Here is a 144179-nt window from a genome sequence, read left to right as displayed (position 1 = left end):
GGACTTCCAATTTTCAAAATGCACATTTAAAATTATCTCTGTATAAAACTGCTTGGAAGAGTGGTGGGGGTTTGGGGTTTGGTTTGGGTTTTTTGGGGGTTTTTTGGGTTTTTTTTTAAAATGAAATCACTCTGTAATAAAATATTTCAAGTACTGGCTAAGCTGTAAAGCTTAGGGCTGATAAACAAAGCATCTGAAGCCAAATGGCCCCTTAGCTAACCCCAATTAAAATAAAGATTTCATTGCGCTCTGTCCTGACAGAGAGGGAACATATTGTTGCCTTTAAGGGAGTTTGGTTTAGTTAATGAAAGAATTTATTTCATTTTTTCAAATACAGAACCTAATTAAATAAGTTTCAACTTGACTTGTAGTTGAGGACATTTTAACTCCTTAAAGGTTACTTTTGTGTCCAAGAGTAGCACTCTCTTGAATAATTTCTGATGCAGTATTTAGTTTTATGATTTATGTAATAAATTCTGTAGCAGCTCTCACGTGAGTAACTATATGCCTGTTTTGTACATACATACATATATGTTGTTGATCCTAAAAGTGTGAAACTTGTTATTGACGTTACTCCTAGTAACTAGCATCCTAGTTGGCATTAAGTGTTACTCCGAGATAGTAACTTGTACTGGATTCCTGAAAGCTGTGTGGAAATGAAGGTGGCATGGTTTTGCTCTGAATTTCTCTAGATCATTATAATTAAGATGTGTTTCAGAAATCTCAGGAATAGTTGCCAAACATAACCAAAAATAAAGCATCACATCTAGCCAGAGTTCTAGATATCCTCACTCTGCCCTAAAGCTACGTTTCCCATCCATTATCTTGTCATAGTTTATTGTGCTCAATTTTAATTAAATTTTAATAGCAATTTTGCGGTCGTAGCTGACCTGAAAGTTTTCTAAAGACTATTATACCCACAGGATATTTCCCTTAAGTGTTTTTCTTGTTTTTCATCTTGTCCAAATTCTCTTCTTGGGAAAAGTCTTTGTTGACAGAGAGCATGAAACAGAAAAGGGAGAGAATGGTTTAGTGACTTGACTGACAAGTATCAGTTCACAACCAGAAGTAATCAATTGCATTTTGTGTTCTTTGGGAATGTTGATTCCAATAGTCAAATAAGAAGTCTTAAAAACTGATGTATTTGATAAAGGTCTTGGGTTCTATTTAATTTTACTGATGCTCAGTGTAGTGCATACACTGAGTATTCTACATTTAGGTTTCAACATACAGATGCTGAATCTTTAAATAAAACTGCAACCTGCAGTTCTTGCTTTACTGCCTTTAAGGGTGTTGTATTCACGAATGTTATGCACAGCTTTTACTTTGATATCCCAGAGTCTGAAAAGTCAGGTTTTATGCTAAAAAAAAAAAAAAAATTAAAAAAAAAAAATCAAAAGCTGGATCATCAGTCCTTAGTGCTGTGTAGGAAGCCCTGTAATATTAATTGGTTGTCAAATCCCTAAGAAATAATGGATTAACGCGCTTGATCATAATGCCCTGCTCAGAAGCTGAAGCTTGCTGCTGTCCCCAGCCTCTCTATTTAACGCAATTACAGATGTGCATTCAGGACGTTGGAGTGGATTGCATTTCGTTAATGCGATTTGAGCAGACAATACGAAGTTGCTGTTGGGCCCGCTCTGACAGCTAATTACTGAAATGAAGTGTGTACATGGCTAGGAAACAATGGAGCACTTGTCAGGAACGGTACAACAATGCAGAAATAGTGCCAAATCTTGGAATCACTCCTCTGAACAGTTCTTGTCTCTGCAGACCAGCCTTGGGATGTATGTGATCGTGGTGGTGAGTTAGACTTTAGGGAAACAAAGTTTGTTACCGTTGACTAAAATGCAGTATGGTTCTGTTTTGCCCCTTCCTGTGTTTAATTCAGACGCTTGTATGTACTTTCCCCGATTGCTGAACTCACTTACCTCTTGATTACAGATGTCATTGCATGTTTTCCCTCCTAAAATGTCTGATCTGGTTACTTGAATACCAGAGATACTGGGAATGGCAGAGAATTTTGTAGCTTTATTTACAGGAGAAGCTCTTCCTGGCAATTTGGAGGAGGAAGATAGGGAGTGACTTCGCATTGTCTCTTCCGGTATTAAAAACCCATGGGCAATCAAGTGAGATTTGTAACAGCAAAAGTTTGGAATAAATGAGGAGCTGTTCTTTGTGCAGCGGGCAGTAATCCTGCCAAGCACCTTATCAGATGGTACTGAGGAAGTTTGTATTGGTTTTGGAGAAGGTTGGAGAGGTACTTGGGAGAGGCCTCTACTGTCTTCAGGTTTATTTAATACACAAGCAACAGCAGACTGTAAATTTCTTGAGATTAAGATCTCGGACTGAGAGTCTGAGGGGAGAAATAACGTTCGGGCTTTCTGCCTTCCTGGTCTTTCCTGAACATCTGCTTATGATATGTTGGAAACAACACCAGGCAGATGGACATTTTTATATGATCAGTTCTGGCCCGTGTGTTCTGAAACTATGGTTTTCAGCTTTTCTCTTGTCATTTTTTTTTTTTCTTTATCCAATATTTTGGTATTGACCACTGGAAATGAGAGGTTGCTAGGGAATTTTCTAACTTGTCATAAAGTAAAGGGGAAAAGAAAAAGCAAGAACTTTTCAGGTGCTGAGTGGACAAGGCTCTCCCATCCCTTCTCTGTTTCAGGCCTTCTGAGGTATTTTGGTAACAGCCGACTTTCAGAAGAGATGATGTTTCTATTTAAGAAACTGTGCTGCACCTTCGGCATTGAGCGCTTTCTGTACCCGTCCGAAGACTTCTAGTGCGCGTGTCATTCTAGAGCAGAAGGAGCTAAAGCTCCAGTGTGTTCACTGGGGAAGGGAGCTTATCTCAAGGCTTTTGTAAGAACCTGTGTTACCCAATGTGGGTTTGTCTTATCAATTATCTGCAGAATTATTAAATAATATGATGCTAGCTACGAAGCATTTTTATCATCCAGTTCAACTGACTTCTGTATGGCTGTAAGAGGAAGTGCAAATTATTATTGGAGATTTTTTTTTTCCTATTGCTGTTCAGAGGAGTCTTGGATTACCAGTGTAGCTTGTGTTGATGCATGCATCCCTGTCCCTGATGACAATGAGAGCCAGTGCCACCCCGGAGCAGCTCACGTTGTTCAGTCTGTGCATCTCCAAGTCCACAGGTAACGTGGAGACAAGGGAGTTTGTATTAAATACACTTGAGCCTTTATTGCCTCTGTGGTACTTGCTCATCTTTCTGGTTGTGCAAGGCATTTTTCTTTCTAATCCTTAAGCATTTTGGTTAGTAAACAGAAACAGAGGAAACTGAGGTGAGGTGGTTTTTTTCATTCCAGTGGCATAAGGGTCAGCTAAATATGCTGATTTAATCATGTTTGCAATCTGGTGACCTATACAAGATTGCAGCTTAGTTTCTTGGTCAGTATGAAAATGCACCTTTTAAAATGTACCGCTTTTAATAACTCAAGAGTTGTAACTAAGATGCTTAAGAGGTTTTGCTTTGGTGTTCATTCACAAGTTATTCAAGGACCTACTACAAGCCATACCATCAGGCAGTAAAATAATTGCAGCAGAAAAACGTTCTGTTTCTTGTTGAATTTGTATTGAATCTAAATATTTTTTATTTGCATCTGCTGTTTCAATTGGAGAAAAAAAAGGACAGTAGCAGGTTGCCAGTACAGGGCCTGTTCTGCCTGATCAACTCAAAAATTAGTGTTGAGGTGCTGGAATAGTTTGCCGTTCTTGCAGTTCACTTCACAAAACAAGTTCCAGACTGAGCTCTGCTTTTATGTATTCTCTCTCCATGGAAATTATGTCCTTTTTCTCATTTCAAATTAGATGAGTACAATGAAATCCTTATTTTACATATTTATTAACAAGGCTTTCATCCCTGTGGTATTGTAACTATCTTCACTACTTTATGCAAAGAAATTACAAGGAGAACTTTAAAAACCTTTAGGAGGTATGTGATCACTCTTTCAAGCACTATTGCTCGTTCTTCTTGCATGTTGCTCCACTGACCATTATTTATTGGCCTTCCTTTCCATACACTGTTGCTGGCATTGATTATTTTTTTCAAATTCTGAAATAAATCACGTTATAGACCTCATGCCAAGTTCAGATCTCTTTGGCTATCCATTGCTAGAAAATTGACGAGTGAAGAAATGATGTCATCTGTGCTGTCTGGCCTGTGGAGGGTTAAGGGAATTTTTAGCCTCACCAAAAAGTATTTGGTCAGGTACTCAGGTGCTGGAAATTTTCTTAGCAACACCAGTCACCTAGGAACATGATCATCTGCTGCTCTGGGGTAGAGATTACAGAGCTTAATGATTAGCTACTATAAGCTGCAGCTGATGCCAGACTCTACCCCCTTTACACCTAATTAGCCTCATTAATGAGCTCTTCTGCTCTCCACAGAGAGGGCTTCCTCCTTGGAATAGGAGGCAAAAATACTTCACCCAGGTAGATGTGCTGAAACCTTTAATTATTGCCCACACCTGCAAAGCCTTGTGTCTGACAGCAATATTGCTGAGCTGAAATTGTGCTTATTTACAGTGACCACAGTGCAAAGGATTAACTCTTTAGAACCTTAGGAATTGTTTTTAAGCTTTGAAAGTATTTATATAGGGGTATAAATCTAAGCACTTGAAAGTTTTGCGCTTAATACAGTTGGGTGTGTTGTGTGGGGTTTTTTTTGTGTATGACTTTAAAAGTTCCTAAGTATTTTGTTTAACCCTGAAAAATGAGTTTAAATTGCTGTTGAATGTCAAATATCGCCTTACCAGAGCTAAGAACACTTTCAGGCAAGTTTCATTCTTTAAATGAGCAACTTTTTGCATTTGGAGCAATGTAATGTTGTACTGCTAAAATCAAAAAATGGACAAATACGCATGTAGTAATCAATGTAGCAGACAGTAACTGCGCTAATGAAGTGTTCTGGTGTGGTTCTTGGCTCTAGCAATTATTGGTAAAGATCTACTACAGGAGAGTGTTTAAATTTCTTGAAACTTGGTGACATTGTGTTTGGTTTACCGTTTATTTCTTTTAATGCGAAAATAGCTACGTAACACTTTTGCATGTGCGTTTGGGTCAAAGCGGTGATGCCAAGGTAGAGCACTTATCAAATTAGCTCAAAAGGCAGCTCAAGTCAGTGCTTGTTCTAGTCTTTAATGGGGAAAGTTCAAAATGCTCTTTTCTCAGTGCAAATGCGTTGTTGGTTATTTAGTACCTTTTCCCCCAGTAGCCAGCTTTCTTGGGTTTTCAGTGGGAAATGCCTACTGTGAAAATATCTAGCATCTGTGATGAAGGTACCCTGTGGTACGGGGAAGAACGTACTCCAGTCCTGTGGAGTAGTCAGCTTCCTTGAAGAGGAAGCGAGCAGGCGGTGAGCATTCTCTTTTACTGTTGTTTCATGCGTATCCACCTGGCTTTGTCCGCTTCTGCCCCCTTGTTGCAGCAGATGAAGCAATTGTAAAGAAAATCTTGGGCTATAGGATGCTCAGAGTCTGTGGGGCACTTGTAGTGACAAGTTGTGGTTCTTTCTGAGGGAGTCTGAGCCAAGGAATCTTTTTTCCTGGAAATTCGTCTTCTAAAATGGATAGTGGATCGTGTGCCTCCTGCAAGGCGTGTTCAGTGCTTGTGTAGAGGGACAGGGCTTTTCGGCCAAAGGTGTGAGATTGTGACATTTGAGTCACCTTTGTTTCCCTTGAAGATGTCCTTCGCCGAATGCTGAGCTGATTCGAGCTAAAGCATTAAAACTGAAAAGAGGTTTGGAACATAAAACAGGTATTCATACAGGTGAAAGAATATTAAGAGATGAAAATAGTGTCTCAAAGCTGTGAGGTCACTGCAATAATAGACATCATTATTAGCAGTTCTTATGAATATGTAGAGCAAAGTTTGTTTTACTTGATTAATAATTAAAACAGCATCGAGCCTCACCAGCCAGGAGGTAATAAATGCACCGCACGAATTGCAGGAATTCATGTGCACTTTTCCATTAATGCCATTTGAATTGAATGCCAAAATAAAGCATCAAAATGAGTGATTTTTCTAATATTTGGATAATGTTTTATCAATTGTCAGTACTTCTTATAACTATTACATGAATGGGATTGGAGTTTGTGGACTCTTCTGATTGAAATCTTGGCAGGTTTAGTTGTTTCCTGGGTGAGAAAGCCTGAGGTTCCAGGGCAGATGAGAAGGACTTTTACAAGATAAAAATTATCGTTGAGGGCATTGTGGGTCTGGAGTGGAGCAGACTTGGCATTTTTGGCCCAGCAAATATCTGCCCATCTGCTCTCTGTCAGAGTACGTTAGAAGTGCATCTGGATCCGTGCCCCAGAGTTCCAGCTCTGAGCGGGTCATGCGCTTGTATCCACGACAACTCAAGGAACTGTGTAAACGGCTGCGCTCTGAGCCAGATGCTTCTCTGCACATGTGGTCTAATTAGATGGCATTTTCCCCCTCACAAAAGAGTTCAGAAATTTTGCATGGTTTCCATGTCAAAAATGTGTAGCTGATATAATGGGAGGTGGGAGGAGCCACGCGGCCAAAACCTAAATAATTGCACTGCAAAGCTCGGCTTCAGGGAGTGTGAGCAGTAGGCTTGCAGGAATGCAGAACAAATTCCCTTCGATTGCTTCATCGTGGATTGAGCAAAACCTGTGGGGGAAGTGGTGAAAGGGAAAATCTGCTTTTTTTTTTTTCGTCCTCCCACTGGGTGCAACTTTTCGCTTTATGAATATACCAGGAAGGGATGGGGGGGACTGAGGCAGGTTACCTGTCTTGCAATAAGACACAGCATTCTCAGTCTCTCAGAGGCAGGACTTTTGTTTGTTTGTTTGTTTTTCCTTTCTAAAAAGGATTGAATAAAGACTGCAAGAAGTGAGATGTTGTAGAGGAGAGGCTGGGGGAATAAAAGCAAACTTAACTTACTAAAACTGATACTTCCTAATGTGGCAGAATCCTCAACCTCTTGTGAGACAGGGAAAGGGCTTCATTTAGTGCCAATGACTGAGGAGCTCTGTTAAAGTAATTGAAAAGTAGCACAGTTTTTGTGGTTAACCAATGTGGCTTTCTCTGCGTCTTGCCTCCTCATGTGGTAAAATCTGAGCCTCTGTCTGAGCAAGAAAGAGAATAAATGGTGAAGGGAGAACAAGAGTTCTCATTTAATTTAAAAGGCAAATGCTTTACTTTGGTTTTTTCCACCTGTGAGGAGAAGCATCTTGAGTGGTTGTGGACTTGATTGCTTAGTTCTTTCCCAGAAGTTGTTTGGGCCGATATATAACATGCTAATGCTCTGTTAGGAGCAGTATAGAGGCAGGTGTTCGGTGTGGCACGTTCCAGTTGTTCCCAGGCATGGGTGCTGTTGCATCTTTAAGAGTCTAGTGACATAAACTGCTGATTTATGAGCTCCCATATATGATAAATAACCATAGGGAGCGCATGTGTGTATGCATTTATATATGAATCATTGGCCACTTAGGTTTCCCCAGAGACCGTTACATGACTCGAACAGAAAGGACTGAAGCCTTTTACCAGTGGTCCTGATCCAGGGCCTTTGATTCCCTCTCTCAGGGGACATGACAGGTTCCGTCCCTGCAGTGGCTGCTTTTCTAGCTGTGTTTCTTCGTGGCGATAGTTGAGGCTTGGCCACCAAATGATCAAGTGTCACGACATGATGACAAATCAAACCTCGGTTCTATTACAGTAATAGCATTTGCTTTGCTAGATATTATGTGAGGGAGATGGCATTGTGTATCATGTTATCCTGTATCTTGTGCATTAGTTATATCTACTAGAGACTAGATGTCTCTAACTCAGTGAAAATTTAAAGTTTATTTCCATTATATTCATTTTATTTACAGAGACAGGGTTTTTGTTACTTACCTAGGAGTGGGATTTTATGACCTGCCTTTGTGACGAAAGCTTCTTTCACGTGCTTTAGTGACGTTAAAAACAGTTTATTCTCCTTCTGCATCTATATTAGCATCTAAATATTATATTCGAATATTTCAATCTTGAAAATAGCTGTTTGATTCAGTGGGGTTTTAGTGATCAGGATACAAAGGAGTTGTATACATCTTGCACAAACCCATATTTTCAACATAACTTGGGTGAATTGTGGAGCTTCATTGGTTTGGATGAGTGTTGGCTTTTTACATGTATCTAAGGAATCAAAAGAAAGCAAAATATTACCATTTATGACCCTTAGGCATATTGGTAATTTCTAAATCTTGACCAATCATTTACTGTTTTTGCAGAGATTTTTTTTTCCTATTTTAACAAAATATTTCATATTCTGCTGAGCTTTAATAACGGAAACAAAAAAAGCTTGTCATGTATCTCATAGGAAATACTTGGTGTAGATTGTGTTTTCAAGCACACTTTTATATTTTGTCATAGTATAAAATAACTCACACAAAGAATTGCACTGTAATTTTTCTCCTTTTTTGTATTGTCACTAGTGTTCCACAATAGTTAAAATCGAAAAAGGCCTTTTTATTATAGGGAAGCTGAATTGGTAGCTGCTTTGCATGCAGAACATACTAGCTTCAATGGGAGTATTGCTCATGGAATGATTGCAGAACTAGGCCCTGAAATTACCTTGCCAGCTAATGATAAAATCGCATGCAGGCCACAGGGGTTTTTGTGGAATAAATATAAGAGTGGAACAATATACAGTACACATTATACCAGTAATTTAAAGCATATTCAGGACAAAGAGAGAGTTCCTAGTGCAGGCAGCATCATAGAGATTTGCTGTATCTGATAAAGATTAGGTTTCTCAGCTCATAATACCATACTATTACTTTTCTTTTGTTAGTCTTTCAACACCTACACTCATGCATTGACACAATATCAAGTAGGAAGAGGAAGAATAGCCTTGTATTTAAGGTACTGAACAGGGATTAAAGAAATTTCGGTTCTTTTCCCTGGCTCTGCCAGAGACTTTTGTCACCATGTACAAGTTACTTATTATTTTCATGCCTCTATTCTTGATCTGTGAAATGGTATTTTTTTTCTTTCTTCCTTTTTTTTTTTTTTTCCCTTTCCCCCAGTCCTAAATCTTTCTTGCTGCCTTCTTTGCAATTTGTCTTCCAGGTATGTTGCTTGAGTTCCAGTGACACGCGACTGTGTCACTTGCTCAGGGATGGAGAACGGCGGGCTGATGTAGGTGGTTCAGAAATCGGGGCAGGCAGTGCCTTGAATTAGCCGTATGAACACTTTGAAAGGTGACTTGCTGTATTACAGCAAAGTAGTTTGGTACTTTTGAATATGAGTGTGAGTCATTTTACTTGATCTAACATGAAAATGCCAGGTATCCTAATATACTGAAAGGGCTTGAAAGGAGAAGCAAAAACATTGCTATGTGATGTAAATGTTTTCATTACACATTTTTCGTTAGCTTCCTCTCTTGTTTTGTGCAAAGTTTGTCAGATTTTGTAATAGCGTTGGATAATACAGTCTGAAATAATGTGTAAAGGGGTGTTGTTGAACTTCCACTGAATCCGTCAGTGTCTGAGCTGGTTTTCTTAACATGTTTTAATGCAAATAAATCTTATTCTGTATTTTTTTTCTACAAAAGTTTCATAGTAATTTTAATACACCTAAAGTTTTTTGTCTGGAGGCACTTTGGATGTTGTAGAATGTATTACAGCTCAATAATGTATTGCACTATAATAATACGTGTATTACTAGGGTTCTAAAAGAAGCACAGGCCACAGGTTCTGATTACAGTGTTAAAGATTTTGGTGACGTCTGAAAATCTACGTATTATAACTTGACATTTGAAGTTGAGTTGTGTGTTTAAAATGCTTCATCCAGGTTGGCAGCCTGCTGGTAAATATTCATGATACCTTCAGTGGCCGTAGGAAGCAGATGTATGTCCTTTCTGGGGACACTTGGCTTTGATTGGGGTTTTGGTCAAGAATGCATTTGTCGATATGAATGTGCTTTTCTTCCCGACAGTCTAACTCAGAGCTCCAGTTGGTAGCTAGGTTCATAAAGGGAATTACAGAAGAATTTCGAGAATGCTTACAGGGTAAAGTTTTGAAATTTATTAACTTCCAATATCTACATGAGAAAACTGGGTTAGAGCCAGTAATCGCAAACCACTCCACATTTTGGCAGGCTCTTCCCGTTTTCTTTTGTTAGTGTGCGGTGCATCCTACTTCTTATAGTACAGTCAGAAAAAACACTTCTGTGACTCTTTGGTCATGTCCGAGCTAGCAGTCTGGGGAAGCACCTTGTTTCAGTCATTGTGTGCACTGCAGAGCATGTCTGTCTCAGTCATGTGGTTTGGCTGTCGAGGCGTGTTTTGTCCAAGGCAGCTCCCGAGCTCTTGTAAGGGTGAAGCCTGTGTGGGTGAGTACAGGCGCCTGTGCGTGCGTGTGCCCCTGAGCCACAGCGCAGGCGCAAGCGAGGTTTTGACACCTGGCATTTGGAAGGGATTGTTGATGCGATTAAGTATTATGATTGGTGTCAGGGATTTGACTGACTTGCAGTCACCTTTCTCCCTTTTATTTCTCCTTCAGTGATATTATTACAACTTATTACGGGAGTTATCAGATCACGTGCAGAAGAATGACAGCTGTCAGAAATTCCAATTCACCAGCAACACAAGGGCTGAGAATTTAGAGAAATGGCCCATTTTATTTGAAACTGTAAATCTTATAAAAAGTTTCTATAAAAGTATAGCTACTGTAAACTTATTTAAAAAAAAAAAAAAGTAGTAAGGATGTCCAGTCGTGAAGAACATGAAAAATGTCTGAAATTGGACTGGTAATGGCAATGGGCATTTACATGAGACAGTAAGTGTTTGGACGGTACAGCCGGCATTGGTAAATACGTGGGGTTTAAATGCTTGTCAAGATTACACTTAGCAATACTAATTTATCACAACTGGTAGTCTCTTTTTTGAGCAGAGTCTTAATTTAGTTTTCTTTAGAAGAAGTGTGGTCAAATCTCTGAGCATGTGATTTCTTTGTTCCTGAGCAGCATCTTGAAATGCTAATAAAGCTATGGTAGCATTTGCTTAATGCAGAGTGTTTGATCTATGCTTTCTTGATTCCATTATGACTGAGGCAGATGCAAAGAGCTTTCTTGTGCGAAACGTATGTACTAGTTATGGGGAGGTTATTTCGTCGCAATTGCAGGCTGAATGAGCCAATGTCCTATCAGGTGTCTGTCACCAATTTCAGATTTTCTTTATGGAATCCTGCTGGCTGACTTCTTCAGCTGTGATGAGCTAATCTTTCCTTGACATTGTAATCACAATTCCTGAAAGGTCTGCAGAGCAGTTGCTTGCCTTTGGTTGCTGTTGTATCTGACGTTGACATATATATCCAGATCAGTAGGATCATTCTCCTATCTTAGTTTCATTATAATTCTGGATGGAATTAAGGATGATGATTCCTAGAATATCCCTACAGGCTTTACTTTGTCATTTGCAACATAACCAATTTACTAAAGGATGTGGTTATTTGCAGCATCTAGGTAGCAATAAAGCAGTGATACACGAATCTCTTGCATGTCATTGTTCTTGCTGTATGTTTGGGGGGTTGCTGCATAGTATGCTGACACTAGACTTACAGCTTGTAGACTGTCAGATTGTCATCTTGTTCTGCACCTTTAAATTCCACCCACAGTTTTTCATTTCGTGGCTGGTTTACAGAGCAGCTCTAATGGCTTGTGTATTTATTAGGGAGGCTTTGAAAGAGCACCTACATGGTTTACAGGCATGCATACAGCAGCACAAAATTCATTACCGTGCACCACATGCTGACCATGGTAATGCAGAAGAGATTACGTATGTCTTCCATGGCGTAACTTGTACGGCTGTCTAAACAAAGTCTTCAGGTTTGGGTAGTTGGGGTTTTCTTTGTTTTGGTTGTTTTTTTTACCCTTAGAATCAAGTTTTGTGAAGACTTTGCTTGTGCAAGACACTCTTGGTGTTGACCTCGTTTGAACCCCATATTTATTATCTTCATTTTCTCCAGCAGTCACACGCTGGCTTTAAAGCCCCGGTATCCAGCTGCACACTTCGGTGTCTCATCTCTTGCAGAAGTGGGAATAGTTGGACTTTCATGAGTTGCCTCAGCACCTGTGTGTCTGTCCAGAAGTATCATTTCTGTTTACCTCTGTCCTTTCCTCCAAGTCCTCCTCTGATCTGTGCTGTCTTCTGTCCCACATATTTTTAATCCTTTTTTTAAACAACTGTGAAAGTTGTTGCCATAACCAGTTAGCTGCCTTGTCTGCGAATATGGCAAGTCAGACAGTTCAGACATGATACTTCTCTCAGTAACTGTCTGCATGAGGTCCTGTATCCCTTTCTTTCCAAGGAAAAGTGATTTCCTTGAAAGATGGAGAATCATGGTGAAACTTTTTACAGCGTAGCTAATCAAAATCAGGCTTTATCCTTCAATTTGCATTATGGCTTCTTAAAATCTAGCAGCAGTCTGAAATAATTCCCAGACTCCTTTTGTTTTTCACTTGCTGCCTTAAGTAGTTTCAAACATTACTTTAGAAAGTAACAGAATTCCAATTTAAAAATATGGCTGGCAACAGATCAGATGTGGACTGAAACTTTTCAGCTTTTTAAGGGGTCATGAGATAGCAGCACTGCTCTGATGAACTTCATTATGCCATGTGAATATAAAATATTAATGTAAAGGGAGATTTGCAAAGGCATAAAGAAAAGGCACCTATTTTTTCAATGCATCTGGGAGTCTTAAATCTTAGTCTTCTATTTTAAAGTTACTTCTCTTGTGTTAAGATTGCAGATTAAATGTCTTTGAAATGTGTAAATTTTTGTATTAAAAAAAAAATTTGTGATCCAATCTTGAAATATATGTGAATTGTATTTCAGATCAAATCAGATTCCTCATAGAGTCGTATTGTGCACACATTTAGAGCATTTGCAATGCCCTGTCTTAGCCTCTGTTATGCATTCATAGTTGGAGGGAGAGGATAATAATGGATATTTAAGGTGCTGATGAACCAAGGCCTAAATTCTAATTGTTGGAAACAGCAAGTTTAGAAGTTGATGGGTTTATCAGGACAAGTTATTGTAATTGTTTAATATATGAGCAAGACCATTCATTTCACAAAATATCTGTAGTTCTTAGCATGTCCCCTCATATATAGTGTCATCTGTTAGTAAAAGCAGAGCTGATTAGCTTTATAATTTACAGTTAAGTAAATCTGTCAAGAAAATGGTCTTATTGTCCAGCTTGTCTTTTTGTAATGAGGCTGGGGATGGGGGTTAGCAACAGTGTGTTCACCCTCCTGGAGGTCATGGAGGATGGAAGGTACTAATGCATTCTAAGCTGAAAAGCTCACGCTTGACCTTGATGATTAAAGTTTTTCTTATGATCTAGCAGCATTTGAGCCTGAATTGTCTCTTAAGAAGTCAAAAGGTCTAATCAACATAATGAACAAACTCAATCATTAGTACTTTGGGGAGGGAAGTGCGTTAACACTGTAAGAATACCAGGCTCCCCCAGCTGCAATATGTGTGTTTGTAGGAATGGTTCATAGCTCGATTGTAAGAGCAGAAGCTGCTGTCACTGTGCTGGATGTACAGTGGAGCAGAGGAAGCTTCTGTTTGGCAGCGTGTAGTTCCTTCCACAGCGTTCATGCTCTTCTCTGGCCATGCGAGAAATTTTGGATTTTGTAGATTATAGGAAGGGCTGCTTGTTGCCTTTGAAGTGTTTTGTAAGTGAGGATTAAATGAAAGCTAAACCTTCTTCTGGTGAACAACTTCTCTGATCATGGACTTATCTACACTTTTCTTCATGTATTCCCAGCTGCTCTTTTCACACTCCAGATTGTATCTATGGCAGACAAATATTTTTCAGGCATCCTTTGTTACGTTCTGGTAGCTGAATTTGATGGGAAAGCCTTTTTCCTACTGGTCAAGCAGACGTTACATCCTGTTGTTAGTTGTACTGTTTGCCTGAGCCACGCTTGGAAAGTGCCTGTCACTGCAGTTTCTGTAGTAACAGATGCATTCGCAATCTCCTAAGATTTTCTTTTACTAATTGTAGTGCTCTGTACGATCCTGACTTTTCCTTCCTGGTACCTGAGAGAGAGTTTAAACAAAGTGTCTTGTCATTCTTTATCCTGATTAGAGCAAAGCCACAGGGAAAAAAAATTTTTTTTTTTTTTTCATACTCCTTGTCCTTAAAGATTGTAGTGATTTTGGTTTTCCTTGTAAATACCTGCTAGAGTAAATCAAAGACAGGTTATTATCTTTAAAATTATTATCCTGAAAGTGTAGTTTTCACATAAGAAACCTGCTTTCTTTTTCAAAACCATGGAAATTCATTGGCCCAAGGAAAGGATGACAACTTCTCTCTTTGAAAGAGACCCATCCTGTGCTTAGACAGTCACTTGCAATTGATCCCTTTTCTCACGTTAAGACCAGCCTGTGACCTCTGGCATTTGTTGACTGCTGGGTTAGAGGCGAGGTACATGGTATATCATCTTGGTGATTCTGGTTGCCCAATTCACTGGGGGCCAGGGAGAATTTTACTACTGTGATCTGATTATTTGAAGCCAAATATTTCCTTCATTTTCCTTACAAATTGTGTTTAAAAGGGACATAACTGCTTGTACCATTTAGTTACAATGGCAAGGTCAGTTATGTCAAGGGACAGGCCATCAGCAGCGGATGTCAGCCGTCAGGTCGATAAGCTCTGGGGTAGTACCAGGCCTCAATGGGGAACGTATCAATGAGGGAAGTTTGATTGTGAACTCGGGGGAAAAAGGTGAATACCTATGGATTTTAGGAATTGTGAGCGTCATCACAGTTTGCCCAACATAATGTTGAGGATTTAGTGTCCTTTCAGTGTGGATTAGGTGTTAGAAGTCCTGGGGCCACATGGTGGCTTTCAACATAAATTGGTGGGGAAAACCCAGTATGCTCAAGCAATGCTGCGGCATGGGGTTTTTTGAGCACAGCCATTTTAGTGGCTCTGTTATCCTGACTTTACACAACCAATGGCAAATGAGATTGCTGATAGAAACAGCTTTCAGAAATTGAATGATACCACCCTTTTAAAGGGGGTGCTTTAAGGCTTTTTGCTGTCTGATGTTGATTTTGAACACACAACAGATGAAGAGTCCAGATATATTTTGAGTATGAAAAAGCCTCCATATTAATTATACATCAGTATAATTTTATCATTCTTTGTTACTTTTTTCTTTTTAATTCAATAAATATATTTGCTTGCTACATTGAGTATTTGTAGATTTAAAAGCAGAGGAAATTTGTGCCCTTATGGCAGATGCAAAGCAGACTTCAGCATTAACATAACTCATTAAAATAAGATAAAAGTAGAGCTGCAAAACAATTTCTGTCTTTTGCCAACAAGGTTGTGAAAAAGGGAAATTTCACTCATTCAATATATGAAAGTCTAATCTTTCTGAACTGCGAAGAGAACAGAGTAGGCATTCCTGACTTGTTTGTGCAGGTTAACGGGCTGGGTCTACTCAGGTAGATAACCAGAATATACAAAATTCTGGGGACATTAAGAAAAATTACCTTTTTGGATGATGAAAGTTCCTTCACCAGCATTAGCAAAATGTGCATAAAGCAAGTGTGGTTTATTTTGATGATACACAATTTGCTGGTTTCCAACCCCTTTCCCAGTCGCATGATTGAAACCTGGAAATAAACTACCGTTTACTCAATGTTAGGTAAGGCCTACTTTATTTATCTGTTTATTTTGGAATGGAAATAGATAAAATGGATACAGTGGATTCAAATGCATCCAGACAAAGCTTTTTCAGTGTTTAATGCTCTGAACTCCACAGGGTGAACCCATCACTTTTTGTGAAGAAACATTTGTGTCCCATCGTTCTGCTGTCATGAGGCAGTTTCTTCAGAATGCCATCCAGCTCCAGCTCTTTAAGCAGGTACTGGCTTAATTGCTCTAATGTAGAAGCAGATTCTGTAACTATACAACGGGGGTTTTTTTGAGGGCTGCTCCTATATTCCTTGATCTGTCAGCCACATAATAAGGAAAGTTCATGTAGTAGGCAGCACCTTAATTCCTACTTGCTGGCTTTTCTCAGATTAGGTGATAAGGCTTTCTGTATTTTAAGAAGTGTACGGTTCTTTCCCCTAAAGGTCTCTGTGCTCAGTTTTGATCTGAGCATACCTTGACCAATGTATCAGCTGCAAACTTTGTACAGAAAGCATATTACTGTTAAACATGGTGTTGCTGCTTCAGGGAAGCTGAAAGCATATGTGTATACACAAACACACGAACGCTGGTGTTTTAGTGAAGCAGCATACCTTTCTGCATTGCTAAGCATTTTGCCGGTTTTGGTTGTATTTTGGTTTTGTTTAGAGTCCCTTCCTGATAAGAACATTGGGATTGTTATAGCAAATGCAGCACAAAGTCTTTCTGAAAAGGTAATGGATGAGATGGTTGATTTGTTTACGCTCTCTTTTGACACTGATATAGTTCATTGATGGCCGCCTCGATCTTCTTAACTCTGGTGAGGGCTTCAGCGATGTTTTTGAAGAAGAGATAAATATGGGAGAATATGCAGGTAGGAAATACAGTATTTTACAGTAATTTCGAACACTGTTCTTGACTTGCTGTTCGTGGGCCAGCGTGATGTAATGGGTCTTTGTGGTTTCTTACCTAAATAACTGAGGCTGCAATGATCTGAACTTTGAGTAATGTATTGTAGTTTGAGTAAAGTCTGTTCAGTCTTGTAAAAACTCTGCTTTACCACTTGGCTGAAGTACAACTAAAAGAGTTCTTGCCATAGAGGATACTGAAAAACCTTGGCTTTACCTGGATCCACCTCAAATTTCTTTTAGTGATCTTAAAAAAAAACTCAGTGTTTTCAAATGTCCGAAAGACAACCCTGATAAAATAGAAATGCCTCTTAGCAAGTAAAAGAAAAATCATAGATATCTCGTCAGTTTTTTGCTGTGTTTCCATTGAAAGAAAAGAGTGTTTGTCCTGTTCATGTTCCTAGAACCACTAAGTGCTAACACTTCACATTTCTAGCTCGTTTTCTGTTTGGTAGAGAGTTACAGTTTGTTTTTGTGATTCTCTCTAGGTAGTGACAAATTGTACCACCAGTGGCTCTCCACAGTAAGGGTAAGAACACAATATTCTTCCATCAGACATTCTAATTCGTACTGGACCGCTGGACAGTTCTGTATGGCTGTAACCTCTGCCCCCATGAACACGACTAACCTGTTTCCTTCAGTGTTTAGCTGTGATCAGCTTGAGATTCGTTGTGAGAAACTAGTGTGCTCTTCAGATGAAGTAAAGAACAGAAGGAAAAATACACTAATAAAAAAATCACCATAGGAATCTCAAGTTTTTGAATCCCATTTTAATGTCTTGGAGACAGCTGGAAATAAGTTATTGTTGGTTTAGAAAAGAATGTGTTTTTTCTTCCCTTTTAATAGAAAAGGAAAGAAAAGGGAAAGTTGCCACACCAAAAATCTCTTTATAAAGCTAAATGGTGTGAAGTGCTGAATGGGGACAGCACTGGTTGGGATGTGTTTTGTATCTCTTTGGTTTAGTGGTCTAGTTGTATAAATTAAAAATCTAAATACTTTTAGAGAGTAATATGTTATTACAGCTGATAATTGGCAGCTGATTTTAGAAGTCTCTTTTGATGCATAAAATGTGATGTGTTCAGAAGTAAAATATTTCTGGTTAGTGGGTACGAGTCAGTAGGAAAGATTGAATTGTTTTCTGACAGAATTCAGTTTTGCAGCCTTTTGTCCTGGTTATGAATGGAATTATGTTTCTTACACAAAATGCTGGGTTCAATATTATCTTGGTAATTTTGAATTAAACATATTTCGTAGCAGTCAGGCAAAAAATCCCATCATATAGTTAGATAGGTAAATATATATTCATAAATATATATAAATATGTAGGTTGACAAGTAATTTTAAAATTATAAGAAAGGGGCGTGGCTGAGAGTGAATATAAAAATAAGTGTAATTAAATTCAACAATTTCTAATTTTTGTTGAAGATTAATTGTCATGTAGTAACAAGCAGTAGATCTTAAACTGTTTGCATCTGATTGCATCTGATCTCTGGAAATATAATTTTACACTGAAATAAGAAAATGTAATGTTATCTAAGATTTTATTCCTTGGGTTTTACCCATCTCCTGTACTTATCAAATAAGGTATTGTACAGCCATAGTCAGTGATGTGTGGAAGATGTGTAAAACACCGACCAGGCTAACAGATTATTCTGTCTGACATGTTACTGTCTTATGACTTTTATTATGTTCACCACATGCAATTCAGCTTTTCTAGAATTAATGTTTATGACTGTAGTTAGATTTCGTTTTCCCTCAATTTATCCCTTTATCAACTACTTAGATCTCAAAAAGGCAGCATGCTTTTGATAAAGAGTGTTGTGGGATCATGAAAAGGAAGATGGAAAAAAGATCTTATTTCTTCAGACTGAATGTACAGGCTTTCCTGAAACTGAATTTTCTGCCCCAGGCATTGAGTACTTGGGAGGATGCTTTTGTTCTAAACTTGTTGAGGATTTTAATGCAATGTACAGGGCACCCTTGAGGGTGAGTGGAACAGTCATAGAGCACTTTTGTGAGGTGACTGTAAGACAAGGGGGTCTTGGTATTAGGAGACACCGACATTTTTCATTTGAAAACTGATGTATTAAACAGAATTGGGGTTCCTCTGGGAAACCAGAGAAACATTTAGAGTGTTTTAACTTGTGTCCTTTTTCTTTAAATTTACTATTTTAATACACCTCTCTACTAATAAGCCTATTTGTTATGCTTAGGTTTTAGATTTAGATTTTAAATTTTAGATTGTTGTCTGCTTTAACGAGCTTTGATGAAATTTTTTCTATCATTACTATAATTATAGAAAGGAAGTGGAGCCATTTTAAATACAGTAAAGACCAAGGCTAACCCTGCCATGAAGACTGTCTATAAGTTTGTAAGTATCAAGTACTGGCTTACTACTGAGATAAGAGTCTAATTACGATTCTGTTTTAGCCTTTCAAATGAAACTCAAGACTTAAATTCATTTTTATTGGACTCACAAAACTACGTAAAATATGCATTCATCGAAATTTCAAATTCAAATGGAAAAGTAATTTTGAAATTTAAACATAATTGAAATGCAAAGGAGGAGGGGAACTTGTGATTTCTTTTGAAAGTATAGATGATAAATTCTATTTATTACATAGAACTATTTGTGAGAAATAGCGCCTATATGCCCTACTAAGCAGCTCTACCATCTCATCATTGCTCTGTTGGAAATCATTGTTACCTCGGGTTTCTCTGCTTGCAGCTTCATCGAAATAAGGGAATCCTCTCATTTTCCAAATTGTTTCCATCTTTTCTAAATGTCAATTAATTTTCCCTGGAGGTTTCTTACACCTGCTTATTTAGAGCCCAACTTACTGAGTTATTCTTTAAAGGAAAATGTTTTCAGTTCTGTTAGCCCAGTGCCGTACCAGCTGTTTGTTATCATGCATGGCTGCCAGTTCCACTGTGCAAGATAAAACAATATGGAAACAAGTGAGGATTTCGTATAAGCTCGATTTTAGGAAATAATGCTAGAAAATTCACTGAGATGTCTGTTCAAACTTTTCTCCTGCCTTCCTAGAGCCTGAGAAAGAGGAGTAGGATGAGGTTAGCTCTGCTAAATGGCACTGACATCCAGAATTCTGCAAGGAGAAAGTTTGCAGGCTTACTGTTACCGTTGGTTGTTGGCTTATAGCACTGATAAATGCTTGGAGGGGAAGACCGAGGGTGTGGAATGCAGAAGGATGAAAGATGTCTGACATCAAAACAGAGAAAACAGTTTTTGCAATGACTGTGTGTTGGGGGGAGGTGGTGGTGATTTTTGTCTGCTGGTGTTTGGTTTCTTTAGCTTTCTATTTGTTTTCAGTATCCTTTTACAATTTTTTCCTTGCCATTTTTAGTGACTAGAGAAGGTGAATCTTGATGCACTGAAATCAAGCGTTGTCACTGCTGGAAATAAAAGGGGATTTTAACTTAAATTAATTTTTCATGCAGGCAAAAGATCATGCAAAAATGGGAATAAAAGAAGTGAAAAACCGCTTGAAGCAAAAGGTACTTGAAGTTCTTATTCAAAATGTATAAGCACCACGTAAGAAATACTTAGCCACAAAAAGCATTATGTGATCAATAGGAAGCTGTTTGATACAGTGTTGTTAGCACACTTCAAAATGCATTACCAGCTGTCCCGGATTTTTCACACTGTTATAAATATTCACAGACAAAAAAAACTGTCTTCAAATACATTAAGGCTCTGACTTAAACTCACAAAAGCCAGAAAATTGAGTGTTCTATTTGGAGTGGTCCCTCTCCTGTCCTTTGTGCTGGGGTGTTGTGGAAGGGGACTTGATGTGACCTGGGAGATCTTTCTTACAGTAATAGCAGTAAACTTTTTGCAAATGGTAAATTGTTGTTATTCCTACAGTAATCTCTCAGGGAAAATAGCGTAGTGTCTGTCATTGGGGACAGGATTTCTACATTTCATGAGCGTCTGCTGCAAACTTTAGATATAAAGGAATTAAATTAGAGTTGGTGTTCATTTCAAATTTGAATTATTGCAGAAAAAATTATCAAACTGTTTGTTGTATTCCATATCTCCCTTTGTAAATGGTACAATTCCAAGAATGCTGAATTGTGTTTGAAGAATGTATGATCCAATAGTGTTTGCTCCTTTTAAGCCAGAAGTATGGTCATATTGATACACACCTTATGAATGAATGCTTAGCTCTGCCTTAGGTTTATTTCAGTTGTTCTGTCTGTTCTATGAAGCAGAGCTGTTAGAGTCTTTTGGGAAAACGAGATAGCGAACTTGCTAATAGAACTGAAGTTCTTATTCAGAAATTTTTATTTTGTTTATTGCATAATAGTTTTGGGGTTTTTTTAATTTGTGTTATCCCAGTAAATTTCTTCTCTAAATTTCTAGACCATCATCTTTAAGATAGCGCTGCAAATACATTCCTGTGGCACAAACAGAAATCTACCTGAACGTGTCCATAAAACGTTAATACAAAGGGGTTATTGTGCAGCCAGGTTATGAACTGATAAAATTAACTGTGTCTGCAGTCCAAATGCCGTTCACTCTCTAAATACTCTAGCAGATTGCTAGAGATTTTTGAGGAAGATAAAGTTGCTTCAGATGCTTTTAATGCTGTTTTATTTTATTACACTTACTGCTTTATACATGACCACTTTAGGTATAATACGAAAACATTAGAAGCATGAAGCAGTTTTCTTGTACTTGGAATTTTTTATGTAATTTCATGTGTTTCACTTCTGGACATAATCTTCATGAATAATAAAATGTTTGGCCTTATGTGCATTTCTAAAGCAGTCGGAGCTGTGTAAAATGACCAGATTGTTTTCCTGTATTTTAAATGCTAATATAATTGTAAGCTATTCTGTGACATTTGTATAAAAGGCTGAGAAATGTCTCATTCATTCATTGCTTTGTTTTATTATTATTGTTGTCTTCCTAGTCCTTCAAGCAGCAAGCATTCTTTTTAAGAAACACACATAACATTTACAGATAACTGGCCCAATTTTGTTGCACCTTCCTTATTATGTGGCGTTTCTGTAAGATGGTTAAACACGATTGTTCAACATATGCTTTCAGGAGAGCTTAGAAGATTTCTAGGAGTAGTTGACACATACTGCTCTACCTCTCTTTTCTTCATTAAGTCTGTTCTTTTCAATCCCATCCTCTTCTCCGTTTTGAATGCAAGGTAGCAAGATAACTCTGAAATGAGGTATTGCTCTGTTTAATGTGATAAAAATAGCAAAAATTTGTTTTGGATACCCTCGTATTATTTTTAATCTAAATGTCTGTGCTGCTCTGTTGACAAGTCTATTAGTGCATCCTCATCAATTTTCAGATACGAACATTGTATTTTTCATGTATTTACTTACTAGTTGTTATGTGCAAGTGTTAACTGTCTGAAATTCTAGCATAATTAAATACTTAATTTTTGCCAAGTTTGGGATGCTAGTCTTTCATCTTCTAAGGATAACCTAAGGTTATTTTTAAACTGAACTTACTATCCACCGCATTTTAACATTTTATTTTCCATTATTAATAAAAAAAGTATGCAGGCCACTGGTAAGAAAAAGTCAAATATAAACATCCCTTTTCCAGTTTTCCCTGCCAAATATGAGCAGCTTCTGTACAAGATAGAATTTAAAAATGCAATAAAGCTAGAGGTCTGCTTCCTACAACTCTGCATAGCAATGGTGACCTCTTAAATATAATCAAGAGCCCATTTTGCCCTTGGTCTGCTCCAGTCTTGGGTTTGAATTGCAAATGGGAAATGCAGGATTGACCTGTTGAGAGGTCACTGTGGTGTGTGTAAGGTCCTTCTTTAATATGATAGTAGAGATTGAATGGGGCTCTATTTCCATCCCTTGTTCATTTGTGGTACAGTATTTCAAAGCAACAGAAATAGTTTTCAGAGGATTCTTATGAGTGATAGCAAATAATTGTTAATAGAAACGGCATGGTAGCTTTATTTTATATCTGATACAGTACTTTTTTTCTTTTTTCTTTTTTTCCTCTCTCTCTTTTTTTTTTTTTCCCCTTGTAAAGGCTGCTTTTTCCATTTCACACATGGACCATGGTGGTCAAGTCACTCTGTTATTGGCTTGTTTGAAGCTTAACTACATAGAATTAGGAAGAAGGAGGAATATGAATGGTACCGTCCTCAACTTTCAGTAAGGAGAATGTAACTTACTGAAAGCTTCTGGATAAGACAGTTTATATAAATGATTGGGCACTTGGCGTTAATGTATTCAACATTATTTTACTTACTAGAGCCCTGTGTGGCTCTAGTTAATGTCTGTTATCAATGGGCTGTTGTCCGTACTTTGTTATCAGTACAGCTAGATACAACTCATTTAGAGGTTTATAAAATAACCTGAAGAATCCTTCTAGACATGCTGGAATGTGTTTTTTGCTCTTCTAATAGGCAGTATTTGTAATCCATTACAAATGGTCCTTAGACAAATTACTGATGCGTATTTAAACCGAAGAAAACCTTATTCAGTTTCCAGGGTAAACTTTACATATCTGTAAGTATATAATCTTATTCATTCTCTGAAGTTCCTCCTTTAAAATAAATAGGTAGTAAAGATTTCACCTGAACAGGCAGTTGTTAGGGGAAGCACTGTTTATATATGGAGATAATTATGGAGTGTGATAGATCATTGTCATTCTCTTTTCCCAGTAATTTATAAGGTATCTTTTTTTCCTCAGGCAAAGGGTGGGGGTTTTTTTAATAATATCCTTAAATTACACTTCCTTTTCATTAAGAAGTCACTGAAACAATGCTAGGTTTTGCATTTCTGGAGAATTTATTCCAGTAATGAGTAAATTATCACCTTCCATTTTTTTCTGTTTTTTGGGGGGAGGTATAGGTCTCATGTTTGTTGTTGTTATACTGAATAATATATATAGCTTATACCAAATCCCTTCACTGGGGACTTGTTGGAACTGAAAAGCCAGACTTAGGAGATACCTACCCGGTGTGGTGCACGGGGTACTGCTCACGAGCACCAGCCAAGCTGGTGCGCTTACACAGCACAGCTTCAGGTGGAAGCCCTGGTCTCAAAAGCCCTGTGGAGGCACGAGGCAGCGTTCTGGCTGGTAAATCCTCTGTCAGCTGGGATGCACAGGTCTGCCTGGCTTTTCTGGTGGTACCAGGAATGGGCACTGCTTTTTTAAGGCCGGCCTGCACTATGATCCACTGCGGATCTTTGGTCGTTTGTAGTTCTCAAGCTGAAGAACTGCTTTTATCAGTAGGCATTTTGTGAGCCCTGATACCTTTCTGAAGCTGAAGTTTTCCTGTTTGTGGTTTTATCTCTCTGTCTGTCTTGTACTCCCCGTTGACTTCTGAATAACTGCATTCAAGGTCCATTAGTGGACTGGAGATACATCTCAGACTACTTTGAAGGACTGTTGTCTACTTCCAATTATAGAAACACTTTGACATTTAATCATTTTAAAGCTACTAGGAGCCCTTATTTTGGGGCGTTTAAAATCAGGTTTCTCTGTTTATTTAGCTCAAATGTGTTTTCATTGAAGGCAGAAAACAAACTTTTCTGAAGCAAATTTTGCTTTGATGACTGAAGCTGTGTTGTTGATTTTCAAAAGATACAAATAATCTAATTCTCATGTTTTAAGTAAATTTAAAAAAAAAAATTTTGACTGAAATCTGCTGCAGTTTCGTTGGAAGTCTGTACACCAAACACAGTGGAAATGCGCTTTAGGATGACGTTAACTTTTGTATGCAATTATATCATCAGAGAAGTACAGCAAATCTATAGCAATAAAAGCTGCACGGATTTGCAGTGATCGTTACACTTCTTAGGGGGGTTGCGTAATGGCTTGATCTGTCTGTGTCTTTTATCTCCTCCTGTTCCCCTGATGTCCAAACTTTTGCATCCGTTTTACATTTTTCTGGAAATTTTGCCTGGACTGGAAGGTGCTCTGTGTTCTGTTTTTCCCAGCTGTCTGTGGCCTTGGTTGGAGCCACAGCTCCAGGTGGAGCTCGGAAAGCTCTGAAGTGCTGGGAACCTCCACTGTTCAGTGCGGGTCAGGTGGCTTGGAATGTGCTGGCCACCTCTGTGGCACTTACCGGACAGGTCTGAAGCTTGGTGCCCATTTAATGTGGCTGTACTTGTATAGAAAAATGGAAATGTAGTTTGTATTTAATGTCATTACTTTTCAGAATGGTGTATGTTGCTGCCGTAGGTTGTGATTACAAAACGGGTCAGATTCCTTGGCTGCTTGGTGCTGTTCTGGAGCTGAAGTATGAGTTTCACAGAAGCTTATGTTTCTTGTCATTGAGTTGTTTTGGGGCTCCTTGTTATTAATTCCGTGTCCTTTGTTGTATTTTTTTAAAGACAAGGTAGCATTGTGCAGCCAGAGGGCAGGGGGAGGAAAAAGTTTTTCTCTCCAGTTTGACCTTAGCAAGTTGTTAATTTCCCCGCGATCCTTATGCCCATATTGGTGAACCACCGCTCTACCAGCTGGATCTAAAAAGGTCTCTCAGCTTCTCTGTGGAGCAGACAAAGCCCCTTAGAAAGTCCATCCAGCTTTTTGTTTCATTTGACCTAAACACATTAGGTCAGTCTGTGTCCAAAAGAACCATTTCTAATTGGCCATCAGCTTACATGTCTCATTATTGTACCTTAGCAAGACGGAAACTTGAGGGGGCATGTCAAAGGTCAGGGAATCAAAGCAATGTCTGTGTCAGCAGCCAACCTTAGGTCAGTCTTGCAGAGCTACAGCGTGTGCAGGTTTCTCTCTATATTTACCAAGCATTATTTCCTTGACATTGTTGCAGAGAGATGTAAGGTTTGGGGCCCACTGCGTTACAGACTGTTTCTCAACTGACTTTCAAACTCTTTTCTCCTTGTCTGATTCCTTATGTGTGCATGCCTTTGTCTTTTTCAAAACCTATGTTACTTATACCATACGTACACTTGCCAAGTCTTCTAACCTAGGTTGATGGGTCACTTTACTTCTGAAGATGAGGACTAATGTCAAAGCAAAAGCAAAGCAAAACAAGAAAGCATCGTGCTAGGCAGCACTTAGTTTTGTACAATCTCCTGAAGCCATATTCAGTATACACAGACTGAGAGCTAAAATGCAAAGCTAACGAAGCTGTGAGTTTCATCTCTCCTTGCCATTTGCACAATTGTTCTGCTGCAGATAATTCTGTGAATTACGTAAATAGAATTACTGTTTTCATTTAGGTTTGCAAAAAGCAGAATAGCCCTGTTCTTAGGCTTCCCTTGAATTTATTCCTGGAATAGACATTTTGAGCTATGGTTTTTTCCTCCCTAAATATATTTCCTGGCTTTTGCAGTTTAAGTCAGACATTTTATTGAATGTACCTGTTTGCATACAACGTTGGTATTAGGAGGAGAGCGTGGTTGTGTACAAGCTCTGATTGACAAAGTGCAATGAAATGTTTTATTCTAATGATGTTTTCTTTTCTGTACTTTGGTGTTTTTTCCCCTAACATCAAAATTGTTAGTCAGCATTATCCTCTAGTGTCTCCTTTGTCCCCCTTACCCTTAATCAAGAATGTTCCTGGCCCTGCTATTCACCTTTTCCTACCATACAGGACATTGCTGAGAACGGGTGCTCTGCAGCACCAGAGGAGTCTCTGCCAAGGACAGCACCTTCTCCTTTGGTGGAGAAGAAGGACCCCAAGTTACGAGAAGACAGGAGGCCAATCACAGTTCATTTTGGTCAGGTATGTCTTAGCGTTAGGTTTCTTTCAATTGCGTGACTCAGCAAAAGTAATTCAGAGAACAGTCACAATAGCAAACATGACAATTGTTTCATTGTTTTTTGTAACTGAATTGTGGTCTTGTAGATTTGTTTCTGTTGTGTCTGTTTAAATGAGATTCTAAAACCTGATTTTTCTGGGGTTTACCGCTTCCATTTGTTCATATCAGGATTTTGAGGAAAATAAATTCTAAGTGAATGGGGGGAGAAGCATAATGATTATAGCCATTTTATAAACATTTTGCTGTTCTTTTAGCATGCAAAGTGTTATAGCCCTCAGGACTGAGGATGTATGATTTAAAATGTCCTCTGTTATCTGGCCAGATCATTAGTGTCAATATGGAACATCCAACTATTAAAGCATTTTAACATTCTCTGAAAATTAAATGCGATGAACTGAGATGGAAAAATCAATTAATAGCTTATTAGTGTACTCTGTAGTTCAGTATTGACAACCGAGCTGCACACATTAGTTGCTCTTGCAATGTTTCTTTTGATATGTCTGCAAAAGAGTGAGGTTGGCTGTGTAGGTTTTTTAAGAGCTAGTTATTTAGAAAATGTTGTAGTTGCTGTGATTTTTGTGGAAAAACATACAGTATTATCAGTTTGCCAGTGTTCCCCTATTAAGTGTAGCCTGACTCAAAAAATAACGTGTTCACAGTTCTCCTCTTTTTCTCTGTATCTAATTCTTACAGTATTATGATCAGAAAACAGGAGTGATTGTCTGATTTCTTCTCAGGAAACATAGTGTGATTTTAAAACAATTGTAAAATATGTAAATTATAAAATGTGAAGCAAACGAGATTTTTAGATAAGTATCTGATAATAGAAATCAGTAAGGATAGCTGCATTGCCTGTTTAGGTATTAGATAAGGGTACACGAGGTATAACGGTTGTTCAGAGCAGTGTTGTTTGTATCAGTTTAGAGTTAGATTTGTTTCTTTCAGAACTTTCACTGCTGTGCTAAATGTAAGTTCTTGGAGACTTTTTTTTTAAAACAGATTCTCTTCCAATTAAATATTTGCAGTAGTGATTTATTTTTCTCCTCCTTTCTGTGCCAGTACAGTTGAGAGGAATTGGGGCTACTGGAGAAATGTGACCATCTAGCTCAAGCAGGAAAATGTTAGATTTCATTTAAAGCAGTCAAAATCCAGATTGTAATATTCTAATCTTTTTCTTTTAGATTTTTATGAAAGATGGATGGTTCAAACATTTTGGTAGATTAATGAAATATATAATGGAGTGGAGAGTGCAAATTTAAATTCATGAGGTTTTTTAACGGTCACTTTCAAATTTTTTAATGATCACTGTCTCTGTGTCAAAAGAAACACACATCAGCTTTCCTGAACCACTGGCTGTGGTAAAAGGCTCGCTTGCTAAATGCTTATTACTGTCATTACATTACAAATGTCCGTTTCCAAAAAATGATCTAACTTAGCAGTTGTAGGGCTGTCTCACTTATAGCCTTTGTCCTTCCACAGGTCTTTTTCTCCTGATAGCCCGATGCCAAAATGAGAATTAAATCATACTTTCAGAAGGAAAAGATGTTCAGGTTTATGAAATATAAATTAAGGCTTTGGGGGGAAAAAATGCAGCAACATTTACTGTTTAAATGGGAGATGGCTTCTAACCAGTGATTAAAGGGAGAGATTTTAGTGTCACTTTTAACTCTGTCTAGAATACAGTAGGTGGGAACAATTAAAAAGCCACAAGAACTCTGAAATAAGGGCTGTTTGTGCATTCACAGTTCTTATAAACTGAAGAGGATGAAAGAGGCTTTTTTCTCATTGTCACTTGCTTTCTATGTCTGCTAGTATTATGCTAGTGTATATGGCAAAGGCAGACTTTTTTAAAATGCATGCATGCGGATTAGGGTCAAGCCCTGTGTATCAGTAATGCAGTAAGCCTCGTCCATAGCACTGCAGTGAGAGAGCCTACCAACAGCAGCGAGATGCTTTAATTGAGACATGCTGTCAAAGTGACAAACACATTTGCATACAGTCTATTTATTTTCGTTGGAAAGGTCTGCAGTCTGCTGTTGGTTGAACATTCTTAATCAGCTCGCTGTAAGTGAGCCGGCAGCTAGCTGTCCTATGCTAGGTGCTTCTCTTCATTACATGACAGATTAGCTAAAGGGGGATGGGCTAGCAAGGCAGCAGCAACCTTTAATTTTAACTCATTATCTCTCACCCTATAGTGAGGTAGTTTCTAGCTTTTCCAGATACAGTTGTGTATCTGCAGTTGTTAGGCTACAAAAAATACCAGGAAAATATCTTGAAATGCCTTTGAATGTATAGCACCGCAGCTGATTGTTCTCAAAAAATTTAGCAGCAATTCTCGAACTGGGTGAGATTCCGTAGTGGTGTAGCTCATCTTGGCGAGTGGTTATCAGGCATTGTTTGAGAGGGTTGTTTGTTATGGAACTGTTTTAACGGTGGTTTCTGTAAGCCTAAGAGTTGTGGGAAAGCTCTCCGTGATTGTCAGAAGGACTTTAGCCAGATAGCCTAGGGCAAGGCGATAAAGACTGAAGCAAAGCCTTCTTAATAAGACTGCACAAGGAGACCAAAGTGGAAGGGCGGGACCACAGCTTTTTCTCCGGTTTGACTTTGCATGCTTTTTGGTTGACTCAGGGTGTACCTTTAATACTGACCCTCAGATCAACCAAGTACAAGGAACTATCGTCATGGACTCCGAGGCAACACAACTGTGCTCAACAAGTAGCAAGAGCAATGCAGGCAACTGAGGTTTAATGAGTGGAGAGAAGAGGGAATGATTTTCAAGCCAAGAAAGAAATTCAAATGAATAGCATGTAGTACTGAACAGTGCTCTCTGTTTTGGGGAAAGTCAGGTTAATTATAGTACAAGGTACAATGCTACAGAGAACATCCTTTGTGAATGTCTTATTATCGCTTGCTTTCTTCCGGCTTTTTGTCTGAAACCCTGACCAAAACTTACTTGAAAACAATAGAACACATGCTGCATGTTCAGCTACCAGCGTCCACCACTGCTGTTGCTGCCCGTGGGTCCTCCCAGCGGGGCCAGGCAGGGCGTGCACTGCGAGCCCAGTAACCGCTGACCAGGGCAGGGTGGGACAGCTAATGCAGGTGATGGGTGACTCGGGTGTTTGTAGCTTTTGCTGGCACGCATACACTCCCACTTTTTGGGTAGAGTGCACGTGTTTATCTTGGTCATCTTTTAGCTATTTGGAGAATAAACGCTACACTGTGTCACTGTGCATTCCTTGTCCAAGCAAGCAGCTGTTAGGGGCTACTTTGGCAGGACCCACAGCTTGAAACATTGAGGTCTGTTGTGATACTGGACACGTTTGGTTCAGGTTGGTTTTTTGGAGGGGTGGAGGATGTTATTTGGTTGTTGCTTTGGTTTTGTTGTTTGGGTTTGTTTTTTTTCTAAATAATGTTCATTTGCACCTAATGGCTGCAGAAATTTTAGAAGTCTTACTGTCTTATGTTCAGAATAAGGAAGAATGGCTGAATACAGACCTTTTCATAGTGTTTTTCAGAATCTGAGTTCGCATTAGTGGTGCTTGAGTGTGTGTTTTTCCTAGAAATTTCAGCTTCTATCACTGGACTGTTGGTGGTGGCGAGCTACAGTGATAAGGGTGCTGCACGGAGCATAATGATAAGCAGCCTTAGATCTCTTCCACTTTGTGATTTTCATTAACTGATTGATCTGTATTGCGGTTCAATTTTGTCTGATTTCAGAAGTATGTTGTTTGAGGAGTTCTTCACATCTCTACACCCTAAACAAACATGAAAATTTATAAGTTGCCTTTATGCCAAGGGAAGGAAAAAAAAAAAACAAACCACAAGACATTTTTCTTTTCTTTTTGCAAGGCTGAACTATCCTGTTAAGGTATTTTGGGGGTTTCGATTTTTTTGAAGGTGTTTTTGAGACAGAAGGCTCAAATATCTCATTCAGGTATTTGGGTAAGTGATATTTATACATGTTATCTATGTAATAGCCCAAAAGCAAAGAGTTTGGGAAATGCAGGCATGTCCTCATTGATGATGATTGTATAGCTGCTTCAAGTAACGCAAGCAGCTCTCCAAAATATCTAGATGAGTGTTTAATGAGCAGCAGGCTTTTTGTCGTTCTCTTATATATATGTATTTTTGCAATATCTAAAACAAAATAAACAAAACAAAAACCCTTTTTAACGTATAAATTGATTATTTTGCTAAAGGAGAAAGGTAGATTAATATCTGGATCTGATACTTTAGAAGCTTTTTCCCTCCAGCAGACAGTGCTTAACTATTAGGCCACTGGTACACCACTGTGGCAAAGATAAACACTTATGGTGTCTGTGTACCACAGCCAGGAGAAGAAATGCTGAATGATTTTTAGGTTTTTGAGACTTTGCTTAGGCGAGCGGACACATTGACAGGTCCCTCTAACTACTGAGGTTGTGTGTCCTGGTGTGTGTCCATACAGCTCTATCAGAACCGTCGTACAGTCTGAGATCGTGGGTGCCACGTGGTCAAACAGAGCACTTCACGTTTGGCAGAGTTGCAGCCCCCTTCTTGGAGTAAAGGGACCACTTTATTTTCCAAAAATGTACTTGTTTTTAACACATCTTTCTCCTAATGAAGCTTCTGCTTCTATGCACTATGCTTGGGAACATTCTATCTCTGGAGCTTTTACACAGTCAGTAGTACAACTGATCTAGTACAATTAAAACAACAAATGATAAGCTGCCAGAAACATCCTTTGTTGGGAAAGGGTATCATTTCATTAGAAGCAAGTTATACTGGCAGCTCTCTAATTGTTTCTATTCTAATTAGAATGTCTTTTGTCAGCTTACGTGTGGTTGTGTTCCTGTGGCTTTTTTTTATTTACCAGCAAATAGAATATTTTATTCCATTTATGTACCAAAAGGTAAAACTTTCAGAAAATAGAGAAGACCCTTCCAAGTATGTCTTTACTTAAGAGATTCCATTCTTGATGTGAACTAGAGAGAATTCGTATTCTGGGGGCTCGTGCAAATAACTATGAAACAAATGGAAAATATACTTACGTAGTAAAGCAGCTTATCTGACTATGGAAAGGCTTGTCCAAGTTCTCTTCCCAGCTGATTCTTACTGCTGTTAAACTTTGCAGGCCATAAAATGAGAATTGCCATCTTAATTTGCAGTTTTGATCATTTGCTGTAAATTAAGACGTTCATTTTTCCCATTCATGATCGGCACTTAGACGTGCAGAACAAACAACTCTGCTTTGTAGGGCAGGTTTCTTCTGCAAGAAGATTAAATGGCATTAAGAGGTCAGGGGGAAGACGGGGAGAAAACCAGCCAGCTACATTCCAGAAATGCAAAACTGGATCACTGAGGCCAGAGGCAGCAGAGGGAGGGATAATCTCCAGGGTAAAAGAGATGAAGTAGGGAAGGGAGGAAGGCTCCTTTGCCAGACCCTGTGACTCCCTTCACACCCAGGTGCATTGGAACAATAGCGGATTCCCCTGGATCACGGCGGGCATTGTGTGGCACTGAGGTAGAAACCAAAGGGGAAAGGGGAAAACGAGTTCATTTTCTAATAGTCATGCAACTGTACGCTAATATTGCAGAGCCAGCCTCCTGTTCTTGCCACTCTGAGCTGTTCTGACAGTAGAGATACCTTCCTCAAGAAAATGAGCTTCCATTCCGCTCTTCCCCGCTGATGAGCAATACGGTCTCCCTGTTCCTTTCTGTTGAGCCACGTGGAGTTTCCTCCCTCTCTCCATTTGATTCTTTATGTATTTAGCAAAAGTGTAAGCATATTTAAAATTATTTTATCTTCAGAAAGCATATTTTCTACCGTCATTTCCTCTCACTCCTTTCTTTGACTGTTCCTTTCAGAAAGGAATTCACTGTTGCTGAGTAAAAGTCACCTTGTGAGAAAAGCAAATGTATTGGCCCAGAAGCACGTGTCCATCTAATGTCTACTTGAGATGACTCAAATGTCCCGTCACTTTTTAAGAGAGAGTGTTCTTAGTCAGGGGAATAAAACCAATGTCAATGGACAAGAGAATAATTCATTTGATTGAAATAGTGCTTTGTGGTGTGCAAGACTTGCAGAAATGGCAATCCATGGGGTAGGAGTTATCTAACTAAAAGGCTTGCACTCTTGTCATGCGTGTAAATATTTGACAAGTGAGACCTGGTGCTCTCTTTAGGAAGATGTACACCACCTGCAGAGCATAACCAAAGGTTACTGCCTCTCGTGCACTCACTTGCCAGTGTTTTCTAATGAGCAACCAGACGGCTGTGTCTTCTTCAGCTACTGCAGCAATGTAGTATGTGTGTAGCTCATGCTATGTAGGAATTCATGCTTTGCAGTAAGATTATGTTGCGCCAGTCCTGCACCCAGCACATGTTTTCATCCACGAAAAAGCACATTCTGGACTGTGGCTTTTAGTGTTTTCCAACTGTCTCGGCATTTCAAGCACTTCTTAAGCAGGGATGTTCAGAATAAATTTACTGCCCTGTGTACATGCAAGTCAGATGCCATAACATTGGATGTATGAAGGAAAGACTGAGGTTGAGCCGACCTCCTAGGGCTCTGTGACAAGCAATAGCAGCTGTAACATGTCTGCAGAATTTCCTTGTTAGTCCTGTTACGTTGAGGAACCCATAAATATCTTGTAGGGAGTATCTTGGTCCATCACTGCTGGCATGTGGAAGAAGAATTGTGCTTTATAAATAATACATACATATAAAATAAATACATCAGTACATGCAAGGCTAACCAAATCACCTAGATTGACAACTTGAGAAAAGCTCAGAGGGTCTTATGGATGACTTGCTTAGTCTATCAATGTAGCTCAGGATCCAGAAGCTTCTTATGTATTACTTATGAAGTTGATACGTGCAGTTAGGCCAGAACTGTCTGAATTGACCTCTGGGCCCCTGGATTAAACTGGAAGATTAAAGGAAGAGAGTATGTGAAACATATGATTCTTCTAACTGCTAACCCCACTGTGGTTGCTTGTTTGGCCAGCCATTTTTTGGATTTGCCCTTCAGACCTGAGCTGATTAATACCAAGTAAAAACGGTTGCAGAGTGCCATGCTGCAGACCAAGGAGCCGTGTGCTTTTGTGTGTTTGTGGGGAGGAGTATCCCCCTAATTATGCAGACTTGCTCGGTGAATGATGAAGCTGAGTGAAGCAGGTAGTCATTGCTGTTTATACAACTCCTTAAATGAGAGACCCTCTCTCTTTTTTTTTTTTCTGTACAAGTATTCTGCTTGCTAGAGAGAAATAGCTGTTAAAAGATAATGAGAGACATGTCCGTTTTCCAACATTTTAAATCACATGGGTTGCATGATCCCCTTGATTTGAATTCCAGTATCAGGCCCACAGAAAGCCCAATGTAAAGGTGACAAAATGACCAGTTAAAAATAAAACACACACAAAATAGTCCGTCTTTTTTCTTATATTTGATATTGCATTGCTGGATTTTCCAGTATTTTAAATGAAAAATATATGTAGTTAGTTCCATGTTGACAATGTCCTTGAGGATTTGACAGTGAGATTTTCCAGCAGTTGCTCTTCGTTAGAATCCTGGTGGTGTTTAATAAGGCAGCCGAACTGCTGGCACCTTCGGTTCTTGTTTGTTCTCCGAGGGCTCGGGGCTGCTGCAGTAAGCACATCGACCAGGGCTGATCATTACAAGGGCGTACGCCACCATGAATAAAAATGTCACACGTTTTCCCATCTCACAGCGGTACAAAATGTCAGTCCTGTCAAACAGACATTGCAGGTAGCAGTGAGCAGTCAGTACAAATTGGGAAGCCGAATATTCCCCCAGCTTTCTGATATTCTTCATCTGAAGCAGAAGAAAAACAGTTGTTAACCTATTAGCTGTGATTTTTAAACTCTGCTGAGATAGTAGATGGATAGACTTTAACACATGGGGGTAAATATATTCCTGGGGTCTGGGATTTTTTGCAACACGTCTCTCCGTCCATGTATGTTGAGAAACAGCATGAAAACAAGCCACTGCAAAATATACCTCATTTTGGTAGAAGTCCTTTGGAAATTTGAACATCGTCTCGATGAGGTTCCCTCCCAAGCCCTTCCCTGTTTTATCTCTCTGAATACTTCTGAAAAAACCCTCCTTGTTGTTTTGTTAGTAATCCAGAAAGGGCATGGTTTGATGAGTTAAGGGAATTTTCTTCCATGGTCCTTTCCTCATGCGATAACAGTGCGGACAATCGTGATTTCATTCTCTTTCTGTACAAATGAAAGTTCCGCTGCTTTCAGGCCAAGGCATATTATGCAGTGTAGAGTCCACAGGATATGTTGTTTTCTGGGTGTTAGACGTGCCTTAGTGCTGTGAACATATCTGTGTGTTCACTGAGTTACCCACCTAGAATTGAGGCATGGATGTTGTCAATGCAGGGTTCAGCTGTTACTGCAGCGTCCAGAAAAAATCTGTTGCAAAAGATTAGGTGCAAAGGAGGTGACAAAATAGCAAAGAAATAGCAAGAAATGGCACTAAATCACCGGTGATTGCCCTAAGGGACAAGGAGAGCAGGTAAGATGGGCGGCAGTGGTCTCTGTAAAGCGACTATCTCCAAGAAATTTACTTAGAAGTCCGTTCTGTAAGCAGAATTTTTTTTTTTTCTCTGATACCTTCTCAGAACAAAGAGGCAGTGTATGCATTCAAGGTAGTGAATTGTTGTAAATTATCCCTTTACCCAAACGGCATTGATTGCTGAAGCAAATTGCAAAAGATAGGCTCAGCAAGGAACACTCGTGTCAGAGCGCTGCAGAAACAGAGCGGTTAGAAACTGGATTAAAAGAGTGCCAGCCTGCTGCTGGCTGGTGTATTCGGCTGTCTGCAGTATGGTTCTCGGTCATCTAAGGCCTTACTACATGGAAACCAAATAGGAAACAAAATGTACGAGGCTTTTATGAACCAGAACTACTCTAGACTGAATTAAACATTTTGTCTTCTGTAGGCATCGATTTCCTACGGGAAGAGATACCTGCTACATACAGCTTAACTTACAGTGGCTTTCAAGCTGTGGTCTGCAGGCACCTGGGGTCTGTGCCAGGTAAATAAGAGGCTGTTGACAGTCAGCTCCTTTGGAGGATGTCAGGAGTCTTCAAACTGCAAAGTGCTGAGTTACATCAGTTTAATAGTTAGGGGGGGTTCTTCCAGTGTTTTAGAAGAACTGAATGCATGTATAGATGGGAGGAGGTCAGGGTTTATTTTCAACTGCACAGCAGATAAAAAGTGAAATAGGAGAACTAAGTGGTCAAATTGTATTGATACCATCTTTTGTGGGTTTTGTGCCGCTTGTTTGCGTAGTGTCACTGGAACTAGGAAGCAATCACAAGTCTTGACAGGTCTTTGAACCAGACATACCATTACAAGTTAACCACTACTGCGTAATACTCCTCCCATCAACATCATATAAGAACACGTGCTACTCTGGGACATGGCCTGAGTATGTCTGTCTGCTCAACCCTTACTGCACACGTAGAAAAATATGTCCATCTAATTCTCAAAACTCTTCCTTTTTTCTGTAATTGCAGACAAAAGAAATAAAATACCTTTCAATTCTACAGCCAAGGGGTTTATTATTTAAGCCACGTGTTTTTAGGATAGCATCACTCTAAACAATAATAATCCACAATAACCTGTGGTTTTAGGATTTCCTGTCCCTGGCACTCTTCCGTAACAAGCCGATTATAAGATGTAGCCAAAAGGCCTATTTGCATCATCCTGGTGGAACCTTTTGACTTGACAAGATATACGTGATCCTGCTATCATGCTCCTGCTTTCATTCGTGGTTTTAGGAGAGATCTACATCTGGTTAGTGCCATGTAAGTCCTAGATTTAAAGCAAACTGTGGTATGTTGTACATTTTAATATTTAATATTTTTAAAAGTTAGCTATTCTGGGTTTGTTTCCACAGTATGAGATTAATAGGTGGACGTTATCAACGTGGACGTTCCAAATGCGGGTGAGCTATCAGTGCTTTGTGTCTAGATGCACCATGAAAAGGTATTTTACCCATGATTAGGAAGGACAGAGTGTGTCTCAGCCAGGAGAGAGAGGAGGTGAAGATAGACTTTCAGAAAACTGCTTTCTTCCCCTTTAGTAAAGAGCAAGTTTCCTCTCAGTGGCTTTGGGATGGACCTATGCATCTTTGGCAGCATCCCATGACACCAGATGTGACTCAGATGCCTGAAATAAAGATCCTTATTCAGTATTAGGGAAAACAGGAGCTTATAGGCACCTACCTTTCATTTCCTTCTCTTACTGTCTACTTCTCTGTAAGGCAATGGAAGATTCCTGGCTAGAAAGGTAAGGAGATAGTCCTTGTTTTTCTCGCTGAACTAATCAGTGTTTAATTGTGGCAATCTCTGCCCCTTTCATAAATTCTTGGCACAGCTATAGGCATTGCTACATTTTTGCCAGATTCAGTCTACCTTCCCAATCTACAAATACGGCTTGAAGAACGAGGCATCCCTTAAAACATGGAGATTATTTTTATCACAGGACCCAGCAGATTTCTGTTGAAGTATTTCAGAGTGTAAATTAAAAATATATGCTGTAAAGCATACACTGTTCTTGTCATCCCAGTTTGTGAGCTGTACATATGGGAGTATGTAAAAGTAGTGTGTGCGCTGTGCAGGGATCTGGATGGATAATAAAACAGCTGCCTCATAGATTCCATCTGCTTTCTGTACTGAATCTTTTTAGGTACCGTACATTTTTCACTGTTGTTATTTTCTCCCCCCGCTTTTTTTTTCTTACTGAATGTTCAGTTGAGGTCCAGCTTATTCTTCCAAAGGCAGCACTTCAGATCGTTTGCAGCATGGTGTGTTTGAGCGTGGGTACGTTCAGGACAGTCCATCTCACATCTGATTGTTTTTAAAACATACTAGCAGTTTTCAAACCAGTCCTAAATTTCTGAAGGAAATAAGACATTCATATAGAAAATCTTTGCTTTGGAAATTGCTAGAAAAACCCCTCACTACTAGTTGAGAAAGAGAAACACTTCTATATGTACTGACAAACCACTTTTCATTTAGTTGTTTCCTTTATGCATTTTTTCTAGTTGCACTTGTTACTGCATATGAAATAGCTCTAATGTACTCTGGTTTGAATACCACTTTAAAAAAAAATCTCAACTGACATCCACAATTAGTTTGAGATAATATTCAGCTCACGAGCTGTTACCTTGCAGACTAAAAATGATCTTTTTGTAATGTTTTCTCTAGTATAAAGAACCAAAATAGCTGTATTGTGAAAGTTCCTTGGGTATATAATAGCTACTTTATGAGATGTGGGATCTATAATTTTTAAATAGTATTTTTACAGTGTAAAAGTGAATGTAAGATTTTTTTTTTCCTCCAGCATCTCATAGCTTAAAATCACTTGTCTGATAATTAGTAAAACAGTGCCAGATCTGCAGTCATAAAATTGGCTTTCTGCAAATTTTCTGTCTTGTTGCTTCAGAAGTATTTAGAACAAGACAATTAAGAAAACATCTAAAGTGAAAAGGTATGCTGGTAAACAGCTATTGGTAAGAAAGTGCTAATTTAGACATTTCTCCCTTCATATAAAAAACTGTAGTATATACATTTAGGAACATACCTAGAATAGCAATTTAGCAGCTTTTAGCAATGTAGCTGTGTGCTGTTTTGTGCCCATTCATCCTTACAGCACAGGTAATTAAGTTGATATTCCAACACAGCTTCACCTACTGACCTTTTAGAAACTAAGTATTTTGCTGTATTAACAAATTGACTTCAAATCAGTGACTTTTCCAGTAAATGTGGCCTTCATATATGCTTTGAATATACGTACTTCTCCCATTCTGGTGACAGATATTAACATCAGCATTAAAAATGGGGCTCTGGTAAAGGGCAAAAACCTGTTGTCTCCTGGTGGACCTCCACATCAGCTACTCCTCACTGCCCTTTGCCTATTCTTTTCTGGGCTTCCCACCACTGATTTAAGCCATACTGTTTCCCTGACCATATTTAGTGGAGGGAACGTGCTGCTGTGAAGCTATAGTTTTGTCTTATCATTCTATTCAGATTTCTTTAGGCTTCAGAAATGTAGTATGTGTTGCAATACATACAAGACCTCAAAATGAACTTTATTTCTGGTAGCACTTAAGTGGATAAGATAAATTTGAATCTGAGTGTTTGATTTGACCTATGGTCTAGAGAAAGAAAGGCCTTCTTCCCTTCCCTTCTTCCATCCTTCCTTTTCCATCTAACTGAATTCTGCATTACAGAGCCTTGACCAAAAATGAGCCAGTTGAAACTTTTGCTGGAGTGTATCAATGCTGCTTCTTGTATAGACTCACCTTGTGTATCATGTATCTTGTCCACTATCTTGCTGCTTGCAGAGAAAAGTGCCAGCTGTTCTGGAGAAGAAACTGCAAACTTTTCGGTAGACAGATGCAGAATTTTAACTGCTGCCTGAGGAAAGCTTCTCAAGATGCTGATGCAACAGGTGACAGTGAAAAAGCAGCTATCCATCCTTTCTTTTGCTGACAAATCTTGTAGCAAGGTCATGAGTTTGAATGATGGTGGGGTTTTTTAGGGTAGATCCATAAGGAGCTTAGATTATGACTCTTCAAAGCTATGGATTTATGAGTAAATTGTGGCTGGACTGAATTCCACCTGGAATTCAAGGTGTCAGTCTGTGTGGCATTGATTTGTTGTGTGATAACTTAAGTAAGAGAAGAGGAGAGTTCAGTCAAGGGAAAGGTAAGTTTGGAAGAGCAGCAAGGTGAATCAATGCTGATACCAATAGAAAGCTTAGTAAAAAGGAGGAGAATGCTGGGAAAAGATGACTGCAGGTATGACGTCACACTTGAGCTTGTGGTTTTCGATTGTGTTAAAAAAGTCTATCTGAATCACAAATAATGTAAGTAAAGAAATATTTTTTAAAAAATCTGTCACTTCACAATCCCCAAGTAAGATGGAACTGAGGTAACCTCAGTAAGCGTAGATAACTCATGTGATATCCTAAATGTTGAGAAGTTCTGTCTTCAGTATTCCTTGGTCCTGGAGTAGAGTAATTAAATGAGAATCACAGGTTATATTAGAGAAGTTTTTGACCCTCTTGAAATGAGAGAAAAATTGAAAGCAACCTGGGCTTATGGTTATCACTTAGAGACCAAAAGGGGGAAAAAAAAAAGGTATATATAGTTTTGAGTTCTAGGCCAGCATCATGATGTTTTACAGTCTGACTTGTAATTGTTGGTCAGCTAGGACTAACAGGAGTAAAATGTTGTGCTGTGGGTGGTTTGCTACAGGCAAGGAGTATACAGTGAGATGGCAGTCCTGTTAAACTTATCCACGTTGTACTGGAATATCTAATGCTGTTACTCTTCTGAGTACTCTGACTGGTGCATGGATTTCTTCAGTTCACATTAGTAATTCAGCTGAAAAGGTACCAATATTGGTGACTCTCTTAACACAAAGCATAGTTTTCAGATACCCCCAAATATTTAAAACTTGATTTGGTTGCCATTGTGTAATCAAACAGTGATGAGGCAGGTAATTAACAGATCCTGTCACATGTTTTCTCAAAAAAAGATTTTTTCCTCCAGCGAGTACGTGGTGGGGTAGGTACAGTTCAGTCATACATGTCCTTGCAGTGACTATAATCAGTGTATGGACCATCTCGCTGGGAGGTGATCCTCAGCGACTGCTGTGGCTGGCTGGCTGGCTCTGAGGCGCCTGCCTTTGTCACGCGTTTTTCAGAAGCCTTGATAATACTGCCGTTGGCTCGTCAGCTAATGCTGTTGGTGCAGCAGTCTTGCAGTGTTTCCTCAAAAATTATCCTGGCTTTTGCTATGGAAAGGAAAAACTGATTCCCAAATCACCATGGGCTGGGGGCAGCGATGCAGTCATTATCGTCTGGTCGAGCAGGCGTTCAGAGCCATTCCCATGTCCTCCGCTTTACTTCTCCCTTGAAGTGCTAATACGTGTGCACAAGCCACCACGGAAAGGACATTAACTGTGATCTTGTTCTCAATATCAAAGTTGCACTTTAGGGTGGTTTTATTTAGAATCTCATTAATTGTCAGTGGATTCCTTGTCTAACAGACTATACCTTAAGATGCCATCTGTGTGAGGAGAGTCCTGCTGCTGGCTCAGTTAAAAGCAACTGGACTGGAATAGCTCCAGTGCTGTTCCAAAGCAATGCGATGGCCAACTACTAATTTAAAAAATGAGGGACCAAAATAGGCACCTTAATGCACTGTTCTGTATTCATTAGAACTGTTGGTGAAGGGGCTTTCAGGTTTCTTTACAGTGACAGCACACGCTTTGCTCTAGGCAATACATTTAAACCTTGATCCAGTACATGTGCTCATCTTTAAGTGTATGAAAAGTTTAATTGACTTAGGGCTTTTTCCCATGCTCTTAAATGTCTGTGCTCATTCGAGACCTTTACCATAAGTTTTCACAAGCACTAAAATCACTCTTGAGATTTTAGTGAAAGCTTTTGTGAATATCCTGCTCTGCAGGGTTCTTCCCATTTTCGTAAGTGTTGTCTCGAACACTTGGACATAGAGGTCCAAGAATCCACCTCGAGCATCTTTGTTGTCTCAGTAAATTTTAGATGCTCTGGTCTGGAGTGCTGATTGTGCTGCCTTTGGTTTAACAAAAGCTGTGTCAAGTCTACGTCAACAGGCAGATACGGCTACCCTTCCTGTTGCTGACCTTTGTAGGTCATGAGATTTGTCACTGTTTTGGAAAAAAAAAAAAAAAATTGCATTTTGTGAGATATGAAGTTAACATAAATCACATGTTGTCATCCGCTCGTGCTGCTTTTGCCACAAAATCAGAGGTGTTTTCGTGTAGGTGACTTTAATTTAGTTTCCACTTTGATACAGCAGCAAAGACTTCGTCCGCCTCGGCCACCGCCTCCAAAGATACAGCGTTCTTCTAGGCCCGTGAGTAGCTGGTAGTTTTGTTTCACTGCCACAGCTTAACACTGCCTGAATTACGCTCTTAGTAGCATTACTAAACCTTGGTAGTCTGGATTGTCAAACTTTGCAAAAAAGCAATGTGTGAATTATGCTCCTAAACTTCCTTCTTCTCTGCTGCGGCACAGCCCTGGGACCTGCATTTATTCTGCTTTTCTTTGACGAGTTCTGCAGCTTTCAGTCAGTTTGGCAGGTAACTGATGCTGCTGTTGCAACGTTTGTTTTGACTTTTGCGGTGATCTCTTAAACAGTCTTGCTAGGCTGGCATAAGTTTTTAGCCAGTAAGCTTTTGGAGACTTGCACTAAACTCAAATACAAAAGGAAGCAGAAGTCTGAAGAGAAAGTATTTGTTCTCTGCAAGTTATGCTTTAAATTAATTTGGGACGCTTGATTTTTCTCCATGGAATAGAGGAGTGAATACACATGAAGAAAGCAAAGTCTGTATTTGGGTGGTAGAACATCAGTACCACGTGATGGATGATACACACATATGCTTCATGTTCATTTAAAATGCCAGCTGGGACTCCATGTGATTACGTGGTATTAAAAAGGTCGGCCCAGCATGTTGGCCAGAGGAAGTGACTCTGCCATGGAAGAACTACACAGAAATTGTTCTCAGTGCAATACCTGTGCTGTATGAGGCAGGGATAGCTTATCTCAGGAGGTTTTCCTTCAGAACACTAACTGTAGGACAATTGTTGTATGTTAATTATGCCACATGCCTCTCAAACTGGAGACTGTGCTGGGTCTGCACCAGTGCCTGTTTTGGTTTTTCAGTAGTACAGGAAAAGTGGTATCCCTTCAGAAGGTGGGTTGTTTTTTACATCAGCCTTGGAAGATCTTTATTTCTATTCAAGACTTTTGCTTTATGAATATAATTCCCCCAAAAGACAAATACATCTTACTCCTTGCTTCCTGATATATACATGTACGTGCATAAGAAAGAGAGAGATGCAAGTTTTCAAATCTAATCTTGCTAAAACTTGTTAAAAATACCTTTTGGATGAGCAGGCAACTGATTAACAAGTGCACTTGGGTGTGTGTTCACTTTTGATCTTTGGTGCATGTTCCTGTGTTACATTTCAATAGCATGTGTTTCTTTTCCTCCCTCTTTTTAACTCTGGGTGTTCGGCTTAACAGAGTAATTTTTACCGATTCCTGCTCTGAAGATTTCTGTTTTCTGTGTTTAAAAGGTAGCATTGGCTATGCCTGTATGTGTTCTCTTCAATGTAATCGATGTGGGAGGCCCTCCCAGATGCATTATGGAACGTGTGGAACTAGGAACAAACTTTCCCTGGTACTGTGGGGTCCCCACAGGGCTCCGTAGCCCGCTCGGCTTGTGCTTGGCAGGTGTATGAGGGCCCATTGCAGTTCCTCTGAACAGTATTGTTCAGGTTGAATAATTTATTACATCAAAGTCTTGCTAAGACTGTTTAATCTCCCAGCTGTAGAGCATTAATAGTCCTCACTCTAATGTGTTTGTGTCAACTGTCTTTGCTCCCAACGTGATTGATAAAAGGTTGGAAATGTACTAATAAAAGCTCCTGTTGCATTCATCTAGCTGTGTCAATAAGTGGAACAGAAATGCTTCATTCATCAAGAGGAAATTCAAGATAAATGTAAATGATTATAATCACTCCCAAAAATATGCTTGTACCAAATATACATAAATTTGTTGTTGTTCAGAACTGTTATTTGGCTTTTAATAGTTGAAACACATTTTTGTGTGTGTAAATAATACTTTGTGCAGGCTGCTTTTTCTCTCCCTTAGACTTGGCATATACTAGAGGTGGGTATCGGCAAGTAATTTATCCTAGCCTTTTACAGCAAGCACTGAAAGAGCAGACCAGGTCCCTCTGGTCTTCCAACCAAGCCCACATAATACCAGAATTCCTCAGAAATACTTGCTGTTTTCAGGATGTATCTGTTATAAGGAGTAGTCCATGGGCACTAGTCCTTGCCATATGAGTCATTGCTAATAATAAAACAACAGCACAGACCAAGGAGAGGTTAAAGAAGCAGAACAGATACGTTCTTTACATTCTGCTGTTTTGGAAATGAGTTGTGGTGGTACTATGAAAGAGAGAGCGTTGTTGCTTATAATTAATAGAGATCTGTTTGGATTAATAGTGGCTGTTTGGAAACTTCATTCAATTATAAAAAGTTGAAATATAATAATTATGCACAAAGTTGATGGGGACAGTAATAAGCACATTTAACCCTTCTGTACTGGATGTTTACCTTTATTCTTTTGGCTGTGTGCTCACATAATTGGATTTCTTTCATCCTTCTGCATTTGATAAGCATTTAACCTTGCCTATTTGGCTACATAAGGCTCAAAATCCAGCAAGGAATTGGCTTGATTCCTGGCTTTTCCCTGCAGTCCCCCATGAACAATGCTCTAAATCTACTTAGCATGTCACCCTGCACTGTACTGGTGTGGTGGCCCCCTGGAGCCATCCCAAACTCTCATCTCTCTCCCCCATCACCATCACTCCCCCAGGGTACCACCCAAAAGGTGAAAGTGTTCACAGCATGATGACAAGCCAGCTTTACACATGATCTTTCAGCTCAGATTTAATTAAACAGGTTTCTTTCTTCCTCTCTTTTTCTCTTTCTCCTTCTCCCTCTCTTCTCCCCCCAGTTCCTCTTGTGTCTCTCCCCCCTCTCTTGCATGCACTCGCTTTCTCTTGGTCTCTCTCTCTGTTTTATCAACCCTAATGAAGCAGTATTCTTCATCGATCCTGCTGATTGCCAGCCCATTCCTTTTGTTTGTTGGCACCGAGCCATTCAGCCGCACTCTGACAGCTCAGCTCGTCTAATTAGCTCTGTTGTTCTTTTCCCCATGTTTCACCACGTTGCAAGTTCAGTTGAAGTTGCCACAAACTTAATCCTTCCATTCCTGCCATAAATTCACATTCTTAAGCTGTCTTTATTGCAGAGAGGAGCAGCCTTGTGTGGGGACTGATCTTCAAGACCTTAACATCTGACCTTTTTATAAGCCCTTTTTCCTAAGTAATAGTGGCAATACATCTCTGGATTTCTTCATCATATCTGCTGTGCACCATTGCCTTTGAAATGAAAATTTGATAAAATAATCCTGCTACTGTCTTCTGCATACTGTTGTGGAGTGCAGAAACACCACACACAATTCGGTGGCTTTTTCATGGCAGGAAAATTCGAGGTTTATGTGCCTGGGGGTGGGGGAAAGGGAGGGGCAAAGCCCAGAAACACACACTACCCACCCCCCAACAAATAGTTAAAACAAACACGCACAAAAAAACCCCAAAGCAACAAAAAATCCAACCATAAATTGCAGAGATGGGGGGAAATCTGCATCTATTCTATCGTTGCAAACAAATCCATGAGTTATCCGAGGAGTGCTTAGGTTGTAGGCCTTTAACAGCTCCCTCTATATTGTGGCTATTAAGGGAGCACGAGCTCAGGGAGGTCAGAAGTTGAGTTGTGTTCCTAACTTGATTTGAGAGCTTGGGGGATTTCTGTTGAAACTAGCTTTCAGCTGAGCCAACAAATCAGACTCAGTTTCAGGTAAGGTAGTGCTTTCTTAACAAAAAATGGAAAGCTTGTTTGTACAGCCTGACCCTGATGCTGCAAATGTTCATTCCCACATTTGACTCAAAGGATAAGTTCATCCACAGGATTCCTCACTAGTGTAAGTAGGCACATGCATAAACTTTGCCTACATAGCGATCATGAGCACTTGTTCCTTTCCTTGAAGTAAAGGTTGTCTGTGGAGTTAATGTAAGTAAATTAAGGTTGATTTCTGAACATTGGAAGATGATGGATATTGAAGATTGGGTTGGCAGCAACATCATCTTCCACAGAAAAACTTTGGATTTTATTACAGACAACGAAAGATAAACTAGTGTAACATTAGGGGTGATAATGGTAATATGTCTGGCAAGGGTTTCTGTTCAGCTGCTGAAAGGAAGCTTTTAATGAAGAATGAGCCATGTTTTTCATGTTTAACATTTATTCTAAGCACAAATTTTTCAGTGCTCCTTAACACAGAAGTCTTCACTTGAGAAGTTGGGTTCCTATGAACAGGAGAACAAAAGGATCATGATGTCAGAGCTGAACTCCACTTTCCCATACAATGTACCGCAGCACACAGGCTTTTCCAGTTTTACTCTATCAACTAACTGTGTAAGGGGAAGCTCACTTTTAGGGAATCTTTTATGAGAAATTTAGCCTACACCAAACAGAACAGTGGAACAAATTTTCGTTGCTTTGCTAATAGCTAACAGTCACTGGCAAGCACATGTTTCACTTGCTATTCAGAAGCATGTGGAGTTTTTTGTCCTTGAACAAGTTGTGGGTCCCTGTAGTTTATATTCATACTTCAGAATTTTTTGTGTATCTGGATTCATTTGTGACATTGTGGTGGCACAAAAAATAAAAGGCATTTAAAAGCAATTCTGCATGGAAGATACCTTTAAGATAATGGTGGTTATGCAGATTTTGTTATTTATGTCTGTGGTTTGATCAACTTGAAGTCGAATTTGATGAAATGTCTTCTCTGTGTGTGTATGTAATAGGTTCGCCCGCCAAGACCTCATGTTGTTAAGAGACCCAAGAGCAATATTGCTGTGGAAGGACGAAGGACTTCGGTTTCTAGTCCAGAACAGTAAGTACTTTGCTGCTCTGCTTCTCTTTAGTTGCTTCAACAAACAGCGCATTCAGAACTAGAACTAGCCAAAGGAGAAAATAAAAAACACTACAGATAAATGTAATTTTTTAACTAACAAAAAATTTGTTTTTCAATTTTTGGAACATTTTAGAGGAAGTGTGAAAACGCAAGAACCCAGTTTATTTATTGGAAAATTCTGGTTTGCCAAGTTAGACATACTCTGATGAGCCTGTTTAGTGGAATTTTTCGGGTTTTGGAGACTTTTTCGTTTCCTTGTTGTGCTGTTTGGCACTACGCTTTAAATGAAGTTGTTAGCCACATCCCTGCAAATCCGCTGTTCTGGCCAGGCTTTACCTGGAAGATACGGAATTGTTTGTTTCATAGCGATGGCCATAAGGGTTGTATCTCAGGCTTGTTAGAGTCCCGTTAACAGAAGGTCTGTAGTGGGCTCTATAGTGAAGGCTTGTAGAGTTTAACTGTCTTGCGTAGTGCTAGCAGATGTATAACCTCTCTAGATTTGACTATGAAGTAAACAGGGATAATGTTCCAAATAAGTTGTATTGCTGTAGCCTGCTGCTCATGTGTAAAACGGGTTGGTTTCCAACATATCTCTTGTTCATATGAACAGTATATTCTGCTACCTAGGAGAGATTTTTTTCACATAGTTTCATGAATGTGACATATTAAAGTACTTTTTACAAAGAAGACAATACTGTGATTCATTGCAGATATTCTTAATGCGTTGCCATAGTTGGGTTAACAATAGGTCATCAAGTGAAACCTTGCAAAGAGAAGGGATCTATTGAACCTTACCAACATAGCCCAAAAGGCGCTAGTGTGTGTGACACATATACATATAGGCTGTATCCACGTGCATCTTGGATTTAAAATTATTTGGATTCTTCTGGGTGTAGCTACTTCAACCATTCATATGTATAGAAGATTCAGCAGCACTGACAGGATACAGAAGCTGGTATTGGTTGCACATCTTAAGGGTCTGAATAAGCAGATTGTCTCCTCTCAGCTCAGAATTTGGGAAGCTTAAGGACTGTTTAAGGACCGTGCCTTTTGCCTGGGGTGGCTGATCTTAGAAGAAGGTGTTATGGAAAAATATGGCTAGAGTAGGGACAGACCTGCTCAGCACTCCAGAGGGAACAGCTGAGCAGTGAGGTAAGAACAGCAGGCAGCAGAGCCAGTATGCGTTTTCCAAGTCAGGTGGCAAGATTGAACTGGTGTTCCCCGTGTGTGAAGCACCTTGGACCCTGTCCCTGAACAGGGAGTGGAGCAGCCTTTTCCAAATGTCCGGTGCTGTGGCAGTGCAGCCTCAGCATGGGAAGTCACGCCGGGACTGCTCACAGACTACAAGTGAAAGACTCAGGGGCCACAGGATGGTGGCACGGATCAAATCTGTCACAGAGGTTTCCTTGTTGTTCATCTCGACCTGCAGCACAAGGTGATTGCTTGTATCATAGCCACTCCGCGTGCTTTATGTCCCAGCCTGCGGTGGCTTTGTTGTCAGTAAAGTGCAGTGCTTTAGCTGATGCCTGAGATTGCAGGATCTGTTGTATCTGAAGATACTAAAATCCCACAAAAATAAACACTGTTGTTTTCTGTAAAGACATCTTTTTCCCACATGGGTACCAGTTCCCTGTCACCACTGTTGATGAGGGAAGAGGAGGTGAAGGTTGGCGCACACACACACACACACACACACCCCCGCCCCAAAGTTAAGTGCCTGGCTAGCTTTTTCCTGGCTGTTCTTAGATGGGGTGATATTCTGGCTTTTAGCTAAAGTAAATGGTCACTTTTAAATTCTACAGGATTATTTCCCCATTTTCTAATGGAATTTGGTTGCCCTCTTGTGGAGTAGGTTGCAAATCCTGCAAAAGGGCTTGTGCCGTTACAGAGTGGTAGCTGTCCCTGCACAAAGATTATAGGACTGTTTAAAAGTTTTTTCTTAATATGATGACTCAGTGCATGTGGTTGAAGGATAATTGAGCTGGTTTAACCATTATGCATGTTTTGTATGAAGGATTATGCATGTTTGGATTCAAAAGCTGCTTGACATTCCAGCGTGACTTACTGCTAACACGTATTTTCAATTCCTGCCAGTATCAGAACAGAAATAAACTTGAACAGCAATGATACCGTAATATTTATACTAATGCTAGTAATACATTGAATTACAATTATTATTTTACTTGGTTTTAATTTGTAGCTGTGAATTTTAGTGAGACTTTACAATTCAGCTGCTTTCACAGAGTAAACTATGAAGATTTTTTTGTGAAAAAGATTGACAATAATCTACAAAAGATAATGAAGATAATTTGTAGCTGTAAACTGATTTATTTTTCTTCATGAGCATTTTACTGATAGATTTTTTTTAATCTTTTAAATGTGGAAGAAAACCAGGTAATGTCACTAATACCTCTGACACTTGCTGTACGGTACCAGTTGTGGTCTCTTCCTGATGTTTCACAGTTTCGATATTTTATCCAGCTCAAATGCAGTGTCACAGCAGGATCTGATTATTTTCACTCTTTCCTGTCATCAGCTTCGGGTGGCAAACTTTGACATAACTACTTTCAGATAGTTAATTGTAGAATATCGTACTCAAGTAGATCTCCTGTAAGGTGTCTGGTTTAGAGTGTTTTAATAAAAACAAGTCAGGGCAGTGGAGGAGACGGGACACACAACATGCAGCAATGATGAGACTGGCACTGCAGTTGTGATTTTGGAAGTACAAGTAGAGGAAATCTCTAACCTTGTGCTTAAATAAAGGTCAAATAAATGGCTTACCTAAGAAATGGCTTCAGGTGAATGCCTTCGAAATAGATAATGACTCAGTAATCCTGACCTTCTTCCTTGCTATTTGTCTCAAAATGACATTTTGAATAACAGAAAAATATTATTCTAAGTAGTAATCAAAGAGAGGATTTTCATAACATTTTTTCACAAACTTTTCTTTTTTCTGTCCCAGTAAGAAATAATCTTCCTGTATTGTTCTCAAATGAAAACATAGAGCCAGGTGTTGTGTCTCAAAAAAATTCACATTGTTTTCTTTCTCTTGGATAATACTAAAATGAAGGAAAACACCACAATATATGTTTTCCCTAGTGTTACTTGGTAGCATTGGAGTACCCGTATTGCAGACCAGAGGAGATTCCATGAAAGCAGCAGCAGCATGAGAGGGTGCTTCCCTTAAACTCAACTTTACCAAAATATTTGACTTAAGTGCACTGGTTCCAAAACTAGTTATTAGCCCGTTACTTTTTTCATGCATGGGTTATGTTTGTAAAGGAGCTTCTGTTCAGTGAGAAGTTTTTTTCTGTATTTAAAACTAACACTAACTTCAAGGTCTTGAACGACTACACGGAGGCTTCAGAGCCATTTCCAGCGTACCTGACGCGCTAGCTCAGACTGACTTTCGCACCGTCCTGCCGGCTGGTGCAGACAGGGTCCCCAGGGCAGCGTGCACCGACGCCCCGCAGCCCTGACGCCCCGGAACTCGTGCCACCCGCAGCCTCTCCTCCACTTGACATTTTGCGTGTCGTCTCTGGGAAGTAAACCCTTACCTAGGCATCCTTTCTGTTGTTAACATTTATTAATGCATTTCTTAGGAGATTAGGAAACTTGTATCTTCAGTTACATCAGTTAGTTGGTTTTTTAAGTGTGTATAAAAGAAAAACCTCGATTTGGGGGTATATGTGCTCATTTCCTACTCGGTCTTCAATTAAAACACAGGAGGGTGGGAGCAGTGACTTCACAGAACACCCAAGATAATTTCTAATGTCTTTTGTTAAACCATTATATTTAGAAGAACTATTGTTTTCCCCATCAAAATTTTCAGTCAATTTTTTTCTATTTCAATAGAAAGTTTGTTTCTTTACAATTTTATCAGTAATTCAAGGTTTGTGATGTTTATGATTCTTAAAAATTTATCATTAAATCTAAAATGTTTAATTTAACCCCCCCACTTTTTAGTTATAAGGTAACAGGAGAATTTGTAGATGAGAGCTCAGAAAATGCTGGATTACCACCTGGGGCAATCCTAGAGATGCAGGACATGTCTCCTTAAAAATAAATTAGTTGTTCACAGAAATAAGATGTTGCATTTTTAACAGGCAGTTTTTTGAGGGAGCTCTTTTACACCACAGCAAGATTTCCTATTAAGTGTAGAATAGGCTTCCAGAGTGCTCTAGGATCTGTCCTCCGTAAGTGCCAACTCGCTGGCTCCCAGGGCATGCAGAGTGGGAGGAAATTAAAATAGGAAATCAGAGGGTCAGGCTCACAATTAACAGCGTGTCAAAAGGCTCTCGGGCTGGCTAAACCCGTGTCAGTGCTGCAGCAGTTCATTAGGGCTTTCCAGAAGTCGTGCAGGACTCGGTAGAGAAGCTAATGGCTTTCCCTTGGCTCCTGGGAGTGAGTCTGGGCAGCCGTGCGGTGGGGGTGGTTACACTGGGTTTGGGGTGAAGTCAGCCCGACGGCCGGGCTCACAGCGCACGTTCAGTTGCGGCTGTTGTCACCCGGCGCTCTGCGCGCAGCGTTTGTGCATGGGCAAGCTTTCCCGTGGCATCGCTGCAAGCTGGGGTCTCTGTTTAGGCTGGAAGCCACAAGGGTGGCTGGAATGGGAGAGCAAATCCCGCAGGCTGGAATGGGAGAGCAAATCCCGCAGGCCGGAGCAGACGAGACTTGCCACGTGCGCTTGGGTTCCAATGCCTGGGGGAGATGGGTGTAGGGCAGCCAGGCACCGTGAAGGTGGTGCCAAGAGTGCCGACGCCCGGCAAAGGGACAGCAAACGCGGAAGAAACTCATGGAGAGCCATTGGGTTTTGTCGCGGGCCCTGCCGTACCGGAACCGGAGCACGAGGCAGGGCTGCCCTTCGGAGCCCTGGGCCTTCCTGGCTCTCCCACCTTTCCCGTATGATGGTTTAACAGCAACTGTAATTTTGGGGCCTGTTTCTGCTGTTGGCTGTGGAGTGAACCTGCCGAATGTGTGCAGCTTGCCTTTGTGAAGGGCTGTGACAGCCGCAGGGGGAATTGGTGAATAGATCCTTAGTACGGAGTAAGAGGACAAAAATGTGAAACGACTTTGTAGACTCTTGTGTCTAGATCTGTCAGAGCAGGCAGAGGTGTCATCCAGCTTGTTCCTACTTTAAATCCTTTGTTAATATTTCCAGCTCTTTAGAAAATTTGAAAAAGTTCGTAAAAACTATAAAACAGTTTGTTACCTGCCTTTGCTGGGTGTAGTGATCACAAGCTGCTGGTTTTGTTACCTGGTTGGACAATCTTTTTTTTGGTGGTTGTTTTAATTTCAAGTATCCTTTATGCTAATGTTTACGTTTGTTTTTCTGTAAATCTTCTGTCCCTATGAACATTCACAGTATATGAAGTGACACTTAAAAAATCAACTAGATATTTTAATATTTTTGTTAGCCCACACTTGGGTGTACTGGGTATTCAGAATATGCAGGGAGGAATTCCAGTGATAGGTCTGGGCTTTGTTCAGATTGAATAGTTACTAAGTAATCCCCTCAGTCCCAAGTCTCCTATTTCGTACGGGCAAGAAAAAGCCCATGCATCCCAAGTCCTCATTCTCTTTATTTTATTGTCTAAGAAGGACAAATTCCTTAATTCCCTAGAGCTGCTGTATAGCTGTTCTTTTTAAAAATATAATAGTTTAAAAAAAAAAAAATCCTCAAATTTGGGAAGCCCTTTTTAGGAGAAAAATGACAACAAGGCCATGCTGCCCCTTTGCACCATAATGTCTAGAATCAGGAAAAAGCACAGTTAATAAAATATACAAATTTAATTTTCTCATAACCAAAATCTCTCTTAAAATTATTACAGAATTCTCCTTATTAATTCCCATATCCTGTACTCACATTTCTGTATATATTTTTTCTATCTCAAGTACATTTAGGTGTCAATTAAATTTGAAATATCTACATTTGTCAGCATTTCATTTTTGGCCAGCGTGATGTGCTGCTGATTTGTCCATGCATCCTGACACATGAAAAAAGCTCCTGAGATGCAGATCTTCCTCATTAAAAACGAAACCCGCACTATCATAATGGTGCGCAGAGCCATGGAGCGCATCCCCAGCTTTATTGCGCTGTGTTTCTGACATGATATTTAAAAAGGAACAGCCACGGCTGTCAGTACTGTCATATGCTGGTGCTAACCGAAGACATGTTAAACTAAACATTAGAAAGAGATCAGCAAGTCATCTGCATGGTAACTCAGCTAAGAGATTAGGTAGGCAGGAGCCGGTGCAGTCATGTGGAGATGATGAGGGTTGTAGCTGTGACGGACACATCCTTTTTTCCCTCTCAGACTGCAGCAGTGCCTGCCTTGTAGCCGGGCTTGCTGTGACCTGCCTTTTCAGAGACAGCTCTTTGTGTAGGGAATTCTAGCAAGTGGTGGGTGGCAGACGGCAGGAGAGTTGCCGAATTGGGTTAATGAGGGAAGAGGCACTTTTTTTGGATTCTACTGCCTCAAGCTGATAAAAAATTTAAACATGGACAATTTTAGATTCCTCGTCCCTTATCTTGGGCCAAAATCTCTCACAGAGCACACCAGCAGTGAAACTTAAGTGCTTTCTTTTTGCTAATTACGAGATCCCACTTTCATTTAAGGAGCCTCGCAACGGCAGCGGTGCACGGTAACTGCTGTATATTGAACCTCGCTGGCGCTGAGCTGCGCTGAAGTGCAGCTGATGAGCTCGCCAGCAAGGTCCCATCTTATTTCTTTGTAGTTTGTTCCCAGTTTATTTCTTACGTGCAGACGGACACAGTGCATTTGAATTTGGCGCAGTCCAAAGGCAAACAAAAGGTACCAGAGGCAGCGCTTTAAGGGCAACTGCACCAGTACGTTTGTTACACGCAGTTACCAAACAGTTCCTGGATTGGCAAGACCCGTGGAAATTCAGTATTTCCAATATTCAGCTCTTGATTTCTGGAAATAATTTCAGATTTTCTGGAATCATGTTAAATGGTGATTTACTCTAAAACAAAAAGCCGTGTGCATAAGTTAAAAGAAAAAAAATATTTTGAAAGTATCTTTGTTTTCTGATTTATTTTAGGTGGAGCCTTTTGTTAACATAAATTGAAATTTTTGAATAGTCACTTTCTTAAACAAAAAAAGGGGAGGGGGAGGTAAAAAAAAAAAATGTTTTAGCCATTTTTTCCTAATGCAGTGGCACCACCTCACTTTCCCTGGGTGCCTATTATAGCAGCAGAGAGGGCGAGAACAGCTATGCAACAGCTTTAATTGGAGTACCACGGACTATGATTTAACACTATCAGCTGCATCCACTGCCACCACCATTTTAGACTTTTTATTAATTAGGTGAATAAACTTGATTCAGAGTGACAGCTCGGGCCCTCTTGAGCTGTCGGTTGCAGTGTGCACCTTCTCTTTTTCTGGCCTACTCTTTTAGACTGATTTCCCTAACTTTATTGTACGGTTATGTAGTGATTGAGACAGAAGAACTAAAGGAGTGAAGGCTGGTGGTGAATTCAGGTGCCACTAGAGGTAGTTTGTTAGTGTGGCTGTGCTATAAAGGCAACAAATCAAACTTCCTCGTTCTATCCACGAGTTTGGACCTGTTCTGATTTCAGCGTATCCTCATCCGTATCGTACACAGTGGTGTGAGGTGTTTGCCTTCCTCTGTGATGCCTACAGGATGGGGACCTCTCCTCTGTTCCACGAGATGAGCCTGGTTCTGCTTATGCTGAAATAACAAATTCTGCTCTGGACCTCAGCGGCAGCTGTGTCAGGGTCCCCACCTCAGCTGTGTGCTGCTTTCTGGCATTCGCGGTGCACGTTTTGATTCACTGCAATAAATAGGACGTTACCAGCGATACGTGGTTGATAAAATGAAGGTGTTTGGGAAGAGGCCTCGTTCGTGTTTGCTCTGATGAGCCTAGTGATTTCCATTGTTCTAGTGATGTGGGGAATTAGAGAGAGACCTGTAAACGGTGCTCTCTAGCAACACCCATCAGTGTTCGTCAGCCTGTTGTGTGGTCCATGGAACATATAGAGGTGGTTTATAATGCTGTTGAAAAGAGGTTTTCTTGGGGATTTTTTTTTTCATGTCCACTCATGCAAACTTAGGTATAGGAGAACACAACTGAAATGGGGAGAATAAATAAACAAACAATAAATAACTGTTAAAAATTGAACAAATTAGTATTTATTATGAGTGCATATAGTTTTGGTGGCTCTACACAATGTTGTCCTTGAGTTTCAGTAGACTGGAAAGCACTGGGCTATGGTGTAGAGGCTTCTGATTAGTACTGGTAAATCTTGGTGTGCCTTTACTGCTTTCAGATATTTGTGAGACATTTGTCTTAATATTTAATTTGTGAGAATGTGTTTTCCAAAGGCTCTTTTGCCATCCAGACCTTCAGAGTTTGAGGGGAATGAACAGTGGCCCTTGCTTCATACTTTACTAAAGATTAGGATATTTTAGCATTACAAATGAGGCAATATTTGCTATTAATTTTTTTCATACTCTTCAACCTCTTAATTCCAGTGTGTTTCTACTTAGGTACCCTGCTCCTGTACTTTTTCCTCTTCTGCTAAAGCTGATACTGCATTTAATTGTTGAAAGCACAACAGCCACTTCTGAATTTGCTCCAGTGGAAACAGTGACTCTCAGAAGCTTCTACTTTATGTAGAAAAGAGTAATTTACTGGGTTTTTGGTTAAAACGAAGTGAAGCAACTGATAGCTACAATAAATAAAATATTCATAAATTCAGCAAGCTTTAAATATTTTTCTTTTATCCCCAAACCAGCGTATGTTTAGCCAGACCCGTATCGGCGTGCACAGTTAGTTTTACAGTCAATAAAAATGTAGGCATTGGCTTCGTTAGGTGCAAGAACAAATCCTTCTGACCTGGGTGTATAAAACAGACTCATACGATCTTGTCAAAAGTCTGGTGAGATGTTTTTGGTGATGGTTGGGGGGTTTTGGGGGGGGTGTTGGTGGTTGTTTTATTTTTTTTTTTTTTTTTTTTTTAAATTACAGCTAAAGTGTGTTTCCAGGGGCACTTCTGATTTTAAGAAATTTTCATCTGAAAGTATTTTTGTTCCAGGCCACTGCTAACGGATTCATAGGTTGATAGTTGCTGTCCTGTGACGCAGGAGAAATTGGCTTGAGTCCCTTTTCTGCCCGACTTCGAAGGTCGCTAACCATTGAGGAAAGAAACACATACACCTTACGTGACAAACTGCATTTCCTATAAATCCTTGGACAGTTTGGGGTTTATTCCAGTGTGAAGCCATTTCAGATCTCAAAAATAGTTACAAGCGGGAGCTGTTACCCTCAAGTCAGCTCCTCTCATGTGTCAGACTAATGTCAGTCTAATATCTTTAAAGCAGAGAGATAGATCTAGTATTTGTTTGCTGCTGGTTGGAGCTCAGAGAATCTGGGGAGCAAAGATGGATTTCTAAAGAACAAAAAGATGCCCAACCCTCTAGAAAATGTAGTGGGGAAAAGGTGGGTTTCTGGTGGGTTTCTGTATTGGCTTCTTTTGCAGTACAGTGTGATTGCAGGTCGTGGCGCCCTTCCCGGCTAGGCGGCACCTTAGACATTTGTATATTCTGCTGGAAAAGGAAAGCTCAACGTTCACCTGCAGAGCGCTCTGCGGTGGCAGTCAGTCGTGTTCAGAACTGGTTTAGAGCCTACGAACCACTTGGTTTCTCTCCTCTGGAGCTGTGATTGTGACAACTTGGTAACTCCTTTTCTCTTCCTGTTTCCCTCAGCCTGGTAAAGCCTATGCGACACTATACAGTCTTCCTCTCTGAGGACTCTTCTGATGATGAATTTCAGCAGGAAGAGGATCCTGTCTCTGGCTTCTCTGAAAACTTTTTCTTCTCTGCTCCTTTTGAATGGTCTATCCTTTGTTCTTCCATTGTATTAATTCAGTCTTCGAACAACGGGTCTCGTGTTGGTCAGGGTGCTTGCTCCTACACGTGGAATTTTGGAAATGCTCCTGCGGTCTCTGTACGGTGCTTGGTGAATGTTCAGCGTTTCTCCTGCTTGTTTGTTGTGCTATGTAGCAGCATGCAAAAGCATACTCCTGCATGAAACACTGCAGCAATGCACAGCTTATGGTTTTACGTCGACTCAAGCTCTGTGGGATGTGACCCTTCCACTTGCCTCTTGTTCCAACGTGCTGTTTGCGTGCCTGTCCAAACCTCCTGCCATTCTCCCTCGTGCAGTGCCAGCTGTGCTTTTTGGGCTGCCCAGTGAGCCTCATGTCAGTGCAGTTACTGGCTTTTTCTAGTTTCACTTGCTTAACTCCAGCCTCTCTGTTCTGTCTCGTACCACATCCTCAGTGACCGGGGAGGCAGGTGCCAGGCAGCCGTCCTCCGAGGGTTTTGAGTGCAATCTGACCTAAAATTGTAAAGGAAACAAGCAGCAGCTTGTGGGTTTACTCACTGTGTTATTTGTATCCAAGTTTTTAACTTGTAAATTGTTCTGAGTTCCCAACCCTCTGTAACTCAGTCTTGCCTAGTTTTGAAACCCAGTGTGGAGCAGCTTGGCCGTCTTGCACCTACCAGCCGGCGAGAACTGTCCCTTTGAGCACTGGCTGCAGGATTCTGCCGCCTGCCCGAGGTACCCGTGCTAGGGGAGCGAGCGTTGCCTGTCGGCTCCTCCTTGCCCCCTCCTCCCCAGGGGCCCGAGTGTATCTTGAGATGAGAAACACTGTCGTGTGGGGCGTGCACAGCGATCCAGCTGCACCAAACACCTCTTGCTGCGTACTTGAACATACCAACCCCGGAGGGCAGGCATGAGCTAAGGCCTCCCTGAATGTCATCCGGAGGATTTGCTCTTTCCTTGTGTCACCTACTTGAGGATTTCTAGGGGGAGAATGGGTGAGAAATTGCACAGAATCACACTCATTCTTTTAACAAATGCTGTTAGCGGCTTGGCCAGAACCCGTAGGAAGAGGTGCCAGGATATCGCGACCACGTGCGCCGAGATCCGGGCAGGTCCGGGTGCTGGGCGGGGGATGCCCAGTCACACCTGCGCAGGTGGAGCCTGCCGGGCGCCCGAGCAGGGGGCTGCCCGTGTGCGAGCGGAGCCTGCAGCTGCCAAAGCGCATCGTGTGCTGCCGCAGGCAGGCTGAGACCGACGGGGAAGGGACGTGGCTGCGGGCGGTGGGGCGCGGGCAGACAGACCCGCAGGTTGGGTAGCGAAGGGCCAGAAAACCATTCCCGTGCTCTCGTGCTCAGGGTGGGGGAGGCCAGGCCACTAGAGTGGTTTGTTAGCAGAATATTCCTCAGGGGTATTTTTGCAGTGTGATCTGATGCTGAGCAGATGAGCACGTATGATGTGAGAGACTAAAGATGCGGCCGAGGTTTACAAGATCACCCACTTCCGAAGGACATGGACCATCAGCTGTCTGTCTTGTACTTGCATTATTACGTTCTGGTGTCGCTAGCTGGCTGCCTGCTATTTATGTGTTGATGACTGAAGTAAGATGGGCTGGTTTTAATTTGCATGATACAGATATATTATAATAAAATATGGAAAGAGGAGGAGGGTTCTTCCCTAGTATCTGTTTTTTGCAGGTCTCACAAATATTTTCTTTTAATTGAAGCCGTGTTGAAATGCCACAGTAAAACTGGCTGCCAGTCAAATGCCAGTCACCACAGATATGTATGGCACTTCTTGTTATTAATTGGATGTGCATTATGCTGCTGTTCTCTGTACACAGAACCAATATGCAAATCTGCTGGTGTTCATTTTTTTGCTGAGGTATGTGCAAGAAAAGCATCCTGCTAACTCGGCCTTGGCTGTAAATGTAAAATAGGTGTCTCCATAATGGATTGTGTTGTTTCTTGATAAGATGACACCAGTGTAATCATTGGAACTCTGCACAGTGTTCCCAATTATTGCAGGAAAACACTGAATTATGTTCTGTGCTGAGTTAGCTTGAAGCAAGAGAATGTAAGTGCCTGCGAAACACAGGGCCCTTTGCGGTGCATTTGCTCTGACTTCTGAGCACGGCCGCGGTGGTCTGGCTGAGGGGGAGGGCCAGGCGGTCAAAATGAGGAGCTGGAGTCCTGTTAGTCCTGCTCGCTCATCAGCCTGTCTGTAACTGCATGATCCCAGCTTTCCTCTGAGTGCTTCCCACCTGTGTCTTTCCGTTCGGAACACCCCTCGAGTGTCAAGCCATCTTTGTGTGTCCTTCTGCCCTGGGCACTCTGCTCACACACCTGCGGGTCACAAGGCAATGTGAGCTGCATTTTGCCACCCAAAAGCTTTTTTAAAGTCATCCAGCTCCGTAGTAAATACTTGTTTTAAAAAACTAAATTAGACAGTTGTTTGCAACATGATTTTTGTTTCTCTCCTAGGCCTCAGCCATACCGGGCCCTGAAAGAGTCTGATAGTGCTGATGGGGAGGAGGCGGTCAGTCCTGAAAAATCAAGAGAACCTTTGCCTCCAAGCCCTCTGCTCTCGAGCAAGGCCGCAGAAGTCAACCTCCTTGAAGACATTTTCCCGAACTTAGAAGTAGAAACACAGCCTCAGCCCCTCAGCCAAGCTAAGAGCCTAGAAGACCTGCGGACTCCCAAGGAGGAGGGAGATCAGCGATGCACATTTGAGTACCAGGTTTGGACGGGGTTTTGCACACAACTAGGGCTGGCTGTCTTCCGTTATCCCCTGAGGAACATTTTCATATTATTAGGTAGATGCAGCCATTTTCCAGCCGTTTGTTCATGCGTTTCAAAGTTCATTTCTGAATTAAGAAATTATTGGAATGGGACTCAGCTAAGACAGTAACTTTTCCCACTAAAACTACAGCCTTTACTTCCAAAGGAGGAAATGTTTTCCCTGTCCCTCAGAATCTGTTGTGTCCAGTGGCTATCACAGAGTTACCTTTGAAGCTGATGCTCAGCAGTGAGAATGAATACCCAGGCATTTTCAGGTCCCCTCCAAACCGCATGGTTTTAAACGACGTTCTTTTAATCTGGCCATTTCGGTCTCAGCATCATTTGAACCATCTGGATTGTAGGAGAGAGATTCTTTATGAAGAACTTCGCTGAGTATGTTCAGCTTAGAAATCGCCAAAGTAGTGCAGACTCCGAGATCTTCATGTGACATGGAAGAAAATAATGTCATTTCTTCCTTATTTAATTTAGTGTTATATCCAGGTATTTCATTTGACAGCTTTTTCTGTACAGCAGATTAAGGCTTCTCAATTTCTCTACCTTAGGTATAGGTATGTGCTGCTTACTTGGCTAACAGCAGATGCCACAGTGTGTCAGAGCTGAACAAGTCCTTAGAGGCAGAGCTGGGGTTAAAACAGCAGAGTCCTGCTTCTGATTTCCCATCCATCCTTCTGCGCTGGATGCTGTTGTCCCTCTCCAGTGTTCAGCCTGTGGACAGATCCTCTTCCACCCGAGGCTCAGCAGCCTGCCTTCACGCTGTGCTCTATGCTGTGAGGAGGTCAGTAGAAGTTAACTACTTTTTTACGCTTTCTTGCAGAGAATGGATCTTGGTGTGCCTGAGAGGAGCAGGATTGTGCCAACCATGAAGCTGTCTCACCCTTACAACAAGCTGTGGAGTATGGGTCACGATGATATGGCTATTCCTACCAAGTATTCCCAGAGCTCACCGGAAAGGCCCTTGACTGCACTTGGTACCATGCCGCCAATCGCACGGAGACCCCGGAGCAGAGACAGCATTCTGGCTCCTGCAGAAAAGGATGAACCAAAGCCTGCCCTTCAAGGGAACATCACCATTCCCAGGCCACAGGGAAGAAAGACTCCTGAACTGGGGATAGTGCCACCACCGCCAGCACCCAGGGCTTCCAAGCATCAGACTCCAGCTGGGCCAGCAGAAATGCTCACCCCCCATGCTACAGGACGTAGCCATTTGGTTTCAGATCTGATCCCAGAGCCCTTTGGAGTTGGTAGCGTGTCCTTAGACCCTGAAATCCAGCAGTCTGTAAATTTTTCCTCTCATCCATCTCAGCTTTTGCCCAGTGCTACCAGCACCGCTGAGATGCTCCAGCCTGTCAAAGTGAAGACGGATCACGCAGGTAATGAAAGCGACTACCTTCTTAATCTCCTGGATCCGCTAAAAACAGCCAGCTGGCAAAGCAGTGGCCCACAGCAAGGTCCCCGCAGCCTGCAAAGCTCAGCCACTCCACCTTCTGCAGCTGGCTTTGTCTCGGTGGCAAGTGACTTTGCGCCTCCTCCAGCTGCTCCATTTGTCCAGCCACTTGGTTATCCTGCCCCAGCAGCCCCCTCTTTTTTACAGCCGTCTCCTAATCCGTTTACGCAGACAGTGCCAGGAGCCCTTTCAGTGTCTCTAGTTAGACCCCCGCGGGGCTCTTTCACCCCCTCTTTAGGTCATGCTTACAGCTCTAGCTTCATAACACCTAATTCTAGCTTCTACCCACCACAAAGACCTCAACCTCACATTTCAACACTATCCATGCCAAACTTGTTTAGCCAGGCCCCGGCTGTGCCACCAGCTAGCTCCTTACTGCTGCAGAGCCCCAGCCCTTCTCCAGGCAGCTCTCTGCAGCCAGCGTGTTTAAGCGGTCCTTCCAAAACCAGAACATTACAGCTGGGCCAGGCCAGCTCAAAGGTAGATCCCAAACAAGCACTAGCTCTCCTGTCTAATGAACCCCCTTTGATCCCTTCCAGGCCAGCTAAGGGCTTAGAGTCAGTGTTACTATCCTCAAAATCTGAGGAGACAAAAGATCCATTTGAAGATTTGCTAAAAAAGACAAAGCAAGATGTGTCACCCACACCAGGTAAGGTAGAACAGCTCAGAAAGCGATGGGAAACCTTTGAGTAACACTCCCAACGGCCTTTTGATGTCCCTTTGGAACTGACAGAGGGTGGGTTTGGTTTTTTGAGCCAGCATAAAGCCGAGCATTTCCTTTATGGAAGGCTGAGCCAGGATAGCTGCAGGACCATCGCCGTGCTGCAATTCACCCACGAGTGCTTTTTGCCCAGAGTTCAGAATCCCCCATTGGCCTGGTCCCCGCGATTGCTTCCTCCCTCTCCGCCACTGAAAACCCCCGGGACTCTTGCGCTGACCAAAGCGTGAGGGTCATTGGGTTTGGGTTGGGTTGGGTTTGGTTTTCCACACGTCACTTTTCAGACACTACTACTGATGCAAAAGTTACTCCTTTTCTTGCCTTTTCAGTCCTCGGCGCAGCCGGGAGCACGACACGGCACGTTGCACGGGTGGTTTTTTCCTGCCTGTGTGGATGGTGGTTGGTTTTTCTTGCGTTACACATCCAGCTGTCATGGTTTGCTTGCACACGTCAAGTGCAGCAACCAGCCCCAGGTTTGTGGGCTGTGCTGAATTAATCCATTAGGCTCAGAGCTGGTCCTGCCTGGAAACAGGGACATTTGTTTAGGTGATGCTACAAGATGAGCTTTTGCAGATTTTTAATTCCCGCCCCAGAGGCAACAGGCACTTCTGGTGCGTAATTGTCCTAATTCCTTGTTGCAACAAAACCGCAGCGCAGTGGCTCAGGGTTTGGTCCTGCATCTCTGTTGGGAAACTGGAAACACCAGCAATTGTTTTTCTTTTTTGGGTTTTCGTTTATTTGTCTGTTTTGTTAACTACATCGGAAAATAGAGGCCATCAAGAGTATCTAGTTCTTACATACGTGTATGCTAGTATTATATACAGCTGTTACAAAGGGCAGGGTATGAATGGGATGTTACAAGGTGACCTGATTCTTACAAACAAAAAAGAGAAAAAAATTGGGGCACGGAAGTTCCCAGCTCCTGGGTTCTGGTTCAGTGCCAGCGCGCTGACCCGACTGCAGCTGCAGTGCGTGGCGGCACCGGTGGGACCCGGAGGCCAGGCGGAGCGCCGGGAGGGCAGCACGGGACAGCCGCCCCTCGCGGCGGGACCTGGGCGGCGAGATTCGCTGCCTGGAAGCAACTGGGGTTTCATTCTGGCCTGCAAGGCGCCCAGCTCCTTCAGCCTGGCTGAAACACCAGAGTCTTCCTCCCGCTGTGGAGGAGAACCCTTTGCCGGTGTGACACGACGTGAACCAGACCGTGAAGTGGACTGTGAGGTCCTGAAGTACCAAGCTGCAGTGGAGAGGTCAAAGGGTACGTCCGTCCGGATTGTCAGACGCTTACCTGTGGCAATAGTAGGCTCAAGAAATTTCATCTTAACCTTAGCATCCCTTAGGAAACCCGCTGTCTTTGCAGTGATCACGTCTGTGTTACTTCAGTGGTGCTTTTTTGTTTTGTTTTGTGTTTGGGCACAATCTGATGTAGAACATGTTACTCTGGAAGAGGTAATCACATCACCATTAAGCCTTTGATAAAGGAAATAATTTTGGACACATGGGGAAATTCTTGTAAAGCTTTATCTGATTTCCAATGTATCTATTTTATTCATATAATCTTGGAAGTTTTCTTACTCTAGTGTATGGAAATGGCTGTCTATGCGTTTGAGTCTGTGCAATACAAAAGAAAAATACTCAATATAATACCTGAAATGCCAACAGTTTGGGAAAGACCATAGTATTACATTAATATTATATTTCTGTAAAGTACTGTTACTCTGACAGGCCATTCAGTTGGATTTGTATTTTCTTTTTGTGTTGGAAGACAGATGGTTTTAGTATTGCATAGTAAAATATCTAAAGTCTAAGATAATAGCTCCGTTTTATTTTGTGCGGTTCAGAATATGAACACTGTGTATAAATTCAGTCTGGAATTTCAGATCTCCTTTGGTACGAGCTAGATGACAAAACCTTCTCGATGACGAGGGATGTGTGCAGGCACCAGAAGGTTCTGTGTGTGACGTGCTGGTTGAATTTCACAAGCTCTTTTTTAGAATTTTTAGTGTCGCACACTGGTTACCCACTGAGCAGGCCCATCGCGCCTGCGTAACTAAAGAGAGAAGCGCTCAGGTAAGTCTGTGGCACTGCAAATCACTTTCCATCCCTGCTCATTCTGCTCTGCCCATAGTACAGAATATTTTATGCAGCTGGTTTTTAGGCAAACACACACTCTCGGATTGTTTAAGTCAGTTTTGAGGCACTGAGGAGCACCAACACTTAACACAAATGGCATTAATGGCCCTTCGCTTTATTTTGAAGGGGGAAGGTCGAACACACCTGTGATCCAGGGGTGCAAGGCAGCACGCTCCTGGATTTGTGACCTTCCTCGCCTCTTGAACAGCATTCGCGAGCAGGAGACTGTTTCACGTGCTTCTCATAATAAAGGAATCAAACTGTCCCCAGGGCAGTATTTAGTTTTTTGTCTTATTTAAACTCAGGAATTCCTGACATGATTCATTCCTAACAGTGCCAGATGGGAACAAAGTGTGCTTGCCTGGGAGAGCGAGCTGGGATGTAAAACATCTCTTTTTCTGCTGCAGACATATTTTTGATGGTTTTCCTAATCTAGCGTAAGAAGTGTTCCTGGTGCTCTTCATCAGTGACCTTCTGTTCAGCTTTGTACATTTTTGTACATGTTCCTGTACCCACCGGTCTTGTTTGGTACTGCTGTGCTTGCGTACAGACACTTTCTTCCATTAGAAATACCTTTTCTTTAAAAAAAACCCAACCAAACCCTCGTTTAAGTTCCTGACGCTGTACGGACGGTAAAGCCATCTTTGTGTCTTGTTCGCTCATTAGGTCAGAAACATTTTAGACACTGGCGGTGGAAGGTGAGGAAGGAGACGAGTTTTGTGGCTGCAGCCCCTTCTCTCATTACCTTACACACGCGTGTTGAGTACGAGAGTCTTGCGATTTCTCTGCACGTGCTGGGGATTCTTCTTCTAACCTGCAACGAACGGGCCACGCGGCTCAGCTGTTCCCCCCTCCCGTTTGCATGTTTGCGGACAAAAGTGACGGAGATTGAGGTCTGCCCAGTTTCTTTTCTGGCTAGGAGGGGGTTAGAGTCGGCCAGTACAAATGACTGCAGCGTTTCAGGGCAGTTAATAGCCCTGTAACCAACTGCAGGAAACCGCCCAGTCAGTGACACCCTGAAGAAAGAAGCGAGCGCAGCAACATTGCTTTTGTGCACCGGAATGCTTCATGTCTTCCAAACAGCATGTAAGTGATAGCCAGCTGCTTCCTAACCTGTCCGTTTGCACTGTAGGATTTAGTCTGGTCTACTTGTCATGTTTTGGGGTGGATTTTACTGTGTTTTGCTCCTTGTACACTTACCGTACCAGCTTTTGATCAAAGTGGTTTTTCCAGCGTCGGCACACTAAATGGGTTAGCAGTGGACAAGCAGCCTGTTAGTTGCTGCTGCTTACAACACCCAGGTCTGGAAAATCTTTTTTTTTTTTTGTACTTTGCTTCTACCTGTTGGAGGTTGATGGCTTCAGGTATTTCCAAAGTGAACCAGCAAAGACAAGAGCTGCTGCAGTCCCACCCAGTCCCTTGGGAATGTGGCGATGTCCAAGGCCAATTTCTGACGGTGGGAACTCCCAGGTTCCACTGCAGCCGAGCGCAGGTCGGTGACAAGCCTGTACCTGTATTTCGGAACAGCATCATAAACTGGAAGTGAGTTTGTGATTGACGAGTTACAAACTTGCGCGGAGTCGGGGCTCTGGGTCATCCCGCCGTTCCTTTACTGGGAGCAGACGGACGGAGCGAGGGCGTCTGACTGTAGGTGGAGCTCACTGTGCGGCTGGAGCGCCCAGGTTCCTGTGGCCGGTTTGCTGGGGTTCCCAGAAGGCCGGGGAGTTCCAGGGACATAAACGGGATTGTCCGCTGGCTTTTGGAAACCGACCCCACGGGTGGTCTCGGCACATTATGCTCTGGCGTGCGCTTTGATGACCTCTCTGCTTTCAGGCTCCCCAGCCAGTTCGATCGCAGCGGTTGGATCGCGCCGCGATGCAGCTCCTGCCGTGCGTGGCAGCGGGGCAGGTGCGCAGTGACCGGAGCTGCCCACGCTCCGGGGCCGTGCGCTAGTCCTGGGCGTAGGCTTTCATCTCGCTGCCCGCCGACAGCCCCAGCTCCCGGCAAGCCGTGCAGCCCGCTGAGTGACACCCGAGTCTTTGCTCCCACGTTGTACCCTCCTCTCCGTCTGCTGCTCCGACTCACCAGCCTGCTCACACGGAGCTCGGCCGTGTGGCAGCTCTCCCAGGCGGTAAAGACTGGCACATCGTCCGCTCCAGTTTCCTCCTTCAGCCGGAGATGGCCGTCTCCCTTTCCTCCAGGGCAGGACTGCTGCTGCTGCAGAAAGGGTCCTGACCCATGCAGAGGAGCTGGTGGCCGTTAGGTGTTTCATGGCTCGACCCCCAGTCTGGTGTGTGTGTCTTTGCTCAGAAAATGAGGGATTAATGGCAAAAGGTAGCAGCACAGCCGGCAGCAGAGGTGAACAGCAAATGCAGCAGGTTTTGACAGCCCCTTCTATGCTTCTACAACAGATTTTTTACTGGCTGTTGTGCAAATCTGCTTTGTTCAGGTGGGACAAATAATCATCAGAAAATTAATACAATTTTAACACTGAAAGAGGCATTGAGGTTCGTGGCTGCGCAAATTGTGTTACAGGAAAAAATCAGCCACCTGGCCATCAAGGTACTCTTCAGAAAAACACCCCCAAGTCGAGGTAACTAGGTCTATTTTTAACCAAATTTTATTGTAAATATCTTTTGAAGGACATTCTAATTTTTTACAAATTATAAAATTTACAATTACAAAAGAAATCAGCATCATGATCATTAACTACTGCAAATCCAGTTTTGTGAAAAAATATATTCAAAAATTAAATATCAAAAGAAAGTTAAGTTCATTATTGGAAAAAAAAAAACCTTTCATAAATTATTTTGCAGAAATGCTCAAGACACTGACAAAGTATTTTAACACTTTTGCTAGTACTGGCTTTGGGTGCTTGAAATAAAAACATCTGCTCTGCTAATCCTGTAAAGCGACTGAGCAGGAGCCTTCCTGCTGACTACCCGGGCACAGCAGGGGATGCAGACAGACTCACCGCTTGCAATTTGCTGGGTTTGAGAGGTCTTTACTCTGGTGGGGTTTGTAGCTTCTTGCTGCCTTTCAGGGTATTTCAGTAGCTTAGTAATAGTCAGCTCTTACAGCACAATTCTGGTTTTCTCAGAATAACACAGGCTCGAATAATATTGGTTCGTTTAAATCCTGCTGCTGCTGCCTTCATTTTTCTACACTTTAACCACAACACCTGGAGGGGAGCGAGGAAGCAACGTACAGGCCTCTCACGGCAGGTCGGAGCTCTGAGGGAGCCCAAGCCCTGTCCAAGCTGTAGGTTTAGTGTGAGCCCTGACGGGGCCGAGAGACCCACCCCTCCCCTTGCCCAGGCGCCCCGGCGGGGCTCTGACAGGACACGGGGTGCTCTGCCCCAGCCCGCTGCTGCGGCCCGGGCTCTGCGAGTCCTTTCTCCCCAGGAGACAACCCCCGCCTTGAGACAGGGACAGACTCGGGCCAAGGGTGAATTCATCTTGCTCTGGAGCCGCGGTCCCAGCTCTGTGGCGGGGCCGGCCCCTTCAGCCCCGCTCTCCCTGAGCAGCGCTGCCCGACGCCTTTATTCTCCTCTGGCCCAAGCGCTGCTGAGCAAAACTACACTCGCCTTTCTCCCAGGGTGTGCAGTCTACCTAGTTCCACTGCAGCCAGGTGACGGGGCTGAAAGTGCGTTAGACCTCCCTACAGCGCGTCTGGAAAATACACAGAGCAAGTCATGCACGTTAGAGGTAACAGCAGTGTTTGTTATTCCTAATAAATGAAGAAAAGCAATAGCGAGCTCACCGAAGTTAGGTCATTTCTTTATCAGTATGGCCAACTCCTTTCCAAACCCCAGCCACGGGGGATCACCACTTGCTCTTTCAGCTTTTCCTCAGTATTAGAGGCAAAGTGACCTTACACACAAAATACTGTCTTGTCTCCCAAGGGTTTGCTTTTTTCTATTTTCTAAAATTTTCATTCTTCATATCAGCAGTTGCCTGCGTGCAGAAGACCTGTTCTTAAGCAGACAGACCTGTACGCTTCCTTTTACTTAGAATTACAGATGAAATTTCAGCTACAGTTAAAAAGAAAATTAAAAAAAAAAATCCAAGAACAACAGCGTTTTCTTCTGGTGGCAATTCACTATGGTGGGCAGATTCACACCCTCCTTGCTAATAGTATGCTGGAGATTAAAAAGCAGACACCATTTTTTAAAATATTTCTCATGGATCGTTGTAGTCAATTATCCTGAACTGCTAATGATTTTAGACCTTATTTGGCCTCCTCTGCTGCATTTCTTTCCACAGGTCATCCCATGTTATGCTGCAGAAGAAACAGCACACTCGGCAGCTAAAACAGTAACAAAGGAGAAGCAAAGCCCCAAAATAAATATGCTTTTTAGGGTGATGGGGAAAGTGAATGCTGTCTCTCACTACCACCCAAACCCTGGCTCCATGTTACGGCTCACTGTATCAGTTAACTACATTCCACTGCTCCGGACAGACCAGCCCAAACCTCTCTGTCCCCGGAGGTGCGGGGCTTGGAACGCCTCCCTCTCCCCTCCTCACCACGTGATGTTCAACCATGACCACTCTCGCTCAGGCCCGGTCTGTGGCTGTGCCGCTGTTGGTTGGGGCGGAGGGCAGCACTGCAGCCACGATCAGCTGGGGAAAACATCCAGCCTGCTCCCAGCAGCTGTGTTGCAAAGTCTGAGCAGAGAAAGGGATCGTTTTTTCTACATATAAGCATCCCCCTTTTGAGAAAGCTAATACTGTAACTGGCAACTCAGTCTCCAAAAGGCACTTGAAATACTCCTGTGGTTTAGTCTAGTCTTAGGAAAGGATTTAGAAGTGTCTAAGAGCACAGTGGTACTTACGGTCTGGTACTGTAACGCTAACGCTGGCCTATTACGGCAGGACAGCAGCGGCTCCAGGAACTACCCCCGGTCCGTCAGTCACCTGAGCTGTGCAGAGGTGGCACAGGCACACGGATTTTGAAACAACCCCATTTTCACATTATTTCTTAACACAGTGGTTGAAGTCCCCTGACTTAGAGCTGCCTCACTCGTTTGCACGGTGCTGCTGCTGTTACCTGTGGGGCAGCCACAGCCACTGCGGCCACGAGCCCCCGCGTGACCGAGGGCAAGGCAGCCGCGGCGAGGCTGAGCAGTGCACGGGTGGGCGGCCTTGCCGGCGAGTCGCGCTATGGCATTGCTCGGGGGTCGCTGTGCCCTCCGCTGCTGCCACTGGCCCATCCACAACTCTTCTTTCCCCGTCCCCGACTGGACTGCTCTTGCTGGCAGAGCGATCGTATACAAACCCTTTACGGGATGAGCTGCAATAACCAACCTCGTTCAAGCAGTTGCCTTCCCTGCCACGTGCCAGCAGGCAGGTGCCTGTAGCCCGTGAAGTAGCTCGAAGCAGCGCAGACCTGTCCTACACAAACACAGCGCAAGCCCTAGGACACAGATGCTGCAGCAGGTCCGTGGCTGTTAAAGGATGACGCGGCAGCCGTTGTGTGACCCCCCCCCGGTTCTTAGATCAGCCGCTCGGTTGGTGGCATCTTGATTACGTTCCACATTTCCACTCGCGCCCCGTCTTTTTCTTGACGGCTTGGGCTGTATGTTCCCTGAGTCGCTCGCCGCCTCTTCATGGCGATCGCCGTGGCTGCAACAACTGCCAGGAGAAGGGCAGCCCCTGCAGCCCCGACTGCTCCCACCACGGAGGAGTTGCTAAGATGCGCCCACACCGGCTGCTGCGGTAGAACAGGGTGTTACTCAGAGCTCCACGGGGACAGTGCTGCCTTTCACACCCCTCATCCCAGCTCTGCCGACAGCAGCGCCAGGCAGGACCTTCCCCCCCCCCCCCCGCCCCCTTTCACTGTCCCCGCCATGTCCCACCAGAGCCCAGGGACGACAGAAGCGGGCTGGCAACCCTCCCCGCCGGCCCCGCCAGCGGTAGGCTCAGCCGTTGGCAGCAGGCCCTGCCGATAGCGCTGGCCCCCCGCCCAACCACCGCGGTCTGACTGCGCCGGCCCTGCGCGGTACCCATGGGAATGTCTAACAGCGATCACGTCATGAAACACTGAGCTGTGCCGCGAGTTCAGCAATTCCTGACAAGTCCCTGTGAGACGGTGGCTGTCACGGGGCAGGAGTGCACCGCTGCTGTTGCTGTTGCAGGCTGCTTGGGAAACCCTCACACACCTGAGCTGAAAACGCTTTGAGGGCGTTTCAGTTGTTGACAGAAACAGCACCGTACATACAACCCAATCATAAATACCCTCTCTACAACGCTCCTTAAAAGTATATATAGATCTTAATCTGTAAATTAGTGCCTAATTTAACCCTGCCTGTTAAAGCAGATTTAACTATGTCATTGCTGCCTGAACGGTGGAATGGAGCCAGCGCAACTTCAAAGCAGGGGCACCTCCACGGCTCCTGCTGAGCTGCTGAACGCGCGGGGCAGGAAAGCTGGGTGTCAAGAGCTCACTTTGAGCCAGTGCTGTGCAATGGCCTCAATTAACTGACCCCCAGCTGGAACAGCTCCTGCAAACACCGTCTGCCTTGTACGTCTAAGTCCAGTCTTCATGACCATCCCTTAGGGACACTGAGATAGGGTGGATCTGCTGCTGCAAGTGCTGGAAAAAGATCAAGGTCAAAGCAGACCTTGCAGGTGCATCTCCTTGCCATGGCAGTGCCTATATTAACCGCTCTTCAGGTGGCACCTTTAGGACACTGTCCATCTCCAGCCGAGCTCCTGCCACTTCTTGCTGGCTCGGACTGTAGGTTCCCTCTGATTGGCGCCTCTTCCTTGCAGTGAGAATCATGAATATGAGACCAATACTGAGGAGCAGTAAAGAGCCACAGGCTACAGGGACAGCTACTTCAATTAGTGGGGAGGGGAAGAGAGCACCTGGAGTCCCTTTCTGTAAAAGAAATTAACGGACAAACAATGAAACTCCAGTGGTTACAACAACTTAAGTCGAAGAACCCAAAATGGTCAGATTAGAGGGAAAAAGTTTTTTAGGAAAGCAAAAAAAAAAGGCAGATCTGTACCTGAATGGAAAAGGACAAGCAAGGAACAAGTAGAGGGCTGGAGGGCACCCGCACAGGGAACCCTCCTGGTCATTCTTTAACCTCTCAGCAAAACACATTCAAACTTACTTTTTAAAATGGACTGGGGTTAATGCAAAGAACAGACAGCAACACGTTCTGAATCTTTCTTTTCAGTTCAAAACCAGTGACACTCATCACTGCCACTCTTTAACTGGCAGCTTTGGTGAAGCTGATCTCCACTGGGCTGCGTTATAAACAGAGATTTACCGATGGAACAGTTAATACCATTACAATAATTCATGCAGGGCACATGGGCAGAATTACCCCAACGAAGAAAAGAGAGGATTTACTGAGCTGGGCAGCCCACGGGCCCGGAGACAGTGAAACTCACGGGCCTGATCCGGGGGCTACAGCAGCACAGGCTGTCCCTTGCACAGCACTGGCTATGAAGGTAACGCCCGGCTGCTGGGCACAGCTAGAACAGCAGCAGTTAAGGGTCTGAGCAACACTGCAGACGGTATTGGACGAGGTGAAACTGTCCAAATAATATCATGCTCCATATTCTCTACTTACGGGTTTTCACACCAGGGCAGCCCCTTAAGATTTAAATGCTGGTACATTCAGCATCCACAGTGGAAATCTTTTCAAGGGCCTCCTTACCAACATCGAACATAGGTGTCACTAGGAAACATCTAACCAGTGTGGCAAAAAAAAATTAAAAATTTATAACTATAAAGTTAATGCAGAGTAATGTCAGATCTTGGGAGAAGGAGGTATAGCAACTTTCAGGCTTCACAAATCTCCAAGCCAGAGGAAAGACCAGGATACAAAACCAAGACCTGACGTACCTTGCAGGAACTTTATGAAATCCTAGGGCAAAAGGTTTTAAATAATTTATATAGGGAATGGTGAGAACTAGGTCCATTGAATTCATAGCTCATAACTTTTGAATCACAAAGGCACGGCCTTTAATGCCCACATGATACAAACATGCTGAGGAACAGACTTGGAGACAACTTGCAGCAGGAGTGGGAGGATGTTAAAAAGGTCAGTACATGGATGGGAGATGGAGACAATAAAAGGCCCGAGTACTGAGGAGAGAAACGTAGCCCAATGAGTATTCTTTTGATTCTGGTGGAATTAAGGCTGGTACGGAAGACAACAAAGCACTAAAAAAATTGTGGCATTTTTCTCATTAAAGAAAGCTTGACAATTACAATAAGCCTAAAAATAAGAAATATTTCTTATTGCTAACAATAGTATCTGCCACCTTACAGATAAAAAAAAAAACCAACAATCCAAGGGTGAGTCTTTACAGCTTTTGGAGGCCACAGGAATGTCACAGAGCAACACAGGACAGAAGGAACATTCCCAGAGTACCTGGAAGTCCTTCTGCCATTTCCAAACGACCGAAGTTCAAGGTGACTCTCTGAGCCTGCCCAAAGCCAAGCGATGTGCCAGGGGTTAGTTCTAGTGTCGCACAGCATGCAGATTAGTCGCACGGTACCAACGCTACAGGAGTTCGGAGCGGTCCAGCCCGCTGCCTGCTCTGCGCTTGCTGCTGTTGGCGGGCGGGAGCAAGAGCAGGGGAGCGGCGCTGACACCCCTCCGCCACCCGAACAGCACAGCCCCCCGCCCTGCCCCGCCCGCCGCAGGCCCCGGCCGGCTAAGAGGGAAGAGACAGACAGTTCTGCAGAAAGTCACGGGGACGATGCAGGTGAATACAAGGAACCTACAAGAAGTGCCCTGGGACAGAGGAGACAGAGCTGCCCGAAGGAGCCTACACATGCAAACTGGGGGTGCCAGCAGCGACCTCGCGGCCCAGGCGTTGCAGAGCCCTTAGTAACAGCAACAGCAGCAAACCCCGCCGTGGGGCACAGCCTTTTCCATGCAGTGTGGGTTAGTACATTCCCAGGTTACCAGACAAGCTACCTGTCCATGCAGCAGCTTTACAGAGAAAAAGCAAGTGTGTGATTTAAAACTCCCACCCAGGGAGGAGTTCAGCCTCAAACTGCGATGCTTCGCTCACGCAGAAAAGGAAAAGCATCGCGGAGACTGCCCCGCCACCCGGTCAGGAGCAGGCTCAGCAGATAAAGGATGCTACTGTTTTACTGGCACCTGAATCACCTTCAGCCTGCCTTCATCTGACTCCCCTTTCTCCAAACACATCCATTTCTACCCAGATGCTCTTTGGAGAGGGAAGGGGCTTTGTAACTCTCATCCAAGACAAAATGCCGGCTGAAATTCCTTTCTCCAGCAAACTGGGGCGGTGGGAGATAGAATTATCTCCTTTCTCCAGGCCCAACTGCAGTTGTTTGTCGAAGGAGTCATAAAATCTACGGGAAGTTGCAGAAACCGCCCTAAAAACCATCTGGCAGCCCACGCAGATACTGAAAAGTATCTGCTGCAGTTGCGTATATGCCGGAGACTGACACGCAACAGCACTGCAAAGGAAAAACAATTTCCCACTTCAGGTTTCTTTGGTGCCAGCTGATCTCCTGGGTGCTTACCAGCGTGCTTTAGCCCGGACATGCAGGGGACTGTGCCACCCGTGGCCAGGCTCACTAACACCCCGGTACCCACAGGCTCTGCCGAGCCCGTCTGCCGCTCCCCGAACGCGCGGGCGGGAAGAAGGGACAGTGCTTACGTTAATGTCACAGCGCTCTCCCGTGTAGCTGGCGCTGCACAAACACTCGTATTTGTTCTCCGAGTCCTGACACGTACCTCCGTTCTGGCAAGGGTTCGGATCACACTCGTTTATTTTAATTTGACAACTGGAAAGGAAAAGTGCATTAGCATTAAATGAAATTTCTCACCTATGTTCTTGCGCCATATAACACAAGATCATACACCTACAAAAGCCTCATTTATTTGAAAAGCTCCTGTTGCATCTGTTTCAAGCGCTTTCTCCAGGGCCCAACAACATGAAATTTTTACCCATTCGTACCAATCCTCCTTTTGTCATGTCTGTGTGACTGAAGCCACTACGGGTCTCCAGCACAGTTAATGAATTCTCATGAGGCACAAGCACTACGTGGAAGCAGGTCATGCTGCAAAAATTGGTATTGTCAGCAGGATCTCATCAAGCCTGCCTCTTCTAAAAATAACAGCTAGTTTACAGTTTTGGAGCAGTTGTTTGAATGGCAAAAGGAAAAAGAAGAGGATGAAGCACTGGAACCTGCTCAGCGATCCCGCTGATGTACGAATCGGAGCAGCAGCTCCTTTGCAGGCACCACAAAACCAGCACTTACTTCCTTCCAGTGAAGCCCGGCTTGCAAGTGCAGTTGGCTCCCCAGGACTCCGTGACGCACTTGCCACCGTTCAGACAGGTGAAGTTCTTGCCACACTGCTGAGGGGGGAACGGCCACCTGGGACAAGCGAGAGGCAACCCTTCAGGCAACCGGGTTTGGGGGAAGGTGAAAGTGTACTTGGGCTCTGTGGGACGGGGCTGGCGAGGGTCATAGTCACAGAAATCGGTATTTCTAGGAAGGAGTTTGACACAAGTCAAGAAGGGAATGGTCTCAGAAACCATCCGTAACATCAGGGTGTTACTCTGACATGCCCAGAGAACAGGCAGGAGCGGCATCAGGACTAGGACTTTTCTGACATAGTTACCTATTCTTGCTGGTGAAAAAACAGGACGCTGTTGGAACACCCACGTGCAGCACAGTGAGGCCACAAAAAGGGTAACGCAAGCACGAGACCACTGTCTACGCCAGACTCAAGCACGAACAACAGGAAATTCAGCCTGGGCAGATGAGATAACTGAAGCTCCAGCACGTAAGTATTCATCTCCGTGTCCCATTTCAGCAGGCACAGGTAGGCCAAAGTCTAAGCAACATGTTGAGTCCTGCTTCCTTTACTGACATGAGACATACCTCTGTGACTAAAACATGCTGGATTTTTTCCAAACTAATACAAATGCTATAAATATGGGCCTTACAAAAAAAAAACAAAACAAAACCAAAACCAAAACCAAACCACAGCCCTCTTCCTGACTCCATGCCAATTTCCCACCAAATTTTACGTGAGCTCCATGGAGGGATCATGAAATGTGCACCGCTAAGCAGGACAGGCAGTAAGGTGACAGGTAAAGACACTTTTTTCTCCCAGTATGCATTTGATAAGGAGCACGATACTCAAATAGACATTTCTTTTAACCAATACACAGAAACAATGCCCTTAGACTTAGACCAATGCCACAAAACCAAGCTCCTCGTTGAAAGAATGCTGTTAATCAGTCTAGGAGCGCATATGTATTTTTAGCTAATATTACAAGAGAATATTTGTCAGGGCAAGGCTTGGTTTTGCTGAGGTAGCAGCAATGGACCCCTTCATTAGCGCTGGCAGTGGCCTCCTCACAGGCAGGCCAGTACTGCTTGAAAGCCGGCTGTGTACCACTAGTAGCAAAACCCACCAGGTCGGAACTCCTGCTACAGGTAACCTCGACAAGGCCAGTGCCAAAGGCTGATCAAAGCCAGCATTCTCGGCAGAGAATGTCCCTCTTCTGCACTCTGCCCAGGAACCCATCCGCACTGGGACCTTTTTCTGCTGCTCCACGATGTTCAGTGCACCTGAAACTTTAGCGTACAGCCTGTTCCATACTCAGGGGACTGGGAGGGTGCTCATAAGCAGAGGTTTTTTAGTTTGTTCTGTTTTGGTTTAAATCAATACAGGAATATGCCAGAGGGGCGTCAGATCCTGGAGAAGATAGTTGTCTTGGGGAAAGAATAGGGCAGTGACAACAGGCTACAGTACTTAAACAGCTCTGAAATGTAGCACGGGGATAACCCACACAAAAAGGAAGGTTCCTTGTCCTCTGTGAGGCTGAGCACCCTTCAGCGAGGATTCAGACCTGGACAGCACCTTCCAATTCACAGCAGAATTTGGGTGCTTTACCTACCAGATACTTGCAATGAAAAATTTTCCCAAAATGTCCCAAAGTAAAAGTCCAATTTATCTGGGGGCTCCTCTGACCCCTGCATCAAACCAACCAAGGCACTTACTCGCAGCGAGGTCCCGAATACTGAGGAGGGCACTTGCAGGAGTAGCCATAAACCCCATCAACGCAGGTGGCTCCGTTTAGGCACTGGTGCCGCACACAGTCATCGACATTGATGTCACACTTCTTCCCAATGAACCCCCGGAAGCATTCACACTGGAAATCTGCCACTGCATCCACACAGTCCCCGTGAACGCACGGGCTTGACTGGCAGTCGTCGATGTTGGCCTCGCAGAGCAGCCCCCCCCAGCCAGCGCTGCAGGCGCAGCTGAAGGAATCGAACAAGTCCTCGCAGGTGCCGGCATTGAGGCAAGGGCTGGAAGCGCAGACATCAGCCCCCGAGCAGCCCAGCTGGACGGGCCTCCCGCTGCGCCGCTGGAACTGCTCTGGCTGGGGGTATGGGAGACGGGCAGTGAAGGGCAGGTAGATCCCCCCTATCTTCACTTGCCCGAGGCAGCCCGTGAAATTCTCGGCGAGCACAATCAGGGCGTTGTTCTTGAGGAAGTCCAAGTTCCCAGCGCTTCCCTGCAGGGTCCTGTTAACAGCCCCATCCACACGAACCAGCCACCTGGAAGAAAGTGCAGATGGCTCTTCCATAGACACAGAGATGGTGTGCCAGGCACCGTCCGTGACGGGCTTCTGACTCAGGAAGCTGACACCTTCGATGCTGTTCCCACTCCTGATGTCCACAAGCAGCGAGGAGTTCTTAATGGCTATCTGGAGGGAGTCCACGTCTTCCACAGCCCGAAGCAAAACAGCATCTTCATCCCTGGTTCTGAAATCCACGTGGAGGCTGCTCAGAGTCCTAGTCACTGATGTGTTGGTGGTGAATTCAATGGCACCGTAACTATTAAATGTTGCATTAGCCAGACCTAGAAATAAAGGGGTAGAGCACAGGGGATTTGAAAGACAATTGGTGTCATGTTTGCAACAGACCAATGGCAAACTCCTGGCAGGTTCTCTCGCTTAAGAATCATGGAAGCTTAGCGTGAGCAGGATTACAGGCCTAGCTGCTGGCATCCTTAAAGCTCTTCCTGTTTACAATTGCTCCTCTAATAATAATATCCAGCTCTTGTGTAGCAATTTCTACTCTTCCGTCTCACAGCACTGCACAAAAATACAACTATTCCCCTTTTCCTGCTAGAAGAACTAGAACCTAAGTCAAGGAAGTAATACACCCAAAGCTGCTGAGGCAGCCAGTGGCAGAGCTGAGAACAGCCCAACATCCTGAGTTCCAGGCCACTTTCTAGCCACCAAACAACACTCCCTCCACATCAGGGCATCGTCAGCTAACTAGTTTTCTTCATTCTCCGTGGTTCTGTCTTAGGGGAAAACTGAGACACCTTTGCCGTGCTTCATTAGGTCCCACCTGGTGAAATAACCTGAGACTCTAGAAATGGCTGAACATCACAGGGCGCAGGATGGTCCTTGCGCCGCAAGGGTACCCTGGAAAGGCAATCACTCCACACAAGTGGATAGGTTCCTCCCTGATCAAGTCCAAGCAACAGAAGAAAGCACCTTTGAGTACCATCTCTTCTCTGTCACAGCCTGGTGGGAAACCCACAACGTGCAGGCTGCCTGCAAGGGTGTGTCCCCGGGCCTTGTTCCGTTCCCCTTCTGCAGCCCGTGTTTGTATCTATGGCACCAGTACAGACTAGGAATGCTGATGACAGGGAACAGCAGCGATTTCACCAACACACAAGTGGGAGAACAGCACTTACACACATATCCTGCTGGAACATCTATACAGGTGGTAGCTTCAGGACAGGGGTCACTTTCACACCAGACTCTCTCTTCACAAAATTTCCCAGTGAAATTTGCTGGACAGCTGCAACGGAAATCATTCCAAGTGACAATGCATCTGCCACCATTCTGACATGGTTCAGACTGAAAAACAAAATAGCAGAATTTAGGAGCAGCGTAATTCATCTTTGGATCTAAGAGAATTTGGTAGAAGGAAACGCGACAACCAAGATCAGTACGAGCAGCGCTTGAATCAAGAAAGGAGGGTAATTAAAACAGGGCCTCAGCTGCAGTGAGGGAAGCACAAGGGTCTCTGTACAAGAAACTGCTGAGACCCCACCCCTCCCTGTGTGCACCGCTGGTCAACAGGAACTCCCCAGGCAGAGCTCCACCAATTTGGAAAAGAACAAAGCACAACAGCAAAGGTAAGAAAGAGATGAAATAAGCTGCAAAGCTCCTGAAAACCTCGCAAAGTTCTGTCATGAGAAGGACCCACCTAATACCAGGGGTGTGACAATACAGCACCATGAGCAAGAAGGGCAAAATTAGGGAGTATGGCCTCCCCACCTTCACGGGTGGCACAGAGGAGAGACAGCTTCTGGTCTAAGGGCACCGTGGAGACAGCTCCTTACACTGTCCTTGCTGAAGGGATGAATTCCTGGGGAAGAGGTTGCTGTGCAACGGGAACAGGACAAAGGGAGGAGCTGGCAAGGTTACTGGTTGGAGGGGGGAGTCTGGAAAGCATGTGGGCTCAGAAAAAAGGGAGGTGGGCAGCACAGAGCAGGACTGCCCAAGTTCTACAAACTACAAAACCTACGTGGGAGCTGTTAGAGAAAACTTGGTGCTTAAATCGTAGGTGGTATGTGGAGTGAAGTAGGAGCGGATGGGACCATGTGTCCCTCAATACTTAAAAAACCCTCTCTCCTCTTCCCGCTATCAGCAACAGTCACACTGTTCTGTACTCGCAGAACTACAACAAACAGCTGCACACACGTAGAGCTAAAGGACAGACATCATACCTTGCAGGTGTTATCAGAGATGCAACCGTTCACGAGGTTACCGTTTTGAGTCCTATTGAGTTCCTGTGGCAGGCTGTAGTTCTCAGCCTGAAAAAACTGTATTTGGTGGCTGTCCAGTTGGATGTCTTGCAAACAGCCTTTGAAATAGCCTCCCCACCTATCAGCGCTGTCTGGGTTAGGATGTCCACCAATATACACTTCATAACCAGCTAAAAGAGGTCTTGCTACAAGCTGTCCTAGCTCCAGGTATGTGTCTGATAGGTGAGCACCAACAATTCCCCCCTGGAAAGAGAGAGCTACCAAATGTCTTCTCCCATCAACTAAACTTTCTGGAAGGGTCACAGCATCTGTCGATACCATCTCTATCTTCAGCTTGCCATTCTGCAAGTACATGGTGAGGCAGGGGTCAGTTTCGTTGCTGATTTGCAACAGCAAACCGTTGGGTTTCCGACTACGAATGAAAAAGGAGATGTTGAAGTTCGCACCAAGGCTATCGGAAAGGGTGAAAGAGGCAAAGCTGGTGGAATTCTCTAGGCCAAACGTCGCTGCTGGGCGCTCTGGAAGAGAAAAGAAACGCACATCAGCTCACTGACAAGGGGAACGCCACTGCCACAGGGATATTCTAGGCTGCAACTCCTTAAGAATGGGGCGAGACCTTTCTTCCCAACATGCTCCAGGGTAATTTTGCTCTCTCCCCACACAGGTCTGTGAAATTAAGTAGTAAGCAAATGTGTCCTTGCTTTCTCTGGAGGGCATGAATTCAAGCACGCAAGCAGCAGAAGAGGGAAATACAGGTCTAGCAGAGCCCTTGCTACCTAGCAGATTTACTCAAGGACTTCTAAGCTACAAAGTTGCTTTTAGAATTCCTAAATTTGGTAACTGTGGAACAGCTTTGTGCTTGCCATGTTCAGGGCTCAGAAGCGAAACAAAAAAATGGAAGAGTATTAATATAAGCCTTGCAGGAACAAAAAAATGCAAGTAGTTATGACTTTAACTCAAAATTGTCACAGAGCTTCCTTTAACACTTTGTGTTTTAGCTTTAAAGCAATACATTCCTATTGATCCTCAACTCAAAAGCTCAAGATCAACTTTTCACAGTAAAACAACTTCCCTGCCCTCCTGCATTCACACAGATCTGACACAAAGTCAGAGCCTCTGGCTCAACAAGGAGTGAAACACCTACGCCACAAGACTGACAATCGTTCCTGCAGGAGCAAGTGACAGAAAAAAAGCTCAGTGTGAATTTTATTCACAGAGGGTTTTGCTTTTGTTTTCTCACTGGCCAAGTAGAAAGCGCTGCCTCCAGAGCTGGCATCAATGCTTATCCAGCACCTCTGAAGCACCAACTGGCAGAGGAGCTGGCAGATGTAAACCACGTGGCACTTACCGTACGAGCAAGCTGGGCCTCCGTAAGGCCTAGAACAGTCGCACCTGAAGGTTGCCCAAAGGTCCACACAGAGCCCTTCGTGCAAGCAGGGCTGGGAGAGGCACCACTCCGTCCGGTCACAGCCCCGCTTCACTGGGGAGGACTCGCCCACAGGCAGATCCAGCGGGAGCACAGCTTCAGCGTCCACCTGGAAGTCCTCCAGGCAGCCGACGAAGCCTTGCTGGCTCTGTGTGTTGTTGGCCATGGGATCATCAGCACCTCCAACATACATGTTCAGGAAGGCATGTGGGATCAAAGCAGTGCCGTGTAGGACAGGAGAGCTCTGCAGACAGACACCTGCATCACAAGAGTCATGCCAGAGCCTGAGCTGCACAGTGCTGTGCAGAACAACTTCAACTTTATGCCACTGGCCATCATCAAGTCTCAGCCCCTCCAGGAGCAGCGTGTACCCAACATCCTCCCTCTTCAGTCCCGCATGCAGAATGCCACCAAAGAGCTCCAGGAACAAGTATTCAGCTTCATGGCCTCGGTAAAAAAGGATAGCGCTGGGCAAGGTGGTTCTGAACCGGAGGGACACGCTGGCAAGCTGATCTCCTGCTACGTCCCTCCTGCTCTGATTGTTCACGGGCAGCTCAATGAGGAGATACCCTCTGGAAGCAAAGGAAAACGTTGTTGGTGTTGAGCATGTGGCATCATAGAAACCAGGCTGGCACTGGCACACGTGGCCGTGGCTCTCAGCTTGGTAGGTTGGGATGCACAAGGCCTCATTTTGGCAGTCGTGCGTCTGGCACCCAGTGAGCTTGACAGAGCAGTTCTTCCCTCCCCAAATAACGCCATCCTGGCTAGGAGCACAGTGGCAGGTATAGTCAGCAATGCCATCCTCACAGACAGCTCCATTCTTGCAGGGACCCTCCTCACACTCATTGATGTTAACAGCACATTCCACACCTGCGAAAGAGATTTAGAAACGGGATCTCACTGCAGGGGATTGTGACTCCCTTCCCCAGAGCAAGCCTGCCAGGCACGGACCGCCCTCCCCAGCACTGCTGCCCTCTGAGCCGTTCTCTTGAGGAAACCGAAAAACCAAGAGCTGCCAGCAAGAAGCCCCACGCTCACCACAGAGCAGCCTACCACCGACACGAGAGCCAGAAGAACATTCCTGTGTGCTGTGCTGCCAGAGGGTGCACAGAAGGTGCTGTTTATCGAGCTTTGGCCAGTCAGCTACATCATCCAACAGACTACTGTCCTCTCCCAGACAATCTCAAACACCACAGGTAATCACCAGGCAGAGGATATTAAAGGGACAAAACAGCACAGAATGGTTTTGTGCTTCTTTCATAATAGATTTGGGATGTTGAAACTCAGATTAAGTCTGTAGGTCTGACTGAAGCATGTTCCAGGCACCACTGCTGCAGACGGCATTAAAAGGGGAAGTTACTGGAAAGCCTCAGTTAAGAAAATTCAAATTCCCAGATGACCCTGGTAAAACACTCACAAAACTCAATTCCTTACCAAACCACAAACAAAACAAGCTCCACAGCCATTCTGCCATACTTGCACTAAGCTGATTTTAGTTCTGTCCAGCCCTGCAGAAGGGAACCGGGTAAAAAGTACCGCATTGCAGCTCATCTGCCTAGTCAAGGCACACATATCCCAACAGGGCTCAAGTAAATTACAAGACATTACACTCAAATCTGGTTAATGAAAATCTTCTGTCATTTTCCTGAGCATCTCCAGACTGACAGAAGAGCCCTTCTGAACCAGTTCACTTTATCTAGCCCATAACATCGGTTTTCGCTAATCTTCAGAGACAGTCACACAGATAAACCAAGCATGGATTATCCCAATCTAATAGCATTACACGCTGAATCTAGCCAGCAAGCACAACGAGGACAGCAGAAAGAAAAAGAAGGAATTCACACACAAAGGAGGGGAATCAAAACACAAAAAGACATTTGTAAAGAAAAGCCACTAGACAGAATGTGCATGTCAAAGAGATTAGAGAGTTGCCTGAGGGAAAGAGATGAGGGGAGTCGGGGCATTAGGAGCACTGGAGCTGGACTTGATGTGTGATTAAAAAAAAAAAAAAAATCCAAACCAACTTAGCGAAGATAAAGGCTTCTTGAACATATGTGTTGATAGTTTGTCCCCCTCACGCCCCAGCAATGCCTCACAGGCAGTCGTGCACACTGCTGTCTAACCACGTTGCTCTTCCCAGACCCAGCGGTCGGTTGCTGTTAGCAGTGCTATCTCTGCAGACAGGCGAAGACTCAACACCAGCTTCCAGCTCCAAAGTGTCGGTTTGTGTCAGTGCAGGGACATAACACGTATGGAGCTCTGAGAAGCACTGAAAGAGAAATGGAAGGCTCTGGTAATTCTACACTTTCAAGCTATGCTAGAGCTGTTCCGTAGGCAGCATTACCTCGGATTCCTCTAGGGCATAGCTCTCTACTGATGTAAACTAGAAGAGAACTGCTCTGTGTAGTGCCCATGGAAAAGCACCGAATTTGGCCAATAATGTCTGCCTTGAAGAGGAGCTCAGCTGATGGGCAGACGCAGAGCTGCTGATACGACCTCAGCACAGCCTTTCTTCTGTAGCTATTAATGCTGGGATTGCTCAGCACACAGAACCTTTACCTGTAAAGCAAGCGAAAGCAAGGGGGGTTGGAAGCTCTGAATTCTGTTTCAGAGCAGCAAGGATAGAATTAAGATTTCGGCACAAAGCTACAGCCACACCTGAAGGATAGGTGTTGGTCATCTCTGGGCCCGGAGAATCCCAGTCTGGGAGAAGATGGGAAGACTTCAACTGGAATTAAGAAAAATCAGTAGAGCAGTAGAACTATGTGGAGTGGGGTTTTTGAGCTATTAGTGGATCGGAGGGCTCTCAAAACTGTCAGAAGCAAGTTGCAGTCAGATTTAAGTAGAGAGGCTGTTGAATGGTGTCAAAAAGACAGATCTGGTATAGTCCCAAATCCTTGAGATGCTGCTCATTTCAGATCAGAGCTGTTGCTATTTACCAGGGCAATGAGGAGAAGATAGCATTGGTTCGGATAACAAAAGGAGAGATGCTGTGAATTTCTGCGGTTTTGAGCAGGCTGGAAGGCAGGGTCGAGAGCCCCATTTTTCCCGTATCACATTCCCAGCTGGACCACGTCTCCTGGGGCCATCGGGCTCTCCCCACGGAGCAGCAGCAGGGACACCTGCCTCGGCTGGCTCCCAGCCCCCCGGCTGACACCTGTGGGGTGAGTGCTTCACACCAGGTGGCAAATTAGTCCCTGCGGTGAGTGCACAACCCCGGGCTGGTGGCTAATTAAACACCAAGCTTTCCCATGGGATGCAGCTGGCTTGATTTCTTCGATTATTTGTTTGAAATGGGTGAAAAGAATAAGCTGACACTTCACGTCTTTACACACTGCTGTCTAACCTCACAGCTTACAAACAGGCAAAGGAAATGCTCGGCAGCAGAAAGACAGGAGGGCAGCTTTTCCTAGAGGAACCAAAACCAGAAGCATCATCTTTACCGCTGTCACTGTCTCTGCCAGCAAACAGCCAGCCTTCGCAGGGCTAAAGCAGGAAAGGAAAGGGCCTCTCAAACAACACCTCATGTATTTTTGCCCTCCTAGAAGCCAGTGCAGTGCCAGATTTTAATACTGAGCCGTTTTTAAAACAAACCGATAACAGAGGAGACCGTGCCCGAGTCCTAAAAATGTGCCTCACAACAATTCTTTCCTGGAAGTCACCATCACCCCTTTCTGAAGTTACCCAGCGCAACATCACTCACTGCTCATACGCCTCGCAGTGACTTCATCAGCCAGCTGTCCTGCCCTCTCTCCTCCTCTATTATCACCAGTGGTTTTTGTCAACTGTTTTTGAATGTCTCCCGTTTGTCAAATTCTTCAGTTACACCAAAACAAGGCAGAAGGAGATTCCTGGGGTATATCACTTTCTAGATGCTGATTTCAGTGCAGCAGACAGGTCCGTAATTTGAGGTTTTGGCTGCAGATGACAGAGTGTAAATGAAGAAGGGGATGCCAGCAAAATAAAGGAACTTTTCCCTTCTTCAGAAAAAATAAGACTTTTGCCATAGGCCATTACAGCATCCAGAAGCACAGATCGTTTCCTGGATATCCATTATTCCAATCTTCTCCAAGACATGGACGGTTGTGTCTTTGCAAACCCACGGGAAAGTGGATATCAAGAAGTTCAAAACTCATTTGTTTCTCTAAGAGAAGCATAGGCATCCCTTTTCAGGTACATTTTAAAAAAAAAAGAAAAGGGGGGAATGACTCCATTTGACAAAAACAAGTTACTCTTAGGTAGTCTTCTTTGTTCCCTCTCAATTTCTTAGCTCAAATGTTTACTATTATTTGAACTATCAATAGTAAGAGCAATGTTGCCAATCTGACTCATTACATCATTAGGAGACTTTAAAATGTTTAATGAGTTTCTTATCGAGTTAAAGACTAACAAACACAAAACAGTGGAACTTGTTATCTGAAAATCAGAAAGTGTTATTTGAAAGGCTGCTATCTGGAGACAAGCATTTTCAGACATTCCAGTTAATTTAGCAGTGTTTAAGCTAACAGTCCCAAACTAATAAGCCCCAGAGGTTGGGTCAGAAACAGACACTCAGAAGTCGCTGAGCTTTAACGACCCGCAGCATTTTCAAATACAAATCTATTTGCTGGATTCTGAAGTGTTACCACAGTAGAGCAGCCTTGTTTCATAGATGCACGTGTTATGAAAATCCACACAGCTCACCATTCCCCGAATGAAGGTAATGATTTACTGACCGCTATTAATAAGCAGATCATTGTACACAGTGTTAAGAGTCATACACTTCAACAGATACACAATACATTAAAAGAATAAGCCCACATCAAGAGAGATATTCTACTTTAGCTGTCATATACCAAAAAAACTTGAAGGACGAGGTCTATTCATGGGCCCAATCTCAAAACATGCAAGTTCAGTGGGGCTTCCTGGCCAGCACCGGCTTGCCCTCTCCTGTAAGACAGCTGAATTCCTAGCAACCTCTCCCTGGTGCATCCTAATTAGGGTTTGTATTATTATTATCAAAAGAAAAAAGGAGGGGAGGGAGAGAGGGGGGAGAGAGAGAATTAGCCACAACAAATGGACCCCGACACAATTATATTTGCACAATTACTGCCATTTCCATGGCAACACACTGCTTTGACCTCTCTCCCACCGTGCACTACTACTCAAGGAGATGGTGGGGGAGGAGGTGGAGAAAGGCACAGGCCAGCAAAGGGTTTGTCCTCCGAGTTAAAACAAGAACTACTTCCCAATAAAGAGTTTCCAATCATTAAAGGAAAATTGGGAAAACATCTGTAAAAAGCAAAACTAACTTTTCCAGAACTAAGAGGGAGCCATCTGTGTGTTTACACCTGACTACAAAACAAGGACCCGTGCCCTGGAGCACCCCGGATTTGACGACTGCACAGAGCGAGGCAGAACCGCAGCAGAGATGCACACAGAGCGTGCTGACAGCTCCGCATTCATCTTGAGGCAACAAGGAAATTCCTTGCCCTAAAGTTTCCAAAACAAAACTTTAGGTCTCTTCAAAATAAAAACATTCTTCCTTTCTACTCAATTCTTGTTCCTTCTCATGCCTCCAGCTACCACGAATCGCACAGCCAGTCCCTGCCCGGGGCAGGCACGCAAACATTCAGGACACACTGCAATTACTGTATAGATCTCATTACCTGCCAGCAGAACAATTCCCTTCAGGATCACGCCAATCAGCACAGATTTCATGGCCGACTCCTTGTGGACATTTGTGACAGTAAAGGGAAAAAAAAAATGGGGGCGAACGGGGCGGAGAGGGGGGGAGGAATGACAAAAAAAAAGGCTGGACTGAAACAGCAGAATGTGTGTAAGCGCTCCCTGATGCCAGTCAGACAAAAAGGGATTGGAGATGAAACTCGCCGGTATGGAAGAGCCCTGCGCTGGAGCGCGGTCTAATCCAGCCCTGCTCTGACCCTCCCCAGCTGGCCTCTGTCAGCGCTGACATGCAGAATGCGAGCTCCCAGCGTACTCCCGCTCGCTGCTTACAGTAATACCCTGCAGTACCCACAGCATTAGCTCCAACAGCAGAAAGTCAAGAGACAATCTCTTGCCCTTGCCGCCTCCCAGGTGAATCTGCCAAATTCCACGAACAAGACCAAAATAGCAGTTTTTCTTTTTATAGGCTAAGCGAAAAAGCTGCATTTCCACCGCTGTGAACACCCAAACTACAGGAATAAGGAGAATTCCAAACGCCCAGGGCAACCTGCTGTACATGCAGTACTGCCTTACAGTCGGGGACCAGCCCTTCACGCCGTTGACTTCCTCCATGTGCCCTATCCTGTGCATTTGCAAGCACAAGCATTTCCACTCTGTAATATTCACGAAGAAAAGTCTCAAGTTTTAACTACCACGACCTGTTTCTCTGAAGTAGAAGTGAATGGAAGGAAATGCCCTGCATTATGCTGACTGCACTGCTTCAAACGTGTGACTGCAGAATCAAAACTCCCTCTTTCCTCATTAGCAACCTTACAAAATTAGCTGGTGCAGTCTCTTTTTTTTTTTCTTTGTGGTTCTGGGCTTATCTTTTTTCTTTTCTTTTTTTTTTTAAATGTCATTACTTTCATATGGTAAAGTTCCTGAAGGCAGAATTGTACTTTCATGTTGTAAGGAGCACAGAGAAGGTTCTTATTTCTGTGAAGAAACGTTATCTGGGAGCTTTTCCCCAAACTTGGAGTCTCTGTTAGTAACAATGTCAGGTGCAAGCAAACAAGAACTCCCACACGTTAAGAGTTTGGAATTTACATTAGCAGTATCACTTTAAGATATTGAAAGAAAGCATTCCACCAACTCTTGTAGGTATTTTACTTTCTTCATTTCACTCAATCCAAACATGCCAGTCAGTTTGATGAATATTTTAAGTGGGAAGGATATGGTGAGTGTTTGTTTGGAGTCAACACTCCTCAGATAGTCACATCTGGGCCCCATGCACACACAGACCTATCCCAGCACAGATTTTAAATACTATCTTTATTAGCCAGTATGACCCTTCTGTTACTGTTCAAGAGAAAACAAATGGGCAGCTTATGTCCATTCAACTGCCTACTGCAACCATAAAGTGTAACAACTGTGAAAACTGGAGAATGTTAAATGCCTTTAAAAAGATCCATATTCTGATTTATACACCCGCACACGTATCTATTTACATACACACACAGAGTCTCTCTGAACACTGCAAACTGGAAATTATATTGTACACAAATCCATGTAGCCTAAGTCAGCACAGATTCTGCTCCCCCACTAGGCACTATGTCTTTTCAGATTCATTACCTGAAATATTGCTAATTAGAAACTGCGATTGCTTCTTTTCCCAGGATCAGTTTAAGGAGCTCTCTTAGATTAGTTTAAGGATCTCTTAGAGAGACAGATGGAGGATGAAGAATACACAGTCATGACAATTCTAAACAGTACATATATATATATGCAAGATAAAATACTTAAATAAGACTTCTTATAAGCCAAAATGGTGTAAAATTTAACATTTGTTTTAAGCTACACACAACCGGGAGTAACTGCTTAGGTTCTTTGAAACGGGAGGATTCTGAAGAAATTAAGAGGATCAGATGATTCATTTTCTAGAGGTTTTAATTCCCTGTTCTTACAGACTGGCAATCATGCAAGTTACAAGATTCAGTCATGGGGTTTAAATTCAGAGAATTATTTTGTTATTTGTAAAACTTCTTGGAGGAGGTCAAGATAAGAACACTAGTATGTCAGAGGGTTCTTAACAGAAAAATGTCACAAAATGGAGAGTGAACTTTGGATAGAAATTCCCAAATTTCACACATGTTCTTTAGATAAGATTAGCAACTTCCTCACTGCGGGAAGTAAGTGTTGGTAGATGAGTCCCAGAAATTTAGGACTTTCTTTCCATGCTTCAGAGACGCCCATCCCAGTTTTCAAGAGCTAGCCTTCCAGAAAGGAAAAAGGAAGAGGGAGGGAAAAAAAGGAAAAAGGAAGAGGGAGGGAAAAAAAGGAAAAAGGAAGAGGGAGGGAAAAAAAGGAAAAAGGAAGAGGGAGAGAAAAAAAGGAAAAGAAAAAAAAAAAGACTCTCGGAAGTCTTTGACCACGGTGAGCTGGCATATCTCGAGCTGTCCGCAGTTCGAAGGTCTATGCAAAGGCTAGTTCAAACCAAACTGTGCAGTCACAAGCATCAGAATGTCAGAGCACCCTTTGGATCAGAACTCACCCGACACCCAGACACCAGCAGGATCTAGACTGCGCGCTCTTGTGGCATCCTGATCAGAGGAGGAGAAAGTCAAGAGGTCTGATTAACCATGGAGCTATGATCCAGGCGGGAGATGCAATGTGGAGCAGAAGGGAAGCAGAGGGGGTGTCTCCCGAAGCGTTCCCAACTCCCTTCAGCTACATGTACGGAAAGGCATTCTGTTGAAGGGGTAACAGTCCTCTGATCTCTTTACTACCTTAACCTTTTAGCTGCCCCTTCTGTACGGGCTACATCTCTAAAACAAATCTGACATCAAGAAACACCTGCACAAGAAATTAAATCTATCCAAAGGTGGTTAGAAGGAAGAAGCATCTCCCATTTACTCCATGACCCACGACCCAGGAATTCAAGCCTATTTGATCTGGGCTAGCATTCTGACAGAGCACCCATTTAGAGCTAGCTACACAGAAGGCATCCTACTTCTTAAGGACAATGACAAAGACGTTATGGCTGAACAAAGTAAAATGGTCAATAGGCACTTCAGTTATACTGAGACACATTCACAATCACAATCCCTCTCAAATTTACCACCACATCACCTTCTGATTTCTCATGAAAGTAGAAGCATTCCTCAGCCATGTGCAAAAAAGCGCAGAATTTTACCAGGATCACAGGGTACCACTGCCAAGGGATGTCTGCATTTGAAATGATGGTGCTCTTCCCCTCTCATTGAGGCTGACCAATGCCACAGCGCTGTGCCTTAGGACACTGCCTTTCTAAAGACAAACTTAGCAGGAGTGGAAATATGAGTGGAAGTGCTCAGGCCATTTAAAAGTTTTTAAAGAACAAATGAGCCAAATTCCACTTAACTGATTACATTCTTACAGGTTAAAAAATCTGTTCCCACTCCAAATGGAGACAGATACCTGTCTTTTTCATGTCCTTGTCTAAACTATTGCCTAGTACATATGTGATGGACTGAAACCATTCCTATGAATAAATAAATAATTTTTTTTCCTAAAAGACAGGCTTTTGCCAATACGCTGCTTTTTCTTGATCACAGCTGACATCATTTCCAAGACCCTGCAAGATTAATTCTCCTTCTCACTTCATTTAGTACCCATGCAGTCTTTTGATGCATACTTCTCACATCCTCTCGGGGTACATCCTCTACTAAAGCACAAACTGACGCACTGAACAGACCCTTCAGGACCTATTATGTGCTCCTCTCAGGAATGAGGCACCGCTTTTGCAACAACTACATTTCAGAGAGAGCTGGCTCATCTCCCCGCACTGCTGTAGCCCGAGACTGCACTGAGGCAGTTAATTTGCAAAGAAGGAATTTCTCCTGACTCACATTGTTATCCCAACACTCCCCAAATTCCTCAGACTGAAAAAAAAAAAAAAAATAATACAGAAAGAACCCCCTGCTGCCCCAAGAAAGCATTCTTCATCAGAGTAGCAAGTTCACTTTAATCAGCGGAGGCAGCTTAAACCCAAGTTCATGGCAGATCTAAGCTGCCATAGAAATGTGTTTTTGAAGAGAAACATTATGGGAAGCTTCACAAAGTTGTTCTGTGATCCTAATATGAAGTAATAAGCTGTTTACCCAGCATGACTGTACTGGGATTAATTGACAAAGGAGGGGAGATTAATTGCTATTATTTCCCTGTCAGCTTCACTCCTCCACATGCACTCAGTGATCTCACAGGCTGCTCCCAGCCTTTCACTGTGTTAATGTGTCAGAACTACCTCAGCTGAGACAAAGTCCTTTGCCAAAAGCAATATCCAGAAGAGCAACCTGCTTCTAATCCCCTTCAAGTACTAATGAACCCAAATTTGATGCAACAGAATGAACTCTAGCACTCCTTTGCCCATCATCCTGTGTTTCTGTCAGCTTCTCTGCCCATGAGCATGCTAAGAACTGGAAAGGATTAAACAGATCTGCAGTCTGGCAAAGCACAATGAAATTCTGAACTCTGTGAGGGTGCTGGAGCACTGATGGAGGAAAAGGGAACAAGGCACATAGGTGTGTGGGAATTCTGACAAGTAGGATAAACTTTAAACCATCTCTTTGCACAAGATCTCAGTTCATGAGTACAGCCTTGTAACTACCCAAGAAAGTAGCAATAAAGAGCTTAGATAAAAGCCTGTTTTCAAAGATCTCACCTACAAAAGTAAATTGGTTTTGGCCTAGCCTAAATTAGGAATCCAAAGCAAATGAGACAGGCCAGAAAACCCTGCAAAGAATTCAGCCCAGTTACAGAAGGTGTTAACTAGGAGTTCATCGGAGATTCTGGGAATGAAAGTACCTGTGTAATGGGTCCTCCCAGGAAAGAGCGGGACAGAGTTACACCAACATAGCTCAACCACTATAACCACAGAAGGAAAACGGAAAACTTTGCCATGCAATAAAAGCCTAAGACAGCCTCTGGAATGCTGCTACCTGCTGTTGCAAGAAGTTAAAGGTTTTCTTCTGGCTTCAAGTTTTTCTTTTTCCCACGAGATGGCAGCCTAGTAACACTGCGGAAAGGTTACATCCACCTCCAAAATACATAATTACAAGATTGTGGTGGGGACCACCTTTCTTATAAACTACTTTTTGGTGTTAAATTGCTCAAAACAGAGCGTACACGTGGAATTTAAAGTTGCAGAGGACTGAGAACGAATATTTTGAACTAAGATCAGGTTTGGTATCAGTTAGCAGTGTACCTTCCCAAGAGCCTTGATGTGCAATATTCACTATCACCTAGCTTCTCAGCTAGAAAACTGAGACCCATTAGGGTCAGGCAGGGCATTTGTGTAAGAATCCAGACTCCCCATTCCCTTGTAAACAGAGAAGACTTCATCTGCTCACCACACAAAGACCTTTTGACCTCCCAACATAGCAGATTACCCCCTTCAGCCAAAAATTGCTGGCTCTTATCATCCAGGGGTGTTAGGGAATGGAGGTGTTTTACAGATCCAATCAGCTACAGTCAGTAGCTTGTGACAACTAGAATGTTAAGCATCCGTTTTTTATCTGAAGGCTGGTTTTGTTCACCTTCATAGTACATGTACAAAAAAGCCCACAGTTCCCGCAGTGGACTTTCACTCCAGGATACAGATCCCCTAGATACTCTGATCTTAGACTCTTCTACATAGTTGACCTTATGTCTCAAAATCTAGTTCATAGCCTGTCAACTTACTTGACCAAAATCACGTAGCTTTCCCATGGCATTTGAGTCCTGAATTGCAGACAGCCTGCTGCACCACCACCACACTCCTCACAGTTCCTCTCAGTCCTCCTCAGCAGCCTGGGGTACCCAGCACTGGAACCCAGTCCAGCAGCTCAGCGTTAGTTAACCAGAAGGGCCTGATTCCAGCCACCCCCTTCACCAACATTACCTGAGTAACCTGGGAGGCAATGACAAAGGAAGCCGTTAACATGGTCCACGCAGAGCCCTCCATTCTGACACGGCTGGGACTCACACTCATCAACGTTAGTAAAGCAGGTCTCCCCTTTGAAGTGAAAACACAAGTAGGCATCTTAAGTGCACACATGCATCAGCCAAGGAAAGAATCTGAATTACAACTGCATACATAATTTTTTGCGCTTCTTTTCTGTCATCTAAAAATGCAAAATAATTCCTCGAACCACAGCATGGCTCGCCAGATGCTCTGGCAAATAGATACTATCACTGAAACAATTAGGGAGAATGAAGTAGAAAAAGGTCAAATGATTTTCCAGTGTCATGAAAGGGAGCAGTGGCAGGATCAGAACTTCTGAACCATTCCCATCTGTGCAACAGTGGGACAAAATCTCATTTTTCTCTCTCTCAAAAAAAAAAAGTATTATTGTTTAGCCCCTCCTACCAGGGAATTTCCCCAGCTGTTAAATCCAGCCTTTTATACATATCTATAAACCAGGGAAAGGGCGATACTTCAGCTGAACATCCACAGAGCTTCCAACTCCAAGAGCAAGATATCAAGAAGCTCCTCCTCTCCTACCCACTCTGATGGTAGCTGCTGTCATGAGAGTGGCCTCATCAAGGAAACACCTAGAATAGTTATCTGGGACTCCAGGGAATTAGTTTTCTCTGATGAGGAATTTCACAGATACCCTGTAGGGATGAACTCTGCCATATGCATGAGAGGCTGACAAAGAGAAACCACCTTGGCATCTGCATAGCCAGAGGGCGTTCATCAAAGCACTTGGAAAACGCACAGGCTGTTGCCTCAGCCTTGAGGCAGGCTTGCTGGCCAGAGAACCACGCTCAGACAGCTTCTGCAATCTAGTCATACGCTGAGAACAGAAGCACATTCCTGGTGCATCAGGCTGTCAGCCCCTCTGAGGCTGTCGGCCCCTCTGAAGTACCAACACTTCAGTGATTCTTGTTGCACAGGAAACATTGCTCCGTTCCTACCACTCAAACCACGCAGCATCCATAGGTGCAGACAGGATGAATATTTGCTGCATAGCTCACCTGCAAAACCCGGCTGGCACCAACAGAGAAAACCAGCTGCTTGGCTGTAGCTGAAATTACTGGGGAAGTCAGGTCGTGTCCCATAATAGGCTTGGTTGGATCGCTCAAAGCATACACCTCCGTTGTGACACGGATCTGTCGCACACTCATCCACATCCTCTTCACAGTGCTGCCCTGTGTAACCTGCCAGGAGATATCTGTGTCAACATCAGGCACAATTTCACTGGAACTAGTCTCCCAAATATTATGGCTGCCTTGAAGGTGAGAATAAGACCCAGAAGACACGGCAGCTCATCTAGTAGAGAGTCCAAAGGGCCTCCACTTTCTCCGATATGTCAAACACAGGAGCCAAGTAATCAATTTGCAGGAAAGCATTACCTCATGATAGAGAAACACATGATGGAAAAGGCAGAAAATTTTACGGTTGAGAATCAGGGTACATTTCCCAGCAACGAGGTCAATTAGATTTTGGGATGGCCTGTAAAGGGAGCAGTGGCAGCCTCACTGTTTCAGACAATGAAAAATCACACTGGACCAGGCAGTACGATCATTAATTCTTGACTTCTTCAATGTGGCCATTTACCACGCCCTCTCCATCGCAGTGTGCCTACATGCCAGCACAGCAAAACAGACTTCTCACCCACCTGGCCAGCAGGCACAGCTGTAGTTTTTGATTCCCTCCACGCATGTGGCACTGTTCAAACAGGGTTCAGAGGCACACTCCAGGATATCCAACTCACAGTGGTCCCCCTCGAAGCCTGTGTCACTGCAGTCACAACGGTAGCTATGGGGCAACAAAACAGAGCAACGCATACACTCTTAATTCGACTGCAAAGCCCCGCACGAGGAAAGAGCAAATGGAGCTAAGTGTCAGTCCTCACACCCACTTGTGGGGCAGAGGAAAAAGACAGTTCCATCTGCATGAACAGGCCACACTAATGACAGACAACCCTCAGCAGCCCCCAAGTTCACTCACACCTTACCTGTGAAAGGGTAAATTCAGACACACAGGTACGTTCTCAGCAGTTGCCTCTGCTGTTCCTGCTCTGCAAATCACTTCCCTTTATATCTGGTGTGTCAGCTGGAAGCACTAACAGGAATCTTTTCCTACCTTCCTTTACGCATCCTAGGCATTCTGCTACTGGGACGGGCCTTCTTACTTATTGCCATAAATCACTCAGTTACTGCCACTGGGACCACTGGGGCGTACACCTAACTAAATCCAGTTCCCCGCCCCGATTTCTACTCTAATTTTCACAGGTCAGCCCTGGTATCTAACGGCCCAAACAACACTGATTTCCCACCTGTTAATGAGGTCATGACACGTCCCGTTGTTCTGGCATGGCTGGCTCACACATTCGTTGATGTCCACCTCACAGTGAATTCCTTGGTAACCTGGTGCACAGGTGCAGGTGTAGAACCCAACGTGATCATTGCACAAGGCCCCATTCTGGCAAGGGTCTGAATCACACTCATCTATTTCAGCATCACAGTTCATACCTTTGTTACAAAACAGAGAAATATCTGTGTTACGAATCCAGAAAAGTATATCTGAGCTGCCTGGACTTCTCAGCTGGAATTGCAAAAGCCATGTTATCAAGTTAAACTGGCTAGCATAGCGATCTGTTCCGATTTTGCCCTAAGAGTATTGGGAGCTCACGAACAGCAAATTAGGACCTTGAATTCTTATTTGCAAACAAAATTATTTTGTCTAGACTTTTGGATTTTAGTCTTCTATCAAAATTAGAAATGGTTTCCAGTATTTACAAAGCTTTAGCCTCTTTCATTCAGGTTTGCTGAAATAGCCAATCTCTCAGCACTTCACAAAGAACATCCATTTTCTGAGTAAGGCAGAAAATCTTGATCTTACATTCAGTTCTTAAAAATCTAACGATAGCTGTTTTGGTTTGGGATCCTTTGAGGGCAGGGAGGACAGGGATGGGCAGAGAAGAATCACACTGCTAGTCAGTGTTAATTAAACTGTTACACGTGACACAGCTCTTACAGTTTTAGTTAGACATGGTACTCTTCACTTGTGTTGCGTTGCTATTAATCAGATCCAGTGTTCTACATCAGAGGCAGTTGCATTTTGGGTATGGGAAAAGTGATCTCTACCTGCTTCTCCAAAACACTGTTCCATTTGTTTAAATAATATTTGTAACTTGCCTTGAGATACCTAGGAAAAAAGCATTAAAGCAGTGCAAAACGCTAATTATAGTGCTATTAGACATTAGTAAGTAATTTTATTATGAAATGCTATTAAAAATTAGGTGTCAGCTCCAATACTACTAGTCAAGAATAACAGCAAGTCTCTCATTTTTAGTCCAAAGTCTCAACTTCCCCTGACAGAATAAGACCTCCTGTGCAACTTCTATGCAACTATCCTACCATACTATATTCCACCTCTTTGAGTTGTCCATGGCCTGGCATCACCCCCAAACCTTAGTCATTACAGTGGCACCTGCCAATCCATCTAATCTCCTCTTGTCGGCAAAGGCTCACCACACAGTGGACACATCCTAATCCTGACGGAATGTGGGCCCCCTAATCTGCTGGTTCAAACCCGTCAATACCCACACAAAACTTCCTTCACCCAAATTCCAGCCGCAAGCACCAGGAAACAACCTGTCTTTGCTAGCCAATGGTGCTAGAACCTCTGGATGAAGCGTGAGATCATAAAGTAAAGCCTCATATTTGACACCAGAACAACTTGGAGCACAACAGACTTCTCCAGCTGCCTGGGTCATTTTATCACTTCCTTGGCAGGGGAATCCCACAATCCAGAATTGAGAATTCAGCATAAAGATAAGAAACAAACTGATTTGCAAAGACAGAATTATGCTTGATACAGAAATTCTGCTTTTTTTCTCCTTCATCTCTGTTCATTTTTATCAGAGAGTGAGTCAGCATCAGAGACTGCATTCCTGATGTTGTAACTTCTCCTCATTCCACCAGTAATCAGCAGCATTCCTTCATAGCAACCTAGCTCTTTAAACACTTCAGTCTGTGACAACGAGGAAGGCTGAGAAAGTTCATGTGCTAGGTGGTACCAGGCAGACGTGGGCGCAGTACAGTTGCATTCCACTCTGATAAGCAGGGCTGGAGAGAGGAGAACCCCCCACTGCCTCCCTCACAGATAACTCACAGGTGCAGATTACTCCCTCAGTCACCATTAGCACAGATGCATTAAAAAAAAAAAAAAACAAAAAAAAACCCCAAAAAACAAAACAAGAGAGAAGATACTCATGTCACATGTCAAAAAACCTTCACTGGAAGAGAAAGAATTGGAAAAGAAATCTCCAACTAAAAGCCTCTTTGTTCCAAAGAGACTACTTCCCTCAGAGAAATCCTGCAGGACAGGACAAAGAACTACAGGCCAGATAGGCAGAGATAAGTTATACCTGGAAACACCAAATATACATCTCAGAATCACAGAATATTTGGGCTGGAAGGGACCTTTGAAGGCCATCTAGTCCAACCCCTGTGCAGTGAGCAGGGACATCTTTAGCTGGATCAGGTTGCTCAGAGCCCTGTCCAACCTGGCCTTGAATGTTTCTAGGGATGGGGCTTCTACCACCGCTCTGGGCAGCCTGTGCCAGCATTTCACCACCCTCATCATAAAAAATTTCTTCCTTTCTCTAGTGTAAATGTACCCTCATTTCCTGATAATAAATCTTGTCTTGTATATCTCCCTTAATTTTGTACTGAGAGCTAATCACATCTACTTTGTGCCTAGCACTCAAGTCCCAGACAGTCCACCCACTTCCACTCGTAGATCCACGTCTCTCAACATCCACACCATCCATGGAAATCAAAGCCCCAACTATTGCCCGGATGCCGCCACGACAAGCCCTACACCATTATTCGCATGCAGTACCAAACACTCCAGAAAGATGAGCTGTGCAACACAGATTTAGTCTCACAGCTGTAAAACCACAGCTTCTCAGGACAGCTACTAACACTACGAGACGCAGCAGCAGCAGGAGGCATATTGTGGAAGTACACGAACAGCAAGACGTAACCCAACCACCCGGCCTGTACATGAGCATGAAAGGTACCTGTGTAGCCGGGGACGCACTTGCACAAATAGTGATCCATCTCATTCAGGCAGGTGCCATTGTTTTTACAGGGCCGGGACGCACACTCGTTGATGTCTATTTCACAGTTGTATCCTTGGAACCCAGGCACACAGAAACAGCTATACTCATTCACCCTGTCTCGGCAGATGGCTCCGTTCTGGCAGGGGTTGGAGGCGCACTCATCAAGGTTGTCTCTGCAGTTGGCCCCGGTGAAGCCAGGCTGGCAGATGCAGGTATAGTCCCCAGGACCCTCGACACATGTCCCGTTATTTAGGCAGGGGTGGCTAGAGCACACAGAGCTTTCTGTTTGGCAGCCTTCTCCATTCAGTCCTGTTTGGCATTTACAGGTGTATCCATTTACACTATCTACACATTCAAAACGAGGATCTTTACAAGGGTTGCTCTCACACTCATTAATATTAACGTTACAATCAATACCTGTGAAGCCAGGCATACAGGTGCATTCATATTCCAGGAGTCCTGGAGTCCCGTTGCAAATCCTATGGGCAGGACACTCATGCTTAACGCACGCATCATAGAGGTGTTCACAGTTTATGCCCATGTAGGCTACCGGCTCCATGGGGCAGGTACACTGGTAACCCACTTCCAAATCCTTACAGCTCCCGCCATTTTCACATGGGGATGAGGAACAGCTGCCATCATTTTCAGAGTATGAAGTTCCTGTTGAGAAAAGAGACTTTGTTAGTCAACATTCGTAGCCCTAAAGAAGAAAATTCTTCTGCTGATTACCACGTACAACTCAAGAGATTGCCCACCCACATTCCACACTACAAGGGGCTTTTCTAGCCATTAGCTGAGAAGGATGCTGGAGAATCAAACATTTACTATAAAGAAGACAACACAACATGCCTTCATACTGTGGCAATCGGGAACTTCTTCCTGTCAGGTGACTAGATGTCTGTTTGTTAGGAGGCACTCACAAACCAGCTGTTTCACTTGTGCTTATTCATCCCAGAGTCACTTTGAGAGCAGTGAAACATATCACCTTAATTCCATTCACAAGATGAACTTTCTGTAAAATTCAATGACCCCTTTCACCAGTAAGGCACAGGACTTGTGCTTGGAAATCTAGAGAGGCAGGCATTATGTTTTAAGATATTGGCTGTGGCTCTTAATGTCCCAGCTGCTCCTTCTGGGGATTTGAAGTTGCTGCCATAAACATTCCAACCCAAACTCCAAACCAGCACATTTCACACAGTCTCCGAATACATCGAGAAGCTCAGAGTTTGATAACCACCGGCCAGGCACCCTCTCCCCACAGGTTAGTCAGGTAAATGTACACAACAGTGAAATTTTTAGGGGTTAGAACAGCAAAGAAAAGCAGAGATTGATGAGATTCACTGTACTAGTGGCATTTTAGATCCAAACTCTTAGTATCTGCAGAGCCAAAACACCAGTCTAATGTCCAGATACCAGCAACTAATGTTAAGACCAGATTCCCCTAAATCTGACAGCATTCGGATGTGATCAATTTATTCACACCCAGCCACACCACCTTGCTGTCCCCAAAACGGCAGTGTTTAAAAAGCTTTTGCCCCATTAAGCAATTCCACCATCCAGGAATGTGATGGGACATGCCCATGGGACTGCAAATTCATATAAACGAGATTATACAGGATATATGATATATTAAAAAAAAAAAACAAACAAACAAACCCCCAAAAAATTTCAATGTAGGTATTTGGGAATGGAGCAGAATGAAAGAATAGGAGGAATCCTCATTTCATTTCCAAAAGAAATTTCAGATTCACTTTGTGAAACATTCTGGTCAAAGGGCAGAATAGCCCAAGGGACCTTAGATAGTTGCCTTGATATTAGAATTAGGATATATGCCCTGCACTCAATGACACAATTATACACTTTCCAAAGGAAAAAAAAAAAATAGTAAAAAGGGACAAACAGAGAACTTCTCCCTTCACAAAGACAGCAGTCATTAGCCCCTCATCCCACTGCCGCTTTCTGATATCAGTGTTTGGTTCTGCTCCACGCCAGGATACACAGGAGAGAAGCCCTGGGGTAGCGATACCCCAAACTGATTCCTCCGTAAGTGTTATGAAACATCCAAACTTGGAAGTAACTCTGCAAACAACTATAGAGCAGATGTGTTGAAAATGTCTATGAAAAACGGCCACAAAGCAGCGGTAAAGCTCATTAAATAGCAAATGGTATCTGAGAAGTAGCTGCTGCTTCTGGTGAGCCCTGACTTTGCCTAGCATTGGAAGCCAAGCCATCCCTAGCATTTAACCCTGGGTTTAGATGCCACGGTGTAAGCAGCTCTGCCCTTTTTGCTGCCTTCTGTATGGAACGGTGGGGCCAGCTGGCAACAGGAATCAGTCTCTGGGAAATCCCACAAAACTGCAGGTGGAGAGCGGGCAGTTACTCTGACACTACCCACAGCTCACCACCCTTGGCCCTCGCTGCACTACTGCTAGTTGGGAAACGTTGTTTTAACGTGCCATGCTCCGTGCTAAGGATCTGCCAGGATCACACACCACAGCATCGCTTCGCAGCTGACCTTACACATTCTCTCATTCATGCCATCGTTATCCCAGCCCATTTTTGGTCATGTTTGCCTTGCTCTGGTGCACCTTCTACACACCCAGTAGTTAATCTGTGTCAGTTGTTTTCTATCAACTCACTGCCCCATCAGCTCCTCGGTCTCTTTTGTACCTGAAGGTGGAGGCATCTGACTTCAGGGCCTGAAAGGGATTTATAGGAGACTCTGGTTTACAAAAGCCTGCCCCTGCCCTGACCTCCCTCAAATTCCTCCCACCAAAAGACTGTAGTGTTTCTAAGTCTTCTTTTAAGAGGCAGTGTTGATGGGGGAGGGAGGGTGCTCAGGGATTTAGACAGCCCTTTTCTCTTCCCAGCAGCATCTCTGCTGCCCACCCCTCCATTCCTCTCTCATGTGATGCTGGGGAGAGTTGCTGAGCATTGCACTGTCCAGCAATCTCATTATTCTGCCATCAACCCTTTTATTCTCAGATTCCCAGTCAGGCAGAAAACAAGGATGACGGAATCTGCCTGGAATCTCTGTAGCAATTAGAGTGGGAGCCCAGGAAACTATTCGCAAAAGAGCTTTTCCAGGCAGGAGATATGAGCCTTTGTACGCTTAATGAGTAACCAGCCCCAGCCTGCACTTTCCACAGGCCAGGAGCACGGGCTATGATAAAAAACCCAAGTCCACTGCATGTTCAGAACAACTTCTCTGATTTGCAGATGACTCCATCTACAAATAAATTCACATTTCAACAGAATCACCTAGTGTAGACAGGCTGAAGTCATTTCAAAGGCTACATGCGTAGTTTTTGGCTTCCATTCCAAGTATACTGTCTAAATGCTTCTTGCAAATAAAGATAAACATCAAATCCCTTTGCCATTTCCTGTCTTTTCCAAAGTTCTTTCACAAGACAGACATACCTTTTTGTACCTTCTCTACTTTGGTTCACCATATGACTGCAATGCTCCATAATCTGTGTTAGTCAGTAATGCCTGCCCATTACAAAAAGATTTGGTGACAATATATGGTCCCATAGTCACACACAAACCTGCAGACACAGCAGGGCTGAACTACAGACAGATACCAAGTCAAGAAACACAAAGCTTCACTAAGAAGTCAAAAAGCCCTCTTGGCTTACCAAAAAAGAGCAGTATAATGATAGTGAGAACTCCAGTCTTCTCGGAACTCACTATGACCGTGAACAGCAGCAGAGGTTAACTAGTTACATGCACTTGTAATCTGTGGTAACTAGTTATGTATGGGACTGCACAGAGAAAAGCTGAACTCCTGTATTGCTACTGTACCAGTTTTAGCTGTTTTCTATCACCAAATATTACCTTAGTTATGTGTAAAAGTGATTACTTCAGCAGGACCTCATTTTGGAGGAAAATGTTCCTTTTTTGGAGCAAACATCCTGAAGTAACATGGCATTGCTCACAAGGCATGCATGGAGCAGGCCGAGAAGACTGCAGCGTAAATCACAAGAAATGAAACAATACCTAAATAACTTCAAATTGTTCTGTGAACTGCAGGTTGCAGAAAATTACCCACGTGTTTGCCCTACTCAGTAGAGATTACAGGCGTATTAACAAGACTAACTCCAAGATTATATCATACACTCCCCTGGATATAGCATGCTTGTACTAACACTGGAGTATTTCCCAAGGACAAAACATGCCCCTGAGTAAATACTGTATAAATCTAATATTCATTCAGTGGCAGTGCCAAACTTCTGGCTAAATAATTCCACAGATGAGACACTAATTCAAAACAGAATTCGTTACAAAGTGATGTCAGAAAGAGGGATTTCAGCAGTGAGAAGCAAGTACAACACTTGTGACATCACCAGGAAGTTAAACACAGAGTCTGCAAGAGTTCGGTGTGTTAATGGGTATCAAAGACTTAGACTACCACCTAGCTTGAGGAAGAACACATCTGACATTTTTAGCTCTGGTTTTGTTATTTTCATCCGTCAGTTCTAGGGCATACACTACATTTTGGAACAGATTATTATATGAATGTGAATAACATATGAATATGCACAAAATGCTCATAAGCATAACTAATAAATTAGTTTTCCCTGCTGCACAATATACCAACCATGAAAACATGTAATTCAGACTATGCTTTTTCATGAAAATGGTGAAAATCAGGTCAAAGAAGTTGCTGAATAACAAGAGTTTATAGTTTTCCACAAAAGTAGTTGTTGCTGGATTAACAATGACATTCAGGATTTTTTCCTTTACGTTTCACAAGAAGAACATGAATCATTGATCTTTGTAAGCGAAAAAAACCATTTAAAAATGTATTACAGTCAACCTGCAACCCTACTCTGAAAGGAAACTGGAGAAGACTACAGTTTCTTTGAAGAATATGTTCCAGGCATTTAGGGGTGGATTAGGAGGAACTTCAAAGGCTAAGCAAATCGCATATAAAGCATTCATTTAGCTCTGTCAGGGCAGGTCTGGTTTTACACTTTAAAGGTAGCTGACAAAGATTTTCCCTAAAAGATGAGGTTTGTGACCTTTTCTATCACTTTAAGGCAAACAAGTTGCACTACCAGGCTTTGTTTTAATAACTGGCTTTAATAATTTTATATTTATACCTTTACTAAACGATCCTGTCAAAGGGTAGTCCCAACAGCACATCTTCTAGCCATAAAAAGATAAATCAGAAATTAATGAGATGCTGGGCAACCCAAGATCCCCCTGGTAGTAGTTCTCTGTCTCTCTCCCAGGAAGTCCTGAGGAATCTCTTGCTTCATTAAATCGGGACAAGATGCTGTTGCACTGCACTGGCAAAGGGTTGTGGGAACTGATAAAGACAGTGTGGGAGGAAGGGGTTCTCAAAGACCTGTAGCAAGGTTTCTGTCCACTTCTTAAAAAAACAGACAAAACCCTTCAACTTTGTCTGTTCTCCATTATCTCACACACGTTGTGAAATCTCAGGGGAATTTCACCCCCAACACGAGCCGCGTTGAAGTAACTTCTTTTACAGCCTCCGCTCTCCATCCTGACATTGTCAGCACTGCTGGCAGAAGGTTTTATTAGAGGCCAATTATGAGTTGCTAAGACAATACACAGGACAAGGAGCCTCAGTCATTTTATTGCTTCACTGCTTGTGAGATGCTGCTCTAGCATTGCTCACTGGCTTCTATTTTCTGCTTTTCACAAGCTTGTTTTTTCAAAGTATTGGGAAACTATGATAAAGGATGGATGCCCTCAAGCTGGGGATACACCTGACCTCATGGAAGATGCTCAGTGCTTCACTGATAACTACCTTAAAGGTGCTCTTAATGGTCACTTCAAATTCCAACAGGGAAGTGGCAGGAACTGGCGTTATCAGCCCAGAGATTACCTTGTTTCCTTCATACTGAAGGACAATTTTGACAATTGATTTTTTTTTTATTATATTTGATGTGTTATTCCAATGGAACAACATCATCTCCACAAACACACCAAAAAAAAAAATCTAGGCAGAGTCAGTGATACTTACTGAAAATACCCATCCCTGAATACCTGTTCATGCGCGTGCAGCACGCTCAGAGCACATTTTCATCTTTTCACTATCTCCTGTGTACAGTCTCTCAGCAAAATGCTCATAACCACAGACACAACTGCCAGAAGAGTCAGGATGCCATAACATTATTTCCTGGCCTAGCAAAAACTTAATGTGAGCTTGGCCAAGCCAGTTCCACTTTGTGTATCAGTTTGCCCAGCTTAAAAAAGAGTTACAGGTAGTTCCCAAGTGTTCTGTAAGATGAAATTATTCAGGCCTTTAATACTTTACATTAGAGGTATTACAGAATTAGAAAGTCAGACTTTTCCCGTCTCTATAACATGGAGGTGCTTTATTTCAGCACATAATATAAATACTACAACTGTCTAGCAAAAGGAAAGATAATCAAAGAAAAGGATGTATTTTATTTCTGGATTCCCACTGACAATGTGAAATACATTTCCCCAAATTCTAGGCTCTGAGAACTTGCCCAATTTTACACATTCCAGCTGTGGCTTTGATCATTCCTAGATGCCAGAATCATCTCAGGAAGCAGAGAATACCTAGCAGGAGAAGGTAGGCTCTAAAGTGGCATAGGATGTTTGATTGGGCACTTTACTCAGACTAATTATGGGAACATTAATGATAAAAAGAATTGTGTCTTTCCTGACTTTGGGTCAATCAGAAGTAGGGCTTTCTGAGACAACCAGATGACAAAAGGATGAGAATCAAGTCTGCATATCTCCAACTTTTATCATCCCTTCAGCTTCTCTCTCCCAGATAATCACTACAATTCACACTACCCACAGTCCAGTTTAAAAAAAAAAAAAAAAAAAAAGCCAGAAAAACAGGGGATGTAAAATACCAGACTGAAGCTGCAACGCTTTTAAGGGTAACCAGGCTACACATATGTCCCACAGTGTTCCCCATGACAGGAACCAAGCAGAGTAAAGGGATGTGCACTCTTCTCCTCAAGAACCTATTACTGTGAAGGATTCCCAAACAGAGGAGAAAAGAACTTACACACTGCATCTTATAGCGTAGCACTTCAGTTTTCTGTTAAACAAGTTGCCATGGGCAGGACTCCGGCATACTCTCCTCTTGTTTTAGTGATATACTTTGGGAAAAGACTGCTTCATGCTTATGGATATTTATTTATGTTTCCAAAACTATGACCCAGCCACAATGCATTAAGTACCTTCTGTGCATGGATTTGTTATTGAGTTCCTCGAATTCCAGCTATTTTAAAATGTTGCTCCCTACAACTATCACCTTTTACAGAAAGGCTGTGCAGGCTTGTGAAGAAAGAGGCTTCCTTCAGGTGTATTTCACCTACCCTACTTACTACAACAGCTGGAAAAAAGACCACTCACAAGCAAGAGGTGAGAACAGCAGGCTTCCCAGCAGCAGCCGCCCACTGCACTGCAAGAGAAATTGAGCAAGAGGAATCTTCAAGTGCCTAAACGATGAATACCCGAAACCCCAGCCTGACGCAACTCTGACCAGTCAGGCTGTGCTCCTGCTGATCACCCCAGCACATTTCCCGCTACAGAAAGATACCGAGGCCAAGGGCAGAAAGGGAAGCCCTCCACCTCAAGTATCAGAGTAACACAACTACTAAATAAACTCTGAATAAAGGAATGGAAAGAGTTATGTCTCCATGACAACAGGAAGGCATGTGCTTATATTAGTAAATCCCTGCTGACCTCTGCTGATCTTTCCCTATCCTGGTCAGTGTAAAGGATTAGTGAAAGGGTACACACTGTGGCCTGTTCCCAGGATCCACACACCAGGAAGGAAGACTGGGCAGGCCTGAAAAGGGGCTTTCATGCTGTTCACCCTCTCTCTTCCCCACCCTTGCTAACTTTGGAAAGATAGCATATCTGCTACGGAAGGTAATGGCAGAATAAAGTCAAATCCCTCTTCAGGAAGTACCTGCAGTGTACTTGTCCAGGGAGCGTCTAAGGCCTTTTTAGGTGCCTTTACACACTCTAGGGCTTTACAAGCCCCATTTCCTTCTTGATGCAGAGAGATTAAATCTTTTCTTCACAGACCTGAGCAAAGTACTTCCTCTTAGTAATACTAGCATCAGAAAACAAGGCCCTGAAATTCCCTGAGACTACTGGTAAGCTCATGACATGCTAATAATTGGCACTGATTTTTCACCTAGCCTAAAATATTCCATAACCTGTATTGCTTGTCCTGTTTAACACGGTAATGGGCATCTTTTGACACCTACTTTAACAGTGGGCTTTTCTATTCAACATCAGAAAATGGGATGTGGGCATGGGAAGCTTTCCAGAATACCAATGTTTGATCACAACTACTAAGCCCCTGAGCTGCAGCAGCTTACCACCTCTGCCAGCCATCAGAAGTTCTGTTGAAGTAGCTTGCTCCCACCTACCAGCTGCTCCCTCTCCCCCCCCAACAACTTCCAATCAGCTTTTGTCTGAATTTCCTGGTCTCATGCTTGGGTGATGTTGCCATCAGGATCAGGTATATTCAATTCCCCTCAAGATCCTGGTGCCCAGAGTCAAATTGTTGTTCTCCATTTTTTTAATCGTTGTGCAAATAGTATAAAGGGACAAATGATATTTCAGTGAACACAAAGGCTGAGATGCTATCTGCTGGCTGAATCTAAACTTCATCGTCATCATCTCAGGTTATCTGCTTATCAGATCTGACAATCTCTGTGAAATAAGACATGACACTATGACCACAAAAACCCCAACAAAACAAACTCAAAATAAAGATCAGATAATCAAAAAAGCAATGTTGGCAATCAGCAGACAGTACCCAGCAAAATGCCCAGGGTCCTAGCAATGCCTATAGCATCTTTTAGAAGAGTTATTTTAAAAAGAGCTTTACTATTCATGCCTTTGATATACCTTGTAGAGTTGTGGTAGATTAAGCACCCAAGCCCAGTATCTTAGCCAACTACTAGTTTGGATACTAATTTAAAAACCTCTAGTGAAGTCCCTGCACACAGTTCAGACTGTAGTTTTTCCTATCTGAATTTTTAGAAGAATATTGTGCGTTCATCATTTCCCAGCTTACTGCTTACGTTGTTTTTCTTTGGTACTGGAGACCAACAAGTTCCAGACCACGACATTTGCATGCTAGGTTTTTGGCTGACAGAGCTTTTTCATGCCAGAGACACATACACAGTCTATTAGTGTAAAATATCCATAAAGAATTTACACAGGCCTAGACCACTACAGTTTCATTAAGACAGGTGTAAGAAGATGTGGCTGGTTTCCCCTTGTGAAATCTGCATAGTATTTACTCCTCAAAGCAGCAGAATGCTGATTCCTGGCTCTCTCCCACCCAGCTTGCCCAGTGAATTGCTAAATGGTGCCAAACAGTGGGCAGCAATTCACAGGGCTGAGCAGTGCCAATATTATGGCCAGAGGCATTAACAGCATTAATCAGAAATACCACTTCAGGGAACTAAACTTACTCTTAACACAGAAGAAGTAGCCAGCTAGCTCGTTTTCATTATCTGCTCACTGTTTCAACACAGATTTGAAGATGTAACTCCTATTATCATGCTTTTAGAACCTGGAGAAAGCAGGAGCTGCAAATCCATGGTTTATGGTAGTATTGCATATATTGCCACAGTAGCTCTTTGATCTTCTGTGCTTATGACACCCCAGTATTTTCCCTTAATAAACACTCCTCCAAGCTGACCTTCATGGTTTACACATTCTCTGATCTCTCAGCCATTTCCACAGATCAAACACTGAGACAGGGGGGTTTCCTGTGTATTCAGTTAACCAGATTGAGTCACAAGCTTTAATTTCCATTTCTTATTTAAATATATGGACAATCAACAACACAGCTGAAAAGACTGTATTTCTTTGTTTCCACATTTTGAAGCGAGTAAAATTTAAACTGTCCATATGTCCGAGCTAATCTCAAGAGCTTGCACTAGAGCAGATAGCTAACTGCCAGAAAAAAGGTTTGTCTGCACATGTTCTCTCTCAATAGGCGTCCAAAGCATTTTGCAGGCCAAAGGTATGCGAATTACTGTGCTCATTGCTGGCTAGAGTTGTGGGAACAAAAATAAGTACACACTCATTCTGCCCTCCAGAATCTCCTTTAGAACACAACAAATTAAGCTGAGAGCTATTCTGCCCATTACACAGACAACAGCAGTAAAACTGGAGCCACATGTGGAGTCTAGACCACTGTCCCTCTGGAGTTTATTTTAAACAGTTGGAGATAGTGTGGGTCTGGCTGCAGGATGGTCTTATGGTTACAGCTTGCACAGGTCATCTGGACAATCAGAATTTTCTCAAAAAATTTAACAAATAACTTAGCTGCTCCATGCTTCAATGACATTTAGACTCAGGCAATTAGAAACAAAAATAAAGCAGTCATATGCCTCACAAGGGCAAGAAAAGGCAACTCCTTATGGCCCTAAAATCCTATAAATGCTACATAAATACCACCACTCACTACAGTTAAAGTCTGACAGAATTCCCCTTGCAAAATAGGAGCAGGTGGAAAGACTATGGAAATCACCACTTCCCTTGAGCTTTGCTGGCTTTATCAAGATGTGGCATCCACCTGCACTCCAAAAGAAAACAACTGTACTCACTAAATCACTGTTCCAGAAACAAGCTTTACCCAAGAGTGAAAAGCTATCACCACCATGGTCAAACAGCACAAACCCCCAGAAACGTGCCAGCCCTCTGGCAGCCCCATGCTGAGCAGCACCGTATATACGATGGGCCTTCCTTCTGCACAATACAATGCCACCATAATCGCTTCACACTCCAAACCAGTAGCTATGGTTACTAGATACAAAAGACAGTCCTGCTGCTTCCCTGTGGCCAGAGGAATTCCAGGCACTTGGAGCAAACACCAGACAAAGAAGCTGGTACAAGGAAGACAAGAAAAAAAAAAAAACCACAACAAAAAAACAGATAAAAATGAAAACAAATTTTTCCTTTCATATTCATAATCCGAGGTGATCAGAGCAAAGGAAATTTAGGGAGGCTTCAGAGGAAAAAAAAAAAAAAAAAGAGACTGTTGGGTAATCAAAGAAAAAGCTGAAAACTTTCTCCAACTCTCAGAAAGTCCATAAACATCAGCCACTAATGTGAGAAAAAGCCAAATGCAGCATTCAGCAGATATTAGCAGAGAAAAGGCACTTTGACTGCATTTTCTGCATGTTCTCCATATTTTACCTCCACTTCTTCATGTCATTGATCATTCCACAAAACAGGACTTTTATATACAGATACTGGCCTGGCAGTGCCAAGGAGAGGATAAGGAGACAGGTTCAATCCCAATCACACTTTCCAGTAAAAGGTTGGACATGTTCCTGACATGACCTTCTAATCCCTAGATGACTAAAACAGATGTCTAGGCCCAGCAGATCTCCAGGCACCCATTCCGGGAGAAACAGAGAAATCTATTTTTCAGGTAGCATAAGAAATGACATACAAGGGTGACTTTTGGAACCCAAAGACATGTGAACTTGAAGAATGCCAGTATATTCAAGTATATTCCTTGGCTATAAAATAAGTATGCAGTGTGGAAAAAACCAAACCAAACCAAACCAAACCCCATCAGTGTGCTGAACTCTTTTGTTACCACTTCTTGCACTTTCAGGATGGATCTGCTTTCTTCAAAACTTCTAAGTGAGAATACTCATGTAGTGTCATCTTCCTCCAAATTTCATACCAGAGGTATCTGGCACTTCAATGTATTAATATACTCTCCTAGGTATGCTCCTCTTTTGCCTAGATGTATTTCTAAAGCATATAGAATGGAAATAAAACTCTGTGTTCCTTCTGTATGGGCACAACCATAAAATTCAGAACTTTTCCATGAAGAAAATGGTCACTATAATAGCTTGAAGACTTACTTACATGAAAGTGCACACAATTTTAGCTCTTGTGAATAAATTCATGCTAACATGCACAGGGAGAAAGACAGAAGGAGATAAGCAACAAATAGAAGGAAAAACGTACCTAGAATGAAATGCCTGTTTACCTTCCAGACAAGAAGTTTTCAGGCTTCAAATCTAACTGAGAGTGGCATTTTGCTCAGTTACCTTTGCAATACAAGGGCAGATCACAGATTTGATTCAAAGTTACTGCATAGTAGCTGGGTAAGAATCAGGCACAGAAGACAAAAACTTACCCCAAAATAAGAGGAAAAGTTGCAGCAGGAGAGCAGCATTGTACGCCCTGGAGGTAGTTTTCCTTAATTCCATGACAAATCTAAGAGTGGCTGTTCTAAAAACCTCTGGGGAGAAACAGTAGTTGGAAACTAGCAAATACCAGCTCTCCCCACATCACGGACTTTGGAGAATTCTCCCCACTACAGGCACTCGCACCATGCTCTGCCGAATTGGGGACTAGCACTAACACGGTGGACAGAGTCCCTGGCCGCTCTCGAGTGCTTCACTCCTGCTCCGGGAACAGAGGGAAAACGCTGCCTGGATCACTCGGATTGAACTGCACAGGGCAAGGCCCGCCGGATTTACAGGCACAGCAGCCGGAGGGCTTACAGGCCTGCGTCTGGAGCCAGCCTGGGCTGCCAAAGGCAGTGAGAAATGGAAGAACTGGGAGAGGCACAGTACAAGGCGAAAAGGAAAAAGGACCCTGTGTCATTTTTTCGCGGTCGGTTTTCCAAACTCCTCCTGTTAATGAAGAAAACAAACCTGGTGTCTCCTCCATAACTGTGACAGGAGCTCAGAACTGCCTTGGGGACCGGGGTGGCCAGGGGTCACTTCTAGGATGCAGACTTCTGTATCGGCTCGTATTTACAAACAAATTCCAGATGAGGATCAATCACAATTTTCTGATAGACTCTGCTTTGTTCAAAGAGAAAACAAGACAAAAAGACAAAAGCAGAGTTAGTCCACATTAGTCTTTACTGCTGTGTCCCATACATCAGGAGATGCATCAACCCACAAGACAGAGGAACCCACAAAATGTACAGGAACCCTCTTCCCAATTAAGGGAGAGTTACGGAGATCAACAGGAGACATATCGGCATAACACAAGCACCAGATCACACCACTACCTTTAGATGTATGTGTCTAGTTTTAGAAGTGGAAAAAATTATCAGTGTCCATTGTTTTATGAGAGTAACTGGAAAAAGACGGAGCCCACACTCAGTTGTGACCTACTAAGTACCTCTAAATCCACATCACAATTGGATTAAATTAACCGTAACGAGAATTACGCACATTGCCTCACCCTTCTTCCACCGACAACTAAAAATAGAAGGCAGCTATAAGTTGCCAATCAAATTCCTTTATCAAGCAATAGGCAAGACAGCAAGGAATTGGTGCAGATAGATCTGGGCTTCAGATGATGAAAACAGCAGCAATCCTGCAATGAGTAATTATCTCAGCATCCTTGCAGAGCAGAGAGAGGCTGACGGGCCATATGCAGGGAAATGGGATATTTACTGCATCGTTTTTACCTTCAGTGCAGAAAGCAGAACAGTCACAGCAAGAGCATTTTCACCATCAAAACACTGCAACCCAGGAACAAATGGTTCATCTCACCATCCTCCCTTGGAATGCTCCAAAGATGATATATCATGTGTTATCAACCTTATCTGGACCACCCTGCCCCCACTTTCATCTCTGGTGTCTTCAGTCTGTTTTCTCAAGATCAGCCTCAGTATTAGTTTCTTGCCAGTTACCACAACCATCTGGAACTCATTTCTCTCTCTTTAGACTCTCATTTTGCTGTCAGGGGATGTAACCAAGCGCTGACATGTGCGGAATCTTTCTGCTCAGAAATGGTTTGCTTCACCTGCGTGAATTACACTCCTAACAACTCACCTTTTCCAAATCAAAGCAAATACATATGAACACTGCAAGAAACCATCAATCTTCCTGGATTGAATACAGCCACTTCTCTAGGTCAACTAGTGCAATACTTCACAACACTTAGGAAACAGACTATCCACAGTAATTCACGGCTCATACGTCTACCTGAAGGATATTCTCAGCTGTCATAAAACTGAATTAGCGTAACAAATCCCCATGAAAATAGAGGTCCTCCCACACAGGCTTAGGTCTCACGCAGCTCTGCTGCTGCCACTGCTGTGCTGTGTGGCCTGTGGCACCTCATACCCCGATAGAGCCATTCGCTAAGAAAGACTTCTTACACACTAGCCAGACTCAGAAAAGAACAAAACAGTTTAGGAGAGGCTGAATAGCTAAAAAGCTCCAGGAAGGAACATTCTTGGTGTCTCTCAGTACATTTGAGACAACGTCTCGAGCAGCAGCTTCTTGTGCTAGTGACTGAGTTTCACTCTGGAGTCTTCATTTGGTCTTTCTGCCAAGTTGATGTGGATGGGTTTGAACTGAACTGCTAACACAGCCAGTATGTCAATACTATCACACACGCAGGAATCTACGAAGGGTACCTTTCTGAAGGTACCATTTCACGCCTTTGTCGCAACAGGGTTTGGACTTGAGCAACCTGGGAACCAGCAGCAGCATATTGTTTTCAGCCAAAATCTTCCACAGACAGAGGTGAGACTCTCAGACCTGTACCGCTGCCAGGATGCACATATTGTGAGTTCTGGGGCTAGAGCAGGTTACGAGATGATCCTCCTGAAAAAAGTGTTCATTTGCTCTCTATGGCCACTGTTGACTGCTAGCACATCCAAGTGGTCTGCCAGGACTTAAGGCTCATTTAGTGTCATTCGAAACACACGCTAACGAAGCCTGCATAGGTCAAGATATCTGACTTCCTTATAATAATTAAAATACCTTAATCCAGTGTCTACCTGTGAGGATATTAGAATTTCTTTTTTTTTCAACGTTCATGGTTGCAATTTTACGAGGTTTTGCCAGCTCAAATGCAGACCATCTCGGGACCCTTAGGCATACAAAAGCCAATGGGGGTATTAACCAGCTTAGTCCAATTAAAGGACCCTAATGCAACTCTGTTAAGACTCTGATTTGTTAGGCTTGACTACATTTCCAAAGAAGGAGCACAATTGGGTGGATTTGTTATCTAAAGCATAAGCTCCAAGTCCTTAGTCATCCTTGCTAAAGCCTTCCCCAAACTGGCCATGGTTTGTGCTACCTCCGCATCACCGCAGTCCCACGTCAGTATAATCTGCTCTTTAACATAGTATTAAAACTAGAGCCAAAGGACACAGCTGCTTTCCTCTGTGTAACACTCATTACAAGAGACTTAAGGACAGCATAACAGCAAGGCTTCTATTCTCAGCCAGGAGGCAGGGAACTCTGCAAGCCGGAAATGCATGCCATGAAAATGGGGCAGCAGCAGGCAAGCTGGATTAAGAGAAAAGGGAGAGAGTAGGTCTGGGGTACTCAGCAGAACCTTCCTGTCTTCTTGCTCTATACTTTCTTGTATATTTTTCACAAAACAATCCTATACTTTTTTCTACAAACGGTTCAGAATGAGTTGCATGGCAAAGTACCTAAGCATAACAGACTGCACTTTCCATTCCAAGAACAACATACGCTTGCATAAGTTTCACAATCTTCCCTCACGCAGGGCTTAAAATAATCCTAATATTACAGATCAGATCCTAGAGCTCAGATCTGTGATATGACAGCCAACATCCCAAACAGAAGCTGGTAAGGATAAAGACATTTCCATCTCCCGTCATATGCACATGTCGTAGCTGCCTCGGAGGAGACACCTCACCTTGCTTCCTTACATTTCTGGAACCTCACCGCTGAATACAAATCTACTTTTCCAAATTGAACAATGCAAGCTAACAGCATCAAAATCTTCTGATTTTTTCCCCAGCTTCATCCTGTGAGGGTTATTAGGCACAACCATAAACAAAGAAGTCCATGCTAACAGCGCTGTGGACTTTGACCTTGCAAAGTTGAGCTAGTAAAGAAAAAACTTCCAGTTCCTCTCAAAAATAGTGTGCAAAAAAATGACTGCTCCAGTATGCTCCTCTGCTCTCAATCACTGCAGAAATGTGCCAGGTATATTTTTTAAAAGTTCAGGTTTTGGAATTTCAAGCCTACAGGCTCACAGGCCAATTCTATACACCGAAAAGTTCAAATACAGTTTGGTGATGTAATGCTTGAGGGTTCTTCGGGGTCCATCCTCTAACTCGAAATTAGCTCCTTCTGCAGCAAACCGAAGTTCCTGCCCTCAACGCGCACTGTCGCCACTTTTCCGTCTGGCCACTAGATGTCCCTTCTGCACCGCACAACTTCAAGCAAAGGCCATTGGGTGAAAACAGGAGAGTTGGGAAGAAGTTCACGTGTCACCAGCACTGCCAAACCAACGCAACCAGAGACATCCCGAAGCGCTGCAGGCCTGCGCCAAGCAGCACACCGAACACCCTAAGACCTACCGCAACATCCACACACCAGCAGAGCCAAGGAAGCGTTTTGTCTGTGAATCAAAACTTTTAAACTGCTGTTAAAACCTGGCAAAATCATACATTTCCAGTCTCAAGACCCCCTAATTGCACTTTTTAGATACAATAAATTTCGTTTCCTATCATTGCTCATCAGAACTGCTGGCAAGGAAATGGTGCTGCTCGATAAAGAGTATTGAGCATGCGACACTGGTCAGTCCTAGGTATGGGCAATGAAATAACTGGCATGACAAAAGGTTGCTGTTTCTTGCTGTGCAGTGACTCGATAGAACAATGTAAGGGATGGTCAGAGTTCTGACCCAGTCTCACTTTCCTGGAGCACAATAACCAGTTTCAGATAAAACCGTAGCGTTGAGGAAGAAGAGGGTGGGCAGTCCAGCCGGACAAAGGGAGAAAGATCATGTATTTATGAGAATTGCATAGGAAATACCTATGTGGGTTAAGACTGAATGTAGCACATCTATCTCTCACCCGTGGGTTTGGGGTCTAACTCTTCCCTGCGTGCAGCCCTGCAAGCCTGGCCATCAGGCGCCATCCTGTGGCAACAGACTCTGGCTCTTGTGATGCACCAGCAACTGGGCTCAAATGCATGATTTATGGAATCATACAGCTACGAACAGCGAACAAAACCTCAGTGAAATCCTTCCTTAACAGAGAAACTGGGACCACACCAGGTCCTCTTAAAAGAATATCACTTCTACAGAGAAATGACATCTTATGCAGAACTTTTTCTAATCCGTATCACCAATTTCTTGGAAGACTCCCGTATTTGTCTGCAGACTACGGGAGGTCTAGCGTTAGGATTGGAGGGGACAAAAATGAAGCAGATTTGCCTGAAGTCTGAAATCACCTACTCTGCCTTGCAATATTGGCTGTTCGTGCAGAGATCTTCATTACGTGCCTCATTCAAAAAAAAAAAAAAAAAAAAGAGCTGTATTCCAAATTGTAAGAACCGTAACAAGGATATCCAATACATGCATAGTACCTATAGCTGCCTCTCCAACATGTAAACCCATTCACAACACATGCAGACTAGGCTGTAGTAAAGACAGGGCCATACTTCTCCCACGTTATCTCTGAAGGAAGTCACAGAAGTCAGGCTCTAATCATGTACGTACCCTTTGATCTATGTGAGACCCTGCTGGAGTGCTGCAGGTCAACTTTAAATCCCTTTGATCCTCATCCACCGCTTACAGCTGCCTCAGTGGAGGTGAATCCCTTCCAAGGGGCCTCTTCTGGCAGATGGGAAGATGAGAATGTTGATCAGCTAACAGGAAGCAGCTAACAGTGTAAAACAGGCAAGGTTTGCAGTAGTAAAATGTTATAGCAGGAAGAAGGACGTGTCCAATACACTGCCTGGATCTACAAGTGTTTTGAAGTTGTGTTGACCATTGAGAGGCTTTTTTGCTGCTGTTTTTGTCAAAATGATCCCACGTGCCACGACTATCACTGCTTAGAGGGAGCCTCTCAAGCCGCTGGAGGGCAGTGCTGGGCAGTTTTCTGATCCACCAGCCTGAAAACAGTTTTGAAAGGCAACCTTCTGAATTAGCATATGTTTGTTGCAAATGTCTCCGTTGCCGGCAACCCTGGAGTTATGCTGGTGCCTAGGGCGCTTAGCAAGCTTCAAGGGAAAAGGTAAATGCTCAGCCAGAACCAAAGGAACCTATAATCAGAGCCAAAGTAAAGGAGCTATGCCCTGCAGCAGAGCCTGGGTGAAAGGAACCTTGTCATGCAAAAGTTTGCACTCTGTGAAGGCCAAACACCAGGGGTGGGGGAAAAGGGAATTTTGGAAAAGCCCCCAGCTGGACCTGAAAAACAAACACATCTAGCTGCACCATGTGAGCTGTGTGTTCTGAAGCAGTCTAGCCTCAAAGTCCTGTATGTGACATCTACCTCTGTCATGTAAATGACCCCTTTGAACACTGCACAAATCAGCAAGCTCTGCCTCATTTTCCTTCCAGATGTAATCTCTGTAGTCTCTCACAGACTTCAGGCACACAGTCTGCTCTGTAACGAGGCGTCTGGGAAAAACTGGACATGCTTACCACAGTAGGTGGCAAGAAGTAAAATGGATGCAGACCATGGATGTGCCAAATGTTGAGGAATGAGTCATTTTCTCCAAGAAGCCAAACGATATGCAGCTCGCTTTTGTGCCTTTCTACCTTAATGAACACTTTGCTCAAGGAATACTCCTATTACCTCCAAATCTAACCCAGGTAACTAAAGACACGCATTTGTCAATACGAAAGCAAGGGACAACTGTACAGAAACAGCCCTATGTTTAGTTTCCTGACTGACAAGCTGGGGATATTGTCAGCTACTTTCAGTATCTTGGGCTCACACACTCGTGACTTTCTAGGCCATGTTTCACACCAACATTAGCATAACCACTGGCTGTAACACAGAATAGCAAACATCCCCGAAGTTAACTTCTGGTCTAAGAATATTTCACAGACGGAAGCTCCCATGTGAATCAATTATTTCTTCTTCACAGACGCCCCAGAATAAAGGCCTTACCTAAACTGGGTGTGCAGAAGTTGCTGGATCTGCTATCACTTGGATAAGAGGGTCTGGCAGCCTTGCAAGGATTACTGCAGCATGCACTGGCATCTGGGCAGACATTTCACTTTGCTGAGATGCTAAATCCTGGTGTTTCCATTGCCATCCATTTGTCAGATTGCTTAACAAACCTTTAAGAACGACAAATATAGATATTTCCGTAACTGTTAACAGCATTCAAGCTTGTTCTCATAGTCTTCAAATGGGTGCTTCATCCTAGTGTCAATAACATTGAATTTGTTTCATAATTAGGACTTGAATAATTAACTTGTCACCACACTGGCAACAATTCTTCCAGACCTGCTCTGTATGTGTAGACCCGTCTTTAAGAGAAGAAAATATCACGTAAGTCAGCAAATTTAACTTAATAAGCACATATACTTGTACTCATGACTGTTTCTTTCTGGCACTGAAAGGTTTTGATGACGACCAACTACATTACGACTACTTTGGCAGCACTAATGTCAGATCAGAATAATCTGAGCTAGAAGACAATCCCCACGTTTAGTTAATGCTCTCATTCTCTGTTAGTAGTGCTGAATTACTGCAAACTAAAATGAAGGACTGGGGACATATACAATTAGATGCTATGGAAATATACATTCCCTGATGAAGACAGCTCAACATCAGTTATGACAAATCCAACAGGTCAATTGTACCTGCATATACTAAGCATTTTCCCAGCTTCAGAATAGTGAAGGTTTATGAGTGATTATTCACGGGTCTTAAGATAACAAAACTTTGTTTCAAAGATATGGTAAAAAATAAACTGAAAAGTTAAGCCCACCTTAACTCTATGATCCTTGCAGACTTAAATCTGGCCTAATCCCTCATGTCCACTTCTGAAAGACATCCCCCATTTGCTTCTAACTGCATAACTGGCCCAGACACAAGGGCAGGCAGAGGTCTTTAGGGCTTCAGCACTTCTCTCTACCCTGAGGAAAGCTCTGGTTTGTTCCACTTCTCTTAGGGAGCATGGTTTATGCACATTTTCTACCTCATGTCTTGCAATAGCAGGCAAACCAAGCTCCTGCTGAGCTTCTGTGAAAGGTGATATTGATCTGCCACCCAAGTGTTTCAATCTTTAGCTCTGCTAACTAGTGTGCTGAATGTGCACGGGAGTTCATCAATATGTCTGAAACAAAATCTGCTCGATGGCCTCTGAAAAAAATAAAAATGAAGCTTTTAGAGCATGCTGAATTAAAACACAGTCTATAATCTTGATTTATAACCAAGAAGTCCAACTATGATATAATCAACTTTCATATACGCAATATATTGCATTGCACAAGGTCAATGTGGCTTTCTTGCCACAGCGGGCAAAAGGCGATGCGATACCCAAGTCGAGCTGCGTGCTACGGCTGTGATGACAACCCCCTGAAACAGCGGGAATGGTGCCGTTCTAGGCATTTGACTGTGCCTTTGACTATATGGAGTACTTTTAAGCTGACGGCTTCTGTTGCTCACGCTGGAATTCAGTCATTGCTTTGACTGCATTGCCAAAGGCCTCAGGTGTGGGCAGGGGAAGCAGCAGCAGCAAAGTCTCAAGCAGAAGAGTCCATACTCGCATGAGCACTCAAAAAGTTACAGCAGAAAGTGACCTCATCAGGTTGAAGCAAACACATGGGGAACCGTTTTAAACTTTGCCAACCTACTTCTGAACATGACCACAGGAATAGAGCAAGGGTAAACCCTGGTAAGAGTACAATGGTAGCTTCATCAGGATTATGATTGCTTCAGTAAGAGCAAGAATAAACACCAAAGCATCTTTCTCTGATGAGAGACATGTAAGGCTTCCTATGAGGTTGTATACAAAATATTCAAGTGGATGGATCTAGAAAATTCCCGAGAACTATGGAGAAAAAAACATGAAAAGAATTCCAATACTTTAAATCAGATGTGCAATGCCAACCCAGCCTTGCCATTCACCAATTATACATATCATTTCTGGAAAGAAACCTGATAATTGACAGCTATTGGAACATTATCCATTTTATCCCTGAGAAACATCATTGCAACTAAGTCAACCTTATATATATCCCAGTAAGAAGCAGCATCTTGTACCTTTAAAGAAGCTTTCCACGCCAAGGTCAGTTTGTCAGCACCATTTATTATGCTTGAATGCTTTATGAGACAGAAGTCACAAACCTGACAATGTAATTCTCATTTGCTTTGGGAGTGACTGCATATGTCAGCCCAGCTATACTATGTGAGCAAATGATGAGTCCTGCTTCCAACTCAGCTTTAGGTCCTCCTCCTTCTATTGCAGGACATGACTTCAGAAAAATTTCCTTTCCTGTGTCTGTGACCAGGGGCAAGCCAAAGTATAGATGGCTGAGCTTCCCGTTATAGTAGAACAGTTGCAGAAATTTAATTTCACTCCATGGTGTATGAACCAACCTTTGGATCTTCAGCTTTGCTAACCCTCACATTGAGCAAGTCACACATGTTTCATGAGGGCCTATCAGTGCTTTAAAAAAAAAAAAAAAAAAATCTTTGGCTGAAGATTTAAACTCCATTTGATCCTAAAGCCTTTTTAATGCATGACTCTGAACCAAGGGACTTTGCATATTTCTGCTAGTCTCACTTCCCAGAAGGTCTGTAGGGCAACCACTTGGGAAAACAGAATCCAAGAAGCAAGGGAAAAAAATCTCTTTAGGTGTGTGTGTGCTCTGACAAAATGACAAACCACTGTCACTTGTACTATTTGAGAATTATTGAAAATTTCTTCAATTCCATTTCTACGTCTCTGTAAAGTCTGTTAAAACACAGGTTTCTTTTGATTCAAGCCAGGTAATGTAACATAGAGATTAATCACAACACAGCACCCAGTATTTCTGAGATTTCACAGCTTCATGTCACTTAGAAAAGTAAAAAGTCAACTTGCAATACTGTCAACCGTATGAGCTGTTACAATATTTCCTCTTGTAACTTGGGGAATCATACAGCCATTTTCCTGAAATCTTGAATGAGCTAATGATTATGTAGAATTTTTCTTTGTTGGTCAGAGTTAATCCTCAGTAGCTTTCAAAAGCACACACTACACGTGAATGATTCAGCACCTCTTATTAAAGCAACTAACTTTCAGGAGTACATGAATGAGAAAACAAAAGCAACCAAAATGCATGGGAGAAAGCCAGCAATGTCAACATTTTTCTACCTTAAAACAGTTTCTTCCCTGAAGGTTATGTCCTTCAGATATGATTATAGAGTAGTGAATCCACTCCTGGCTACTAACTTCGACACTGATACATACTTAACTCCAATTTCCTTGTTTGTTTCCCCTCAGTAACTAAACCCTATTGGCAAGTTCTGTTAAAATCGTAAAGCTGACGCTTTGTAGTCCCACCACCAAATATCCACTGGAGTGAACACTGAAGTCAAAGCCACAGTTCATCCTCTTTCCATGACTTTAAAGCTCATAATCCTCCACCAAATTAGCCAGTAAGGACAGTGATTTGCTGATTCTGCCCAGCAGAGGACTTGATCTCTTGTCTTTTTCTGTTGCTTTACAGAAATGTACTTCAATTACAAGCACATCCTTGTGGGCTGACAGAATCTCGCTGTTAGGTCAGAACAGGTTCTACAATTTAGGAACCAAATAACTTATTTGGTCAGTAACAAACAGGAATTGCAATGGACACAATGCTTCCCAATTCATCTGTCTTCGGCTGAAAAACTGAGCTTCCAGGGGTGAAATAAGGTCAAAACAAAGTAAAGAGTGAAATGAATCTGTCCAACAATGAGCCAGGTGTCAGGCATCCGAATCCACAGAGCCTGACCAAGGACAAAACGGTCATTCTCTGTTAGCTGTGGTGGGATGTTGGGAATTTTGAGCAGATGTTAATAGGATGAATACATACTAGTCGTACAGTCTCAGAATAATAATGCCTCTGAATACCAAAAGCATATTGATCTCCTGAAGTGCACAGTCAGAACATCTAATGGCTCTAGAGAGAGCAGGGAAGCACTTGGGGGGGGGGGGCGTAGGGAGGAAAGAAAAAGAGAAGATGAGATGCTTTAGATTGGAGAGTTTTATCAGTTAAAAAAGCCTTGGGGCACACAGGGAATGTTAAAATGCTACAGCACAAACAGACACAGACTGAGGAATACCAAGAATGTACACTTTGTGCACAGGAATGAAATAACGAATTCACAGAACTTGTATGATTACAAAGGGTCTAAAACACTTCTTCTGGGTAGAATATTAGAATCAGGAAGAACCTAAAGAGGAAAACAAATCCTTAGCATGCTGTCCTGGTGGATCAAAACTGTGGGAAAGGAAAAGCTAACACCAGTGGCGCAGAGAATGCAGATAGTGCTCGAAAGATATTCAAAGGGAAATTCTTTCTATTTTAATGACCTTAGCTGTTATTAGTAATGCAGATCAGGGCTTTGTTCTAAAAGGAAATCTCATTTCTAACCTGCAGTGTCTTTTTCAAGTGTGAGACATTTGAAAGCTCCTTTTTAAACAAGGGCTGTGTAACTGGAAAATTCAATTAATTCTCTTTGCTTTGATATCTATTTAGTTTAGCACTATAGACACCATCAAAAGCACAATGTTATCCTCCATTCTGCACTAGAGGGCCAAGTGGTCCAATGACATATGCTCTCTGCTCCATGGTACTGATCCAGTGCTTTCACCATCTCAGAAGACAAGACTCCAGGACTGCAAATTATCAACTTGTTCAGAGGTGTTTTTCTTTTTTGTGAGCTACAAATCAGACTAAGCTACACTAACAGAAAGACCCTTGTAAAGTTCACTCTCAGCAGTGCCATGATAGGAGCATATCATAATTCTGTGAACTCTGGTCAATAGTATTATGCATCCACTGAACCGCTAAGGTCATTAAGCAAACACACTGAAGAGATGAGAAAAGATTCCAGTTGTCCTGAGCTTCCCACTCTCCGACCGCAAAACCGCACTCTCACATCAAATGGGGAATGAAACTCAAGGGACATCTTAATCCTACACCCCTGCTCTAATTAATAATCCTACTTTATCAATATTTGATGGAGCTGTTGTTGTGTCTCCTCTGACCATTACACTTTTCGTATAATGCTCTGAATTACGCTGCTCTACAGCAATGTAATAGCAATGTACTCCTTTCAAGGTAAGACGGATAGAGAAGACGGCAGCTCCTTTCCTAGCACAGTGCCCTTCCAGAAGGCCCAGGAGGTCAGCAGCTATGGCATACGCAACTGAGTAACAACTTATGCAAAAGGATCTATTGGCTCAGCCCTAAGTGACCCCTCCCCTTTGTGGCCCACTGTACCACCATCATATGGAAAAAAAATATAGTTGTACCCTGAAAACCAAACCAAGCCAAAACATAGACAACGTTGAGCACAACAGAGAGCAGTCATTGTATATACCGGCATAGAGAATCACAGTTAGTAAGGCACAAAAGTAAATATGACAAGAAAAATCGACAATTTTCTGCAAACTAAAGCATTGAGGAGGAAGATGTAGACTACTCTGTGCTAAACATAACAGAAATGCCCATCCCTCACCACAAAACCTTCACTCATGTCACACAAACTCACTTAGATGAGTATATGATTAGGTATGCTGTTGTGGCTGCACTTCCACGGGGTTAGGAGGTTATTGCTGCTACCCAATTACTCATCAGCACAGTTCCACAAGAGAGTACTCCCCCTCTGCTTTGCATGCGGAACTGCAAATGCAGTAACTCCCAAAACAGATGTTGTTAACATGATCAAGAATATTAACTCAGCAATTGCAAGTGCTTAAACTAATGCGAATTGCTTAGGTAAGAGGCAGCTCAAGAACAATTACATGCAGCTACATGAAAAGTAAAACATTCCACAATCCACATCACACTCTTTAAGGATTCTCTTTGGAAAACACAATACCTACTCAAAATTCTCCATCAGTGCAGAACCATTAAGATTAGTCCCTGCTGCTGAAGAATTGAGACACAGAGTTTGATGAATAATTTATTTACTTGTGTGTGTGTGTGAGCAGGCCAGTTCTTACATTCAGAGTGTACAAACCTGTAATTTCAGCACCTACAAGTGAGCCCCTGAAGTTCCAAGCCCAGCCAGCATTTCCTGTGCTCCCACTCTGCATGGAGCCCAGTGGAGACAGAATTTCTGTGAAGAGCGAGGGAAAGGGTTGGAGCACACAGAAATCACATCAAAGAGGTTCTTGCAACTGTAGCTTGTGGGACATAAAGCAGAGGTATTAAAATAGGAAGATTAAAAGAAAAGTAACAAAGAAGTTTTGAGGTATTCATGGGACAGTAGGTAGCAGTCAAAGTGCCAGAAGACAGACAGACTGCTAGTTACTAGGTGTCTTTTACACTTCCCATCTGACTCAAAGCCCAATGAAGTAATTAAAGACAGCTAGCAATTACAGTAGGCTTTGGTTCAGGCCCACAGAGAGCATGCTGCTAGGAAGCTCAGTCTTTCCACATTTCAGCAGATGGTGACAATGGTGAGATTGCCAAAGGTCAGAAAAACTATGGAGAGAGGGAGTAAGTCCTGAATAACATCTGTCCAATGAGTTAAAAACACTAGATGATGCAAGCTTTGAGGGAACTTATGTCATCTGTTCTGTCTTTAGAGAGAAGAAAAGATGTGGTTGCATTTTACTTTTTCACAGCAATGATACAAGCACAGAACAGCAAACAGATGGAGGTGAAAAAGAAAAAAAAAAGAATTAAGTGAGAATCCCTTTCCTGGAAATTATCATGCTGTGAAATCCTGTTTGCAATGACCTGTCAGAAAAATGCCTCAATTACCACAGGTTGGGATAAGCAATGGGATAAGCACAGGTGCTCAACCTCCGAGACAGAAGATCCCCAAGGATGGACTGGTTATCCACACCATAAAGCACGGCAGGTCACAGAACTGGGCAGGCTGACAACTGCAGACCGATGGCTTGGTGCTGTCATCAGCCCTGGCACGATCCTGTTTGCAGGGGTGTTCATGCAAATTCCGACTAGCGGAGCTCAAGAGGCGCCGAGTGACAGTGACGCTTTCAGCTGCTTGTTTCCACCCACAAGAGGGGCCGGGGGGGGGGTGGGGAGAAGGGAAAGGTGGAAAGTACAGAAGAGAAAACATCCTGTAAGTGGAAGGAACTAAATGTTGTCAACACACAATGGAAAAGGCTTAATGTGGACTATCAAAGACTATGCATCCCCTCACAAAACATGCTCGCAAGGTTTAACTGAGCAGTATGGATTTTGAGGGACATACGGTTTTATCTATAAAAAGAATATAGCCTTTTTGCCAGGAGGACCTTTATTAGAATTCCTGTAAATGGTAATTTGTTCAACTAAAGAGGTGGCTCCCTGCCATGAGCTGTAAAACGACGTTAGTTTTCAATTCTGTTTCTGAAGGATGATACAGATACTTATTTCTACCTCATGCTCAATGCAAGTTATGTTTTCTTCACAGTTCTGGTGCTCAGAGCAGAAAGAAGCAGCATTTTCCTGAATACTTTCCTGAATCTCTAAACAGATCCTTTTTAACACAATGTTCTCAGAACAGATCTTCCCAGTACTTCTACATCCCTTAACCCAGCAGCCATAACAAACCAAAGTATTTGGCAATACAGAATTGCTCAAAGAAATACGAGACTTCTTCCTGTTCATAGGTCTCCCTCAGGGCCCTGAGTGGGTTGCAATAGCACAGAAAGTTGCTCTAAACAGCTTGTATCCAGACACTCTGCTTGATGACGATTAAATACACAAAATGTTACACATCCAGTGTTTGAAACAAAAAGGCCCAGTGCATGCACCTAAGAAATGCTTTCCACATAGAGCACGTCACAGCACTGGAAGTACTGGAACTGCTATCATGTGATCCAGCCACAAACTATTGCCCTGAAGAAAAGAAATCCAAAACAGAAAGAAACAGTGAGAAAGTTCTAGATGTAAGGCTATTTTTTTTTCCTTTTTATTCCATGTGTAAGCCAGTCTTTGTTGTAGACCTGTATGAGAAAACAGATGTTAGACACACTCATTTGCTACATCACACCATTCCTAGTAAGTGCGATAGCCTAGGAATTCAATGCAGAGTTTATGTTACTGTGAGATCGTCATGCTTCAAGAGGAAAACAAGTTAGGTTTTTTCCTTTACAAAGATGTTGCTGACAAGAGGAAGGGAGTGATCTGCAGAACACACTGATATTTTCTAGCATCAGCTGCAAATTAATTAGTCTTTGTTATATTGTTATACTTTTTTCCAATACAACACTAATCCTGACAATCAGTTAGTACTGATCAGCATTTTGGTAGTGGTTCTCAATAGCTTCTGACTGACCTGGCTGTGGTCTCCACTGCTTCAACAAACTATAGGAAAAGGCAAAGCAAAAGCACAGACAAGACAAACACCATCTCTGGCTCACCAAGTAATTTTAAATATATGAAAGTAAATGTGGCTTTATAGTCCTTTAATTATGTATTGCATCTGAATTATGTATGGATCAGAGGGCATACAGGAATTCTGCTGGAAAGAAGCAGCACTGTGCAATAGTATTTCCTCACCCAGGATAAAACATGAATGTGCCCTACAACAGGTTTGCTTCAGTTTAACGGCCTCCTGTAATTCCCAGAGAATCTGCACACCAATTCTCACTGCAAGAAGCTGTCCCATGCGCCCAAGAAATTCCCTGTAGCCCCCTCAGAAGAATACATTGACATTGCTGGTGAGCAAAAACTTTCTCCTGTATCTTGCTGTTCTCTTATTTAGCCCAAATACCATTCAAGATAACATAATACATAGGTACTTTACACCTATAAGCCTATAAGACCTAACTGATTCAATGTGAAGTGTTTAAACACAGAATATATATCATGCCTTTCATGTTTGTCGTTGGTTTTGTAACGTATGGCAAGTCCTAGAATTGTTCAGATTACTCTGGGACTTCACCTAATCAGTAATTTTTACTGTTCTATTGAAAAGTATGACTGGTTTTGCTACTCTAAGTCAATATTTACGCCTCCACCATTTTCGTGGGGGACAGAAATCAATCAACTCTTATTAAGTCAAATAATCTAGCTGTAATATCACTTGGAAACAAAAGCCATCTTTTTTCCTTTTTAGTATTGCATGCTACAAGTACACACACAGCAGTGCGTGTGTGTAGGTTAATACCTACATTAACCATTATAACAAATTCTGCCACTGCTACCTATAGCAGATTTGTAATAAATCTATACATATTCCAATGATCCATCAGTATAACAACTCCTGTGTTATATCCTTAATTCCACTCTCTTCTTTCCATTTGCTTTTGTTCTCTATTGTATGTTCTTGATTGTAAACACATATTTGTGTATTGCACATAAATAAAGACAGACTTTTTAGAGAAGTGGTAGTAGGTAAATGACAATCCTCAGAGTTTTACAGGTTAGTGTGTCCTTATCCATTTCAATAGCCAGAGTAGAAACATTCTTCCACCTCCACTCCACCACTGCTTTAGATTGAGTCTGTACCTTGCACTGGGCAAAATACCAAACACGGCTCCTAAAGCGAAGTTTCAAGCAGAAAACAGTAGCTGTCAACTTCAGATGCAGTCACACATGCAGGCTGATGTTTGTTTTGTGCCGGAAAAAGTTCTAAAACTCCAGGTCTGATTTTGCATAAAGAATATTTGTGCTTTTGTCTTTCCCTTAGGCACAATGACCTTCCCTTGAAACACAGACAATGTTGGTCTGCTGATTAGCAGCGCGGCTTTGCAGCCAGAGCTCCTCCGGATGGGGCCAGTGATAGGCAGTGAAATCTAACTGCCACTTGGTGGCAGAGGTTAGATACCATAATTACATTTCTGGTTCCCAAGAATGCATCGTGCATGCTTATTCTCTGCCCAAGGTGACTCTCAAGATTATTTCTTGCCTCCTCGTTAATTACTATACATATTTATAGACAAATTACAGATTCAAACTTAAACATTTATTCAATTAATCACTTTGAATTCTAGTAGAATAAACAGTATCAAATCAATGTATTAGCTCAGGGGCTCATGCCAATTTAACACATTCATTTTCTGCTTCCTCTCTGTGGTATCTTGTCTCACACAAGAGTTAAAATAAACACCAGCAGCTTTCTTTGTAACAGAAAGAGCGTAAGAAGTTCTGGACCATCAAACTATCTGCTTCAACTCACAATGAACAGAAAATGGATTTGCTGCAATAACCAAATCAGGCTTGCTCCTACACCCCTCTTCCAAAGACACTGTGCCTAATTCTTTAAGTCTGTAGCTGATGATTAAATTACTAGCTTACTGAAAGCAACGATAAACGCAGTGTATGTTAGTTACTTACTGTGATTTGGTTCACAACATGAGTAAACAATATTCTACAAACAAACACTTCTGAATGTCTACTTCATGAGACCTTGTTTATCATTCCTCTTCTGAGGAAATTACATATTTTATTCCTTAAAGGTGCTGCAACAGCTCTGACTCTATGGCCACCACCTTCCACCCCACAAGCCCCGTGACTTCAGCAGCTTTGCCCCACACAGGAGCAACCTGCAAGGTCTGGCCTCCAGAAAAATCTTTTACGCCAAGGCCACCTACGCAAATGTACGTGATGTTCCCCTTTCTGCATCTGTGCCCTCCACTTCTGGTTTCAGTCTTTTTAAAACGTCCATGACACTGCGAACCTCTGAAATACATACAGCAATAACTATTCATTTGATCTATAAATAAAGGGAACTGACATCTTCACATTTGCAGGACTTTCACAGAAGGACTGAACACTGTGAGCTAAGTTTATGGCTAACCTTGGGCATACAGACTCTTTCTGCTCCCTACGAATTTGGTACCCAGCCTTTACTACTCTCTACCCAAGTCTCCAACTCCATAATGCCATTCAGAGTAAGTTACACACAGTCAGAGAACATCAGAGAACATCACTGCCGACATGTTCCAAGCCTGAATGCTTCCAATTATATGATAGTAATGCAGGATTAAGAAAAAGCTCTTTAAGGACAAGTAACTTTTATCAACTTTTTTTCTGACAGGAAGCTTTGGACAGACTGTACAAGTTGAAGTTCAGCGCAGAGTTTATAAACCACAGACATTTAACCTCAGAAAAAAATATCACAAACTCTCCAAATAATGATGATTTCACCTAATAATAACTGTTTGTCTTGTCTACACAACTAAAGTCTAATCTAGAAACACTGACATACTTAGAGATCATCTTAGTATAACCCATTTCATAAAACATCAATTAACTGAGACTCATCTAGCCAATTTAGCATGTTAGCCAAGCTGGCTCTACGTAAACCAGCTGCACTTCATCAAATAGGAGTGCTCTATTTACAAAGTATGCATTTATCCAAATAATTGTGAACCTCTTCTGACGCTCTACATGAGCACAGAGAGTAAGCACAAACACCCCAAGACGTTTCGGTAGTGGTAACTTTCAGGATCTGGAATAACTGTTACTGCTACTGAAGATCTGTTAACTTCCCATGAAGAAACAAACTCAGGTTAAAATCAGACCAGGCAGTAACTGTGTATGTGTAAGACAGAAACAAACTATTTAACCTAATTTACAAATTCTCAACAGAAATACTTACTGCAGAGACTGAGTATACTGTCTACCCAACTTCCATTAATTCAGAGATATGTCACACGGAATATTATTTTTTCATCCATTACAATAATATTTTCCAAACCCAAGTCACAGCTGTTAAGAGCTGTGAAATCTCCATGTGCCTCTTATTTCAGCATAGGTGAGGAGTCACCATAACTGGTATCCCTCTATTATACCTAGATCTATTTATATTTGAGTTTCCCATTTCCTACACGTACTCCTCTATTTCCTGACACGTGTCTAGTTCTAGAATTGGATACTGCACATTTGGTGCCTCAAGTGCTGCCCGAGTGAGTTGGAAAGTGGACCCTTCTCTTTTGCTTCGTTATTGGACACAAAGCCTGGGAAAATACAATGTACAAATTTCATATGACAAACCTGTCAAATTCCTGCAAATCCTTCTTTTGGAAAAGTTCAGGTAAGAACAAAAATTTGCATGCAGGATTTCATAGGAAGCAAATGGTTTATAATTTTTATTAACTATTTTTATGGCTTTTAGCATCTGGGTATCCAGGCTCTTGAGTAATGATGACAACAGCATTGACCTCTGCACCACCCAAAGACCCAGAAAAACTGGCCATCTGTCAATCTCTCCATCAATTGCTCCAGCTCCTTTCCATATCTTCACAAAATTTTGGGAAGATCCCTGTATTTTTACATTACACAAGTCTCATCAGCTCAACCAAACCCCTTTTCCAGTCTCTGCCACACCACCTCCATGAAACCCACTCCATGAAATGCAGCACAGCTTAGTTCCGCCCTCAGTATTCCAGGCTTGCACTCATGCAGTTTGGACCATTTCCTTTATTCAAGCCCTGTAGACTCTTCTGCTTTCCAAGTATTTAAGCACTTAAGCTTTGCAATGCATCTTTTCATTTGCAGTTCTCACACGGTTTTGCTAGACTAAACACATGCAGCATGCTGCACAGCTCTAAAAAAAACCCCAAAACCATGTAAATATCCTTAGAATGGCTCAACCTGAACAGGGTAACAGACAGCATGTGGCCCTGGAACAGAGGCCATGCTCATTGTAATGCTACCTGCTGAGCACAGCCGCAGCTTTCAGAGCATTATAAAAAGGGCATTACTGTAACAATGACAAAGACAGTGAGCGCTACTTGCATACTGTTTAATGAGCAACACAGACCAGGCGTTTGGAGACTGACAGTTTAGGTTTGTTTGTTGTTGCGGTTTTTTAACCCAAATTGCCATCACCTTTCAAATAATAAAGCACCCAAATTAATCAGGGAGTCAGTTCTGAGAAAGCAGCATGCATGATTACAAGCCCTTTTGCAAAAACCACACATGGATGCCTCTCAAGGGCAGCATCACAAGTCTTCTGCAGAGAAAGAAATTTGAGAAGATCACACTACACTTGCTTAGAAACCATTTTGCCTTTACAGGATCTGAACTATAGTTAGAATGCTGATGCCCTCATAAGAGAGACAGAAGTAAAATCACAAAGAGAGAACAGAACAATTTTCAGGATAGGGCATAACTCACAAACTCTGGTATCAGTTCTTTCAAAGTTTCAGGCTTCTGCAGAAGCAAAACAGAAGATCTGACAAATAAGAATATTTACTAATTTTACAAAAAGAACAAACCATCCCATGTCAGGTACTTCTACTCTTCCCCTTTAAATTTTCCACAGAACAGTTTTTGTAGCTGCCAATTCTGTGACCTTGCTGGAAGTGACCAAGCCAGAGATCAATTAGTGAGTACAGAATAGAGAAGCAGTGTTGACTGCATTCTGCCTGTCCCTTGGGAAGAGCAGCTGTGCTTCAGGGTACAGGCAGCAGAAGCCTGGAAGATTGTTATCCAGTGGGAGTGCTGATACGCAGGCTGGTTACTAACTGCAGGATGCACAGCGCAGCAGAACTGAAAGGAAACAAGAAAACCCCCTTTTTCCTTTGACTTCCACATTTAAAATTTTCCAATAATTTAAGAACACTTTAATTTTGCATGTCATAAAACCTTAGCACACTAAATGGCATCTACAACAAATACACCATGCTGGCTTCAAACGTACAAATTACGAACGTTCGTTAGCAATCTTCCTGCTGATGTGCCCCATAGGAACCTGTCCCTTAAACATACTGCATACTCTTTGCATATCCCATTTAATCACTTAGCAAAGTTAGTAAAAGTTTTGCCCGTAAAGATTAATTGGGAATATGCAAAATAAAAGAAACCTTTTCTGCATCTCAGAAAAGGTTTCCTGGCTTTTATTAGCAAAGGAAGAGAAACATCATCCGTAACATTTAAGCGCGGTTAAAACACCTATCACCTTCAACATACCTTAGAAAAGCATGTTGTTTTTCCTTGAAAGGGAAATGCAGTACAGAGGGTGGAATTCCTTAAAGGGAAAAAACCAAACCAAACCAAACCAAAAACCACAGCAAGTAGTTTGCACCAGCATTACCGAAGTCCTGAAAGTAGATACGTTATTATTCTTCTCTATGACACAGACTGGTCTGGAATGTGATACCTAAAGCGGTACAGCAAGCATTTTTAAGCAAGCTCCATAAACCCTCAGTAGATCACACCATACCCCATTTCATAGACAGGATGAACCAAAACACAGAAGAATTTGGAGATTTTACTTGCGTTACACACCAAACTACAGTGACAGAGGAAGATATCAGCCCCAGAACCTAATTTCCAGTTGCTGGTCTGAACTACCAGACAAGTCACCAGAGAGGATAGTGTCCTTCCTTCTTGACATCTCCAGAGAAGCCCCAGGGTGTACCCTCCAGTGTCCCAAATGATACACAACTCTTTCCAATCCACTTCAGACACTTCTTGCACATGCTGCAATCTCTATTTTCTCTTTCACAGAGGACCAATACAGAGAATTTGGAGTTAAGTGCCATCTCTACACCTACCAAAAGCTACTGCTACCTAATCCGTCTGGCTTGTGCTTCTATGCCAAAGTAAAAGGCGACACAAAACATAAAAGAAAAGAGACTTTTACAAGTGTCAGGAGGTAAGGAAAATGGTAGCTGATATTTTGGAAGACTACTGAAACAGTTTATCCCATGCAATGAGATCTTATCTACCCCAGATCTTGACTGAATTATTCGTTACTGGTCTCTGTCTCACACCCTGCAGTACAGATTGCCTGGACCACAGAGGCGTGACTTGAATAATAAAGCTATATCAAACTTGTAAGTTCTAACTTAACTTCTTCATTAGATCAAGTGATGTAAACAGAACTGCAGAAGAAAATATCCCCCTGAGAGACATTAGGAGCACTTATTTATGTATTTCAGTCCCTATTTCCAGTGACCCTCATGGTGTTCAGAAACAAATCAAACCAGCCGCTTGTCTCTTGTCAAGGAAAGAGGACCTATTTGCAAGTCGGCAGGAACCCCCCAACGCTCGGTCTCAGTAAAATTGTTTCACAGCACCTTATTAGAGGCTCGACAGGGATCATCTAGCACTATCTGCAAAAGCTGGTTGATGACATAAAACACAGAACACTTCGGGACATTGAGCAGGAAAATTTCAAAGATCAGCCCTACAGAACCATATATGTTAGTTTGGGGATTTTTAAAATTTTAAATACGAGCATTTAAACACTATCCTGAAAAGGTTATCAGGAAACATAACACATGACGATGATCACACATTAATTCTCAGTGCTACAACACTTCTGTATGTACTAAATTTCACAGTCGTCTTGTTGTCTTCCTCCTGTGGCTACACTAGCACTCCAGGAATGGAAAGCCAAGGACAGTGACTCAGACCTCTGTGGTTCCTAGCAAAGGGCCCTAACTGCTGAATGTCTTTAGAATGTAACTGGGGGGCTTTCCACCAAGAAGGTTCAACTGCTGACTGACATATAGCTGTATTCTCAGTACTGCACGAACTCCAGCTCTTTAGTATTTAAATCAGTATATAAATATTTCACATAGAACTTAGGCTAAAATAAGCCACCTGCCTAGTTACTACGCTGTCTGTCTGCTTGCCTTAATTTGCAGGCAACTATAATGCTATTTGTGTGATACACTATTCCGTAAGGCCTCCCAGAAGAAACCTGAGAGATCAATAGTCCTTAAATAAGTAATTAGAAGAGATGAAATCATTTAGGTCATCAAATAGCGAGTGGGATAAATAAGAAGTCATAGCTCCATGAACACCTGCATTTAATAGAATTTTTACATTTATTTGTTGAGTTAAATGATAGAAAGGCTGCACACCAAAGCGTAAGAGGCTGAACTGCTGAACAGCATCTACAATAGGAAAGCAAAACAGGATAACACTACGTACCTGCATTAAAATTGTTTGGCGGGTTAATTAAAATAAAAAACCAACAACAAAACAACCAAACAAAAAACCAAGATCTATCAACACACTTCAACTTCCCACTCCTAATGCAAGTGAACTTAGATCAAAAATCTGAAGGGAACCTTCTCATCTAAGGCAAGAAGCAAAGACAACATGCTGTGTAACGAGGCATTTCTACCATCATAGATGTGTTACACTAAACATGAGAAAATGTATGTAAAATATACCCTCACAAACAGACAGGTACATGTCTGTTCAAATGTCTCGGGTTTAATCTACGTTGCCCCATCCACCCTACTCCAGCGCAGTATCCTCTTATACCCAGAGCAGACACCTGTCCCTGCCCTGCCCCGTAGAAAGACTGCTTGCTTGTTGCCTTACTTTAAGATCCCTCACCGTCTGCCCCCAAGGAGGCCTCCAACCTGCAGCTCCTTCAGTCTTGGCAGGGAGATCAGTCTTCTAAATTTTCAACCATTTCATTCAGTCGTTCATTTCTAGACCCCTACTGACCCCTATGTATTACAGAATGGCTCCACCCTCCACATCTGTACAGGCTCCTACTTCTTCAAAATGGATTATGTGAATAAAGTTTGCTACCTTCCTTACCATAGTTGGTTGAAAGACTTCCTAAATTATAGCTGATTACAGTCTTCTGAAACTACCTAATCTGACCATTTTAGACTTTCACTTGGCAAGTAAACCCTGGGAGATTCTTTCCTGCTGTATGGTCATCAGGAGGATATCTATTCTACCAAACACTTGGGCTGTCCAGGGGAACATCTTTACAGACTGGGCTCAATTTTCCCTTAAAGAAGAAATTTGATATACTTCAAAATTTACAGTCAGCATTGCAGACGACATACTTCATAAGACACAGACATCCAGATCTTTCACAGCGTTTCAGCAGCATGCACGACTAATTTGCTAGTCACAGCATACATAAATCTCCAGCTCCTAAATAACCTACATTAGGCAACATCTCGGCATATCAAAGTTTATGAAATTTTGAGGTACATGTCTAAGGTCTGGAACATGACCTGTATCTGTTGCAGATCTGTTTCCCATTTATCACTTTATATGACAAAACTAGTTAGTTACGCAGCAGCATGCTGGGCACATGGAGTAAAGAGTCTCAAATATTGAAAGGTCACTTCTAGTTTATGCAACGGAAGGAACACAGCACATTATCACAGAAGAGACAAAACAGATTTCAAAGAGTAAGCCTTCTACTGTGATTCTGGTTAGAGGGACGTGCCGACACCCATTTGTCACTAGGGTTTAGTGTTCTGGACCGTATCTGTTTGCCCTAGAACACTAAGGCAAACTACTCTGAGATGAACTGACATCAGAAGTACAAGCTGCTCTTGACCCCATCTTGCGATACTGGGTTTGGGTACCAATACATTCAGGAAACACTCACACCAGCTTCAACAAGGTCAGTATTTTATCCCAAGGGTACAGCTTGTGAACATTTTCCAAATGTTCCAAAATACAGCCATTGAATTCTGGCTGTAATCACACAAAATTTTTAATGAAGTTATAAAACTACCTCATTATAACCAAAATTCTTCTTATAGCAAGATTTTTAGACCAGATTTCTGACCACAGTTCAAAGAGTTTTATTTCTATCTAACAATTACTATTATTCCTAAGAGTTCTCCCCCTTCTGTTGATGAAAAAGAATCTTGGTAAAGCTTTTTTAAAATTATTATTACTATTATTATTATGATGACTGTACTTCCAGCTGCACTCAGACAAACTCTGATTCAAGTTCTAGACTTCAGGGTCATTAAAAGACACTTCAGCTATTGCTTCCATCAAAAAAACATAGATTGCCGTAGATAAAAACAGATATGGGAAGGAGGAAACATGCAGTTAAAAAAACAAAGAGAAAAAACACAAAAAGCCCCACTGAAAACAAAACCTTTTTGTACCAGAAACAGATTGAAAACAGAAAGAATATTAGCATTTAGGAATGAAAAAGCCTATTCACTGTTGATGTTAAATACAACACCCGCAGAGATGGAAGCTGGGTTTATTTTTGATAGCAGCATAAACATTAAAGATAAGCCAAAAGCATTTAGAAAATATGGGTGCAGTACAAAGGCTCATGTGATGAGAGATATTTTGCTTTTAATCTTGACCTGGAAAACCTCTTGTATGACAGAGCCTCTTTTCAGCGGAGTCACAGTCCTGCCTAGTTGCTCTGCCTATTAGTGATAAAAAGGCCGCCCAAGTGGTTTCTACTTTGGAATGATGACAGGTTTTCAATCTTTCAATCCTAAGCGTCAAAGGAAAAGGAACAAAACCCCCTAATATATCTATCTAAGGACCTGTACTCAACTCCTGTCTTCCCTTACCTGGTCCAATCATCCTCTTCCCTAGAACAACAACCCTTATAACTGTATCATTGTTTTTCTAGAAAGGACATACATATTCCTCCAAGTATTTATCTACTTGCCACAGATATATAGGAAAACACTTATCTCATATTGATACAAGATAAACATGTACCATATCCTCCCATACACTGGAAAAACCAGCTGATTTCCAGATTGGCTCATCATGTCTCCAATCCCAGCAATACAGAAGTGCTAACCGAATCAACCACAATCATCGTGAGGGTTAAGCGATCAAAGGATCAAATCTCAAGTGTGCGTTATAAAGTATTAAGACTGAAAACCCTGGATGCCTCTGTGAAGTTCAGCCCTACTTGGGCTATCTGTTCATGCAGACCAGGCCTCTCTAGGGACAAGAGCTGCAGACAGACCAGCTGTCAGTCTTTGGAACTTTGTGCCATCAAATTCCAAGGAAAAATCTACTGCATAAGACACTGCCAACCCTACATGCTCAGCTACAACATGACTGTAGAATCTTCTTTCTGCTGCCCTTCCTTGCACAGACCATACAGGCAGACACCCTGTAACCAGCTGCAGTCCCTCATTCCCCTGGGCACAACAGGTGACAGCACTTCCATTCACAAGAAGAGCCCAGACGGTATAGCAACATGGCATTTCCCAAAGGAGAGACGTTAAGGGTCAAGAGACTCCTGATGATCATTCAGGGCCCCAATTTCTAATAAAGAAAAATTCTTTATCAGAATTTTTAATTAAATGCTCATTGAAGGTTGGCAATATTTGATTCCAGGACTTCTTATTACATAAGGAATGCTCTGTTGGGTCAGATCAAGGCTCCCATGTAGCCTGGTATTGGGTCTCTCAAAGCGGCAAAAGGAGATACCCCTTAGAGAAAGCCTGTGAGTCTGTCCACCCCCCAGAGGCCATTCTCTCTGGTTTTCCTCAAGGTCTGCGGTTGTGTTAGTGATATTAGAGGGTATGAAGCCAGCAACTACCGCTTCGTCTCACTTCCCTTTCTGTAGGGACTGCCATTGTACCATCGATAAGAGTTTGTTAGATTCCACCAACCTGCAGGAACACCTTGAGACAGGAATTGAAATTACTTTTTTGTTTTTCCCCTCTATGCTGACAGGAGTCATCATGTGCCCTCTCCTACCTCAGTGATGAGCAATATGACACAGTCTCTTGAAAGACTTCACTCTCTCTCCCATCTTGGGCAATGCAATCTGTATTTTGAAAAAGAAAAATAAATTAAATTAACTACAAAGCTTTAATTTCTCAGGAAACACACCACAATGAAACAATCTCAGCAGAAAACGTGTCGGCACATGCACACTCACATTTTAAAGAAACCTGTTTACTGTTACGAGTTTCGTCATGGCCACTAGCGAAAAAGTTTTCATTATACACTCAGCAGTTGTCAGGTGGGGGTGAGCATACAAGCAATGGACTGAAGACAGCACGGTGTACAAAACCATTTAGGTGTTAGGACGGCCAAGGCTAGCTGCCTTGCACTGTGCCCTAGAGAGCACCTATTAAAAAAAAAAAAAAAAAAAAAAAGATTAAAGCATTTCTGTCTAGAAATGGTTCAGGAAGCTGCTGATTTGCAGGTTCACTACAGACAACTTCAGTTGGGCTGGTTCTAGCCAAACAAAGCGAGTAAGGGACGCCGTGACAGGGCCGTACCGCAGGGCCTGTAACGCTGAGCGCCGGTACAGTGCAGAGCCATTCACCAGGAACGCTCTGTACCATGACACTCAGCAAAGCTACGGCACATCAAACAAAAACGTGAACTCAAAAGATTAACAAGTAGAGCAGCACATACTGAGATGTGCACTCATTTTCTTTTAACCTAGACCTTTGTTGGTTTTAATAATTGATATAAAGTAGCAAATGACTCACTAATTGCACTTCTAAATTGTAATCCAACCTGGAATCAATCACGCATGGCATAACTTGTGTTCTTTCGTGAAGCTAAATCCACCATAGTGTATGCAGCAGCCTTTCTAATAATTACATTAGTCATAACCTGAAAGTATTTCCCACTTACTTGGTTCCAGTTTTGCTTGCTTTTCAAGCTGATCCTCACCCCTATCGCTAAAAAGATCTCTGAATTGTTACCCCACAGAGCCTGCTCTGGGACTTGAAAAGCACTGTGGTACATTTCATGGTGTGATTCCTCCTCTTTTAGTGTCTAATTTTCCTCCAGTACCATTTCATCTCCTTTGCTCCAGTCCAAAGTCAAACAACTATCATTCAGGATTGCACCAGATATTCGCGAGTACTCTGTAAAACTCTTAGTAATGACTTCAGTACACAAAGAACTGCCAGATTTATGCATGTAATCTTTTGTTTTGCAGCACAGATTCAACATTTTTAAGTACCCTCTAGACTGGACAGTCTTCTGCTTGAGTCTCTTTATGCCTGAGATATACTTTTAAAAAAAATGAATACAGATCTTGTAAGCACTTTTCAGAATAAAACTCTTTGCTACATCATGCCACAGATTAACCATCTAGTAGCTGTGGGCTGAACAAAAATGAAGGCAGAATGAAATGAAACGAAACACTAAAAGCTGGGATTGAGTATACACAAAACAAGGTAAATTCTGACACCCAGGAACAACGTGGGATGCTCGAGGAACAGCCAGACGGCCTTTGAGAACTACCAAATGTGAACTCAGTTAATCAGCTTCTGCAGGATCCTCACTAGGAAACAGACCCGTCAGAGCCCATGGGAAAGCAAAGCTCAACAGTACTCGCACTCCCAGCCCCGCGGCGAGAACTCGGGCTTAAGGCACATCAGTCCCAGCACAAGCAGGGGGTGAGGAGATCTGCTGGGTTAAGACTTGGATACGCTTTCGGAGGATCGATACCCACACACAGTTACACCTACCACAACAACGCTTATCCACCCTAGCAAAGAGTACTCTAGCACTGATAGCATCTCACGTTCCTTTTCCCCCACTGCGAATCTTCTGCCCACATCCTGCAGAGAAACAGATGCAACTAAAATGTGCCAGGTTTTCACTCTTGATGTCCCTTCCCGCACCCCCAGACCACTCCCAGCAGCTGACTACGCACACACTTAGCCTTCGATTTTAATGCTGACTTCCAGAAATATTTTTATTGACTCTGGGTTTTAATACTCGCAGTCGCCCTGTAAAGATAGGGGATTTTTTTAAAAAGTGTTCACCCTTTCTGAATGCAGTTTTAATCCACTCAACATCTGATTGTATTATAACCCTTTCACTTTCACTTTCTGCTCTCGATGTTGTTGGGTTTTCCTTGTAGAAGCCAGATGACATCATGCCTTTCCACCTTGTTTTCTGTATCCTCTGGCATTCTACCTCTCTTCTTTTCTCATGACTTCTCTCCACACAATCAAATACAGTGAGACAGAAGAGTGGCTTTGGACACCGTTTTATGTTGTATGGAATCATTTCTGACTTCATTCTTGTCACTAAAGATGAGCTGCTTTTTCAAATTCAAGATTTTCTTCAAAACACCACATTTGCAAGTCATCGCCTTAGCTTATCACCTCTCTAAATCCAAGCCTCCTGTGTGGAAAGTATTCAAACATTGCCAAACTTCAAAGCATGCAAACAGCCACATTAAATGTGTGATTAGTCCCACTGAAATTGAAGTTAAGCACATGCAATTATTTGTTTTTATAGATTAAAAAGATGTGAAGTCAAACAAGTTCCTTTTCAAATTCTCCATTTTTTTTGTTATTGAGTTCTTGTGAAGCTTATGAGACTAATTTCACATGAAAAGACATATTTTTCTATGAAGATTTTTAAAATTTGTGCCTCGTACAGAGTTATTTTTTTCCAAATCAAAGCCTGTCCTCTGATATCTTTGCGCAAATCCCATTAACTTTAGTACATGTCTAAAGGCAGAATTTGAAACCTGTAAAGAACTGGGTCACTGGACAATGGTAAGCCTCAAATGGAGATTTCTTTTCTGAGTTATAACAAGAGAAAAATACCTCTTCCCTCAGGCCCTGTGTGAACATTCCCCTTTGTCTGTAAACAATCCTAAACACTTGAAATCTGATAGGTCACATTTCACCCTTGCTCACTCAGGATTTTCCCCTTTACCATAGCTAATAGCCATTTAGCCCTTCATGTAGCACTTGTAGCTGATGCCAGATCAGCCAAGGACACCATCCTGTGGGGCTTCCCCACTGCAATTCCAGTGCCTGATTCACTCCAGGCTTAAAGCCAGCAGCTATCAACGACTTTTTGTAAAGGGTCCCTCTGTTTTTCTGGGTTTTTTTGGTTCCCAGGAAAATTGCTTTCACACGCTGGTCATATATACTAGCTCCTGCCTTGCCTCTATTTTTTATTTAGTAGGCGTAATAAAATTTCTTTATCACATTTATAGAACACAGCATAATCATGTATGAGATCTACAAGCAGGAAAATCATCCAGGAACCGAGGCTTTTTTACAAACTAATTCTATGTTTATTGTGTCAGTAAACATCAGTGAAATAATAGTCTTAGAAGACTTCAGTCACCACAACTATTCTCTGCATTTAACATCTCAGATCTGTATAACGTTCTTATATAATTGGGTTTATTCCATTATATATAATTGTTATATCACAAAACCCACGTAGCACTTAAAATCAGACCATCCTAACCTAATCTGGCCAGTCAGGAGATACAAAGAGACAGTGCAGTATTCAGAAGTTAACTATGAGTTCCTTTTCCATGCTCACTTTTCCTAGAAAGTTTAGATTTAGAATCATTTAGAACGTCAACCTCTTAAAAAAAAATAATCCACGTTACACACTAACGACATACGCTTCGTGTTTTCAAAGATATTATCACCCTTTAGATTTGCTTCTGCTCAGGACAGCGAGGACAGCCTACTGGAATGAGCCCAAGGCGTGGAACTCTAATCCAGACTATGCTGCTTGTTGCGTGTGTGACCTCCGGCAAAGCGTTTCACCTAACTTAGTCTCTGCACCTCTGCAGCCACTGTGACTCCCGCAGCTGTCTCGGGGATGCTGGCAACGTTCAAGAATACATGACAACATCTTAAATATTTCTATTAAAAGACCTGCAGGAAACACACATTATTTTCATCATAGTTATATATTTTAAAAAAAGAAAAATCTTTCTATGCCAGTATTTTGTCCTAAGAAAGAGCGCAATTATTGTTAATTACTTTAACTTTCATCAAGGTAACTCTAGTTGCTTTTGGCACAATTGAAGTCCCTATCACTTACTGAGTATACTTAGAGATATAAATTCAATTTTCTTCCTTTGTATTCCACGAAGCCTAAAGACAGATGTTAACTTTTTTTCCAAACCTCAGATGTTCTTTTCCTTGTTAAATTTATATCCTTGTACTGCAGCGCCAAAGCTCTTCCAATCCCCTGTATTCTAAATTAATCCATCAATCCCCTTTCCTCTGTGTTTTTGCCCTTGGCAAATCATTAGCCCAAGGGAGAACTCAACACAAAAAGTCAAGATTTCACTCAGACCACAGCTGAAAATAACTTTCTTCTGCCTCTGCAAAAGCTTCACTATCTGAGATGCCATCTCTTGCAGATTTTTCTTTCCTTACTACATTTCTAGCTTCACTCCACAGCCACTAATTTTCACAGCTGCCCCTTCCCATTCCACTATCTCCTCCAGCAGCCTTCCTCTGGGCTATATTTGTACCGTGTCTCTATTCGCTGTAATCAATTTCAAATAAAAATGTTCTCACATCAAGTCCTTGGACCAGTCCTTGATTTTCTAGCTATTATCTTCTCTACCCTTCTCAAGACCTACACTAATATTTTGAGGCCACGCAGGAGATTTAGCTAAACTCATTCACTGCTTTGAAACCTCTTGATTCTAGACTTGAAAGCAGTAATTGAGATTCCTCAGATTTGTTTCTCCTTTCAATCCTTAAACATCATGAGACAAAAGTCTGTAACAAAGTAGAGCTATGCCTGACTGTTCAGAACTAGGGTGACACCTTAGCCACAGGCTTGGAAAGAAGCACACAAAACGTAAATGTAATTCGAACAAGCTGGACCTCTCACTACACGTACAGTTACTAAGGCACACGTGTTTTCTACTTCCACTCTAATGCTGCAAATCACTCTTTTGAATGAAAGTTACTGTTTCACTTCAGCACTGCAAATCTCCTGATCCTACTGCCTTTTGCCAAAGTTCCCTCACAGGCCGCTTCAGCACAGCATGTTGTGCTCTGATTATTTTGGCACAGAGCTCCCCAGTCAACTGTCTTTCATCTATACAGCCTATACAAAATTAGTTTTGAAAAGTGTAAAAAGTGATATTAAATATGATTGCCCTGGACTTACATGTTGAAAGCTGAGTTTGAAAAGGCACTTAACCCAGAAAACCTGGCAGAAATTTTGAAGCTCTCCTATGAGGATATCGGCCATTTGAATGTCGAAGCAAAACCACAAAGGTTCTATGGAACGCACATCCAAAGAAGAAAAAAAACGATCAGACTCAAACCTCCCTCCTCGTACCTAAAGGTTTTGGCATCTAGCACTGCTCTGAAGAGCCTGATGAACAACGGTAGTTGGAGCTCTCTCTTCAACCTCACCGTAGTGCCCCTCGGCTCTAGGACAGTCAGATGTCTGGGATTAGGAGGATTTACTGCAGGGCAGCTGAAAGCTAACTCGGACCCATTTGCCTTGATTTCTAGAAGAGAAGGATAGTTGATAATTGAACGGCGTATGCCTTGCGCAGCCCGACCTGCCTGAACGCCCCACAAAGCTGCCTCGATTTTGATGTCCTCAGACAACCGCCAAGGATTCCAGATTGAGAACAACTACTCACGTTGAAACACTACTTCTCAGCTCCGTTTAGGAAACTTCTCTCTTTCTGCACTGCCTTAGATTTTGCTGTGAGCTATAAAATCCATCAAGGACGTGCGCTGCTTGGGTTATGGGTGCCCGGGCCCTGCCTCGCCCCTCGCCCCCTCCCCTCAGACTCGCCCCATCCCTCCCTCCGGCCCAGCGGCCAGGCCCTGTCGGCGCCCGCCGGCCCAGCACCTCCCTGCGCCTTCAGCCGGAGGGGACGGCTCTGCCTGAGGGGAGTATTGACACTCGCGGCCCTGGGCCGCTGCGAGCGGGGCCGGGTGACGGTGAAGCCACACAGACCAGCCTCCACCGAGACGCCCCGGCGCGGGGGTGGCGGCTCCTCCCCGCCGTGAGGGGAGACGGGGCAGGGACGATCCTCTCCCCATACACACACCTGCCTCCCGCCGCGCCGCCAGGCCCGGCCGCCCCTCAGCCAGGGATGGGGAGGACCCTATCGAGCCGCTTACGCACTCTGCGCCCGACACGCTAGCACCTACGGCATTTGCGTAACGGGAGCCCTCTCAGGTGCAGCGCCCGCGTTGACGACATTACGGAGAATCCGTAAGAAACACTAACCTCTTTGAGGGGCTTTACGTAAGTGTCGTTCCTAGGGGCAGGCTCAGCCACTCCTAACCCGCGTAGCTGCTGGAGCTCTCTGAACTGCAGAGAACCCTCTCCGCGAGCGGCGGGTGGGATTACGCACTTTACGCAAGGAGTAGCGGCCCCAGGTAGAAAACCGGACGGACGGAGCCGAGAGGCTTTACGTCAATTCCGTAAGGCTGCGCTGGCCTACCGCGAGGAGGGAGGAAACGGCTAGTTCCGCGCCGCTACGGAATCGGCGCGGCGGCCCGGCATCCCCTTACGCAGTTGGCGTAAGGCTCTCTCTCAGGTGCAGGGAGGGGGCGGGCTCACGTTGCCCGGCAGCCCCAGCCTATGGGGGCGCTGGGCGCTGTCACGTGCCGGAGCCCCGCTCGCCGCTGCGGAGCCGGAGGAGCCGGACGGGGCCACGGAGCCGGGACGGGGCCGGGGGGCTGCGCCGGGGCCGGCGGCGAGCGGGGTGAGGCGGGCGAGCGGCGGGGCCGGCGGCGGGGAGGGGTCGGGGCGGCAGACAGCCCTCCGTGCGCGCCCCTGAGGGGAGGCGGGCGCCGGGCACCGCTCCTCCCACTGCACCGGGCACTGCGGGCAGGAGGCAAGGGCAGGACACGGCGCGGGGGGCGGCGCGGGGGGATGGGAGGCGGTGCGTGAGGGGAAGGGGGGGGGGGGGGGCGCTGCTGCGCTCGCGGAGGGGCGCGGCGGGCGGGAAGCGGGGGGGGGGGGGGGGGGGCGGTGGTCTCCGCGCCCTGAGGGGCCGCCAGCCCGCGGGCGGGGGCGGAGATGAGGGGGGGGCTCGGCGGCGCCGTGCGCGCAGGCGGCCGCCCTTCCGCCGGCTGCGCGGCGCGTACCTGTCCGCGGGCGCGCAGGTGCCTGCGGGCGGGCGGGCTGGGGCTACGCGGCCGGGTCAGGCCGGCGCGAACTTGGCCGGTGTGCGCGGTGGTCCCCCGGCCGGGCAGGGCGAGCGGTCCCGCCGCTGACAGCCCGCCGTCGCCCGCCAGGTGCCGGTTGAGGGGCGGCGGGCTCCGCCGGGCGGGCGGGCTGCGCGGCGGCCATAGCTCGGCGTCCCGAGTTCGCTCCGGCTCGGTCGGTGGGTGCCGCGCATCGCCCTGCCCGCCCGCCTGACCCGCCCTGGGGATGTGCCCGCAGCTCGTGTGCGGGAGACCCGCGTCCCTCTGGCACCTTCACGGGCTGCCTGGTGTGGAGGAAGGCAGCAGCAGCTGCGCTTGGGCTCACGGTGGTGTTTTGGGGTGTTTTTTTTCTCTTTCATTCTGGATTTGCTTTGCGGTGGGTTTTGTTAGTCGTTAACTCACTAATTTTTCTGGAAGTGAGAGCTTCCAGGGGGTTGTAGGCAGGCTACTGAGTAGAGCAAAACTTGAGTTTTGAATCAAAATCTCTGGCTAAACGTCTTATTATTTATTTACATAGCTCTGAAAATGGTGCCATGTGATTTACAGAAAGTGAGGAGAAAATGTCCTGCTCCAGAGAGCGTGTGTTCAAAGGACAGAATACAGCAGTACAAAAAAATTAAAAAATGGGGGGCTTCTGGATGTGTCTGAATTATTTTTTTTTTTCTTTAGCTGTGTACTATAGTTTGTTAACATTTTAAAAAAGTTTTATCATACTTTGTCCTGAAAACTTAGAAATTCTAAGTGTGGTTGAAGTAAAGAAAGACTTAGTGGACATTGTTGTCAGGATCATAAGGTATTTCACATTTCCAGTTCCAAAAAATGCTGGTTCAACTTTAACTTAAATTAAAATAGCTGGGCTATTTAACTTAAATTAAAATAGCTGGGCTATTTAACTTAAATTAAAATAGCTGTGTGTTCTAGTGAGCATTTGAAACCTGACCATCTAGGGTAAAGACAGAAAATTAAAAAAATTCTTCATTCATGCAGAATAATGTAACACCCTTGGAAAGAATGGAGAAGCAAGGACTGTTTGCAAAACTTGGTCTTTATTTTTAAAGATGTGGTGACCATTTTTGAGAGACCCAAAGGGAGGAACTGTGGAGGCAGAGAGGGCCTAATGTTTGCAGGAAGGAAGGAAGGAGGATGGAGCAGTGCTGTCGGTGCTTGGAGAGGAGGCCTCAGAAACAGAACTTTGGGAACGGGAAGGGGGGAAGGCCTGGCAGTGTCTTTGTAGAGGCTGTATTGCTGTTCCTTTATTTGCACAAGGTTGTTGCTTGTGGTCTCTGAAAAGCAAAAGTGTTCTTCAAAAATTTAGATAGTCCGCTTCTGAGATAGGCCGTCAAGTTTCTAAAAGCCATGTTGTAGTTTTTTCCTGCCAGTGCAGAGAGGAAGGAGAAATCCATGTCAGCAGACATCAGCTCCTGAATTCCTGATCGTTTTTGGGAAGTTGGACTTGCCTCTGGAAGTTCTTGGCATGTGTCATATTCTTCTCTCTGGAACTTTCCAATCAGTTCCCTCTGCTTCATGTTAGTGTAGAGTGAAGGGAGAGATGGGGAAAGGAGTGGTTAAGGATTGCTGATAGTAAGCTTTCAGTATTTTCAGTTTTCTGTTTCTCGAAGTCTTGTCATTGACAGTGCAAGTCTAGTGCTGCTTTAGCATTTCTGGGAGAATCTTTAGTCCTTGCTAATTTTCTTGCTCCTGATGTTATAAAGGGATTTATTTGTGTAGGCTGTTCATCCAGACTGCTCGTCATTATTGAACTATTGACAATATTGTTGTCTCTCCACAGAGATGATGCTGATGAAGTACCCGTTCTGGCTCTAAGGGGTGAACAGGCTAAATGCAAGGTGAAAATCTAGGACTTAATTTCTTGGGGAACCAGAGAAAGATTTGCTCTAGAAATACCTGTGTGGTGGGGGCTGGGGGAGCCCCAGGTGATAACTGGTATGGAAGTTGCTGAAGAAGTGACTGAATCCAGCCTTGTGGTTTGTCCTAGAGGAAGGAATTTCAGACACGATTGATTTTGTACCAAAAGTTGGGAAGCAAATGGAAAGATATAACAGAAGATGGCAAAAGGCATGCCATGCCTAAACATTAGAGAAGTAGTTTAAACTCTGGTGGATATGCAGATTTTGGCGACCCTTGTGTCTGACTTGTAAGCAGTTTTTTCCATGGAATGTTCATTCAGTAACATGATGCTTAAGGTTGCAGAGCTCTCTTCTTTTGAAGCCCCTCAGTTAATGTTCCTCAAAGGCCTGTGGGTGGACTGAGACTTTTTTTTTTTTAACTGTAAAATCCTGTTTGGAAAGGGGAAAAAAAAAAAAAAGAGAGTAGTCGAAGGAGCTGCTTCATGTTGTGAAAAACCTCACTGTGGAATCATAAAAGCTGCACTTTTTCCACGTTGCTCTGGAAGCGGCTGAACTTTGTAACTTGGCATGTAAATAGAGCTCTTTGAAGAGCACGTCCATGGCTGGAGAGAGGGGAGAGGGAAATGCCCTGGCGGGTTAACAAGCTTTTGAGTGTGTGAAAAGGCACTGTGAGCACGCTTGTTGAAGTCTCTGTTAAACCAGAGGAGAAGTTTGCAGAGTCTTGTCCTTGGTCGTGGTGATGTACGCGCACCTGAAGTGGCCAAGGTGTCGACGTGTAAATATGAAACGGTGAAAAAAGCGACAGTTTATGTATTTCTATAGACTGGGCTGGGTGAGGAAGAGTACTTGGGGCAGTTGAGAGGAAGGTGCCTGGGAACGTGCTGGTCGT

At 43.1% G+C, this 144179-nt stretch overlaps 2 protein-coding genes across 3 annotated transcripts in view; one reads left to right on the top strand and one right to left on the bottom strand.

Moving 5' to 3' along the window:
• DENND1A (DENN domain containing 1A) overlaps window positions 1–60815 on the top strand; it is a 208088-nt gene extending 147273 nt beyond the window's left edge. Inside the window, exons 14-24 of one of the 2 annotated variants that reach the window (XM_086475515.1) lie at window positions 15826–15927; window positions 16482–16569; window positions 17092–17132; window positions 18903–18974; window positions 20063–20119; window positions 26188–26319; window positions 41229–41288; window positions 45881–45969; window positions 55744–55872; window positions 58345–58600; window positions 59477–60815. In XM_086475515.1, the coding sequence (XP_086331641.1) occupies window positions 15826–15927; window positions 16482–16569; window positions 17092–17132; window positions 18903–18974; window positions 20063–20119; window positions 26188–26319; window positions 41229–41288; window positions 45881–45969; window positions 55744–55872; window positions 58345–58600; window positions 59477–60799 (2349 nt within the window). In that variant the 3' untranslated portion in view covers window positions 60800–60815. The remainder of the gene's footprint in view (window positions 1–15825; window positions 15928–16481; window positions 16570–17091; window positions 17133–18902; window positions 18975–20062; window positions 20120–26187; window positions 26320–41228; window positions 41289–45880; window positions 45970–55743; window positions 55873–58344; window positions 58601–59476) is intronic. The other variant, XM_086475517.1, reaches the window with a different exon arrangement.
• An 8793-nt stretch (window positions 60816–69608) lies between these two features.
• Window positions 69609–140469, bottom strand: CRB2 (crumbs cell polarity complex component 2). The gene is made up of 13 exons (XM_086475642.1): window positions 140418–140469; window positions 95896–96597; window positions 93142–93337; window positions 92482–92621; window positions 91838–92020; window positions 90759–90872; window positions 79118–80065; window positions 77731–78287; window positions 76690–76855; window positions 74973–75840; window positions 73218–73334; window positions 72614–72740; window positions 69609–69836 (listed from the first exon to the last, which is right to left on the bottom strand). Exons 1-13 carry the CDS (start codon window positions 140467–140469, stop codon window positions 69609–69611), a joined length of 4398 nt encoding a protein of 1465 aa, XP_086331768.1.
• Window positions 140470–144179: the final 3710 nt, after the last annotated feature.

The sequence above is a fragment of the Leptosomus discolor genome, chromosome 19, assembly GCF_034619465.1.
Source record: "Leptosomus discolor isolate bLepDis1 chromosome 19, bLepDis1.hap2, whole genome shotgun sequence".
NCBI lineage: Eukaryota > Metazoa > Chordata > Aves > Leptosomiformes > Leptosomidae > Leptosomus > Leptosomus discolor.
The sequence above is the reverse complement of the archived record's forward strand: the minus strand, read 5'-3'. Positions and strand labels throughout refer to the sequence as shown.

Excerpts from the sequence above, each read along its gene's own strand:
- CRB2 (XM_086475642.1), bottom strand. The coding sequence starts at position 140,469 with ATGTCGTCAACGCGGGCGCTGCACCTGAGAGGGCTCCCGTTACGCAAA. Across the intron at positions 72,741-73,217 it reads CCGGGCTTCACTGGAAGGAA|TTGTCAAATTAAAATAAACG; the intron begins GTAAGTGCTGGT and ends TTTCCTTTCCAG. Across the intron at positions 69,837-72,613 it reads GAGAGCGCTGTGACATTAAC|AAAGGGACTCCAGGTGCTCT; the intron begins GTAAGCACTGTC and ends TTTCTTTTACAG.